This window comes from Dermacentor silvarum, chromosome 4, assembly GCF_013339745.2.
Source record: "Dermacentor silvarum isolate Dsil-2018 chromosome 4, BIME_Dsil_1.4, whole genome shotgun sequence".
NCBI classification, from domain to species: domain Eukaryota; kingdom Metazoa; phylum Arthropoda; class Arachnida; order Ixodida; family Ixodidae; genus Dermacentor; species Dermacentor silvarum.
In genome coordinates this window covers 17,967,336-18,096,186 of record NC_051157.2, presented here as the reverse complement: position 1 = coordinate 18,096,186, position 128,851 = coordinate 17,967,336, and the positions used below count along the sequence as shown (strand labels likewise).

The 128,851-nt window shown below is 44.7% G+C and overlaps 2 protein-coding genes and 2 pseudogenes across 4 annotated transcripts; all 4 read right to left on the bottom strand.

The window, feature by feature from the left end:
- Positions 1-12,110: 12,110 nt before the first annotated feature.
- On the bottom strand, positions 12,111-48,281 carry LOC119449552 (alpha-N-acetylgalactosaminidase). Of its 3 annotated transcripts, none has more exons than XM_037712746.2 (9): positions 48,135-48,281; positions 40,455-40,715; positions 38,243-38,417; positions 35,702-35,876; positions 32,891-32,985; positions 25,158-25,319; positions 21,135-21,332; positions 17,094-17,278; positions 12,111-13,526 (listed from the first exon to the last, which is right to left on the bottom strand). In XM_037712746.2, exons 2-9 carry the CDS (start codon positions 40,673-40,675, stop codon positions 13,166-13,168), a joined length of 1,572 nt encoding a protein of 523 aa, XP_037568674.1. In that variant the 5' UTR covers positions 40,676-40,715; positions 48,135-48,281; the 3' UTR covers positions 12,111-13,165. The 3 variants fall into 3 exon arrangements, with proteins under 3 accessions (XP_037568674.1, XP_049521255.1, XP_049521256.1); XM_049665298.1 differs by lacking the exon at positions 48,135-48,281 and adding an exon at positions 42,885-42,934; XM_049665299.1 differs by lacking the exon at positions 48,135-48,281 and adding an exon at positions 41,170-41,316.
- A 2,607-nt stretch (positions 48,282-50,888) lies between these two features.
- LOC119449556 (alpha-N-acetylgalactosaminidase-like) lies at positions 50,889-78,562 on the bottom strand (annotated as a pseudogene).
- A 2,244-nt stretch (positions 78,563-80,806) lies between these two features.
- LOC119449555 (alpha-N-acetylgalactosaminidase-like) lies at positions 80,807-86,062 on the bottom strand (annotated as a pseudogene).
- A 3,005-nt stretch (positions 86,063-89,067) lies between these two features.
- On the bottom strand, positions 89,068-120,294 carry LOC119449553 (alpha-N-acetylgalactosaminidase). The gene is made up of 8 exons (XM_049665300.1): positions 119,580-120,294; positions 117,757-117,931; positions 114,253-114,427; positions 109,548-109,642; positions 108,556-108,717; positions 106,126-106,323; positions 96,613-96,797; positions 89,068-91,175 (listed from the first exon to the last, which is right to left on the bottom strand). Exons 1-8 carry the CDS (start codon positions 119,798-119,800, stop codon positions 90,887-90,889), a joined length of 1,500 nt encoding a protein of 499 aa, XP_049521257.1. The 5' UTR covers positions 119,801-120,294; the 3' UTR covers positions 89,068-90,886.
- Between the last annotated feature and the right edge of the window lie 8,557 nt (positions 120,295-128,851).

Genomic DNA, 128,851 nt, shown 5'->3' with positions numbered 1-128,851 from the left:
CTGTGCGCAGACTGTGCCCTTTTGAAAAGCTCTGATAGCGGCTATGGAGTCGTTGTAGATGTGATAAAGATTGTCGTCAGTGAGCGCAACGGCGATCGCAACCTTTTCGGCCTGTTCAGGCTTCCTTGCGATTACCGTGGCTGCATATCTTGTGGATCCGCGGTCGTCCACCACCGCCACTGCGAAAGCTTTGTTTCCCGCGTATGCCGCCGCGTCCACAAAAGCTGAGCGTTCGCAGGTCGCCAATGCTTGGTTAAGGAGGAATTGTCCTCTCACTTGTCGTCTGCCCCTGTTGTTTTCGGGGTGTACGTTTCTGGGTATAGGTCGGACCATGATCTTGGCGCGGACGTCCCGTGGGAGGTCCGCAAAGTCTTTTTCTATGTTTCCTTGAGCAAAGCCTAGCTTCCCTATAGGATCGTGCGCCCCGGAGGCGTCGTCGAAAGCCTCGCAAGCTGGGCGCCCTGCCGAGCTTCGGCAATTTCTTCCAGGGTGTTGTGCATGCCCAAGTGCCCCAGCTTCTCGTTGCTGGTGCTGGTCGGAATGCCGAGGGCTTGCTTGGTGACCTTTCTGATTTGCGCATTGAGTCTGTCTCTTTCGGATTTGACCAATTGAGCATTGCCGCAACGTATGCGAAGTGACAGGTAACGAACGCGTGTATGAGTGTGACGAAATTATGTTCCTTGAGGCCCCTGTTTCTATTGGCAATTCTTCTGATGAGCCCGATAGCGTTGTTGGTCCTGGTGATGAGCTACTGAATCGTAGAGGCCATTGGCGTCTTTAGTCTCTACGATCATACCCAGGACTCTGATTTTGTCCACGCATGGGATGGCGTGTCCCGAATTGGTTCGTACGGTAATTTCCTGATTGTAATCGAAGTCTGGCGAGTATGGCCTGCGGCCCTTCTGCGTGGGTCTGCGTACGAGCAGCTCCGACTTGGTATGCGAGCACCATCTCCCTCCCTCCCTCTCTCCCATTTCCCCGCGGCCTTTCACACGACCGGAGACGTCGTGCTTGCTCTCCGCCGTGCGTTCGCTCTCCGTGAAAGCGGGCATCCCTCGCGCGCTTTCACTCGCACATACAGCACAAGGCGCGCGGCGACGAGTTTATCCCCGTTGGACTTTATACGGAACCTCATGGTGACGACGACGGCGACGGCAGGAATGCGCTTGGAGTGTCCATATGATTGCTATCGCAATAAAAATATAATTGATTATATCTCAGCGTTAGTATTGTCGTATGTATCTAGGCCTTTTTCTAAGTAGTAATCAAAGCCATGTGAACAAGCACACCAACAATAAACTCAATCTAGAATCATTAACTTAATCGCCTAGATTTTCTATTAGCTATACCAAACGATATCGTTTGGTATAGGTAATGATGTGGTAACTACCGATGTGTTTAAATTGATGGTTTTGTCAAAGCGTACGACAATTTAAACAAAATGTTGGTGCCTCTGCTGCTGTCTTCGCCAGTATGGGGGCGAAAGACTCCCTCAAGCCATCATTGAATGTTTTTAACAGCGGAGCTGTTTAAGCTCTTGGTTAGACCGCGTAGCGCGTACAATAAACTGCGCCTGGCGATGACGTCACCGCGCGTTGCCTAGCAACCACCTCGCGGAGCGACGTGTACTTCACCTCCTCTCCGTGCCGTGCCCATGTTGCCTTGACATGGGACGTTGAGGAGAGTGAAGGAGATCATGCGCGCGGCGTGCGCTATGCCCTGGAGAGAGAAAGAGAAATTGAGGGCGAGAGAGAGAGAAATGGTAGCAGCACCAACGAGGCAACGCGCAGAGCTGCGGCTGACGCCGTCCGCGTTTCCCCGCGTTCGCGCCGAACGCGCGTGGTGTCCGTGACTTCAGCCGGCACCTCTGGCGGTGGTTCGGCAGGCTTCGACGAGCCACACCCCGGCGAGTGTGGAGGCGCAGCCTGGCCGTGACGTCACCGGAGAGATAAAGCTCGGAGCCGCCGCGACGGTCGCAAAACTCTCGTTGACTCTGTGGCGAGTACATGTAGACTTGACATGGGACGGCCAATGAAGATCCGGACACCCGAAGAAGAAGCCGCTCATCTTGAATCGCGTCGCGCGGCCAAGCGAGAACTTGCGCGTCGGCGGCTAGCCGATTCTGAATACCGTGCCTAGCAGCACTTCCTAGCAAAACCTGGAAGAAGCTAAGTCGATCACCAGCTCCGCTGTTTATTTCAGCCTTGCACCACTAGTGCAAGCTGCCCACATTTTTTCCCTTCGCCTCCCATCGCATGTATTGTGATAAACCAATAAACAATCAATCAAATAATCAATCAAACAAACAAGAATACGAACATGATTGCTTAAAGACGCAGGAATGGAACGCATAAACAGTTCTCACCCTTTCGGCTTTCCTTCGCTCGTGGGAGACCCCGCCTTGAGACGATAGAAAAGCTCATTAAAGCTAACAAACGCGCAAGCGATTCAGAACTCAACCGACTGAGTTTTCTTGCACGCGTCAGGTGGACGCTCTGCCCACAAAGGCTGGGGCCATCGCCGATCACGTGATAGTTGCACATTTAATCGTGACTTTCACTGTTCCCGTAGCACTCACCAGCCTGAGCTTCGGCGGTTACCTAGTTTGGTTGAGAAATCAAATAGCTCTACGGTTTTTGAAGTTATAAAAAGTTCAATATATGACACCGACATGCCGTACGTGCATACCTGTATCCTCTTGAGACACCTTGTATAATATCATCCTCTATAAATTATTGAAATCTAATCTCAGCCTTCTTTTGCTGTCTTTTCGCCGTAAGATGGCACGCAAGTGCTTTTTCCGAGGTTTTATCACCAGCCTACTTTGCATGCACATTTCTTTACGAGACAACATCATGTATCCCAACGTGTTAACACTGTGACAAGGTTGAGTGATACCGTTTTTCGGGAAACTTAGGCTAACATTGTATAACCAGGAAATTGTTCAGCTTTCCTGTTTGGTTTTATGACACAATAGCTAATATTGTATGGAAAGAAACTTTTGTATGTTATTTTCTTATCACCGTGTTTGTTGTTTACTATGTACCATATATGTACCGTACCACTCCTCTTTATAATTCCTGAGACGCTGATGGTATAATAAATAAATAAATAAATAAATAAATAAATAAATAATAAATAAATAAATAATAAATAAATAAATAAATAAATAAATAAATAAATACAGATTACTCGGAAACGGTTCATCCAGGGTATAGAGTTAGAAGCATGCGGGCTGTATGAAAGTGGTTTTATCGTATTCTTGCCGCCAGCCTTCGAGAAAATTTACATTATTGTGATTTAGACCACTATGTCGTCCCAGACACAAAAGGCAACCGTGAAGTGCATTTCAAATACCATCAGATGACAGGAAAGTCTAGGATGCAGCATCAACAGGGCGACCCACTACACTATGTTTAGGCAAAGAAAGGTAGTTTTCATGCTGGCTAACAAGAGCAGATGGTTGCTTTGTACACGTACCACGAGATGATGATCTATGGTGGTATTTCAACAAAAATAAAGACTCGCGTCGTTCGTAACATACCAGTAGGAACCTACTTGAAAACCATGAGCTGCCCTCGATCGGTTCCCAGGAGGATACGGCTATTCATGCCCAAAAGGTAAATGGCGTCGGTTCGTGACCGCATAGCGTGCCTTGCGCAAAGCATTGCCATGGTGCATTGCCAGCTAAGTAGGAAACAATGTGTCGCACCGAGGGTTGCATTCACGGATATTTGCATTCGTAAGAACTGTTTGTCACTGGCGAATTAATTCCTTATTTTCCCTTCGACTCTCAAAGATTTACCGGCTGCACCTTATATTAAACGATTTTGGCAAAGAGTTGGCAAAATATTGTTCAGGCTCCACTTGATGCGTAAGCTCTGTACTTATTGGTCTCAAAACAGTGTTACTTTCTTTAATCTGCGCACTATCGCCGTGGTAATTACTAGTTTACGCTACTTTCACGTAGGCGAACCAAAATCACACGGAATGTGTGCCCTTCTGATATCTTTTTTTTCTTTTTTTTCTGTTCTTGCTTTAAATTTTGTTATGTCTGCCATTACGTTTCAGGGACAAGCACATTTAAGGCCCAGAAGAAAGCCACGTGATCCAATGAAAGTCGGTTCTTGAGCGAGCTACGTACTTCCAGCTACTGAAGAATTGACACTACTGTTGTCGTCGTCGTGGTCATCAACGCCATCATACTATTTTTGGTCACTGCAGGACGAAGGCCTCTCCAAGCGATTTTCAATTATCCGTCTTGCTTATGCGGACTCCATTAATATGGTCTTGCGAATTTCCTGATTTCAACAGGCTATCCCACAAACTGATACCATAGGCAGTTCGATCTCCTAAATGGAACAGCTTCCACATTATGCAAGAAATCATGGGCTTTGTTTTTAAGTCCCCCTATCATAAGGAATCGAAACGATTGCATGGAGCTTTCTTGTAATGTAACGTGTAGCTTGAAGTTCTAGGTCATTGCAAATGTGAAAATTTTTTTTGAGCTTCGAAGAAAATCTCCTTTCACCCACTGTGCCTTTCTTTAGGCAGTCCAAAAGCACGCCTGGCACTCTGTTCTCCAACCCGAGACAAAACGCGGGGAACAAAGCGACCTTCCAACTCGGTTTCCAAAAAATTTCGTCGGAAACAATAGCCCGCTCAATATGGCGCTCTCATGTTTCATTCGTCGCCGGCGTTGAGAGCTGTCTTATAGCAGAGCCAGCGTCTGCCCTTCCTTTTGAGTATGAACAACGTCGTCGAGGACATGTTATTCCTGGAATGATGGATTTTGTTCAGTTTCGATGAAAACAAAAGATTAAGCTTTCTTTTTTTCTCCTTCTGACCCTGGATGCACTCACAGAGAAAATACAGCTTAAGAATAAACAGTGTTCTGGAAGCTGTAATTACATACGCGGAGTAAAAAATGTATTTCAAGTGTAGCTGCACAGGTTGAGGGCAATCACTTCGATAGAAACATTAGGCTTGGGTGCACCACTCTGAATAGAAGGAAATTGAGGAATTCCTTTGTCTGGCAGCCACGGGATCGAGCAGAATTAAACTTGTGGATTCTAAAGTGGAAGGTTCAAACGTGTGGCCTGATAAAAGTAGAGATTAATTTGAGCACCTTTTTTTTGAACACTACTCATGAAGTAGTGTTCTAAAATTGGACAACCTGAAACTCCTCAGAGGCCACGTTTACAAGTGCGTAGCAACCCTTAACAATAAGAAAGAGCTTCGAGGAACAATAAAATCTTGTATTCGAAAATCATAATTCGAATCATACTTACAGGAAATCCAAACAATCTATCATAGTATAGCGTGCCTTTCATCCTACGGTTGTTAAGACATACAGTTGTTGCAAAACGTTATTTTAATAGTATACAGACCCATGATTCCGAGCTAAGCGCTCTTCATTTTTAGCTCTTTGTAAAATGCACTTTGGCTCTTAGCTATACAAGAAATAGTTTACATGATAAGCGACTCCTCTGCTTTCATATGTAATTGGACCAGCTAGATATACCTTCGTTCGAGAGGACCAACGTCATTGATATTGGTACATGGGTTTCTTAGTAGCCAATGTACCTGCCGTCCGTACGTAATTGAATAGGTTTCAACAGGAAAGTACGAGTTGGGCTTCAAGTAACTTTATCATTTATTACCTTATCTACAATTCAGTCGCCATTTTTTCTAATCAAAACGGAATCAGTTTTTAGTAGCACGAATTAATGACAGCTTTATCATGAGCAACAAAATCCTACAGCATGATCTGTTCTTATCCATAGCTGCACCACTGGCTTCGATGCTGGAAAAACAAGTGGCGGTAAGGGATAGCCGAATAATATGTTTCTATCAACCAGAACAATGCTGCATTCTTTTCTTGTGATACTTTTTTGTGCAAGAACACGATGCAGAATAATTACGTAAAGGTAAAACCGTGCTCATTGAAGCCGCATCAGTTAAGATCTCAATGTAAACATGTATAAAATTAGGCCACACCTCCCCCACTGCGATGGCTTGGTGGTTACGGCTTTTTGCAGCCGGCGTCAAGGTCACTGGCTGGATTACATGGCACAGGAACCGAATTTCTTGGGACAAGAAATGCAAATGCTATGTCATACTGAGACCTCGGTAAATTTCGACTCATAGAAGCATCGTGGTTACCACAGTTCTCATAGACCAGCGCACTACAATACAGGTACATGAAGGAATAGACGCGGACGCAATGTACTTCCAACAAGCGTTTGTTTCAAAAGCTACACAGGGTGTTTCAGCAAACTTGTGCCAAGCCTTAAAGAAAATCTAAGTATGCACTACGAGAATATTTCTCCCTGTCCTTATGAGCAACTAACAGTATCCTTTACTATATTAGCTTAAATTATTATTCAACAAGAAATAATTAACCAACATTGAAGTATAACTTAAGATGCAGAACCTTCAATGAAGTTCAAAGAAGTGTAAAGCGTAATTAAATATATCCAAATGATTTTTTTCCATGAAGGTAGCTGTTATATTTTTTAATTTATTTTCGGTGCCACAAAGAGAGTGCGCGACAACTGAAAAAGTACCACGTGACAGGGCGCTTGCGCGTAGCGGCATTAGTGCACTCACACTTCCAACACGCTTCCAACAAATGATCACGGCTGCACACAGCCTTAACGCATGAACCGGCCGTATACGAAAGTGATGGTTAAAAAACGACAGCCACGGCCATTAATTGTCTGTGATGCATAGCCGTACACCGTCAAGACCTTCTCACTCTTGGTGCAGTCTATGAACAGCAAGAAAAAACGCTGAAAGAGGGAGAGTTGCCACGCTGCACGTGCCTTCATTGCTTCAGCACGCAAGTTATATTGCTAGAAGTGAAAGCCAAGGTTACGCTCTTGAAACCATCTCTGTTGCCTATTCACAGATCCTGTCGGCGTGCTACCTCAATTAATCTTTAGAAGTGCATTTAAGTGCAGCGATGCTGCTGCGCACGACCACCTATTGCCACGTAGTACTTTTTGAGATCAACACGCTTTGTTCTTTTTTGTTGTTGTTTTTTTTTTTTTGGGGGGGGGGGGGATCTCGGGAAATTAGAACCATGGTAGCTATCTTCACGGAAAGAAATTATTCGGATATTTCTCTATCTGTTGTACAACTTCTATATTGAAGGTATGGCATATTATTCTGGGTAGGTAATGAGTTACTCATACTCAGAATAATTTGAGTTGCTCAACAGTACATCAACAATCCTTAGTTCGTTGCATTGTCGTCAAACTTACCTGAAAAATCCTTTCTATGCGTATATAGGTATTTTGAAGAAAAATTGTGCAGCTCCCACGTACTGTGGGAATCGATGTTATGTGAATCATTTTGCAGGTACCTGGCTATCCAGCATTGTTTGGGGTTACACAAACCGTTGCCAGATGAACCAACGTGTACGTGTAAATCGAGTAGTTGTGTACGTGGGCCGCTAGCGTACGTGTGTGTGTGTGACGACAGAAGCACGGCGATGACCACGTCGAGGACCATCGTATGGCAGCAAGGGCATATCTATGCCGGCGGTTCGATGCGAGCTTACGACATGTCAATTGTTGGGCTCTACATGGGCAGTGGAGGAGCGTAAGATAGAGAAACACGGATTGTGACGTCATCAGCAACTGAGTGTTATACAATCATACGCTATGGCTAAGCTATGAGGTGTATGTTAAAGCGATGATGGCATCTGTACACCGGTGAAAGAATGTTAAAACGCGATTAACTTGGTCGTTCTATAGTGGAGCTTGTACAGCATCGCACAGTTTCCACGTAGCGTAAACTGATACGACGAAAGTTCTGGGAAATGTGCGCAGGTCCCGGAGATAGTGCAGTCTAAACCAGCGCCTCAAAGCGCGAGCTGTCGTCACAAGGAAAGACGACGAGAAAGTGGTACGAGGCACACGCATCGAATGTTTCAAACAGCTGGCTGCTTTGGAGCGAGAGAAGTATGCGTGCGATCGTAGCCTGGTGGTTAGAGGACCAGGCTGCTTTGCTCCAGAGGTTCGATTCCACCATTGGTCACACATTATTTTCCTTTTATTAAAGTGACGCGAGACAGGAACCTACCTACCTAGGGACACTGGGGTCGTACCTTCCTCTCTTAAGTCATTGCCGACACTTTGCACTCCTGCTCTACGAAGCAAACTCATCAGACCACTTGCCTGACTGAGCGATTGAACCGGACCATCACCGACATGCTGCCCAAGTACGTTTACGTTTCGCCAGACCACTGTGACGGAGACATTGCGCTACCCTACGTCACATTCGCTTATAATTCTTCACTCCACGAAACGTTGTTCTCCCTTTTACCTGTTGTTCGGTCGAGACCCTGCGTTGCCCTTGGACGTCTCACTTCCCTCTGCTAGTGCCTCGAGCAGAGAGTTTGCCAGCGACGTAATTGCCCATGATGACCACGCGCGGCACCTTGGCCGTACTCGTCTCGTGGCATCCCAAGAAATCATAATTCACGTTTACAATCACCGGTACCACGAAGTACACCTTTCACGAGGTTCCCCTGAGCTACTATGGTCCCATTCCTACCGAGTGGGGTTCTCGGAAGATCTCCTTCCTTGCTTCAAGGACCCTTACCGCTTCCTGCATCAAGTGACCAATGTTATCTATGATGTAGTCCCCGTCAGCTCTAGCATGTCATCTGGCATAACATCACGTCCCACGAACCTACCACGCTCTTTCTGATGGTGCCGTTTGACTCGCCGGGATGGTGCTATTGCCATTGGGGGTTGTGTTACGGTGAGCTGAAGAAGAGAACGACGAAGGCTTCAAAGACGACGAAAAGTCAACATAATTTTATTCAGTTTTTCATGCATTATTTTTAATTTATTTCTTCCTGACAATTTTACTAATTTTAGCAGTAACTGCAATTTCTTAATACCATCCAAATCTTGGACAATCCGCCGCAGTGGGTGTGCGCCATCATAGAGGGAAAACCAAACCGAACCAAGCATGTGGCAGTTTTGTCCAAGGATCTACATCTGCATCTACCTGGCTGAGCTCTCTTCCGTCTCTGTTAACATTCTGCAAGTTTGTAAATACATCTTGTAAATAGTTTTATAGGTGTACCAATGTGATCGAATTATTGGGTGTGAACTATCATGAAAGGAAAGAAACGGCTAACTATCTGTCGCACAAATGCACTAAACGAAGTCCACCACCAGGTAAGGGTTATGGCACTGACTAGTCCTTCACCGTCACAAAAAAAGTGACAATATTAAGGGCTTTTTCTTTACATGCTTACTTTCCTCGCATGCTAATTTGTTTTTGTAATTGCTGTGACATAGTTACCAGTGCGAACAAGGCTACCGGAAAAAAGGTGCATCGGGACAGAGCGCTGTACTAGCGCTCTGTCCTGTCCCACCTTTCTTCCGGTTCGCGCTGCTAACTATGTCACAGCAATTGCATCAACACCAACTACCCCAACTCTCTTCGTTAATTTGTTTTTGCCATAGAGAGAGAGAGATAAAGACGTTTATTAAATAGAAAAAAAATATTACATGGAGAGAGAACTGGCGTGGCGACGCTGTTGTTTGCATGAGATTGCCGGGTGTGGTGGCTTCGGGTTGGCATCGTTCACGTAAAGCCTTGACACATTGCTGGCGAGCCTGGCTAGCACCATTTCGACTGTTACAATGGTTCATTTTCTATTAAAACAGCCCGTAAGAAGAAGTTCTAATTTTAATACTACACAAGAACGTGTTTTATTTGATATTGAAGATTTATGCTTGGACGTACAATTATATCAAACGTAAAACATGGGCGAGCCGCTGAAGTTGAAGGACAGATGATAAGGCCCTTGCTCGCTCTGCGGCAGTTTGTCGAAAGTTCTTGCTTTTCTTCGCTTGATTATGCACTGCAGGTGAGTAAACTTCGTTGAAAGCTATAACACGGGTGAATGAAAACATTTTGTTAAGATTTTATTTCAATATCGCTTTAACTGTGCAGCCATATCCACGTGTTAGGCGGAGCCTCGCTTGATTATGCACTGCAGGTGAGTAAACTTCGTTGAAAGCTATAACACGGGTGAATGAAAACATTTTGTTAAGATTTTATTTCAATATCGCTTTAACTGTGCAGCCATATCCACGTGTTAGGCGGAGCCTTGCTCAACACGAGCAAAACAGGCCTCGCACACCCATAACCGTCATTCACATGAAGGCACATCGCTCGTTAGGAAACTCCCGTATACAGTGGCGCCATATTTCCATCTAGGTAATATTGTGAGAAGCTCTATGGTTTTTGCAGTGAGTACGTGACCAGACCTCGGGCAAAATCTTTCCAAAGGTTTTCTCTTTGTCGTTTTTTTTTTTTTTTTTTGTTCTTGAAGTTATCTGACCTGCGGTATTTTTTTTTTAATTTTCTATTGCCGTGCTCCATTCTTTGTCGTTTTCTGTATCTTTGTGAAAGCGTCATCGTTTTATTTATTCCCTCTTCCTCCTATCTTCCCTGTTCATGTTTCTGTTCCATCATTGCTGAAGAGGAGGCAGGCGTCGGGCGCCTTCCAGCGCCATCTGCCAGCTTACTCCTTCCCTTTTCTTTTCCTACCTGCATTTATTCGTGTATGTTTCCAATCCGAATACTATAATGATACTTCAACTGCTTCTGTCCCACCTGAAACACATTAGTGCTCATCATTATTCGTGCCTCTCGTTTTGCATGCGCCTTTACGCCAATATTTGCGCGTAATTCCTTGATATCTGAGATGTGAAACTTGCAATATGGCAATGAACAAAGATAAGTCACTTTCATTTTCTTGGTCACTACAAAAAACCAAGTACGCAGAGCGTGATAAAAAGTATTGTAGTTTTTCAATATTTTTTAGTCAGAGTGGTGTGAAATGTTAATTTTTTTTCACTAAGTAGACGTGTGAGCAAACCGGCCGAATATTGCATGCACTTTTGAATGCCCGCCACGCATGCACACCGCTGATGGATAACAGAGCCAGAAGTTATGCGTCCTCGCACAGGTTTTTGTCGGTGAAATGGTTATAGCAGTTCTTGGCATTTCTCGTAACAGATTGCTTCATTTGCAGCCTCAGCCTTTCTACGGTTGTACCTCACTAAAAAGCTGCGTTTCACTTTCTTGCATTACGTAGCGCTTCCTCAGCCTTTATTTTTTTTTCTCTCTCTCCTCTTACGAACATTTATGCTTGGTGCACGTAGATGTAGTCGCTTTCCTATACCTACGGCGTGTCAGGCATGAGCTCTGTTAAGAGCTTTGCAATGGAGTCATAGGAGAGAGGTACATGTAAAGTGCGTAGAAAAGCAAACTTAAACATATCGTTTGCAGTACAGAAATAACGCGAAGCTCTTGTGTTTAAAAGGAGCAGTGAAGACGTGTTGAATTCTGTGAATCGCGAAAAACAAAAAGAAACTGTGACTAATACACGCGTTCTATGCATTAAAGGTGCCATGAACGTTCTGCGAGATAGGGACACTTTTATTTGTGGGCCCCCACAATAATGAAGGTCAACACTACATTGTTCTTTACACCCCTTGGTCCTTATCCTGTCCCCCTACAATAACCTCATCAATGCTGCGTGAACTTCATTTATTTAACAGCGTGCGATCTCTACACAATCCTGTCAGGAACGCTATGTAATATACCCGATATACGCTTACGATATACGCGATATACGCGTAATATACGCTTATACGCGCATGCCTTTCGTGACCTGAAAGTACCGGTAGCGTAGCATTAAAGAAAGCAAATGCTTGTATAGGTGGAACGCGGACTCAGAACTTAGTCCGGCAGCGTCCTCTCCCGACAAAGTAAGAAAGCGTATTTTGCTTTCCATTGCGTTTCTGGTGGCCCCCACTTTTCGAGGTTGTCCCGTTCTTCACGAAGAGGGGTTTTAAGTTAACTCCTTTCGTTGTTCGTGTGGCATCGTACTACCTACAAAAGTTTTGAAGTCAGTTATGCCGAAAAAGCGTGGCATAGATGGTGCAGACTGATTGCACACATTGTAGTTAATTAACAGCTCTCAATCTATACTTCAGCTTGCTTTCGATGTAATCCATCGAAAACTGTATGTTCCGGTTTGAGTGAGTAGACAAGAGGTGACATGAACGATCGAGTCAGCGTACTTTATTAACAAAAAAAACTGTAGTTGACATTCGAGACGGGCATCAGGGGCAGCCTGCTGCTCCTCGAAATCAAAACAACAATGTACAAACTATAACAAAGAAAGCAGCAAGTACAGTGTCTGTAAAACCAATTCCAGTTCTGTCCAGTAACAGAGCGCGCCACATCCGTTCACACATGTTCTCAAAGGGAAGTGTGCTTAAAAGTGTGTTCAATAACATCTGACTGAGCTAACCAAATTTCGTGGCTTTCTTGAAACTATTAAATCAGTCAACTACCATCACCCGCAGCCATGCATAATTTATTTGTGCGAGCTTTGTGGCGATAGCCATTCGGACATTTGGTCACCAAAATGTCTTATTGCTTTGCTACCTAACATTACAGTAATCACTACTGTCTCTGACGTTTAAACATTCTGTTGCTCCTATGGCTGTTTGGTATGTTTGCCGCATCAAGGAACAAAAGTTCATTCAATGTACCATGATAGAAAAGCAATTATTCGTAACCAGTTCAGAAACTGCATTTGCAGACATTACCGCATTTGCAAACCGAGCACACAGCAGTATATAACAGGACTGAGCACAGCTTAACGTTTATGTTCACACATCCCTCGTATACTTGTGTAGCTATCCAGTAAAGGTAAGGACGACTAGAGCAATAGTGTATGATAATCTATTCGTATGGAGAAATCTTTTTAAACCTCACATTTCTTCATAATTTTATTTATAATCTGATGTACATACAAAGACCCATCACTAATAGGCCGAATGCTGAGTTATTGAATATTACAAAAAAAAGTAAAGTGAACAAGCAAACGTTCCTACATAATACATATCATCGTAACAAATTGACGTCCCACTTGCGTCACTCTATTCACCTATCTTCCTCAAGTCATCACCAGGGACAAATAAGTCGATTCGTTATCAACAAACACCATTCAACACTCTGTAATCATCTGCTGGGACGTAGCCGGGTGACACTTCTTTCGTTGTCGCTGCTACAATGTCCAGGAGATCAAGTGCACGCAATCAAGCAACGGCGCCTATGTCGACAGTGGCCGACTTTGCGCGCTTCTGGGGGACTGTGTGCTTCTCAGCGCATGAACTCGAATCCTCCGTCTCAAACCGTCGACGCCCACGACGTAGTCAAACGGCACGCCGATGCCATTTCCGATCCTCTGAGGTGGCAGAGTAGGTGGCAGAGGCAGTTGCGCGCTGCGGCCCGTCATTGCGGTGCGTGCCACGGGTAGTCCTCGCTGCTGCGTGAACCTCGGAAGCTGTGGTGGAGGCGGTCTAAGTACGGGAGGCACCGGCATCATGGCCTCCGCCTTTACCATGGCGACGCCACCGGCCGGGTTCACTCGTAGCGCCAGATAGTCGTCGGGGAAGTACACGCCCAGAAACCTGCGTGCAATGGTCATTGGCCATCGGTTTTGGCACAAGATGCGACGAACAGTTCATCTGAGTTGCTCAAGCCGTTTCCTTTCTTTCTTTCTCTTTCTTTCTTTCTTTCTTTCTTTTTTTGCGTGTGTGGAGAGGAGGAGGGGGAGGGATGGAGGAAATGTGAGGAGAAATATATGCGAATCATACCTATACTTCAATAATCTCTGTGCCTCGTAACGGCGCCGCAAAAAAGCAAGAATAAAAGAACTGAACTCTTCGAATGACACGAATTGTATTCCAGCGTTTACCCCGTTCATAAAGCATCACCAAATCACTTCCGGTATACTGATGACGTCCAACCCAATTAATATGTCATTCCCTTTATATTTATAAAAGTGTAAACATTCTTCCACGCGACGAGTTTTGTCACAAGCTGTATCAATCTTTAGTTATTGCCCGTCTTACAGCAAGGGGGATGGTTTTCCTCGAGTGGATACCTGTTTCGTCGGCATTATATATCATAACTGTGAGAAAGCCCTTTCCGGCCACACAACATAATGCCAGTGTCGACCGCGTGTTCCTGTTTAGAAGAACGAAGGAGGTCCATTTATTGTTGCGTATCAAAGCTTTGTATAAGTAGGGTGGTTTCCTAGCCACCGCGGTGTCCGATTTTCACAGCTGCATACATGGAAGGCACCACCGTTTCTTCCTGGACTTTCACTACTCGTGAGTTAACCATCCCTATTAGCTTTGTCTCTTTCTTTTCTTTCAATGCTGCGTTGCGAATCGACGTACGAAAAAATCCGGCGGAACCCATCTCACGATGAATGCCAATATTAATGCGATTCGCATTGAAGCAACTTAGCGACCCGCCATGTTGCCACCGCCAAAACGCGTCGTGTAGGAGGCGTGTATGCAGCTGGGCCCCTGTCTCGCTCTTCTCACTGGACACGCTGTGACATATGGCGGCTCCACTATTAAGTGCGCGCATGGAGCGTGCGTAAATATATATTCACACTAAATTGCTTCAATATATTTGACGCGGGTTCAATAATTCTGCTCAGTACCGGATAAATTTTAGAGAATTTTCGCTGTCATTGATGAGGGGAACGTACACAATGACACCTATCGAGTGATCCAAGTTGGCGTTATTATTGTTATTTATAAATAACAATTTATAATAAATATTTATTTATTTATAATAAATATTTATTTAACAAATTTATTGTTATTGCCAGCCGCTTAGGCTAGGACAGGAAGAGGCGCCATTCTGAACAGGAACAGACGCGCGCCCGTTTTGTGTCTTGCTTGAAGCTGATAAGCGAGCTTGCTTATCACGGCAGCGATCCACGGTAGCGTTCGAACACATATGGCATGCACACTTGTACATATATGTCTGCATATTTATATACATAAAAATTAGTAGGGGTCCCTTATGCTACAACTAAGACGACTTGAAGGCGAAAGCCCGAGCGTCGCTAACTCAGTGACACGACGAGCACTTTTTATGCTTTGTGAAATGTCTTTCGACATTTCCTTTATTTTCTTTATTCACATCTTTTTGCACATCTTGCAAAGTCATTTTTCCAAGTCATTCTTAATTCACCAAACACGGACCGTGACTCAGCACTTCCTTTTTGCTGAGTCATCGTCACTCTGAACCCATATTTTGCAGTAATTGTTGCAAGTCATCCTTTATTCACCAAACTCGGACCATGACTCAGCACTTTGTTTTGCTGAGTCATCGTCACTCTGAACCCATATTTTGCAGTAATTGTTGCAAGTCATCCTTTATTCACCAAACTCGGACCATGACTCAGCACTTTGTTTTGCTGGGTCATCATCACTCTGAAACTACAATTTACAGTCAATTTTGCAAGTCATCATGTTTTTTTTTTTTTTTGCAAGTCACCCTTCCTATGATTCACCAAACTCGAACCGTGACTTAGCACTTTTTTGCTGAGTTACTCTCACTTGAACTAGAGTGTACTAGATTGGGGGAGTGGGTCCAACGAGGGCTCTGCGCTGAGGCATTTTTTATGGAAAATCCAGGTGGCGCCACAGTCACTTCCGAATGAGCGGCCCCGCTCCCCGGCCGGACGCTTGTCGCGTCGGAGACCCTACCGCAGCTGCATGGAGCTTTGACAGGCGGATACTCGGTGGCGGTAACACTGAGATTATTCCACGCCGATCTATTGTAAATAAAATGGAAAAAGAGCGGCGGAAAGAACGCAAACGGCGCAACAACGACGGTGCGTTGAGCAGACGACAGCTACTCAGCCCGCGAGCTCGCCTCAGCCAATGAGCGCTGCCGAAACAGCTGGAGCCAACGTTTATTGGCCGGAGGTTCTGAAGAAGGCGACGGCAGCGCCGCCACATTTTCCGTGTTTTTTGCTTCACCCTTGCCGCTTGCTAAGGCGTCCGCTGGACCCACTCCCCCATTCTAGTACACTCTACTTGAACCCTCAAGCCTCACATATCTTTTTTTGCACGTCACTGCCCCATTCCTATAACCCCTTGATTCACTCTTAATTCAGTTGAGCCATAATCATGGTCATCACTATGACTTCTACCACCATCCTTTAGCGTTTCCTTCACTTAGTACCCGCTTCCGTACCCATTTCACCGGTGTTTGAGTTTTAATCTTTTTACGCCAAGTCATTGTCAAGTTTGCTGAGTCATGCTCATGACTATGACTTCTACCATCATACTTTAGTGTTTCCTTCACTTAGTACCCACGTCCGAAGCCATTTCAGTGGCTTTTGAGTGTTAATCTTTTTTCGTTAAATCATTATCATTTTGCTAAGTCATGCTCATTATTATGACTTCTACCATCATTCTTTAGTGTTTCCTTCACTTAGTGCCCACATTCGAACCCATTCCAGTGGTTATTGAGTGCTAATTTTTTTTCGCTGAGTAATTGTCATTTTTGCTGAGTCATGGTCATTATTGAGTCATTATTGTATTCTACTATCCTTATAGTTACTATCATAACCATACTTGCATTCATTACCATCATTAATCATCGATTCTTTGCCACCTCGGCAGTGTTTCGACACATTTTTCCGTTTGTCATGCTCATTATCATAATTATTTTAATGACTATCGTGATAATTTATCGTTATTTATATACCTCATGTAATGACCTATCGATTGATATATATATATATATATATATATATATATATATATATATAATGTTATGGGATTTGTAATGATCTTATATTGCGATATCAATTTTTCTGCATATTTTTTTATCGATTTCTTTCCGAGTTGCACTTTTTCAAGATCACCTCAAAAAGAGGCATATAAGGCTTTCGCCTTAGTATGCAGAACGTGGAAACACTTGCCTCGATATCAACGCTGGTTAGGAAGCATTCTGAATGCGTGACATTTTATGCAACGTATGATTCCTCCGCTCGCTATAGGCTATGTAATCGGGTGCTGTTGCCAGCATGGAATGCTTGTGCACCCAATGCCCATATTACCTTACTATACTCGCCACATGGTTGCGTCGGCGTTTCGCACTGTGCATCCGCCTCGCTCACTCGATCAGCTTGAGAAACACTGCTTCCTTATGAGGTTCACCTGTTCTCGAAGAGGTCGGTCACACGGTAGCCAAGCGGATGGAGAAGCCCCAGTGTCCGGAGCTGCGTGACGTGTTCTCGAGTGGTGCCCATGATGTTCCTATTGAAGAAGACCAGGGCAAACGAGTAGCCGGACTCGCCCACCACGGGGGTCACCGGACGGATCCATGTCTCCACGCCGTCTTCCTAAAAAATGCATCGAAAAAAAAAGAAAGGAAAAGGAAAAGCCAGGATAATGGACACTCATCTTCCGGGTACCGGCTCAGTACCTCATATCTCCTGTCGAGACTACGACAAATGCTCCGTAAGGACGCATGGTTTGGTTTAACATGCAATGGTGTTTAGCGTCGACGTTTCTCGCTGAATGATGTTCAGCACACTATGTACTAACCCTCCACACAGTGGGCTGCGCATGCGCGTCGATACCGAGGCAGCAGGACGACGAGGCGGCGAGTGCTGATGCCCTTCGGAAGTAATGGGGGTCTTTTTTTTTTCGGGGCTCTCACGCTCTCTTTGCTGGCTGCTTTTTACCACAGCAGCGATACAAACTCGTAGCTGATCTTCAACGTGGAGCCGGTAAGCCACGACATGAGAAACCGAAATTAAGGGTTACTGGCTAAAAAGGATGCGCAAAGAAGGTGGTGTCTATTCATGTGAGGTGTACGCAAGCTAAATGTTATTCTATACTCATGAATAATCACGGCCTTTAAAGCAAGAAATTGGGACCCCGACGGCAGGTTGCGCTGCTGAACACACGCCACCACGCGAGAAAAAAAAAAAAAGAAATAAAAGAAAATACCGAAAATTATAAACAGCGCACAGCACAACCAATGAAAGACGAACCAACACAAGCGCACTACGGAAATTCCGTCAGCAGCGAGCACGTGACATTTGGGCGGCGTACACCATTGAAAATAGAGCTTCCTCGTGAATCAGCTCACTTTCGGTTTTTATATTTAGCGAGATTATCTATCTCGACAGCTACATTTATTTGGTTTTCAAGCATATTGTCACCCGCCATCTTCTTTTTTACCGCTGTTACCTTACATTCGTTGTTGACTGTGGTTGTTAGGCGTTTACAAGAGTTGTCTGTTATCCTCGTTTGTTTTCCTTGTACTTCTTTATCAAATATATAAATCCAATTTTTCCGCCTGATACATTGCACCTTGCTTCTCCACTGATGCCGGCAGGCCGTTCTATCCTTATGTATGTTTTCTATGTTGACACGCAGACGTGACGTTGGTTATCTTTAATCTCCTGCCATTTCATGTCAGTCTTTCCTATGAATAAACCACCAGTTCATAGTCAGTGTCTGTGATGTGCCATCTTTCTGTTGTATGTATAGCTATCGCTATCACTGTTTTTTGGAATGGCTAATTATTGTCTACCATACGAGTACATTTGCGTGTAAAGTGGTAAGGACGACAAAGGTGTGGACGACATTAAGCCGAATAAGCCAGGTGTCACGTTCCTCTTGAGACCACTGCGTGAAAGGAACGAGGCAGGTCAAGTTCAGTGCACGCTGTCTGAAGTATCAGAAAGGCATTGACATTCCACTGTAGACGGTTGCCGTCCGAATACGAAGAGGGGCTCTCCACCTTATTAAGAGCTTTTCTTTGCGAACCTAGCCGGTTTTCGTGACCGTTGCTGCGGCCTGGATGCTCTTGTGCGCGTGTGCGTGCGTGTGTGCGCTTGCGTGTACTCGCGTTTCGACACTTTATACACTCACACATTTTCACTGTACATAGATTTCAACTCGTTGGACCTGCTGCATTTTTTTTTCTTTTTCACTGCTCCCGTCTTACAACCAATGTCATAACAATGAGATGATGCGATATGGACGTGCTAATGTCATGGCACATCACCTTCGCTTAATAGCGTCCTGTAATGAGGGATGACGCAACACTGGAGGCTCCGTGATCAAGTGTGACATACCTTTTTCTAGCTAAGCGCTTTGTTTTTTTTTTCTCTTTCTCTCTCTGCGGAGTTTAGACCGCTACACAACTATGCAGTTGGACAAAGTCTCTGAAGGAGAATCAAGCTGGCGCTCATTATGGAGAGGAAGCTGTTGAAGAGCACGACAGACGGGGTGTTATGGCGTAATAGAAACTCGCCTCTTTTTAAGTGCACTTGGCTCTAATATTCTCCAGAACCATCGATTCCCGATGGACAAAAAATATTGGTTCCTTGCTGCCTGCTTTCGCAACTTGTCACTAATGCTTGCGCACATTTCGAACATTAGAGAGCATGGCCCACACATCTCTGAAGTGTATGATACATGCGTTTCGTGAAGTGAGATTCATTTATGCCGAGCTTTTTTTTTGCGTTCTTAAAATTTTGCCGCTAATTTTATGTCATGTAATGTGTTTATTGTTGGATATAAACATTTATAATGTGCAGTACCGATCGCTTTTTTAGAGACCGCCTTCTGAAGAGGTAGTAGAGCTCTAGGATAACGGCTTAACTCCGCAAAAATGTGTAGAAAATGAATAATTAAAAAAAATGAGTGAAACTGTTGAAACCGCTACAGTTACCATAATCAATACTTGCATAATCTTATTTTATATCAAATACTCTCAAGGCCAGATGGCGTTACATAGAGGATTGGAAGAGAAAACAAAAATAAATATGCAATTTCTTCAAGAAGAGACATTGTAATGTAAACAGCAGATTTGAATTGGTTATAGTCGGGGATAAGAGCGATGGCGGCAGGAAGGTGGTTCCGAGGGATGAAAGAATCGCTTAACGCAACCGTAAGGGAGGAAAGAAGTTCTACTTTATGCTTGTCGTGGATGAGGTGTAGGTGGGTGGACCAAAAAAAGCTTATTTCAAAACGGGGCTATAATAGTAAATTTTATGGAAGAGGCAAAGACGGGTGTGCTTATGGTGCATTGAAAGATCTGGAAGGTTTAAACTGGTCTTCATCGGCGTGACGCTGGCATGCCGTGAATAATCAGAAAGAATGAAACGAGTGGCTCTATTCTGAATACTTTCAAGTGTGTTAACAAGAGTGAGCTGATCGGGGTCCCAAATTGCAAAGGCGTATTCCAGTTTCAGTCTAACAAGTGATAAGTAGTAATAAATAAAGAGAGAGTTTAAGAGAAGGTGGTGCAGGGGGGGGGGGGGGGGGGGAGTTAAAATTCCGACGGAGATAGCCAAGCGTGCGGTTAGCGTTATTAGAAACGTAGTAGCCTACGTGGACGTGCCATGATAGATTACTATCGATTTGAACTCCAAAGTACTTGTAGCATGTGACGGGTGACAAGTGCTAACAGTTAATAATATAGCGCGCAGGAATGGTGCTAGAACGACGAGTCTTGTGCATGACCTTACATTTTTCGGTGTTTAATGGTATGCACAATTTCGAACACCACTGTGACACATTATTAAGAGCACGTTGAAGTTTGCGAGTGTCAGAAGAGTGAGTAAGGTTATGATAGAGAACGCAGTCATCAGCAAACATTTTAATAGACGAAAACTGAGGAATTTAGGAAGGTCGTTAATACAGATTAGTAAACTTTCACTGCTAAGATGAAATTCTGAAAAGTTCTTTTGTTTCACTTCTGGAGGCGTGAGTTTAAACCCGACAATAAAAATCTGTTCAATGCCTCAAACTGAACAGCCCTATCAATAGTTCGTTCTTTTTGCTATGTACAATGCTCTTATTGGCAGTTTGAATTTTGCAGACTTTGCTGTTCATTTGAATGTCGAGTTAGTTCTTTTCAACGTCATAGCTGATGGCTGTCATGGCTACTTGGATTACATGTATATTGATCCCATCCCCCGTCTATGTAATGGGCATTTAAGGATCCTTCGGTAAATAACCGAACTGAATCAAATTGAGATTATGTTCTTCTAGTGATTTGTAGGGGCACTGGAGAGAAACACTAAGTCTTGTAACTTTTTTTTCGATTACATTATTTTCATTATTTTGGTAGAATGGGGGTAGAATGTAAAATACCGAATAAACCGTTACATCTCGTGCAGCTGAGGAACTCCACGAACGCACGTATGAAATGAGAAGAGGCGTTCGAAAGCTTACCACCCTAATTTTCATTCCCATTATCCCCAGTGGATCCTGGTTCACCGCGATGATGGCTCTGTTCTGCAGAATCTCCTTGAACTCGGGGCGCATACGGCGCAGGTCGTTGGACATGAGCAGAGGAGCAGCTATTATAGCCCAGAGCGCCATCTGGGCCTTACTCTGGTCGTAGCTCAGCCCGAAGTTGCCGATGACCAACTGGGAGACGAAGCAGAAAATGACAGGGCAGCTTGTATCATCAGATCATCTTCTATAGTCACAAACTACGAGCGATTATTTGCGAATTGTTCATGGTATCATGCATATATAAATAGAAACGTGACTAGGATGCTCCACAGCGTTTATTATAATTAAGAAAACAGCTTTGACATGTGATGCTGTGCTTATATCCAGATGTAAGATCTACAGTCCAAGTTTACATTTGTACTTCGTCCCTTGCCGACACATTCCGAAGCTGTTTAGAAAAACATCGTTAACAATATGCATAATATATAACGCAGTGGACATGAAGATATGTACCTGGCTTCGTGCACGTGTAATACATATGTACAAACTTTTAACCAGACACCATGGGGGTACGAGCATCAAGGACATTACTTATACTGCAGCAAAGGAGTATCGCCATTCTGGGCGGAACTAAACCACTTACACCTTCATATGTATGTAGACGTGAGCCCCTTAGCTTAAGCAGGCGCAGTCTTACTGTTCCTATTACGCCCTGTTTTTTTTCCTACTTCCGTGCCCTCGTTCGAAAGAAAGCTTGCCACGGCAAATGCCCTAGCACATTGGCAGAGAAACCGTATGTTGTACAGTCATAAGCGACGAGAACTTTCTGTTATATCAACAACAGCAAGGGTATGCATGGCGTCTCACGGTTCAGTTGAGGCGTAGAAGAACCAGCGGCTCAAGTCAATATGCCGGGACGAGCTTCATCCCTCCGCATCGCCAGCCGCTTCGCTGCCAGTAACCGGAAGAGAGCTTGGTTGAAGAACTGGCATACAAGCTCTCGCTTAATTATGTGGTGTGCATCCTCATGTCTAGCTTTCTGATTTGCCTACGCTGCGTAAAAAAAATATGAATGCTTTTCTTGCGCCCATGGAAGAGATAAATGTCCCATTTTTTTTCGCTGTAAGCATACACAAGATCAAGTACCTGCAAGTGTCCATGCATCCCGTATTGTGAACTCGGCTCTCGCATTCCTGAACCTGCGTTAGGAGCATTCTTAATAAAGTAATAAATGAAGTACCGATGTCACCTAAGTACCTAAATAACATACCTAAGTACTAAGTCTGAGCCAACAAATGTTTATAGAATACTCGCTACCCTTTCATAATCCTCAGCCGTGTTTCATCTCCTCCACAGACAAATTCCCTTTCTGGCCCAGCCTTGCTCAACGTTACTGTAGCGTACGTTGGCCTTGCTTTTAAAGCGAAGTTGGGTAATAGTACTACCGAAACGGTTTTTGTTCGGCGAAGGCTGGCGTGCGACGACGTGGCCGATATCAAATGAAAATATTACCCGGTTAACCTTGCGCCGCACATCCTTCTTTGAAAACATGCAACGCAATGTTTGTCGGAGCCCGAATTTGCTTTGAAACGTTATGTTCAGTAACTATAGAATAAAGTTTCCCTTGCGTACATCTCATTCGAATAGACAACGACTTTCATGCACGCTTTTTTTTATCTATAGTAAATCGTAATTTTTTGGTTTTCACGTCGTGCTATACCAGCTCCATGCGACGCTGACAGCTGTTGCCGTGTCACTAGAACGCAGCTCCGACCGCGAGTCACGACCGCGTAGGAACTGATGCTGCGTTAGAGCGATCCGAAACATGTGAGAACCTAGCTGTTGTACATGTATCAGCTGTCAGATTGGCATACGTCTGTAAAGGATTTTTTAAAATCTAGTATATCTGCTCACCATAGGTTATTCAGTGCTCTGATTACTGTGTTCAGTGAGGCTTCACAGGCCAGATTACGTCAGGAACTGCAGCAGCTTGATGAGAGCTTTCTACGTCGTCAAATTTAATAACGGCGTGGTAGGGAACTTCGAACTACGAAAAACTAATGAGGGCAAAAATGTGAGCAGCATAAAAATACTTCCACAGTTCCGCCATCATTCAAGAAGCTGCGGAGGAAAACCGCCGTAAAGTTAACTGGTCCTAACTGTTCTTCCTTGTCCCTAACTTACTGACTTTAAACAATCCATCTTGACATTTTCCTTAAACAGAATCGCAAGTTGAGATTGTTCGTATAAAATTTTCAATAAAGCAGTGCAAGCACAAGCCGAGCAGGACAATTAAGAAATACACAGCCTTCTTTGTTAATGTTTATCTTACTTCCGCATCCTTGTTTGTGTTAGAGTATGCACGTGCTAAAGTGTCCTCCTAATCATCATTAATTTTTCTTCTTTATTCATTTTTTAAGGAAACTTATTTTTTACATGGAAGTGAAATAAAATAAGTAGCCAGACGCGTACTGCTTCCAACCTCTCCAGTTAAACTTCATTTATAAAATTAAAACGAAAAAGAAAAAAGAACAATTCACAGCGCAAAGAACGGGCCGTGCAGACTGAGGCAGATGAAGCGCTTTCTGTCTCAGTCTGCACGTTCTGTTGGTTGAGCAGTTACTCTTATCTTTTCGCTCCTTTTTTTTTTTCAGACATGTACCAACCGGTTCAAGTTAGCACTTTAAAACTCTATTTTTAAACCCTACCTATCTACAAAACTGCACAAACAAGGCGCTATGTTCGCCTGCCCAAAGGAACTGCTGCAAGTGAAATATACGTTCAAAAAGGAGGTAGCCCTTATCATGTGCATGACCTCTTACGAGAATGCATTGAATTAAGAACATCCCAGGCCAAGCGCCGGCCCAAGACGGTGGCGTCCTTCGATGACTGAATCAGGCCACCTTTTGGCTTTGAAAAGGCACTCAAGTCAGTATCTGCATATAAGGCTTCCATAGTGATAGATGTGCATCCTCACTACCCCAAATAGTCCTGAAGCTGTACATTTCGGTCTGTTCTGTACCCGCCATGTGGGCTTAGCAGCTATGGCGTCGCGCTGCTAAGCATGAGGTCGCGGATGGGATTCCCGGCAATGGTGGCCGCATTCCGATAGAGGCGGAATGTAAAAAAAAAAGAAAAAGAAAAAAAAACACCGTGCACCGTGCACTGGGAGCACGATGAAAAACTACAGGGGTCAAGATTATTCCGGAGTCCCCCACCTTCGGCGTGCCTCATAATCATATCTTGTTTTTGGCACGTAACACGCCAGAATTTAATTTAACGAATCTGACCTTTGTGTCTACTTAGTGTGCTCAGCTTAAGTTTCGTCCTCGTCTTATTCTAGCGCGGGTTTCAACACCGTGCGTATGCCTTCCCGGCACACCGTTTCCTCAGTCGGCGCGAGCGAACAATTTGCTGACGAAGGGAATTCACGCAAAAGGAAAAAAAAAGAAGCGGTTAGAAAGAGAGCACAATCTGACGAAATCTTTCGCGCATCATGCTTAATACTTTCCCGAGGGGTATATGAATTAAGCGCCACTGTTGAGGAACGTTACAATAAGCGTCAGAGTGCGCTTCTTGCTTGATAATAGAGAGCTTTAGGTTCCCTTCATAACGTGTTACTATTTAAGGAATACTGGAGTATATATACCTAAGATGTAGACGTTGACAGCAGTGCTGGTGGCACCATCTTTCAACGCTGACTTCAATCGTAGCGCATAGAAGTGTTACTGCAGAGACAGGCTATGTGCAATTTAGCTGCTGGCTTAAAGGCATCGACAGCAACGGAATCAAATATGTATAGTGATTATTTCCTTCTGACACGAAAACACAATGAACCAAAAACGTTTGTGACGTTTCATGGCTGAACAAACAATTAAAAGATGACGCGATCATTTCTGCCGCTGCCGTCGGTGTCTTCGGTTTTCTAGTGTTCCGTAAACTGCATTACTTATGCAGACAGCCTAAAGCTATCATGTTCAGATACTGAGGTTACCGGCCACACAATTCTGTGCTCACCATGTCCGGGTCGTTCCAGCGGCCCGGTGCGGCTGCTGCGGTCAGCACGTTCTGGTTGGCGGCATAGTAGTCGATGACACTCTCCACGCTCTGCCAAGTATCGGCGATGTCCACGTAGTTCCTCCACAGGTTGCAGTGGTGGCCGATCAACTTGTAGTTGGGCTGAAAGATGAAGGCCACAGGGTATAAAGAAAGCTGTTCCGACAGCGAAAAGTTAAGGGGAAGCTTTGCATGGAGCTATCTGACGTGCACCCAATTTCAATAGACGAGCTTCCTTGTTTTCACCTCGCCTGGGTCATTGAACGGTCGTTGCAACCGGGTACCGATGTGCGACTTATATTTTGTGACAGCCTATGAATTCACTACAAGCTCCGCACACAAAAAAGGCACAGCACTATGGCTTCTGTACCTCAGGGCCTCAAAACAGTTCCCGAGAGACGCCGACATTCAAAGAAGTTTGTCTACACCTTGACGTCACGCAGAATGAACGAACGTAACTGGCTGGCGCATCTATACTAATTTGGTGAGTTGTACAGCGGCCCATTTGCCACGGCATTCTTAAATTGTGACTGTCTATAGTGCTCAGTAGCTTAGACTTTCAAACTGCGGTTGCGATAAGGTGGAGAAGTATGGCGTATGAAACATTCTCCACCAAGGTGTATCTTGTGTACTATGTGATTGCAGTGTCATCACCATCACCATCCATCATCATAACACGTCCCAGTCTAAGTCACGAGTCTCTGGTAACTGGGACCGCGAACGACAAGCATAACACGCTCTTTCGTTCTCGGCCGGGCAGGTCGCCGCAGCCGCCTCTCCTCTCGACGCTTCGCTCATCGTTCTTCGGAATAAATCTAGCGACGACGGCATGCTACACGTCGGCCGCCGTCACGTCGTCCTACATCATTTATCCTGCGTCAGTTATCCTATATGATTCCGTGTGTCGTCGTTGATAAAGTACGGTGCGTCTTTTTAGCATCCCTAGAGCTTCGGCTTTACAAAGTCCTCCGCTGAGAATGTGTCATTTACCCAGTTCGGTGGTTTAAATGATTTTATTGCGCATTTTTCGGCGTAGATATAAGCCACGTTACTTTAGATTATGTGGCTCACTACATTAATGTTTTATTTCGACAGCGACATTCACCGTCCTTGAGTTATTTTTAATTATAAAGGTTTTCTTTTTCTCTGGAGTCTTCTAAAAAATGTCACAGTTTCGCCCTAAGGGCGAAGCAATGAATGCGATAGCAACACAGCAATGTCATACGAAGTAAGGTGAGCGGCCTTGGTAGAAATATGAATTGTAGTAAACATGAGCTGATTAAGTAAGCAGGTGTGCTGCGGCGTAAGTAGACCGACATGAAGAGAGACTCGATGACCACGAGAAGGCGCGTGTGAAACGGTGGTGTTGATTAGAAGCGCTTACCGTGGGCAGTGCGTGCGAAGGGACACACCTGTAGTGCTGCACTGCCGATCTGGGCAGCATTGCATGTGTAGCGTGCGTTGGAAAATGTGGCCCGACTATTACTAACTGAATGAACAAGCGTGGTGTGAGCGCGTACAAACAAACATGAATAGATCACACAGAATGACTGCAGCCAACGACTGTCAAAACGCTGGCAGCGGACGAAGGTACGTGCGGTCTATCGCTTCAACGGAAACTGAGCGGCGCATGCACGGCGCGTAAAGGTCAGAGCCGTGTGTAGATAAAAGACGGTGCGGTCGAACGAACGCCGAGCGCGGTTGTTAGCAGCGTAGAAGTGCGCCTCCCCCCCCCCCCCCCCCCCCCCCCCCGCTCCCTCCGGCGCTGGCTTCCCGCTTCCTTGCTAGCGCGTGGGAGAGATAAGAGACTGTGCGGACGAGCGACGAGCGCGGTTGTTGGCAGAGAAGTGCCCCCCCTGCCCCCCCCCCCCCCCCCTGCTCCCTCCGGCGCTGGCTTTCCGCTTCCTTGCTTGCGCGTGGGAGATTGAGTGCGTTCGCTCTCCGTGATAGCGCGCGTCCCCGCACGCTTCCGCTGGGGCATACGGCGCGCGGCGAAGATTTTATCTATACGGAACCTCACGGCGACGGCGACGGCGACGCCGACAGCAGAAATCCGGTTGAAGTGTCCATATAATTGCTATCGCAATAAAACTATTCACTACAAACAAATGGACGCATAACAACAACTCTGATACTTGTAATATAACTCATTTTCGACGGCAACATAGCATTAAGGAGGTTCATAGAACCAACAAACATACATTAGAAGAGTATGATGATGCTTGGAAAAAGCCATTTACGACCCAAAATTTTCATGTTGACTTAGCCGCCATATCCCAGTGGTGCACACCGGTGCTAACATCGGATTTCGGTCGAGTAACATTAGCATAGTATTCTGCGCTAAGAAGCAGAATGCCATAGCCACTGAGCCATTCCGTCGGGTGTAGGTGAGCATGAATGTGATCAGGAAAAGGAGAGCACGAGTGCATCGTTGCTACAGAGCACGCATCTGGAAGTTATGCAGCGGAAATAAGTACGCATATAGTAAAGACATTTCCGTAGCACTGCCACTCGACAAGATAATTACGTATGCCTGCACAGTTATAGTCACCGTTGAAGGGCCATGTGCGAGGCGATGGTTTACGCTAGAGTAATGGAAGACAAGCCGGACTGCCAGTTGCGTGGCTGAGAGCTCCTGGCTCTCTATTATCTCCCGCTGTAATGAGGTGGAATGGTGAATGCGAAATGCCCAAATAGTTTGTGCCATGCGTCTGAAGAGACAAAGACATGGTGGCTTTGTTTTTTCATCACGCACGACCGTGCAAGCTCGGAGGTTGTGTGCTGGGAGAGAGCTTCATTTGGTTAGAAGTTTTGCACAAAGGGAGTAATCTCCATCTCCACGTTTTACGCCCTCTCCACGGGTTGCGTCAGTCCGCGGCACCAGCGCGCCCACGAATACTTTGTGCGGGTCTGAACAATGATTTTTTTTTTCAAGTCACCTGTGAACGCCCGCATTTGATACTCGTCCGCCACGCTTCCTTTTCTTTTTACCACGTGTGGCTGAAGGCTCGCGCATTACTTTTCTCTTGAGACCATGCTCATACGTTTCAGGATGCTGCAGCCATTTGAGCATTTTCCTTGTTGTAATGAAATGACGTAAGTTAAAGAACGACAAAATACTTTACACTTCCTTTCTTTCTTTCCTTTTTTTTTTCTTTTACAGTAGAAATGTTTTATGGTAGAAATGAAAATCTCATATTTGGGTGATTCAACCAAGTCTAAAGATAATTGTGCTTAACATGGCTAAATCACTTCCTTGTTTGGAAAATTTGAGAAAACATATATTTACCAGTCTGTAGTCTTTAAACAAATATGGATAATTTTCAAAAAGTTATTCTACTGGTGTCTCTGCTGTGCCAAAAATGATTCCACTCTTGTGAAGGCTGGGGATACTGGGTACACTAAACACGTTTACGTTACTTGGATTTAGCTAGCGGATCATTTAAATTGCCGCAACACACGTTGTTCATCACACCTGTGCTATGGGGGACGCCGTAGTTATGAGATCTGCATTTATTTCAACAATGCTTACTTTTCAACGTGCGCGGAAGTGTTAGTCCGCGGTGACACACACTCCTGCCGCACCTGATGTGACTGCCGCGACAACGAACCTCGCACGCGACCTTGCGCCAAGTGGCAGCACATGTCAGCTGGAGCGTGAGTCACAGTCATGTTAATGCGAGGTATTGGATAGCAAACTGCTGTAGTTTGTAAATGCCAAGCACACGCTTTATTCCAGCGCAGGCCACAATTGTTACCTTTCGTGCGTCTCTCATTGTGAGCCCGGTGTACAGAGTCCAAATTGTCAGCTGGCAGACGTGCGTCAGTTCACATCGTGTCCCTTTATGTCTCGTTCCCGACTTCGAACAGCGGAAGTGGCTTCGCTCCCCCGATCGATACACTTTCTGTCTCATCACAGCGGCCGATTAATTTTGGACACAATAAAAAGCAAGAGGTAACGGTCACGAAAAGAAATCTTTAGTTGTTTGATTTTAAAAAGTCCAAGTGTGAGAAGCATGACAATTAAGCGAAATACGTACACACGGGCAAAAGAATGGGGTAAAGGAGAACGGCGTCTCTTCACGTGAACACTCGTTTCTTTGTTTGTTGTGCTTGACACAGGTATTGATTAGTCTACCTCTTCCCAGATGTCTGAGGTGTCAACGGCTGTGAGGATAATCGACCCTGTCTAATTCTCCGCCCGCTGGTCCAATGTGTGCACACCAGGCGCACAAGAGTTCCACTGCTCACGGGCTGCAAGCGTGGTAACTACGCCGGAGTCGAAGCCGCATTACCAAAACAGAAGTGCTAGCTTTTATTGAAACTCCAGATGAAAGCGTGGCCATGGTTCTGACGGGTCAGCGCAGATGTGGAAAAACGCAATGGCGTGCAAACGGATAAAAACTACGGATGTGGAATAGCGAAATTTTCGGATAGAATCGAGTATGCATATTCGATATAAACCTCTGAATATCGAATCGAATGCCGAACATTTGAAATTTCTAAACAAAGTGAAATATGAATGTTCTGTGGAGTCTGTACGGCAACAAAAGCCTTATTTACGTTATTTGATACATCTAATGTCGTTATCAACTGAATTTCCGCTCAACGAAGTAGCTTGTCGGCGAGAAACAAAGGAAAGGTAGTCTTATCTGGTGCGCTATGACAGTGACAAATCAAACAAAGAAAAAGCACGTCACCAGATGCACGTGGCAGAGTGTAGTTCTCGTTGAAGGGGCTAGGTGCAATACTACAGCACCGTACATCGTTTCAAAGGAGTCATTCGAAGAGTCTCCACTGACACCAGTCTTTTTTCCCATCAGGCTGCAAGAACTCTTCTTGCCACCTATGATATTTGAAATGTACCGTTTGCCAAAGCGAGAGGGAGTAGCGGGTATCATCCATGATGCCAACCTCTCCCTCATACAAAATGTTAAAAAATGTATTGAATATACGACAATTTTAAAAGGTCAATTCTCGAACCAAATACTAATCGAATAGCAAGGACAATTCGATTAGTATTCGAAATCTCGAATATTCTCACACCCCTAACGAAAACACATTCTCACTATGCACACACATGCACGCTCCTCCTCTTCGAGATAGTTTTCCAAAGGGGCATAATCTATGAGATTGCCTTCTTCCAACTGTGCAATTTCTGAATTCGCTCGGAGGGAGGCAATAGAGCCAGTGTAGAGAGGTTAAATTACAGAACTACCGGTTGGCTTCCCAGCGCAGAAGAAAGTAGGCGGAGAGGTTAGAGAAAGAGAGATGCCTCTTTAATTAACCCCGGTGAGGTTTGCCTGGCAGCATGTCTAGCATGCAACTCCAGAGGGGTACTAAGAAAAATTAAATGATATGCACACAATACTGGACGCAAAACCTACACCACCGCAAGACTCAACAAACTAAAGTATACAAACTAAAGTATCTCATCGAGACCAGTGTCTACGAGGAAGAATAAAAGTGCCTTTGTTGCACGAGAAGCCCTGGCAGCGTGATGAGTGAATACTTAGTGCAGACATCAGGGCTGTTCTTTCTAGTGTGGGTCTTCTTTCTAGTGTAAATGGCCTGCAAGTGCAGAGTAAGTGACGTATGTCTACCCGTACGTTGCACACATGGCACAGTGGCAACGAGCAAGTTTGTACAAACAAGTAGTAATGAAGTTAATAGAGAGAGAAATTATATAAACAAGAGTCTAGAAATATCTCTTCTGAAAGCGGATGGTTGTTCAGGCTGGTTGAGAGCAGTACAGAGCGTCTTAGTATCCGCAAAAAATATTAAACGCGCTCGCACTGTACTTCTGTACGGTGAGAGTGGTCTCTGTACTTCACAAGAGGCGCTCCAAGTCATATCATTGCGAATAACATGCGAGTTTGTAAACGTTACGCTCAGCAATAAGTGTCGGACCGCACCGCAGCAACTCTGGTCAAGAACTCTGTACTTGCCTCTTCACTGCCCCATCTTCCTCGCTGATTGTGCATACATATTGCTTGGTGCTGTGTGCTCCGGATGGTCATGCGCAAAGAAGCGCTATGCACCTCCAATAGCACAGCGGCAGTTATTATTGGCGTTTTCGCCGTAGCTGCGCGCGTAAACTTCCTCACGCTGGCCGAAGGCACCGATCATAAAGCAATATAGCTAGTAACACTGGCCGAGACCGTAATCAGTATAGCCAACGCTTTAGGCGCGTTATTGCCTTTCGGAACGACATACGTGATGCGCAAGAGATTGCAAGAGCTGTTGAACGTGCTTCCTCCTGCTATGTACGCATTTTGTATTTCTTTTTATCTCATTTCTTCTCTGTAATCGTTTAAACCTATTACTCCCTTGCCGTATACAGCGTAGCCAATGGCCTTGGCACTGAATAACCTCCTCATTTCCCTTTTCATTTCTCTTTATTCCTTGTTATGAACTTATGCATAAAAACAGTCCGTGAGGAGGCTATTGCTGTGTGAGTTACTCAGCAATCAACAATATTTTTTTCTTGACTGGTAATTTTAATGCGTTAGCATTCTTAGGGCACTTCATGCACTTTCCGAGGTTGTCTTTCTATCTATATTTGTATCTAACCGTTTTCCCGCCTACCTGGATCACTGGGTAGTCCATGGTCGAATGGGTAGCGCATCGGGCTGCTGTGATAAGGTAAAAGGGTTCGAAACCAACCGTCTGACCAACTTCTGTCACTGAGTATTTGGCAATGAGTACATATGGGCCGCTCTTCAACGAACCTCTTTCTCGCCGACATGGATCACCGTAGATGCGGGCCTGGGCATGTACTGTTCCTCAATAAAACTCTTTTTCCTCTCTCTTTGACTTGGGTAACTATAGATAAGTGTTACTGGGATTGTGCCACTCAACAATGACGAAAAAGGTGCTTTAAATTTATCCGATGCTGGGCGAAATCGAACCCACATGACAAGGGTTCCTCAAAGACAGCCACCCGATGCTTTAGCAGGCTGCGCCACGAATCGACTGGGTGTGTGCCGCTCACCAATGAACTTCTCGCCAACTTGGGTCACTGAGTATGTGCCACTGGGTGTGCGGCAAGCGAGGGAACAATTCTCGGCATTCGCAGGCACTGACGTGCCACGCTTTGCATATCCGAGGCCACGCGCGGACTTCTCGGCAGTGCCACTAGATGGGGCAGCATGTCCAGAAAGAAGCGCGAGAGAGGAGCTCGGTTGTCGCATGACGCGTTTCTCGGCGCTCGCACGCGCCGGCGTGCCACGCATTTCGGAGGCCACGCCCAGGCTTCCCGGCGGCGTTACCAGATGGCGCCTAGTGTCCTTAGGCAAACGCGATAGAGGAGACCCGCTGCTGTACACGCCTCATACATAACTCGTTTCGACGGTGGCAATACGTTGCGTCGCTATATTGATTCAACGCTAGACGCATTACCGTCGACAGAAATCGTGAGATGGGCTCTGCCGCAATCCCCCCCCCCCTTAGAGAGGAATGGCCCGAAGGCCTTCGTATGATATGAATTATTCTGGCAACGCAAATTTCGCCTGACACTGCCGCCTACCCACAACCAGAAAGTCCAATTTCTGTCGCAATGACTGGCCAGGCAAGATTTCGTTTTGTTCTAGGCAGCAAAACAAGACACAGTATTTGAACACGACCACAAGCCATGCGTGTTTTGAGTTTGAACTCTAAACACAGCTGTGTTAAAATGCTGAAAATGAACTTACGCTAACTCCATACGAGACTTCATAGGCAGGCCAACTGCACGAGTAGAGCATCGGTCGTCCAGTCCGGTTGATAGCGTCGCCGAAATCTGTGTACACTGTGGTAGGGTGGAAAAGGAACCACCCACTCATGGTAATCCAATAGGCGATTTCACGAAGGCAGCAAATGGATTCAAAATGCAGAACTACTGCAGTGGGGTGTACTGAAGCCGGTTTATGAAAGCTTACGTTGCTTGAGAGCTACAGAATTCACATATTTTTCTCTCAATTCATTCATATGCTCTACTTCGAGCTATAGAAAACGCACCTGATCACTAATGTGTTATTATTTAGTATCACTGCTAATGCAGTATATTTTATCAATGTTTATAAATGTCTACATTAGAAGATTTGCATTCATACATTGAAGTCGGCTACAAGGTCTTCTCAGGGTCAGGAAATGCAACATGATGATTCAGTCTTAAGAAAATACAGCAAGCACTACTGTATGGAGGTTTGTGGAGAAGCTTTTCAGCGCTACACGCAAGTGTTGGTCTCGACACCGGCCCCGCGTGTGGCCTGTTTTGATTCAGGTAGTAATGACCATATACACTCAGAAACTACGCTCGAATATACACGGTCGGCTGCAAGCGCCAGAAGCCGAGCTACTCCGTGCGTTAATGTCATTCGGCTTTTCTTTCTTGGCCGCTTGCCGCACCTTCGTGTTATTGCTGCCAAGCCAGTACGTGTGAATTTCGCCTTCAGCGGCTCGTGCAACTTAAAGGCACTCCGCCGAAGGACTAGCCTATGAAAAACGGAGAAATAAAGCAGCGTCGCTGCTTGCCCTACGTTTACGACCTTCCTCACCGCCTACCCACTTCTCACATTCCCAATCCGTATATTGAGTAATGCGCTTTTAGGAAGTCTTCCGCGTCTGCGGGAGGTGTTTTCGCTATATTACTCCTGCTCGCTTTCTTGCGCCTGATGTAGTATTGATAGAGCAGAAATGGATGACTGCTTGACAAGTTATCTTTTTTTGGGTGATTCTTGAGAAGCCGCAGTTTAGCTTTGGGAAGCCTTGAAACGTGTGGTGTCATGCGCCTGCGCTTTTCCCCGGGCCCTAAAACCTTCGAGGAAAGCGCTTCCTCGAAAAAGCGGTACTGCAGGAAGTCTTCTTGAAAAAAGGGTGGTGGCAGACGACAAGGGTTAGGCACATGAGGCCTATGAAAAGCATCAGTGATTCAAGTAGCATTCCAAATAAAAAGATATGTTTTCTACGCTATAAAGTGAATTCAGCAGTGCCCTGGTAATGACCGCGCGTATAGTTTAAACGCAGTAGCCCTGCTTTGAACTGTGCATGGCCTATGCTGGCGGCCGGGACTCTATACACTATAAAAGAAATTACGTTTACTCATGCCGCCATGCTGAATCTACCTGTGATGGTACCATACTTATCTAAGCTTAAAAAAAGAAGAAAAAAAAACCTATTTATCAGATGCATTTAAGAAACGAAGATGTAGGCCACGTTGGCGACTCCTGTTTTCTGATATGTTAATGGTGCATAAGTGCGCTGCAAATTCTACCAAACAAAAAGGAAAAGAAGGATAAAACCGTGTCATTTCCAAACCTCACGAAATATCGCAGGGCAGGTGCGAACGAGGTCACTTATGAGTGTCACGCGGCAAACGCGTTACTCACGAATACGGAAACAAGTCCATCATGATATGTCACCACACAAACACATCGCTCACTTACTCATTTAGGCCGTACACTCGACCACGCTGGATTTTTTTTTTTTTTAACGGAAAAGTTGCATCCGGAGAGAAGCGGTGACAACGTGAATATGGCGAGATTTTTGTGAAAGGCGATATCTGTCCTCGGATCGAAACTTTGTAACAGAAGAAGAAAATAATAAAGAATGGAAGATACAGGACGTATCGCGAAGACAGCTAAACAAGTAACCACTAGCCGCTTTGCTCTAGAATGCAGCCGTGGTAATTAAGGCGTCGCCGTTTTTGTTTGAGCTTTGCAAATGGTATCTCAAGAAACGCTTAGCGTAGGGGCCGACATTGCACGGAAGGAGCGTGGGCGCCGCGATCTCAGAGGTATACACACAACACCCTTCAGTGACCCACAAACCTGTCGCTCAATGCTCTTCGTGCGCGCATGCAGCCTTCGCAGCGTTCGTGCTCGAGTAATTTGCATTCACGGTGGTTGCGCCGTTATTCAACGGCACGGTCTGTACGAAGTCGGTCTGTGTAAAGTTACCTAGCATTTACTTGTGTACCGAATAGCGTATCTTTCTTCCACTGGCTCGCAGTGTACCTCATGGATAAAAGGTGTGGGTGCTTTGAGCCATGACCTCACTCTGGAAGGTCGAAACCTCCTAAATTCTGCTGGCGGAAGCAGGCGTCACCTGCTTCCTCCGATGAATTCAATTCACTAGTTTTCAAATGGAGCATTGACTTTCCTAGATGGCGGAACAGTCATTGCATACTGGTCTTCTGTCACATTTGTGAGGGGTTGTTCCGGTCGCGTGGCATATGCGCGCGAGAATGCATTGCTGACTGGTATTATGTAACGCTGTGGAAAAAAGGTCGCGTCAGCTATCGAACGTTCTTGAACTTTATCATCCCTCCCACTGTAAATACAACCACCACTCTGTTTGTAGTGTAGATGTCAACGCTATGATTCTAACCATTTTTTCAACATCAGTCACAAGTGAAGTCAGTGTGAGTGCTGGTCAATCGGGACTAAGCGACGTAGGGTGCGGCGCTTCCGCGCCATGCATTTGTTAGGGCAGTAGTCTGAGCGGACATGAAAGACAGCATTTACGCCTCTCGTAGTCTCGGATGCTGGCGTAGCAGCCATCCATCTTGACCATGTCCACATCCCAGTCGGCGAAGGTCTGGGCGTCCGTGTACAGGTTACCCAAGCTTCCGGCGTAGCCTGCGCATGTCTTTGTCCCTACGTTGCCGTAGATCCCCAGCTTCAGGCCACGAGCGTGCATCTGAGATGACCAGACATGGACAAAGTAAAAAAAAAAAAAAGAGAGAGAGAGAGAGAGAGAAAGTTCTACAGTAAAACACGCCTTTGGTGTAGGGCATAGAAAATGATTGGTGCAACGATCTTAATAGGTCAGTCCATGCTACTGCAATAAAGCAGCCGTTGCAGCAGAACAGTAGCATTCCAGTAATACTCTGGTGTCTCGTCAATCTTTAGGAGTTCTTGAGGCGCTGTTTGCTATACCTCGGCACACGTGAAAAACCTGTGCGAAACGTTCTACGATCGCTGCTGATCCGACAAAAAAATATCCCAGACTTCTATTGTAACATTCGGTCCTTGGCTTGCGAGAGCAGGCAGAAATAATGACCCCTCAATAATGACCCCTTATCGAATTCTTGCCCTTTTAAGCAAATCGTGTTGGAACTAAGCCATACATTACACAGTTGTCTGAAAGAATTTATTCAGCACTATCTAACTGCAAGGAAGAAATGACTAACTACGATTACAATATAACGTGTACGCTGCATCAGTAATACAAGTGCATCTAGGCCGCTCTTCAATACCGTCTGGTCCATTCCAGCTTGCAGATCTAGTTCTGTCTACACTTCCCCTCTCCTTTCAATATTACTGCATGCTATCTTACAGAACGTCCACTCACGGTCGACCTATCTCTCTGCATTCTCCTTAGCGGTTCCTGAAAAAATTGTGACAACCATATACAGCACGAGCCAGGTTATAAACTAGTCGCTCCACACTGACCCCTTTGTTCGTATTTTTATGCGATTAACATTCTTGGGCTACTTCATGCACTTTTCGGTATCAATGTATTAACCGTTTTCCCTCGCCTCTTCAATAAGACGGAAATATCCATAATTTTCCGGTAGACCGAATCGAACCAGAGCCACATGGGTTAATGTGGCTCTTCAATCAACTCCTTCCAAGTTAACTTGGGTGTCTGGGTATGTGCGAACACACACCCACGCACACGCACTCGCACACGCACGCACACACATGAGCGAGAACACAGGAAACCGCGGGGTTTTGGCTTCTTATGATATGACCATGTATGTGGGGGTTCCCCAAGCTATACTTAGTCGACATGTACCACGTGAAAGTACTGTGTGGTGTCCCTATTTTAATCATATGTGTTTAATGGGATATGCAGGGCTAAAATTGTAATTTTCATCAAAAAATCACATTTTGTAATTTTGTCTGATTTAAATTTCTAAGCATATAAAGAAGCTCTCACCAAGTTAGGTTATTATCTGCGCGATAGAAAAGAAGAAAATCAGCATTTTTACCCGGTAGTTGCACGTGTTTTGGCATGTTTTGATATCTTTGAATCGGTTGTCTCAGTTCGAACTTATTTGGGCCATTTGCACTTTTATATTACCCTTTTATGAAAACTATTGTTTCGAAACTACACAGGCGAAAACTGTTTGTAAGATTGTTTATAGGCGGAATATTTGTGAGGAGCAAGGCTATGGACATCTTGAATTTCTAAATTGCCTCCATAAAATAGAAGTTTAAATATCTGTATTACTGTAACAACAGCAAAAAGAAAAATTTAGTTTTGAAGTGATGTGGTTTCTACAGAAGAAGGCAAAAAATTGCAAGCAGCTGCTTCTATCCTGTAATATAGAGCGTCCAGTAGATATTTATTTAAAAATATCTAGCTTCTCAATTTTTTAAATGGTAGTATCTTAAGGTGACACAATCATTTAGTCAATGATACATTCTTAGCATTTTTTGTATTTGGGTTAGAGTAGTCAAATTTACTACATGTTCTAACGACTAGAACAAAAAGCCTCGTGGCGAATGTCGCTAAAATTGGCACGTCTGTTCAAAAGTTGACCTTTTAGGACGACATCCCCCTTAGCACAACTTCGTATTTTCATTCTCTCTTCCATCGTGCCTTCATTCCCACCCCTCTTTTCTTACCTCCTATCGGTGTTATACCTCGGTCACATTATACCGCGTTTCGATCGTGATCGAGCACGATCGTGCTCGTTCCGTGTCGGCGGCACCGGAAGCCGGAAGTGTTATTGAGCACGCATTCGCAAGTGCTACACATCGTGTTAAGTTGGGAACATGTATGTAGTGCTCTTTAGCGTACACCCTGCCCTACTCGCTGTCATGGGCAGTGAATCATCTAGGAAGCCCCAGGACCGTCCCAAACGGTGTTAGATCTAGTCACAATAAACAATAACAAGCATAAAGTATGTTATAATGCACCGTAACGCTGTAATTCTATCGCATTCTTATAATTAATAATCGGAGATGAATTCTGCAGCATTTTTGGCATAGCTTTCTTGGTTTCGTGTATTTGCATGTCATCAGGGCGGTCATCACCCTTGTGAAGGCACTCACGAAGTCGGCGAGGTGCTTGATGCCGTTGGGGAAACGGGTGCGATTGGCCTGCAGCCGTCCGGTCACGTCGCGCTCCTGCGTCATCCAGCAGTCGTCGATGTTCACGTACTCGTATCCCACGTCCCGGTATCCCTCATATACGAGAGCGTCGGCCATCTCCTTGAACAGCCGCTCGCTGCACACGCCGCAGACATCGTGTAGCAGCATGCAAGTGTCATTCGCCCGGCTTAGCCGTGCTGTACACCCGGCGACAAAATGAGCCGTGGCATGATATCTGAGGAAAAAAGCTGAATATATCCGCAGCCTATAACGGTAGCTAGTAAAACTCTAGACGACAATGTTGTTAGCATATTCTAGTCTAAACCTGAAATGCAAATACCAGGCTTCGTTGTGAGGCTGCGGAGATATTCAGCTTTTTCTCAGATTTCATGCCCCGGTTCATTTTATCGCCCGGTGTACATATATTTCCCGGACGGCGAAATTGAACTTCCGTTGTTATACAAAATAAAGCTGTTATATGCTTCACAATATGAACAAGTCAGGCCGCAAATGAAAGTCAGTGGTTGTGAGAACTTGTGTCCGCGGCGCTATAATTGCACGCGCAACACACGAAAGAACATCAAGAGAATTTACTATTCTCCAGAACTGCCTTTACTATAGGTCTCTGGCGCAGACTTCAGCCGGAAGCAATTTGTGGGCGATCGACCTAGATTAACCAACCGCAAAACGCTAGACAGGTCTTTTATTTGTGTTTTTTTTTCTTTTGAAGAAAGTGAAAGGCCGTTCGCGTTGTGTCTCCTACACAGAATATGGTCACTGCCTCAGAAAGGCGTGGACAAGCGATGCAATAAGCGGAAGCTGAACTGGCTTAGAAGAGTGTGTCCGAATTCACGTTCAGCTGTTCACCATCATATCGCTTCAAATTTTACAAAGTTATATTTTCGGCAACCGTTAAGGGCCAACCACGTTAAGCCTATTTCCGACGTGCTCATGGTGTTCCGTTGCCCGACGTCGCCGCGTCCATTTTGTGTAGCGCGAAGAGTGCGTTTTCTTCCGGCCGAAGTGGGTTGGTTGGTTGATTAAGGTGCTTATTACAGGTGGTGTTTGTCTGGTAGTGTGGGCAATCAATTTCTGCGTGTTCTTTTTTTTTCGTTGTTTAGGAATCTGCATCCACATGTCTATGAGTTCAGCTGTCGCATAGACCTTGCAAACTATCCTCGGCCCTACGGTGAACATTACCAGTTCCACACGCGTTTCGAAATGCTCCTCTTGGCAGGTTGTCAATTAGAAGGTGCGAGACCGAGCTACGGGGTGTTTCATGTCACTACAAATTACAGCGCGCAAGGGGATAAAGCGAGGACACGACGAATACAAGGCAATTCACGGCGCTTATCGATCACACGGCGGAACTCTTGTGGCAACCGGCGTTTCTACAGCTTCTGCGAAACACGTCTCCCACAAGAATGGGCAAGCAACATCGACGTGGTCCACACTGACGGCTACGCGTCTATACTTGACTTAGAGAAAAGAATTAACACTTTCTTTCGGGCTAAAGTTTGCGGTCAGCGCTTGTCTTCGTCTTTTCGTGTCTTAGTCCCGTTGCGCGCTGTAATTTGTTGTTTCATTTAGAGTCTTACTTTTCGCATTGAAGCACCGGAAGGTCAGATGAAGTGTTCCACATCGCGAATTCCTTGACATTCTGAGCAGAACACAGAGATACCTCACCCAATTATGATATCCCATGCTGGAGTGTAAACCAATGCTGTTCTTATTCTCTAAATTAGAGCAGCTTGCAATCGGTTAAGCCCTTTCACTACCCACAGCTCATATGGCGGGGCCCATAGCGACCGAAAGTGGCGGGGAATTAAGTCTGTTGAGAACAGGTGCTTTCACTCTTGGTAGCCTTGAAAGCGCCTCATTAGCCTCCGCTCTTTCCTTCCCATCCGCACCAACATGGGAACGTATCCACTGGAAGATAATATTACATCCTCTCGTGTGCTTACAGATCTTGCTTGTTCCATAGTTAAATTTTGACCCTCAGCAACGGCGTGTTATCGCGCGGTGTGTAATCGATGAGCCAACGCCGCAAATACATCGAATATACGTTTCATGTGGTTACTGCGTTTAACTAAATCAGCTGACATCCAGCGCTAGCACTGCTTTTGAAAACCGTCCGGCATGGTCGCACGTCGCTGCATACAAACGCACTGACCTGATGCAGTTCTCGGGTTCCCGGGAGCAGTCAATGTTGCATTGGAAGCGCTCCCAGGCCAGCCATCCCATGGGGGGCGTCCTGGCAAGGCCATTCTCCAAGCAGTGAGCCGAGTGCGCTCCGAGAAGCAAGAGAAGCGCGAGCCGTAGCGTCGGACTCGGCCACCTCGGGGTTCGCGTCGCGGCTGCGCTGGCAGCAGCAGCTGCCGGTCGTCGTCCCATCTGGGCGATCTCAGAGTGGACACGACGAGGGCGGGGTTGTCTGCGCAACGGAAAAGCGTGCGATGGGCTCGACGTGGTCGACGGCGGCGGAGTTAGCCAGCCAAGAAGCTGGACGCATGCCGGCGGGTAAGGAAGAAATGGAAAGTCTCTCGAGGAGAGAGGAAAAGTGTGGAACGAGAAAAGGCGGGAGAGCGAAAGTCCTGGCTGTTTACACGTAGACACACCACGATGTTGTGGAAGGAGAGACTTGGAATCCTCTTAGCGCGAATACCGGTAACTGTTACGCCACCAGAGGGTCTTATGCGCTTGAAGATGACGGAGCCTCAGAGGAGGAAGAGGAAGAAAGTGAAAACAGAAAGAGAGGCGGCGAAGAGAGTGGCTAAAGCACGCGAAGGATCGGCGGGTGAGCGTAACAATTTTGCGCGACCGGCATCCGTCAGTGTGCCGTAGCGGGGGTCGGAAAGATTGGCGGTTGCGACGAGCCCATGTAGTACCTATAGCTGTATAGCGGCGACTGTCGGGCGCAATACGTAAGAAGCTGCGTCTCGACACTGGGGCGGACCGGGCTCCGCCCGAGCGCTTTAACGGAAGCCGGCAGTATCAGACCTTGACGAGCACGCTTCTTACGCAACTGTCGAGGAAGGAGAATAAGGAACGACGGTGAAAGTATCGCGTGTTGGAGAAATCGCAAAAAATAATATGGACAAAAACACCTAGTGCAAAAACTGCAAATCTCGTGGTCTGCCCGTTATATTTCTTTAATTTTGGCACTCACGTCTTTTTGCTTTCCTTTGTATGTATTTTCTGTTTTTTCTTCTTTCTTTAACGCTTGATGTCTTTTTTATTATTGTTATTATTTGACCCACTTTCATGATAGACGCGTTTTCTTTTTTACCCTGTGCGTATACACATGCCGAAACGACGTGTGTGATGGCATTTGGCTGGTAAACTGCTCCTGAGCTGTCCGTAATGTTTCCTGCTCGACAGTGAGCCTGTGCGTATTAACTTCAGAATTTAACTCTCCTCCGGCCACTCTTTCCTGCCGACCTACATACAGTCCACCTTGACAGCGTGTGTGGCATTCCTTTCCGGTGAAGGACGAGAGCTCATACTGAAGATTCCACAAGAAAGCAAATGGTGCAGATTTTTTTTACACAAACAAACAAACAAACAAACAAACAAACAAACAAACAACCAAACAAACAAACAAACAAACAAACAAACAAACAAACAAACAAACAAAGGCTCTCTCTCAGCAGTTCCTCCGCTTTGTTCACGTATTTTCAAACAAATAACAGTTCCCAATTATCTGTTTGTCGCTCGTTGCTCCTACCAGCGTTCATTACGCGACTACGAAGAAAAAAAGTCAGCTGGTGCACCGTAAGAGATTACAGCTTTTATATAATGAGGAGAAGGACATGGGACTGCAAGGAAAAGGGAAAGAAGAAAAAAAAGTTCGCATCAGCAAATCAAAAGAAAAAGAAAGACGCATATATGACAAGGACCCACATACGTGACATGAGAGCAGACAAATTATTTGGGTCGGATGTAAGGCTCTCTTACCATGCATAATCCTGAATGTGAACCGGTTATTTGTGGTATATTGAACAAGACTTTGACTTAGTTGTACAGAATGTCAATTCTTTTGAAATCAATTTGCGTTCGACTTTTTAGCATCAAACGCCTAGATTTTATTTTCAAGTAGGCTTTAGACAAGCTCTAGCAGTGTCTGATCACTCTTTTCAATGTCACGCATCTCGCTTGATTGGTTTAGCAGAATCATCCCAGACACCACTTGTCACCAGTAGCCGACTACATAATAACGAAGAATATTGCAATTCATCGGTAAGGCCGAGAAACGAACAAAGCCAATAGGCTTGGATGAGCTATTGCTGTGGTAAGCCTGACGACGAAAGCTGAAGGATGAAAAGAAGAAAATTTGGACACAAATCTTGTGCATAAAACCGAAATCCTAAGTTAACACTTTGTTGAAAAAGAGATACGTATGCTGATCATGGAATTATCTGTATTTGATGTCAACAAAAGATTACAGAGAGCATGTCAAGAGAGAGTATTTTATGCTCCACTCTATACCTCTGTGGGCGCACCAGGCCGTAATTTCATTGTTTTCGGCCTCACCTTACGGCCCAAGTACTTTTGTCTCCGAGAATGACCTTGAATTCAGGGGTTCTAACGTCCACTAACTCACCTTCCCCTGCGTAGGGTAGCAAGCCGAACGCGCATTTGGGTAACCTCTCGGCGTTTTCTTCACTTTTCGGTCTCTCTCTCTCTCTCTCTATGATAGGGAATAGAACGTGAGAGGGGCACTTCCAGTGTCGAATCTCGTGTCGAACGAGGAGAAGCGCATGATGATAAGGAAATAATGGTTGATTAATTCAGCGGCGCATGTCCCAGCGTTCAGCGACACCGTCGTGGTGTCGCTCTCGTCCAGTGCAGAAGGCCGGTGCCGCAGGGAGACACACGCCCGGGCAGGGAGAGGAGGACAAGGGTACCAGGGTGAGTTGGGCGGAGGTGGCAAAACCGCAGGCTCCCATAACATCCAATATAGCATAGCAAAGAGTGATAGCGGAAAACCGCGCACTCAAAGAGAGCTTGTCGGAGCTCAAAAAGGAGATCGCGTCTCTTAAACAACTATTAGACAAAACAGCAATCGCGAACTCTTCCACAACGGGTGGCGCGGAGAGTAACACAGCAGAGCCTAAAACAAATTCAACAGAGCAAATGTTGCAACAATTAGTTCAACAGCTGCAGGGAGTACAAAACTTCCAACAACAGATGTTTAATGAATTTCAAAATCTTAAAACTTACGTCGACGAATCCATCACCAATCTACGGCAAATTAAAAGGAAAAGAGCCGGGGATAACCCCGGGACTCCACAACCACGCAAAACGAAAAATGTAGTAGTCTCCGACTCCTCCGATAATGAATTATCGACCCCACATGGCCAATAGATCACGGGTATTGGAGGAAAACATCGAAATTTGGCACTGGAACTGCCGCACCTACCAAAAGAGGGCAGCAGCCCTACAACAATTCATTAATACATCGTTAACCCGGCCAGATATAATCTGTCTCCAAGAGGTAGGAAATAAGCCGGTAAAGCTACGGGATTACTATACATATCAGGACCCCAAGCATTCGAAAGTAGCGACGTTGGTGAGAAAGAACATCGCAACTAGTATTCATGAGCCCCTTGAAGGCTCAACTCATCACCAAATTATTGAAATTCACACGAAAAAGAGGGGGAAACCTAAATTTTTCATTGTTAATATATACAGCCCCCCCAAAGAAAAAGGCACAGATTTTGAGAACATCATTGAATTAACAATTGGTAAAATGAATCACAAAGATAAATTAATTGTTGCCGGTGACTTCAATGCACCCCACTCGCACTGGGGATACGTAAGGGATTCGCCAAAGGGCACCAGGCTGGTGCAGGTCGCGGACAAGTTCGACCTAAAACTAGAAACGCTGCCGCTAGCGCCTACTAGACTGGGGAACAGTGTGGGTTTAGACACTTATCCCGATCTGACGTTTACCAAAAACATAGAGGCAGCGTCTTGGAAGAACCTAGATGAAACACTAGGCAGTGACCATTATATTGTCAGTCTATCAACCTCGTCACCAAAAATCCGTAGACAGCTTGGAACAGCCAACATAACCGATTGGGAAAAATTTAGAAAGTATCGATTTGCAGAAGGGCAGATAGAAGATATCAACCAGTGGTCGGAAGAAGTGCGAACAGCACACTCGACTAACTCCAAGAGCATCACTCTGACGGTGGAACACCCCGCCGTAGACCCACATTTATTACACTTATGGGACTGCCGAAGAGGCCTCACAAAACGCTGGAAGCGTCAAAGGCTTAACAGAAAACTCAGAGCAAGAATAGAGGTAATTGCACAAGAAGCAAATGATTACGCAAAGAAACTAGAAACAGAAAATTGGCTGCAGCTCAGTGATTCCCTAAGGGGAAACCTCGCCACAAAGAAAACCTGGAACATACTTAGAAGTATGTTAGACCCAGCAGCAACAAAATCAGAATCGTCACGCGCCCTTGCAACCATAGTGGGAGAATTCCAGGGCACAGAAGGCGAACTCATAGCCAAACTGAAAGAAAGATACATAGGGGAACCAATTATTCAGTCATACTAAAAAGCATACGATGGGCCCCCGAACGAAATTTTGGACGCCCCCATAACGGAAGCAGAGCTCTTCGCAGCAACCCAGGCAGCTAAGAAAAATACAGCGCCTGGAAAGGATCGGTTAACTAATGCAATGTTACGGAACATAAATCATGAACAAATTAAGAAACTAACTGAATACTTTAACATAGAGGTATGGCCAACCGGGAAAATTCCAGAGCAGTGGAAAGAGGCAGAAATAATTTTGATACCTAAACCCGGCAAGGCTCGTAACATACAAAACCTCAGGCCGATCTCACTCACGTCTTGCCTGGGAAAACTTTTTGAGCGAGTCATCCAAACAAGACTTAGAAACTATATAGAAGACAATAACCTCTTGTCAAACTATATGTATGGCTTCAGGCCACACTTATCGACACAAGATGTATTCCTAAGACTGAAGGAAGAGGTACTGAGCAACATTCCAACAGGTAGTGAACATTTACTAGCGGCCCTAGACCTCAAAAGCGCATTCGATACCATCGCGCACGAATTAATATTGAAAGAACTTGAGAAAACTAGGTGCGGTGAAAAGACTTATAATTATATCAAATCTTTCTTGGGGAATAGAACTGCTACTATCGGCATAGGAGAAACCCGATCCGGCGCTTTCAATATGCCAAATAGGGGCACACCACAAGGTGCCATCCTCTCACCCCTACTGTTCAACTTGGGGATGAATAATCTAGCCCATAGGCTGGAAAAGTGTCCAAATCTGCATTTTGCCCTTTATGCGGATGACATTACTCTTTGGGCGACAAAAGGCTCAATCGGAACAAAAGAACAAGTTCTTCAAAACGCCATAAACATAGTGCACGATTTCGCCACTGAGAACGGAATGAAATGTGCCCCTGAAAAATCAGAATGCATTACGGTGCACGGAAAATATTACAACAAAACTGAAAAGGCTGAACTGAAGCTTGGAGACTCGACACTTAAAGAATCCCGAAAAGTGAGGATTTTAGGGCTGTGGATACAACACAATACTAGAGCAGACCATACCCTAAACACTCTAAAGAATTCAGTAAAACAAATCACACGAATGATAGGAAGAATTACGCGGAACGGGAGAGGACTAAGCGAATCAGACGCATTAAGACTAGTTCAAGCTTTTGCAATAAGCAGAATTATCTACAGCCTCCCGTATCACGAGCTTAACCGTAAAGAGACAGATCAGGCAGACATCCTAATACGCACGGCGTATAAGGCCGCCCTGGGTCTACCACTGGGGACATCCACGGAGAGACTCGAGGCTCTTGGTGTGTACAACACATTTGAAGAACTCAAAGCAATGACAATGGTCACACAACGAGAACGCCTTAATATGTCACAGGCGGGCAGGAGGGTCCTAGAAGAGCTGGGATACCCGATCAACCCACAATACTGCAGCAGCGAACTAGTGGACATATCGAGGGAGATGCGAGAAAAACTAAAGATCTCCCCCATCCCCCAAAAAATGAACCCAAAATATCATTCAGGCAGGCGTAATGCCCGAGCCAAACAATTAGAAAAACGATTCGGCAATAACCCCGACACAATATACACAGACGCAGCACAGAACATAAAGGGACACGTTATCGTGGCTGCTTCGGGACCCTCCGGTATTCCAAGAACCATAACAACAGCTTCAGTCCGCACAGCCTGCACCAGCACAGCGGAAGCGGCTGCAGTGGCCCTGGCAATAAAGACACGGGACGGAGAAGACAGGCCCGCCTACGTCCTTACGGACTCTCAGGCGGCCTGCCGACTCTTCCTCCACGGAAGAATCCCTAGGATCGCCCTTAACATCTTGGGCGATCGACTAAGACAAGAACATCACATTGTATGGTGTCCGGGGCATGTTGGTGTCACTGGTAACACAGGGGCAGACGCTCTTGCTCGCGAGACTTCAATCCGAGCAAGGAATGACACCCCAATCGGAAATAACAATCAAATACTAGCATGCGATGTCTTAGAACATCAACGTCGTTCTCGCCAAGAACTCGCCGCGCCAAACCCGCAATTAACAGTGGAGGAGGTTCGGCTATACAGAAAAATCCAGACAAACACCTACCCACATCTGGGGCGATGGCATGCCATCTGGCCAACCAGATATGCCAGTCAATGCCCCTGGTGTGGGGGGAGGCCATCCTTGCCCCATGTGACATGGGAGTGCCAATCACGACCCCAAAATTCAAATTCACCCCGTTTAGCACAAAATTCCTTTAGGGAGCCTTGGGCAGCCATCCTCGCCCGGACTGACCTGGAGACTCAATTGAGCCTCCTCGACCAGGCACGGCGTGTGGCGGTGGCCACTGGAGTCCTGGACTAAGGACCCACCCTCCGGCCCCCTTAACCCTATTTTTCCTAAATAAAGTTATTTCTCTCTCTCTCTCTCTCTCGTCCAGTGCAGTACTCTTAAACAGGATACGCACGGTGCGATTTGGCAAACGACTACTCATACCAAAAGTTGCATCCGATAACGCTGCAGCATATTCTGTCAGGTTTCAACAGTCAGAGAAGCCATCTCTTGGACGCGTCGCAAGCCGTATCGGACGGTTCCTCGTACGATACCATGTGACCACCATCTCTGGTTTCCTTGATGTAAAGAGCAATCCTGCTTAACACAGGGAAACTACGAAGCCATTACTCAATTAGCGTGTGTATTGAAATGGTTGCTGCAAAACGCAATATGATTAATTATTACGTGGACATTCGAGAAATTAAGGCTTCATATAGTGATTTCGGCAACTATTGAAAAAGAAAAGCGAGATAAAGCAGTTCCATGTTTGTACGCTCTTAAACAAGTTTTGAAGCACGCATTTACGCACACGAGGCAAAAGACACATAATGAAATAAACAAAGTAAAACTGCGCAGGAAGATCGAAACATGATTTCATCAATACTGGTCAAACAATGTAAAGGCTCGGGGGACAACGTTTGCACAAGCTACAGGGCTTGTCTTCCTCAGCGTAAGTCAGGTCCCTGACGAAGACCAGTTTCCCTTGTGAAATATTGTCGAAACACCTCTTGTTCTAACACTTTTGATTACAAACTGATACAGTTATGGCATTCCAGTTATGCAGAATAGTGCCTAACCGAAACTTCTAAGAGGTGGTATCGTTTCTTGTGCCTTCTTTTTATATAATTTTTTCATAGTCACGTGCGAACCGTCGAAATTTCGGTCACTCGCTCAGTAGTTACAAACAAACAACGAGAATTCCTCGCCCAGTAATCCCCTTCAAAGCATGCATCCAAAACTTTCTCTCCTTACCTCTCTTGCTCTCGGGGCCTTGCGCGTGGCCTGCTGGCACCGCTGCGAGCTGTCTACGGCCGCACCGCGCAGGCTGCTGATCTTGCGACTCCGAGAGCGCTGACAGGGTCTCCCCGTGGCTGTTGCTTGCGGGTTCTATCGCTGATTGCATCTTCTTGGGTTGCGCGCACACTTACGGCCACACGCGACCGCCAAACGATCGCCCCGCGTTCCCTTGGCGCCCTTGCCCCTCTTAAATCGGAGGCACTTACCCTTTTTCTGTTTTGTTCTTTCTGGCCTCCACGATCTCGTGGGCCGCAATTATCGGTGTTTCCTGGCAACTCCTTAATTAACCTGCAATGCAGGCTGCATGTAGCGAACACGAGCCGAGAATTCTAGGACGGTACGATAGCCGCTGCCGTGCGCTCCGGATGGCAATAAGAAAATGAAGGCCTTGACGTTTTGTTGTACAGCTGGAAAGACGCAGACCGCATCTCATCGTAACAGACACGTCTTTACCTTGCGGGTGTACGCGCTTGCTTGCGTCTGTGCGAGTGTGTGTGTGTGTGTGTGTGTGTGTGTGTGTGTGTGTGTGTGTGTGTGTGTGTGTGTGTGTGTGGTGTGTGTGTGTGTGTGTTTGCGTGCGTGTGTGTGTGTGGTGTGTGTGTGTTTGCGTGCGTGCGTGTGCGTGTGTGTGTGTGTGTGTGTGTGTGTGTGGGTGTGTGGGCGTGTGCTGTGGTGTGTGTGTGCGTGTGCGTGTGCGGTGCGTGTGTGTGTGTGTGTGTGTGTGTGTGTGTGTTGTGTGTGTGTGTGGTGTGTGTGTGTGTGTGTGTGTGTGTGTGTGTGTGTGTGTGTGTGTGTGTGGTGTGTGGTGTGTGTGTCTTTCCCAGCTCGTCTAGCAAAGGTTATAGTATAGCGAAAAAGAAGTGTCTACGCAGTCACCTGCTCTGTTTGCAAGCCATATCTCTCTATGTTCATAAACATTCAGCTTGCCTAGAAATACAGCTTTCAGGCAAGACCAAATCACAGTCAAGTATCTGCCGAGCTCACATATGAATTTGCAGGATGAGACCAGTTTGGAAATAGGCGCCCTCAAACTCGCCGTAACAAGGCACTGTTGTTTCACTTCCTCTTTTAAAAAGTCCGAGGACACCTAAGCACTTCTTATGAGTTGTGAATGCGAAAGCATGAGTGTCCAATTGAATGCCGCTGAGCGGTCCTTCGACTTTTTCGCTGCGGGTATGTACCATAGCGGTGCGTGCTGCCCGAGCCGGCAAGCACCAGCAGCCTGCGGTGCCAATGCCGCATGCCACCGACCTCCTGGGCGACGAGAGACCGAGGAAGCAGCAGCGGCCAGCAATGCCGGCAGGCGCGCGCAGCAGCTAAGCCCAGTGGGGGTGAGGCTTCCGAGAGCGAGACGGCGGCACGCACGCGTCACGCGACTGCCTCGTCGACGACAACCACTCACGCCCTGGGCGTTGCGTTGCCGTATCTGCTCCGTCGAGGCGCGCTGGTGACGTGGCGTTGCGGCGATGCCCTCTCCCCTCCCGCAACACCGTTTCACGCAACCCGTGACGTGGCGTCGCAGCCAATAGGAATTTAGGTGCCGTTTCACTGCTACAGACGCCGGCTTTTCGCTCAACGAGCCATTTGATGCTTTCACACCAAAGCGCTCTTTCATGCATTGAAGCACAAAACTAACTGGAACGCCCATGTATTTCGTCCCACGCTTACGGAAATATTATCTCAAACTAGTGTCCTCCTGGGAATTCATTTCAAGTGGATACGTCTGGCAAGCTCGCCGGCTACAATTAGTAAATTGTAATATGTGTCGTAAAATAATTGATAAGTTAATTAGTCAATTTTCGTTAAATATGTGTTTCGACTTCTAGTGTATCAATATCCGCCTCTTCAAATAATCCAGCTGAAGGACAAGAATTATGCTATCTGCCACAGGCGATTTTCCCAAATTCCGTAGAACTTAAAAATGATCACTCCATATGCAAGTATAATTATCATTGAAAAAATTATCAGATGGAACCGATACGTTCCTTGACTTTATTTCTTTATCGAAAAAAAAGGCGCTTGTTAGAAATTCCTGATTAACATCTTATTTCTTTATCGAAAAAAAAAAGGCGCTTGTTAGAAATTCCTGATTAACATCTCCAGCACGGCTTTTGTTTCCCGCCTAAGAACCTGCAATGATCTTATATTTCTACCAAGGCACACCCTGAACTTCTACTTATATTGATTCCTGCTTTTCTCACATGCTTTCACTCTCTCATTCAAGTGACAGTAGTTGCGGAGCGAGCAACATTTGCAAAAACCCTTTGGCGGAGCTGTACCAGAACATTTCCGTGTGCCACTGCCCCACTCCTCTCGTATTTGCTAGAATGTTGCTGCGTCACGACTATTGTAGCAAGTGCACCAATATCTGCAATACTCTACCAGCCGCTTACAGTCGTGTGGCATATATTGTATCTTGTTTCTTGTCGATGGAAGCGTTTACGCCATCTGGCACTCTCGCTGTCCATCTTAAGTCAGTGTCGTCTTGAACGAAACGTGTACTCGAAGGATTAGATGATATGAAGTGCTCGGCTAACACGTGTCAAACATGATTGGTTCTTTTGTGTTACGTCATAGGCAAGTAGCCTATATATATATATTGTTCGTTCCCTGAAATAAAGGTTGTCGTGCGTTCGCTCTTGGGCCGTCTCCGTCACTCTGTCACCCGCTACAACATTAGAAAAGAGTGAAAAGCAGTAATTGGTGACAATTTATTTGCTTAACGATGAACCCATGTATGTGCCCGTCGTAACGCCCACTCAGGGAGGTGCTGTATCTCCTGCTATCACCGGTCGGTGATAGTCGCCTTGAAGAGGATGACGTCCAGGGGTGGAACAGCGACGCTGAGCGTCTGCCCCGGGTAAAACAGACCGATGAGAGCGTTGTTGTTGAGCACGTCCTGCAGCACGTACCCGCGAGGGTTGTGCAAGCCTAAGTCTCGGATGGTAATCTCGAAGGCAGCTGGCCCTCCACGAATGCTCGGGTTGTGTATCATAAGCACCATGGAGCTGTCGCCGCTGGGAAGCCGGGGCATTACCCAACGGACCCACACGTCAAGGTCATTTTTCTGCGAGTGTAAAAGGAACACAGCTGGACTATAACGAAACATCGCAAAGGAAATGAAGAGTTAGTGCGTGCTGCTGGAGTTTGCTTTACACAAGGAAATGCCCTTCGTCGAACCTCTCTCCGTACCTCGCTTCGCAGTGTACAATGGCGTGCGGTATGGATATTTCGTATAGATGCGCGAACCAGATTGAGGTGAAGGGTTTATGCTTTCTGTACGTCGCAAGCCTGGACACTTGGCTGCAAGTACATTCCCGTTTTAGGGATGCCACGGGGATATGCTGCACCTGCTTGAGTGTCGGGTATTTGCGATGTATATTAAGCTACGAGGAACATGGGTAGAGTTGTCACTGGGAAGCGTGGTGAGATCCCTGTATATCTTCATGTGCCCATAAACTGTGAACATCAAGAGGGGCAGTTCTCCTGATTGCCCTTGGACTTCATGGAACGTACGCAATCTTGGAGCAGAGCCATAGGAGACACCCTTTCCGGCTCGCTCAGCAACATCGAAATACTTCGCAAAGGCTGTACGTGTCTCATTTCCTTCATTTCCACTGCTCCCCCTCCGTTCTCCGTTTGCGTTGCGAAAGGATGCAGCTTGAGCGCAGTGGCTTGGATCTGATTATCCGTTTTTCTTATTCATCTCCTCCTAACCTCTGCGCGCTTACAGCGTCGGTAACAGACAGACATTTTGCTGCTTCTGTCAACTTCTTCTGATGACTTTAGTGGCTAGAGTGGCCTGTGCTGTCTACCAAAAGATAAGACGATTACAAACGCGCTCCTACACGACCCCAGTGCTCATGCACTATACAGGGTGTTTCATTTTAGCTGCACCAAATTAAAAAAAATGCCTGTGGCAGACAGCACAATTATAATCCTTGATCTAAACTACTCTGGAGTGCCCAGAGTTGGTGATCCAGGCCAGAGCGGAACAGTGCGGTCCGCCAGCGCGCCCAGAGGTCTTCATTGGAGGCCACATCCCCAGCGTTGTTTATTAGTGCTTGACAATCCCATAAGACATGTTTTAGTGTAGCTCTTTGTCCGTAGTGTTCGCAGGTATCTGTTGTGTATATGTCAGGGTATATATACAGGGTGTTTCATTTTAGCTGCACCAAATTTTTAAAAATTGCCTGTGGCAGATAGCACAATTGTAATCCTTGATCTAAGCTACTCGATGAGGCGGCCATTACTTCCACGAGAAATCAAAACGCCTAATAAAATAATTAACATAATTACGCTAATTAACTTTTAATTATTTATTTTATGGCACATCTTTCAATCCACGAATTATAGCCGCTGAGTTCGCAAGGCGTATCCCCTTGGAACGCATTCTCAGGACTGAACCAGTTTCGAGATAATAATTTTCAGTGTCCGACGAAATGTATTGGTGCTCCAATTACTTTTGTGCTTCATTGCATAAAATAGCATTTTCCTCAAAAAGTTAACTGGAACGCCCATGCATTTCGTCGGACACTTTGAAAATTAATATCTCGAAACTGGTTCAGTCCTGAGAATTCGTTCCAAGTGGATACGCCTTGCGAACTCAGCAGCTATAATTCGTGGATTGAAAGATGTGCCGTAAAATAATTATTTAGAAATTAATTAGCGTAATTATGTTAATTATTCTATTAGCCATTTTGATTTCTCGTGGAAGTAATGGCCGCCTCATCGAGTAGCTTAGATCAAGGATTACAATTGTGCTATCTGCCACAGGCAATTTTTAAAAATTTGGTGCAGCTAAAATGAAACACCCTGTATATATACCCTGACATATACACAACAGACACCTGCGAACACTACGGACACAGAGCTACACTAGAACATGTCTTATGGGATTGTCAAGCACTAATAAACAACACTGGGGATGTGGCCTCCAATGAAGACCTCCGGGCGCGCTGGCGGACCGCACTGTTCCGCTCTGGCCTGGATCACCAACTCTGGGCACTCCAGCAGGCCGAGGAAGCCGTCGGGAGACATGGTCTCTCCGCTGGCTCCTAGGCGGGCGCCCACCCAGCAATTTGCCGGAAAGAATAAAGTTCTTATGGTGATGATGAAATAAGCAAATGCGAAGCGTCCTCTCACATCAAGCTTTTGGACACCCTGTTCCTGACGCTTGTATCGAAGAAGGCCGTTGATCGAAGTTGTGGTTTGAGCATGGATTCAGTCATCGTTTATCATCACAATCATTAGTTTACAATCCAAAAATTTTAAGACAAGTAGCACCTCGTGGGATAAAATCGAGTGTCAGAATGCAGGCCTACATATTTTTCTTTCTTCTGCACTGATGGTTTTTCAGGTTCAGAGTTGTCTTTGACGCTACCCACGTGAAGGTGTTCAGAAGTTCCCGGAACAAAACAAACAAAGATAAACGAAGCGATCAAAAAAAGGTAAGCTTAGGTAGGATTCTAAGTCACCAGTATCTCCTTGCATACAGATCGACGACGACGACGACGACGACGACGACGATGATGATGATGATGATAATAATAATAATAATAATAATAATAATAATAATAATAATAATAATAATAATAATAATAATAATAATAATAATAATAATAATAATAATAATAATAGCTTAGATACGCAGGCGCATCACGCCCAGTAGTTTCAATGGTTGCGTGATTATTTTTTTAGTGCACTAAGGAGGTTTCCAAATATTTTTAGTTTCGGAGCCCTGAGAGTTAGGCTACTTAGTAGGCGTTCGTCGCTGATAGGACAGTAGCGCGAAAGTTGACAACACGATGAGATAGAAAAGTATTTATTTGAAATATAAAAAAAAACCTGTTGAACCTGTTGAACCTGTTGTATGCAAACCCAATAAGAGGAACGAATAAATAAAGATCGATTGAAAGCACATTTTATTGCCTCTTTTGCGCAATTATGTTGATGTGGTGGATGTAACACGACGCAAATGGGATATCATTCGCTGAAAGTTACATGATGCCAATAAGGAGTCTCATCAATCTGAGAAAGTTCAGAACGATGCGCTGAACTGCGACACGCCTGTTAATATTGCCTCGCATGACCTTGCGAGAAAAGGATCTCACGAGCATCCTTAAGCGGCAGGCCCAAGTGGTGAATGCGATCGTTCATTGTTTTTCGCTTGTCGATGAACTTGGATTCGAATATATGACGGAACTAAACAAGAGGACAAATGCTTGACTCTGTCGTTTCATCCCGTAGGTCTTCGTCTGGTGCCAAATCTGGGCCAAATCTGGTGCATTACAAGGTGAATAAAAAGACACAATTTATTTTTATGCCAAGAATGCAAAATAATGAAAACTTTACCTTAACAGACCTTAAAGCTAGCAACTATGCCTTTATGCGCGGTTTAATCACACTTGCGTGACCCGCACTTTGTCTACCCTAGAGAAGAATTTTCGCCATTGTCTACCTAAAGGATTTATGTTATATCATTGTTTTCTGTATGAATGCCATTTATGTATTCTTAGCTAGTCGCGCCCTAACTAAACAAAAGGACAGACGTTTCACTCTGTCGTTTCATCCAATGGGTCTTCGTCTTTCGCACTTATGTAATGTTAACATTTTTCGCCGCAGACAAGAACTGCCACACACTCCATAGCTGTCAAGGGACCTCCTTGAATTTAGTTCCTGGCCAAATTTGGTTTGTTACAAGAAAATAAAAAGACACAAATTATCTTTATGCCAAGAATGCTAAATAATGAAAACTTTACCTTAACAGATGTTAAAGCTAGTAACTGTGCCTCGATGCGCGGTTTAATCACACTTACGTGACCCGCACTTTGTCTACTGCAGAGACGAATTTTCTACATTGTCTACCTAAAGGATTTATCTTATACCATTGTTTGCGTCTGAATGCCATTTAAGTATTCTTAGCCAGTCTCGCCCTCTTTTACCCGTCTACCTTTCCTCGTAAATCTCACAATACAACGTTTCTTGGTTATTGCTTCGAAACCTCCCACACAGGGATGCATGCAGACATTTCCTTTCCCCTCTTTTAAAGCGGAGCTTTTTTTTTTTTTTTTTTTTCGGACCCCCCTGCGCCTGTCGCTGACCGTGGCTGCCGCCTGCTGCTGTTCGTGCGTTCTCGCCGAATAGCTCACACTCGTCTGGGGGACGGAGACGCCATCTAGGCGCGATGGCTCGCACTACTTCTCCCGCAGTAGTGAAAGGTAGAGGGGGGAAGCCGGCCTTCGCCTGCGGGTCGTTGGTCGCTGGTGGAGAGGGCCAGGGGGCCGCAACGCAGAGAGCCGCGATGAGACGGGAGTGATGGCACCGGAGGAGATGACCTCACGTTGCGCATGCGCTGCACCACCTGGCAACCGCGTGGGCCGTCGCATATGCGCCTACAAGGGGAGGTCACGGGTACCCCAAAGAAATGGCGCAGAAAGCCAGCTTGCCTATTTCAACCCCTATAATGCTGTGTGCGTTCAAAGGTGCATTGCATTGATGAGCTCCTCACTCGGGCTATCCCTAAACCAGATGAGAAGGTGAGCGTGAACACTGCCTCGTAAGCTTCGCTGTTCATAGATTCTAACAGGGCACGTTGGATCTGCTGCATTTCTTTCTTTTTCTTTAGTCTATTTGTTAGGCTGGCTGCCTTCGTCATAAGCGAGCGTTCTGCATTCCGACCACTTGAAAGGGAGACAGCCGAGGAGGGGAATCACACCGGCTACCTTGTGCTCAAGGTCAAAATACTATAAAGCCAGCAAACCACCGAGATTCTGCGCCCAGGTGGTTAATTAAATAATATTTAGAATTATTAGCGTAGCGAAAACAAGAGAAAAACACGCGAGAATAACGCATGAACTTCCAACGATAATGTTTGAAGTTAGCGTTACACTCGTATTCAGAGACCGCATAACAACAAGTTCCCATCGGAACCCTAGCTAGTTGGTAGTGGGGAAACAGAAGGGGAACGAAATAGGGGTCTCGCCTCCGCGTCCTCTGTAAGTGTACACACACACACACACACACACACACACACACACACACACACACACACACACACACACACACACACACCACACACACACACACACACACACACACGCACACGCACACGCACACGCACACGCACACACGCACACACGCGCACACGCACACGCACGTATAGTGAGAAGAAACGTAACCGAGGGGCCTGATTTTATTAATTATATAATAAGAAGCCAACAAAGACACCAAGAACAACATAGCGGGAATTATTTGTACTTACTAATTGAATTACAGAAATTATAAATTAATGGAAATAAAAGCGGATGAAAAAAGTCGCAGTTTCACCCGAAAGGTAAAGCATCAATTGCGATAGCAAATTTGTAGAGAGCTATACGGAGTAAGAATAGTAGTTTTATCAGCTGTGCAAACTTGGACATGTAGCACCACCGGCAACACACAGAACTGTTGTCGACGCCGTCGGCGTTTTGCCCGCGTTCGCACAAAACGCGCGCGGCGTTGGTGACTGTTGCCGGAAACTCTGGGAGCGGCTCGGAGGTTTTCGACGAGATCAGCTGCAGCCTGCTGACACTCGTCTTTACCACCTTCTCGCCTCACAACGTTTTAGGGGCGAAGCTCCTTATAGCGGCACCCGTTCGTCCCCGTCGTCGTCGTCGTAGTAGTAGTGTGTAACCAGTCTGAGAAAAATGAGAAAAAAAATTCCGAAGTTGTGTTCGAATCGAACCAGGGACCCCTCGCTTCCGAGCGCGCGGCGTTAGCCCACTACGCCACGAAGCGGACATGGACACACGCACCACGATGGCAATAAATACCCAACATTAACGAAAGGCCGCGTTTCTAGCGCGTTTCTAACGCGTTTGTGCTAGCGCGTTACGGTCCGTGTAAGAAGCTGGTGTAAGACGCTGTGGCCTCTCCGCCTTACCTTCAACGCGTTTCGAATGCGCTGCCCAAAGCGGTGGCAAGGCAAGTTCAAGTCGAGGAGCGTTTATGAATACGGGGGGTATACTCGCTCGGCAGTCATGTGATGGCGTCGGCAAACGCGGTGCACGTTCCGGCATGTGTAAATGGCTGCGTAAGACGATGTGGCCGCTCCCCCTTACAAGAGAGTACTGCACGTTTCTAACGCGTTTGTGCTAGCGTCCCCTTAAGCGGGAGATCCGATGATTCCCTCCGGAGCTTCGCCCACTCATCATTCACCCCGTGGATATGCTGTGAATTTTTTATATAAATAGGCAGTTTGTGCCGCAGCTAAACGTCGCCTCCCTTCCCCCCCCGGCCTTTCGCGTGTCTGAAGAAGTCGCGTTTGCTCTACATATATGGTTATTGTAAAGGAGGAAAGAGACGCTTAATTCTGCAGCCCTTAAGGGAGCACGGCGCAGAACGCGCGTTTGTTCTCCGCCGTGCGTTCGCTCCCCGGGACGCGCGCTTTCACTCGCACATAACATCGTTCGGCGCGCGGCGACAATTTCAACGCCTTTGACGTCATACGGAACCTCACGGGGACGGCGACGGCGACGCCGACGGCAGAAATCTGCTTTGAAGTGTCCATATAATTGCTATCGCAATAAAAACGACTTGCCGCAGGTGGGGAACGATCCCACGTCTTCACATTACGCGTGCGATGCTCTTATCAATTGTGCTACCGCGGCACCGTTTTCCCATCCACTTTCTGGGGTATTTACAGTATCTTAACTAGGGTCTCGAATCCAGCAAAATTGATGCCTTCAGGTGGCATGCATGGGTTGATTGTCCAGTTGCCTTCACCCAAAAAGGATCACGTACTCGTGACGCCTGTGGCAGAAAGCATGTTCCACATCCGCCGCCAAACTATGAGTGGTGGCGCTGGCTAACACTCCCAGGGTTAGTTCTAGTAGTAGTGCTGTTGAATTGACACCACGTAATTGCTCGTCTCTTCATTAAAGATCATAATTCCTGATTTCTCTGTTGTAAACTTGAGGCCTAGATTTGTCGCTGCGTTGCCACAGATATTCGCAAGTGTCTGTAAATCTCTTGGATTGTCATTAGTAGCCCTATGTCGTCTGGATACATCAGTCCAGGGACCTTCAGTTGTACCATTTGTCCATTACGCGTGTACGATAAATCACAGCCTAAATTCGCTGTTTTCCAGTCGTCTTTCTATGCCCTTAACATAAAGCGTGAACAATGGAGAGAGAGGACATCCTTGCTTCTGTCATTGGTGAATTCCCACCCCTTCATTACCTCTTCGACCTTCCCATACAACTTGTACTCGGTTTTCTCTATATAATCTCCCTCAGCAACTCTAAGAAATCAGTCATATATGCCTTCGTGCTTCAGAATATCCCACAACAATTCCCTGTCTAGCGTTGTCATCGGCTCCTTTAATATCTAGAAATACTATCGATAAAGGTCTATTCTAAGCTACTGAAACCTCTATGCACTGAGTTCGTACAAACATATTATCCTCTAAGCGTCTGCCTGGCCGGAACTCATTCTGTAGTCCCCCAGTACATCATTTTTCTCCACCCACTTCGACAGTTCTAATTTTATGGCTTGCATTGCCATCCTATATGTATATCACCAACGTTACTGTAACTGGCCTGTACGAGCTCGTCATATCCCCATCCCATTTACCTTTGTAGATGAGGTTCATCTTGCTTTCGCGCCATTCAATTGAAATTTTCTTTGTTCTAATCACTTGCTCTATGGCATTAGTCAGCAGTGCCTTGCTCTTTGGACCGAGGTTTTTGATTAACTGCAGGATTTCATCGGGTCCTGCTGCCGTGTTATTAGGGACATTTTCTGCGGCCTTTTTCTAATAAAAGCTTTCTAAGCTAAATTTTGATCTCTCAGGCTTCCCTGTTGTCTGAACTACCCTTTCTTTCGTGCCGAAGTTATCCCTAATGACGTTTGTTATGTACTGCAGCACATCGTCTCCTTCGCAAATCTTACTGTCTTCATCCCTTATAGCCGTTTACGAGTTGTAAGTTGGAGCTCCGAGTGCTTTTATATGGTTCCAGAATCTTTTTGGGGCGCCTTTGTCTCTTTTGCGAATGTTATGCACCCAACGTTGACTTGCGCATTTAATTTTATATTGCACGAGCTCACTCGCCACCCTTTTCTTTGCTCTGTATTTGTTTCATCTAAGGAGTACCTCTTCTTCGTGTAATCCCGACTTTTTTGGCTTCTCGATGATCCCTAGACGCCTGCTTACGCTCTTCTATGGCTTGCTTTATTTCCTTGTTCCACCACTTACGTGGTTTTCTCTTTCCAATGCAACATTTCTTTTTGCCTTGTCTGTCTTATTTCGTACTGCATAACGTCTACCAGATTCCCTCCTCCAGAAAGAGCAGGCAGGCGTTGTGCCCCTCTCGGTGGCAGTTGTCAGCTTGCTCCCTCCCTATTTTCTTCGTATCCTTGTGTTATATTTGCACAAACCAAATAATAATAATAATAATAATAATAATAATAATAATAATAATAATAATAATAATAATAATAATAATAATAATAATAATAATAATAATAATAATAATAACGTCTAGCAGTGCCTTATATTCGCAGTGTGCTGTAGAAAAAGTCTCAATTTCCTCTAAGTTCTTTTGCGATCTCTGCTATTTGGTCTTCATTCATGTTTAGAAATTCTGATGCTATTGGTTCGTGTTTTTCGTTAGTATCTCTCCCAATTTAAACTTTAATGTTAAACGTCTATGATCGCTACCCAGGCTATTTTTCCCCATTTTACTCTATTACTTTCCGATTTTCCTATATAATTTCCCATTTCCTATTATTTCCGTTATTTCCATTTCCATTATTTCCTATTATTTCCGCTTTCCTCATTTTCCTCTATTATTTTCCCATTTTACTCATAACCGTGTCAATTACTACGTAGTTATTTATTCATACGCTGAATGTATTTCATTTGCTTGTATTTTGAAATTCAATTATTGTCAATAGCTTTCTTGTATATGATTATATGCTTCACTAACTTCGTGTATTCTGATGTCTGTTGCTGCTATGTTGCCATAATGTATTATTTACTGCATTGTTAAATTACTAATAGGAGGTCCCCCTGACAGTTCTTGTAACTCCGGGACTTCCTCCTGTACTGATGATGAATGATGAAAATAGAAAAAAATATCATTTGGTCTAGCTATTCCTAGACCATTTCTGAGATAAAGGCGTAGTCGATACATGACTGCTGTTTCCGCATTACCACGTTACCTGCTCATGACACTTATTCTCCCTGTTAACTACTATAAGGTTCTGTTCATCACACAGATCCAGCACTAGAACCGTCGTGATTAGTACATCCGTCTAAAACGCCCATGTGCGTGTTCATATCCCCCACTGATATCACCCGTCACGATTTCTTGAACTCATTAATATCGCTTCTAATGCAATCAACCAATTCATTATTATTTTTTCTTTGCTATCACTACCTGTCCATAGGTAAGCTACTCCTAGCCACGTCTTTTTGCCTTGCCATGTGCCGCTAATCCATAAATTCTCCTTACGTGTTCTTTTACCCTTTGCCACTTCAGACCTCGCCTAATTAGTATGCCTACGCCTCCACCTTTCCTTGACCCGGTCATTCTGTTGCACCTTTCCCATACAAAATTGTCAATAACAGGCGGCTGCGCCAAATCGCGTAAATGCGTCTCGATCAAGGCGTACGCGCTAATCGCTTCGTCATTTAGCTGCGTTTGTATTTCCAGCCGTTTCTCCTGCTTGCAACAATCCTGCATGTTTATGTCACAAATTTCACCTTTTCTAATCCTTTGTGCGTCTTTTCCTAACCTCCTTGTGGTCTAATTCCGCCCTTTACTGGTCTCTCTCTCTCTCTCTCTCTCTCTATATATATATATATATATATATATATATATATATGTGTGTGTGTGTGTGTGTGTGGTGTGTGTGTGTGTGTGTGTGTGTGTGTGTGTGTGTGTGTGTGTGGTGTGTGTGTGTGTGTGTGTGTGTGTGTGTGTGTGTGTGTTGAGCGAGCGCGATCTGGTGGTGCTTCAAGGAACCCAGCGCTCATCGGCTCTGACGACGTGAGTTTTTAACGCGACCCCGTGTCGCAGAAAATCCGGTGTCGGCGTCTGGCGGAAATAATCATGCCGAACCACATCATCCCGAACCACCCCGACCGGGCGGTGCCTTCACGTGGCGCAAGGCGTTAGTGAAGAAAAATTGAATTTCTCAAAGTAAAATCCGTCAGAAAAATCGTAACGTACAACTTAACGACAACCTACAGACGTGATAGCGTCGAATTGTAATGGGAATATACGAGAAAAAAGCCTGATAAGCAGCCAGCAATGATCTTTGAATGTTATCGCGTTCCACTCTTAAAGGCGAAGCTTAAGCATCCTATAATTCTGATGGTGTTTCGCCGTACTTTGGTTCTAGGCAACATTGAGGGGAATGTTGAAAACCGAGCCTTGGAATGTTGAGAACCGACGGTTCGAAACCAACCGTCGGACTAACTTGAGTCACTGAGCATTTGGCAATGTGTATAGTATGCGCCGCTCTTCAAAGATTATCTTTCCCGCCGACATGGGTAACTGTAGATGCGGGACTGGGTACGTGCCGCTCTCTAATAAAGCTCTTTGACGCCGATTTGAAGCACTGGTTATGTGCCACTAGGTGTGTGCCGCTCTACAATGACATAAAAGATATTTTACATATCTCGGGTGCTGGGCGGAATCGAAACTACGTCGCACGGGTTCCTCGAGCATAGCAACCCGAAGCATTAGCAGGCTGCGCCACAAATGTACTATACTGGCGGACAACTTTCTGTGGCAATGAAGGGAAAGCTACGGAGACAAAGCGCTCACAAGTGAGAGCGCTTCTGAAAAGAGTCCCGTGTTTAAATCCACGTTAGTATAGGCTGGAGAAGAGAAAACATAGACACCTTATTAGAAACAGTTAAATAATACAGAACACACCACTGAGTGTAAAAGATTGCTTATTTTGCGGTTTTCCCCTCTGCGTCTCGACAGGCGCGAAACCGTCGCACGTGGAAGCTGCGTCGATTCAGCGTCTGTTCCGAGCAAGGAGGATTAAAAAAATGTTTTTTTTTTAATCCTCCTTGGTTCCGAGCAACCAAAAGCACTGTCAAACGCTGTCGGACTACTTGGCGTGGTAACACATGTGCAGCAGCCACGCGCCCGTGGCTTTCCCTTCATTGCCACAGAAAGTTGTCCGCGAGTATAGGTATGTGTTGCTTTTCAATGAACGTCTTAAACGCCAACGCTTTCGCGAGCTGCGCCATGAATGCGCTGCAGTACGCGCCGTTCTTCAATGAACCTCTCGCCAACTAAGTATGTGCCACTGGGTGTGCGGCAAGCGAGAGAACAATTCTCGACGTTCGCACGCACAGGCGTGCCACACTTCTCGTCTTGGAGGCCACGCGCGGACTTCTCGGCAGCGCCTGCAGATGGCGCAGCACGTTTAGAAAGCGCGAGGCCCGCTGCCGCATGGCGTGTTTTTAAGCGTTCGCGCGCACCGGCACACAACGCCTTAAGGAAGCGCTGAACAGCAGTCGCGCTTCAGTACATACCTCATACATTACTCGTTTCGAACCCGCCGTGGTTGCTCAGTGGCTATGGTGTTGGACTGCTGAGCACGAGGTCGCGGGATCGAATCCCGGCCACGGCGGCCGCGTTTCGACGGGGGCGAAATGCGAAAACACCCGTGTACTTAGCTTTAGGTGCACGTTAAAGAACCCCCAGGTGGTCTAAACTTCCGGCGTCCCCCACTACGGCGTGCCTCATAATCAAATCGTGGTTTTGGCACGTAAAACCCCATAATTTATTACTCGTTTCGATGGTGACAATGCGTTGTCTCACTATATTAATTAAATTTAACTCGTTACCGTCGACAGTCATCGCTAGATTGGTTCCACCGAATATTTTTACGTTTCACAAAACGTCACGCACTTTATGATTTCTCTATAACTATCGTTTGCTTATTGTGGTTGTCACCTGTGGAAGTCGGCTTGCCTTGGCGCGCAGTGGGTCCTGGATGACGGCGATCACGTACGGGCTGAGCAGCAGGGTGCGTGCCGCGTAAGCCCACACTGCGCAAGTCCACCGACAGGATCGTTGGGGAGGGCGCCACGGCCCAGTACGCGATCTGAGAACGCTGCAGGGACTCGGACAGACCGTAGTTGCCCACCACCAGCTGCGATAAAACGTTCGCCACGTATGCGTGAGTCCAAAACACCCTCCACTCATCACGCCCACCCCCTTTCCGAAGACTTATACACCAAGACAAGGGCTCCCGACTCGCGCATCATCCTGACGAGCCTGAGAGCTACAAGTTTCAAGATCTAGGAGCGCAAATTGGGCAAGTTGGTAACGATCCATCTTCAACAGCACAAGTTAAGATATATGGACAGCACATATCCAGCCTTCATTTACTGTCTTAGGTGGTGCTGTTGAAGATAAAATTGTACTACATCACCGATAACATAAGCAGAGGCACTATTTTATAGGTGACTTCCTCCGCTTGCAGAGGCAAAAAGGGGCAACAGTTACTGGGCATTGCACAGTGATAGTGGAGACGTCAGGGCGCACGGCTTTAGAGCTGCTTAACATAGTCATTGAGTCGGGGCTGCGGACTTCGTGCGCGGAGTTGCTGCGACCAAACTTGCTGGCAATGCAATGCCCTTATGGAGTATAGTTGTAGAGCGTCCCGAAATCACATGCGTCGAGGTTTTGGTTCGAGCGCAACAAATGGCAGCAACTTCCATCTTTACGTTGTCGAGGTGTTTCAAGAGTGATTCCACAGGGTTATCCCTATTCTTAGCTCATAGTTGTTCTATACAGTAAATAGTGTGCAACTTAGGTAATCAAATGAGCGATTATTACGCAATTTCTGATTTTCACCATAAGCGTGCAGTCTCTCGAGCAAATATTATTTTGTCTAGAATTCTTTTTATTTAAGATAGCCAACGGTAAAGCACTCCCTAAAAACTCACCAGGAGTTCAGGGGAACCTTTAACTGAGAAACAAATCAAATTTTTTCTCTGTAATTATGTGTGAGATGAGGAATCCTAAAGAACTGAGCCAATCGCAATGCATTTGCTGCGGGCAGCAAATGCATTGCGATGCAAGAGATAAATGCAAGAGATAAAACGTGGCCAATGTTCCGCCGTGCTCTCTGCCTCCGCTTGCATCCTCTATTTTCCTTCGCTTTCCGAGGCACTCTCTTCCTTTGCGCTGTTCCCTGGGTGCGGGTAAAAAAATTTCACACCGCCTTGCGGTCAAGTTACCAATTGATCACCTCGAAAACGTCGTAAGCAGCAAAAGTGAGTCAAGCACAGCAAGCTTTTTTGCTCGTGTCGCCCCGTGAAACGCGATATGTTGCAAATGCGACTGGAAAACTCGCGGCCACGGATGCTATCGACTAACAGGCAAAATGTGAATAAAAAACGGGCAAATTTGCACTCGGTCGTGCAAAGCTTAGGCACAGCGATACTGTCGATCCTCAAGTCTTACTGGCTGCTACTGCTAGGTATTATCATGGTCCCTCAATACTTTTCTGGTCGCGAAACTCCGCCGTCACTCTATGGGAGAGCTATTAAGGGACTATGGTATTATCTTGGTTGCTGCTAGGTCTTAACTTGGTTTAACTTAAGTACCCATGTATAGGGAAGGTATTCTCGAGCGATCATTTGCGTAGGTACCTTGCCTTTCGCGACATTTCGCCTGACTAGCGCTGGACGCATCGGCGCCTACGAACTACAGCGTTCCTGACATGCCACAAACGCAGGCAGGCTAACCAAGGTGGGCACAGTGCCAAGAACGCTGTTGCTTGCCGACGCCGAACGCGTTGGGGGCTAGCCGCTGGATATCAATCGGCCAGCTTCGCTGTGTCTTGAGCTTTGCGCGGCCTAGTGCAAGCTTTCGCCTTTTTTTTCTTTTTCACCTGGCTCAGCGTGCCGCGGAGAGAAGAGAGGCGGGGGTTGGGAAGGGAGGGAGCTGGCGAGGAGGAGACAGCGTGCGCTCCTCTTCCTCCTTCTGGTTGCCATGGCTATGGCGCGGCAGTTTCTTGATACGAAAAACAAATTACGGCTGGCTTAAACACCTTCGCTGTTAAAACGAAAAAATAGCTGGAGGGCGTGCAGGGGAGTGAAGAAGGAAAAAAAGCCTGCCATATGAGTACAGAAGTAGCACTAGCCGTAAAAGGTACCGGACAACGGCAAGTCGATGCACTTAAGTAAAAATCAAGATGAAGCGGTTTGTGCTTAATTTAAGCATGCGCCTTTGTAAGTGAACCGATGTTGCTGTCACATAGAAAACAGTCATACATGATGTTTTGTTATAGCGATTCATGACGCCAAATGCGCAATAACACTTGCTGTATTTTAGGTGAGTATTTAATTCCGTCCACGGAGTCAGATCGATGGTGGCAGAGTAAGATGGCGGTATTCTCCTTTGTGAGAAAACAGCCCAATTGCTGTTTTTGTATATCTAGGACACATTACAAGCGCAAATTATGAACAAGCTGCCCGGAACCTTGCACCATTTTACAGTAAACCTCCAGTGCGTAGTCTTAACACGTTTCTCTCGTTCGTTGGTTCACGTAAGAGCTGTGCTTATTAAGGAAAGGCGATCAAGATTGCTTTCCGGCAACGTGTTACGCTGAGTGTTTCGTAGTTCTGTGCGCTCGAATGGTGGCGGATAACATATGCGCGATGCGGCAACGAGCAAGCGCATAGAGCATCTTCTTCTTCATTGGGTTTTACGTGCCAAAACTAGTTCTGATTATGAGGCACGCCGTAGTGGAGGGCTCCGGATTAATTTTCACCATCTGGGGTTATTTAACGTGCACTACAACGCAAGCACAAGGGCGTTTTCGCGCTTCGCCTCCATCGAAATGCAGGCCGCCGCGGCCGGGATTCAATCCCACGATCTCGTGCACAGCAGCGCAACGCCTTAGCTGACTGAGCCCAGGCGTGAGAGAGAGTGGCAGCAGCCGCGAGCGAATTGTCCTTGGCGCTGCCTCTCGCTTCAACGTGAACTAAGCAGCTAGAACACAGCGCACACGAAGCTATCAACCTTCGGCGCTCCTAGACCAGCCCCTGGAAGGTGAGTGCTAGTTTTGGTTTCAAGGAACATGCGTGCTCCTAGCGGTTGCCGGACATTCTAAATGATTTTTTTTTTTCATTTCTCTTTTTGAAAATTTTTAATCGGGCAAAACGCGGGAAGTGGTTGCAAGGTAAATACATCTGCTAGCGAAGCTTCCATAGAAGCCCGTACGTTCAAAACATGGTTGCTTACCGGCGGTTCATGGGGCTTAGCGCCATCTGTGTGAGGAGGGAACACTTGCGGCGGAAGAAAAAATAATTTGACGTCATATCCGTTAAAAACAGAAGTGACGTCATTTTGTTCTCATAGGCGCGAAATTTGTTTTCGGAGGCCTGCCATTAGAGCTGTGTATTGAAATGCCCCGCCATTCGACTTCATGGGCGTTCCGAGTTTTCAGCGCGAAAAACGATGCCGGAAAAGATCAGCCGTACGGGTGTCGAAATCGCATCACTGCACAGAACATACTTTCTATGGAGGCCGACGAACGCTTTGGGCGTAGATTGCGTAGAGTGCTCGTCCTTTCGTCGGACGCCAAGCCCGTCGGCCAGCGCTGTTGCACGAAAACAACTAAAGTAAACAATCACTACTATTGACTGCACAGGTTAAGAAACAATAAAAGTTCCCGCGTCACCTAATTCAGACAAACATCGACATGCAAAACAACACGACATGTGAGGGGGGCGTATTGTAACAGGTGAACTTTACGAGCGCGCCTTTCCACGCACTGCAAGAGTTGCATGGCATTGCAAGTGATAGCAGCGTCAACGCCCACCGCTATCGATGGGCGCTCTCACGGTGGGCCCTGGAAAAAGGTATTTATTGATAATGATCTAGTAAAACACAGTTGTATCTTTTCTCGTCATGCGTATATAAAATGAATTAGGAATTTTATTTTCGTTGAATGATTCTAACTGCGTCTCGCTTTAATTTAAAAACGCTTTTTTCTTTCCCAGTGTTTATTCCCTCCAAACATAGTAGCGCTTCAATCGCTGCTCCCATAACCACCCTTGCTGATGTCGGTGACAATTGGTTCTGAACAGCTTTTCGCCCGAAGCTTCGCGACCTATGTAGATTGACCTTGGTGGTTGTCTTCGTACGTCCGTCGAGCTTACCTATACGCTCACCCTTGCCACTCGCTCGGCGGTATCACAAGTCGGATCGCGCTCGGTCACCTGCTTCGGTTGTCGTGTCAAGTACGAAAATGGGAGAGATAAGACAGATAAGCTTGATCAGGGGTGCAAGGAACGGAAGACGCGGGAAACCAGCCCAACCAAGCATTAGAAGAAAACCAGCCAACCAAGCATTAGAAGAAGATGGCTAAATCGGGGCATCACATGTCTTGTGCGGCTGTGTGGTGTCCTAACACCGGGATTTCCAGTTCTGCGAAGCTTTCAGGTTTCTAATGACAACAGGTAAGCGGTAACATTTTAGCGGGTTCTGTACCGTGATTTGGCCAATGTCGCCGCGCGACCAGCGGACCAGCAAGAGAGCGCGAGCACAGCCCACTTGCATGCGAAGTGGGAAAGGAGGGCTTCCGCGGCAACCCTCCTCCTCCCGGCTGCGCGCCCTCACCCTCTACTTTCTGACCTCATTAGCGACGTTATGGAGGCATTGTTTTCTTTGTGAATTATTGCCAGTAGGTTATCCGGCAACCGCCAGTGGTGGAAGCGGTGCTGCTGCCGTATCGGCTAAAGCTCCTCTAAAGGGCTTTAGTATCGGCTAAAGTCCCTATATAAGAAAAGTACCGCCATCCTTTGATAAACGCCGCTTCTCTCTCGCCTGTATCTCCGATTGGACGATGATAGCGCGCGCTTTTCACTTCTTTATGTTTTCTTTTTTTTTTTCTGCCTCAGAGCCATGTTGAAAGTCCTCTGCGCAGCCGCAGTCGCCGGCGGCGGCGGCGGTGCGCGCCCGGCCTGAAAGTTTCAACGTGGACTTTCTAGCTGCGCCACCGTCGACTTGGCTTTCGCAAACAAAAAGTAAAGAAAAAAGCGAGCGCTTTAGGAGAGGAGGCGGCGGAGGAAAGAGTAGATGGCGGTACTTTTCTTATATAGGGACTTTAGTATCGGCTAGTATCGGCTAAAGCTTTAGTAGCGGCATGGCACCGAGTGTTCCAAGATGGGGAGTTTCCGCCCCCTGGCCCCGTCGCCGGGCTCGCGGCGTTGTTATTCTGTAAAATGTGCCCGAGGATCGTTGTTGGGTTCTTCTGCCAGTGCCTGACACTACTGCTTCGTCGCCGTTTCATGGTAAGGCCGCAGGAAGTTCCTTTGCACGTTGCTAAAGACTTATTATCTTCGTATTTCGTTGTGTCACCGTTAGCCGCATGAACAAGTGACGGAGGGGGGCATGGCGGCCTTGAAGCCATGAACAGCTGCTGTCCATTTGTAAGGTTCAACTTGCGCAGCAATGAGTGGTGATGCCAACGATAACAGCGACGTGGCAGCGTTAGTGCATGCGAGGCACGCTCGAAACGATGACTAAGTTCGAAGGTAAAATGGTTCGTTGAGAAATGATGTCTATGACCACATGCCGTTCGGTGCAGAGGGTTTCACGTTGATGTATTAAGAAGGTTGCGCGCAGCGGCTTCTGAAAAGAGTATTGTGCGCCAGTTTTGCCAAAGAAATATGGCTATTTCTAAAGCCGTACACGTTCACTATTTGTAGTATGGTAATAATGCATGCTCTCTCAACTTCTGTACCAGGCTATGTGTGCTCGAGCGTTGTTAGCTGTTTTGCATTCGGCTGAAGATATGTGTTTTATGTATTAATTGTGTATGGAGTCTTAGCCGTAGAAAGTTTATTGTTTCTTAGCATTTGTAACAGCGCTTCCTTGACAGCCATTCTTTTTGATGACATACGTTAATACCATAGACAGTAATTAATTATGGGGTTTAACGTGCCGAAACCACGATCTGATTATGAGGCACGCCGTAGTGGGTACTCCAGAATAACTTAGACTACTGTGTGCTATGCAATGTGCTCTCTCTCTCCCTCTCTTCTGCCCATCTTTCATTCTTCCCCACACGCTCCCAAGTGTATGGTAGCAAACCGGTTGTGCTAAACTGGTTAATCTCCCTGCTTTTCCTTCTCCACTCTTTCTCTTTCTTTCCTTCTTTCTTTCCTTCTTTGTTAACCTCCAAGTTTCTGCCCCATATGTTAGCACCGGTAGAATGCAATGATTGTGCAGTTTTCTTTTCAACGACAGTGGTAAGCTCCCAGTCAGGATTTGGCAATGCCTGCCGTATGCACTCCAACCCAATTTTATTCTTCTGTAAGTTTCTTTCTCATGATCAGAGTCCCCTGTCAGTAAATGACCTAGATAAACGTACTCCTTTACAGACTCTAGAGGCTGACTGGCAATCCTGAATTCTTGTTCCCTTGCCAGGCAATTTGACATTATCTTTGTCTTCTGCATATTAATCTTCAACCCCACTCTTACTTTCTCGGTTTAGGTCCTCAATCATTTGCTGTAATTCGTCCCCATTGTTGCTGAATAGGACAAGGTCATCTGCAAACCGAAGGTTGCTGAGATATTCGCCTTTGATCCGCACTCTTAAGCCTTCCCAGTCTAAGAGCTTGAATACTTCATCTAAGCATGCAGGGAATAGCATTGGAGAGATTGTGTCTCCTTGCCTGACCCCTTTCTTGATAGGTATCTTTCTGCTTTTCTTATGAAGAAGCAAGGTTGCTGTGCAATCCTTGCAGATATTTGCCAATATATTTACGTATGCATCCTGTACTCCTTGGTTGCGTAATGCCTCTATGACTGCTGGTATCTCTACTGAATCAAATGCTTTTTCATAATCTATGAAAGCCATATAGAGAGGCTGATTGTACTCCGCAGAGTTCTCTATTACCTGATTGATGACATGGATATGATCGATCGTAGAATATCCATTCCTGAAGCCAGCCTGTTCTCTTGGTTGGCTTAAGGTGAAGCTTAAGTGAGTATATTTGCCGCAACATCGCGTCGCAGTGGAATGCGCGAACACCTATCTGTATTTATAGCCCTCATTCTACAGCGGTAGGTGTTGCACCGGTGAGCCTTGAGCTTTGCATGAATTCAGAGCAATGGTTTCACCCAGATGTTAAACTAAGTACCACATGCATGCGTCCTTAGTACCAACACACATCTGCTATTTCCGCGTTAAGATAAAATCAACATTACATTGAAATAATTCTCAAAAATCACACACGAACCTTTAGTTAGACAGCACGCGTGCCACCTGTAGTTTTTTCCTGGTACTGAAGACATAGCTAAAGCATATTATTTGGTGAAAAGGAAAGTAAAAAATTATGTTACTGATCAAATCTTATAATGCTATTACTATATATATATATATATATATATATATATATATATATATTGCGATTACTTTTTATGGCTACGCATAAGTAATTTTTGAAGACATTATAGTGTTAAATACGTTAATACAATCTCGGCAAATCTCCTCAGCACGCATCGCCACGAGCAAACTTCAGAATGCTTGAACAGTTTCGTACTCATAATTATTCGTGGAAGGAAGCACACAGCCTGTGAATTCACACTTTCCCATTCTAAGGACATTGTCCGTACTTTTTCAAATGTTTTCATTGGTGACATATGGAAAGCATAATTTTCATCAACTAGCGTTTTGCCCCCCGAGATGTAGTCGCGCTGCAATCGCACGACCATAACTGATGTCACTGGTCATTGGCTTGAAACAGCATTTCAGCCTCGCGTTCCAGACGATGTGAATTGACCTTGTAACCACCTTGCGACATCGCTCAACGCTACTGATATATCCGTTAAACTACCCGATTCCGAAAGCGCGGTTTCCATATCTATCAAAGACGGCTTATACGCACATGTCACGACGGTTATGATTGGCATAGCCTTTGTGCTTTTAAAACTAGAGCAAAAAGGGTGAGTTGGCAAATCTTTCTTTCTTTCTTTCTTTCTTTCTTTCTTTCTTTCTTTCTTTCTTTCTTTCTTTCTTTCTTTCTTTAGTTTGTGCTTTCTGTAATGTTGCCTCTGTATATTTCACAAATGCACGCTTCTCGCACTATTGTGCTATCTCTCTAGTGGAAACACTCCTGAATTGAAATTTTGAGTGACGAACTGCTTCAAGTAACGTTCGCGACTAGCGTTGGTTATAGGGCTGTGGAGGCGCGAAGCCGCTGGTTACGGCTTCAGATAGTCTGCATACAAATACACTTTGATGAAACAGTGTTTTGAGGCCCCTCCCGGTAACAATATGAATGAGCAATAATTATGTATTTCCATTTTCATTTGCTACACTACAGCAATGTTCATGTTATCGGTGAAACACACAGCAGATAAGAATCGGGCGCAGGCAGAGCATTTAGTAACCCTGCGTCAATGCTTGCCTTTTACCCGCCGCGGTGGTTTAGCGGCTATGCTGTTCCGCTGCTAGCAAGAGATCGCGGGAGCAAACCCCGGCCACATTTCGATAGTGGCGAAATGCAAAAACACCCGTGTCCCGCGTGTTGGGGGGTATGTTAAATATCCCCTGGTGGTCGGAATCATTCCGGACTCCCCCACTACAGCATGACTCATAATCAAATTGTGGTTTTGGCACGTAATACCTCAGAATTCAATGTTTTATTTTCTTTCTTACCAAGCATTGTGCTAAAACGTCACACAAGATCCCATAATCCGCTGTTTGTGGTTTGAAGAATCTTCTAAAATCCGCTACATATAGCAAAAGATTGGCTATAGGATGGCTACACTGCACAGTTTTCAAGGCCAGACGAAAGTAAGAAAATAAAGTAAGATAGTTTCTTTCCACCGTTCGCCCCGGCTGCAGACTTTGCCATCGTCATACACGTTCCGTAAAAACGGCATCGACTAGCACAGATGCGTTTTAGAATATTCGCAAGTAACACATCGTGCGTTGATTTCCATACTAAAATACGATCACGTATGATCTAAGTCGAGAACTGAGTGGTTATTAGTAACCATGCAAGTACTACATATACGGAATTTTACCGCGCCGTAGTCAGTCCAGGCACCCGGACCTGTGACGTTCGCCAGAACGTCGTGATGTTTGGCTTCATACTGCACCGCATCGTATATTTGGCTCCAGTTGTACGTCACGGCGCCGAAGTTTCGCCAGATGTTGCATGTTCCGGCTATTTTCTCGTAGTTAGGCTGAAACGAATGACAGCCATCTGTTATTAAACCACGTAGTTAGGTATCCTTCATGCTTCCGCGAAAAGTATCAGATTAGAGACAGCCTGCTTAGAGATTATTAGATGATTAGAGACAGACAGCCTGAAGTTTGCGGGATGACGAAGTTCATTCTCAACCGTTTCACTAAGAGCATACGAGTATTATATTGCGCAGTGCTTGCGCTATATATATAAAAAAGGAGGTTATCACCGCGAAACTTGAACGTTTATTCACGAATACGTGAGCTTGAAAACACGCGTAGGGGGGCGCGTGTATTAGTGCATATATTTCGTTCATCTGTACCTAGTCGCTTTGTGAAGGATATTGCAACTGCAACATGCCTGGCAGTAGTCATGATTAATTCGTCTGGTAAGATGTATACAGCAACGAAGATATGTCTTACCAGTGATACCGGTAAGACATACCGGTAAGACAAACTTACCGTGATACCGGACTGCGCCAGATACATGGGCCATTCGCAAGAGTAGAGCATCGGCCGGCCAGTAGCATTCAGTGCTCTTCCAAATTGTGAATACACTTAAAAAAGAAAATTCCGTAAGCATCAGTTTGAGGGCTTTGCGTTCCTTGGCTCCATGCGAGGGTTTAAACTACGCAAGCCTTGCAAACGACATGACCCCCGAAATATACACATTAGAGCTCATCAGTTACCCCCTCCCCCCTTCCCAGTGAAATAGAGCTTTATTTAAATTATGGACGCCTACACAGGCTGCACAAAGGAATCAAGTGTTTTGCTCAGCAACAATGTTCAACAAACAAACTCGATGTGTCACAAGCACAGCCATGGAGGTATTCTGCGCTTCGTGTTAATGATATGCAAATATGACTTGGTTCCAGTGACGCGCATGTTTAATATATACGAAACAATCTCTGTGTAAAAGCAAACGTATATGCATGCAGGATGGTAGACGTCTTAGCTTAATGGACGCTTTTGAATGCTAGTCCAGGATCTCTACCAACTTGGCAGCGGCCACATCAGACCGGCCACACCAGCTGTTGCTGCTCACGTGCGATAAAGCTGGACAGCCTGGCATCCCACTGCTCGGGGATGGCACTTAGAATGGGGGAGAGCTTATTTGGGGAGAGGGAAGCCGTACTAAGAAGCGCAACTACACTAACGCCAAGGATGTAAGCAGCTGACCTTTCTTTGGAGCGCCCACTTTATTGTTTACGTAGATGCACACGGGATCAGTTCAGAGAAATCGTTTGCGGCTTCGGAATGAAATAGCAAGAGGCAAGGGTATCGCAGATCGCTTGAATCACCAAGAGGGAGAAATAAATGAAAGGCGCAAGTAGGTTTACCAGATAAAGTTTGGTTTGCTACCCTGCAAAGGGGAAAAGGGAGTTAAAGGGATAGGAAGGCATATTTTGGCATGCGCAGGTAAAGTGGTAGAGAGATACGTACCCGCCACAAAGGGGGTATTTGTAGGAGTAGAAAGGCATGCATTGTATAGGCTTTTGTTCGGGAGACTACTGGTTTGTAGCTGCCATCATGCATCGGCTGCTTCTCTAGCGAGGGTTCTGTTAGGCGTGGGGTAGAAGCGGCGGGATAGCCGATGGTAGTGGAGGAAGATGTGATAGGTGGGGGATATGGAGTCGATCTTGGGGTCACGGCAGTCTTCTTAGTGCGACGCCCGGCTGACATAGGCTCGGGCATGAGAGCAGTTTACCCGCATAGCTACCGCAACGTGGGGTTCCTACGGTTACACTTACGTTCATCCATCTTCCTGGGGTCCATGTTGCAACCGTCTACGTTGACAAAGTCGACGCCCCACTCTGCGAACGTCTTGGCATCACGCTCGAAGTTATTGAGGCTTCCCGGATACCTATTGCACGTCATCGCTCCAATGCCCGCGTTTATGCCAAACTTGAGGCCTCTGGAATGTACCTTCATGAAAAAGAAATGTGCGTAACCAATATCGCATATGCAGGACCAAATCGTTGATGTGGGATAGAGTGCCCGCCAAAACGCAGCTGTTTAAACAAAATATATCTCTGCTGTATGCAGGGTGTTTCTACGGAGATTTAAGTACTATTTAAAAATATCCGTTTTGAAACAAAAGGACCGTTCCTCCTAAGACATGCCATCAGTGGTGGCAATCACGGGGTGACGTGTGGTGCATGATAATCAGCCGTTAATTAAGAAAAATAATTTTAGACTTTTAGTTTAAACGGGCTCATCGTAATTGATAAATTCGAGCGAGCTCTCCGTATAAGCCATATCAACTTTTGGATCTTGAAAATTAGGATTACCCACGGAATTGTGGCACGACGAATTTCGGCTATCAGAGTGCGCGAAACTGAAATTGGGAGGCTGCAGCGAGCGCAAAGCCGTGCCCCTCGAGGTGACGTTTGCTTACGTCACCAAGCGGCCGGCAGCCGTGCTGCATGCCGCTGCGGCTCCGTGCTCACTGCGGCTCCGTGCTCCTCGCTATTCCCAAACTTCCTGGCGTTGGGGAACTACCTACCTTCCCAGTGTCGGGAGAGAAAGAGAGAAAGAAAGGGAAAGAAAAGACGGAAGTTAACCAGAGGATATCTCCGGTTGGTTACCCTACGTACCGGGAAAGAGAGAAAGGGATGCGACAGATGAGAGAAAAAATAAAAGAAATTATGATGACCTTCAACATCCAAAAGGCGTTTAAAGAGCGAAAGGCGAGCGATAAATCAGGCTATATTGGTGGTCTATTCATTGCTGCGAACTCAGCGACAGACGATAAACAAGTAAGGAACGATAACAAATGTGGTCTTTTTTTTTGTTTTTTAATCCATTGAAAGCAACAAACTCCTTCGTTCTATTCGCACTGTTTATCCGCCGCCCTGCAACTTTACGAACCCACTCAATTTGCAGCACCTGTCAAATGAAGGAGTAAATTTGGACTGCATGCAACATGCGATTAAAGAAAAGTCGGCTTACGCTAAAATAAAATACCTTTTACATTGAACAGCCGCAGGGCCCAAGTAGATATCGCAGTTAAAGATACGAAAGGCAAGGACCACGAAATCAAAACGACGGCTTGCAGAAAGCTGCACTTAGGCACTGTATTTATTTATTCTGCATTCCGCTCGCACACAATAAAGCATCGATCACATGCACCTTGGTAGCGATGCAAGATAAATTTGGCCGATTCCAGTTTATTTCCATCGCAATAAAAATAATAAAACGGGTAACAGGTTAAATTTCTTTTACGCACTTTTGGCAAGTCACAACCGCAAATATACAGTCACCGAAATCCGCTTCATAAATTTTAAAAGGTTTCGTTGGCACCTCTCTTTGGCTTTTATGTTGTCGTCTGGGGTTTCTAATCGCAGCTGTCGGTATAAAGACCAGTCTACTCGCCATTTCGGAACTGGGATGTATGAATCGTGTTTTGCTCAATTGCTACTTGGTTGTCCTCAAAGAATTCTGCGTTCGGGCTGGGCTTACATAGTCTACGACCGCCTTCATTCCACTGGGAAAGCGGCCGGGATCAGCCACTAGGTTCCCCTGGGCATCTCTGGATTTATCACTCCAGCAGTCATCCACAATCAGATACTCGTAGCCGGCTTGGCGGTAACCATCCATCAGCATACGGTCGGCCATATCTGAGATAAGGCTCTCGCTGGAAGATAGAAAGAAATTTATATACGCTTTCATAAGACGCCGCGTCAAGTGTAATAACCTTCCTAAGTCTTGCACAAACGCACAGCGGCGATTAGCTGGTGAGTTGGAAACCTGAATTTCAAAAGAACTTGAAGCAAGAAAAAAAAAAAAAGATGAACCCAAACATGTTAAATGAAAGAGCGTGAAGAGAAAGAGGCAAAAATAGCTGTGTGCACGATGTTAGGGTACAATTTGAACATCTGTTCATGTTGAGTTGGCGTAAACAAACAGGTGCAGGTAATGATACTCCGTGTTGAAAAAATGGTGGAACGAAATGCGGCACAGAAGCTAACGACAGCAATGTAACTCAGGGAACTAGCCTCAGTGATGCAAGTTGCAGCATTTATCGCGACCGGTAAAGGAAAGAGACGAAAGAAAAGAGAAAGGCGTGAAGGTTTACCAGAACCGAAAATTCTGTTTGCTAACCTACACTGGTGGGCTGGGGAGGGGGAGGCAGGGTACAAAGAAAATAGAGACTCGGAGCAGAGGCGCACGATAACAGCCGGTCACGAGCACCGCATACGATCACAGCGGACGACAAAATTGCAAAGAGAGAGAGACAATGAAGTTCCCACCAACGTAAATAACATTCTCTCTCGAAGACAAAAACCGAAGGAATAGTTTGTGCAGGAATGTGAAGTGCTGACCAGATTGAATGCGCCAGTTGTCTCAGCATCACGCAAACAGAGGTAAATGTTAGCGTCCTCGCGACTGGGCCGACGAACAAAAGTATTCAGAGCTAGGACCTAGCAGCGGAAGTGTCCGACTTCACCGAGCACCAACGGTGAAGATGTCGGCACGCATTTCATAAGAAACGCAATCGTTTGAAAATTTCTGCGTCAAAGCTGTTAGTTCCGCTTGATTATTCGTATTAACCAAGTTTGCATCTCGGCAAATAGATATACAAAAGCTTTATTATAAACCGCTCAGCACAAGGCTCGCGGGATACAAAGGAAGGAGTTGCCGGAATCACTGATTCCACGCGGAAAGTTCTTAACATAGAACAAAACTATTGGGTGCAAGTGCATGTTCTCAATCTGCCCCACCAGTGCCTACATCTTTATGAAAATGAGCTCAAAGGTGTCTGAGCTTCCAGCTAGGCTACCTTTGCTAGAAGGATTTGGTGTCAACTTTTCGGCGTTTTAAATTTTTATTACTATTATTATCTCACATTCTCGAATCGTAGCAATGAACAATTCATGTCACGCGCAATTTTGCGTAATGGGTACACTGCACGATATATCATTTGTTTGTTCGTTCGTTCATTTGTTTGCTTTCTGACCGACCGACCGATTGATTGATTGATTGATTGATTGATTGATTGATTTAGAACCCTTGATTGTCAAGCCATCAGACACTAGTGCTGGTGCACAATAAACAGCGAGACCGCCGAAGGTTAGTTATGGCTCAGCCAGGTTCACTGGTGCCTGACTACAATATTGCTCACTGGGATAGTACGAGCGTATGTATAAATAAGGACGACACACGCGACACAAGTTTTTGTGTTCTTCAGTTGGCGAGTGTACGTTTATTCAGCCATGTTCTTTCCTCGCCAGACGAGTTTTCGTCAAACCCTAGACTTCATGCTCCTGTACTACCGTCTGCATCGGTAAGAACCTAAACAAGGAATTCTGTATGCTGAAGCAAAATATAATGGCAATGTAATGGGCCAGGCAGAAGTAACCTTAGTTTGGTAACTCGAACATTTGTTGCTCCTCATGCCACATGACCTGACGTTCAGTCAGTAATGAACGAGGACTTCGCATGAACCTGTGCGTAGGAAGACACCGTCCGATAACCAAATCTAAAAAGCGAACCTCATTACGCGCAGAGAACATAGGCAATATGATACGAGGAAACACGAAGACTGTCTAGGTGAGCATCTTACCTTATGCATTCGTCGTAGTGCCAAACCTGATCGGTATTGCAACCAAATCTCTGCCAGGTTCGCCATCCCATCGGCGGAAATAGAGCGAGCCCGTTGTCAAGGCAGTTCCCTGACGCGAGAAGCATGCTTGACAGGAACAAAGTTATCAGCTGGAAATCCATAGTACCTAATGAAGTGCTTCTGCCTGCGAGTCAAAACGCTGTAACGTGCAATGCGAAGCAGGAGACAAATCGGTTGGAACGAGATCCGAAAGGCCTGTAGTATGCGGACGGCAAATTGAGATTTCGCCGGTTCGCAGCGGCATGCGGTTCGTTAGGCAGCGCCTCATTATTGTTCCCGGCGAAATGCCAAGTACGAGCTGCGATAGTTACAAGATAGTTCTATCGATTGTTGTAATTCGCCGTTGAGTGTCTGATAGAAAAAAAGAAAATAAGAAAAAAAAAACTTGCGGGTTGTATTGTCTCGTGTGTCGTCATATTGATACGTTCTCTATTGGGAAAAAGAGCGTCATAAAACATACAATACATTCTTTGCTGATCACTATCTCTGGTTGGCAAGCAGATTAGAGCAAAATTGGCAGAGTGCATGCTGATAATACGAAAGTGAATGCAGGCACGAAGCTGTACATTAATAACGGGAAACCATCTAAAAACCTATACTGTCGATAAGGTTTAATTGAGCCACCAAAAATGCTGCTGAAATAAGAAATTTCACAAAATAGTTGGGTTTTTCTCTGCGTTTCCTTTTATTTTTTTCTTTTATTTATTTATTATTTTTTTTTTTTGTCGTTGTTATAGCTCGAGCAGAACTACAGAGGTAAACTGGTAGTATACAAACCGTCATAGCTAGTAAAGGTGAGGACATAATACTTGCGTGAAGAGTGACATAAAATTCAGTGGAGATATTCCCCTAAATGCGAGATAAATGCGTTATCATTATGTCGCACCTCTTTGAGGTCACGGATACAGGATTTAAACCATGCTCTCCACATTGCAAAGTGTTGTGCAGAAGCTCACTCGAAACCCACCTGCCTCTTCGAGGAGCGAAGTGCAACTCTCTCTCTCTCTCTCTCTATATATATATATATATATATATATATATATATATATATATATATATATTATGGCGTCTCTGTTGGCCCGACGTTTATTCGGCCCGAGTACTCGGCAGTGAACCAGCAAAAGCACACACCCGATGATGATGATCACACATTACTGAAGATGAGGATCGCGCAACGTAGGATGATGATGATAATATACAGATGAAGAAGACGTGCGTAATAAACGCCCACAATATATATATAATCAACAGCCTATATTTATGTACACTGCAGGATGAAGGTCTCTTCCTGCGATCTCCAATTACCCCTGTCTTGCGCTAGCTGATTCCAACTTGCACCTGCAAATTTCCTAACTTCATCACCTCTCCTATATTTCTGCCGTACTCGACTGCACTTCCCTTCTCTTGGTGGCCATTCTGTGATTCTAATGGTCCACCGGTTATCCATCCTACGCATTAAATGGCCTGCCCATTTCCATTTTTTTTCTCTTAATCTCAATTAGAATATCGGCTATCCCCGTTTGCTCTCTGATCCGCTCTCTTCCTGTCTCTTAACATTAGGCCTAACATTTTTCGTTCCATCCCTCTTTGGGCGGTCTTTAACTTGGTCTCGAGCTTCTTTGTTAACCTCCAAGTTTCTGCCCCATATGTTAGCACCGGTAGAACGCAAGGATTGTAAACTTTTCTTTTCAACGACAGCGGTAATCTCCCAGTCAGGATTTGGTAATGCCTACCGTATGCGCCCTAACCCAATTTTATTCATCTGTTAATTTCCTTCTCATGATCAGGGTCCCCTGTGAGTAATTGACCTAGATAAATGCGCTCCTTTGCAGACTCTTAGAGGCTGACTGGCGATCCTGAATTCTTGTTCCCTTGCCAGGCTATTGATCATTATTTTTGTCTTCTGCATATTAATCTTCAACCCCACTCTTACACTTTCTCGGTTAAGGTTCTCAATCATTTGTTGTAATTCCTCCTCATTGTGGCTGAATAGGAAAATGTAATCTGCAAACCGAATGTTGCTGAGATATTTGCCGTTGATGCTAACTCCTAAGCCTTCCCAGTACTGGGAGAGTGTTTCACTTAACTTGGGCCAAACTTTAAAAATATGCAAATGCCACATAGTTGGGCAGAACCAAGGTGATGTTGCTTGCCGTCGCTTGAAGGTACTCAGATTATTTCTTGCATTCCGCCTAATTACATAGTTAGCCTTAATTATTTAGCAACTACTCAAATATTATAATCAGATGAAAAGCGTCAATGAGAACATTGTAGAGCAACATGAAAAAACTCTCGATACACCTTTCTATTGCTCAATACGGGCTACATAAAAGTGCTTTTCCGAGCATGAAAAAAGCCCGCGAATACACTCAGAACTGCCGTGCAACTGGCCGCTCGAGGCCCTTTGCATGTATTCGCAGGCTTCTTTCACGCTCGGAAAAACACTTTTATGTAGCACGTATTGAGCAAGAGAAAGCTGTATCGGGAGTTTTTCATGTTGCTCTAGAATTTTCTCATTGACAACGTTCATTTAAGTATAATAATTGAGAAGTTGATTAATTAACTAAGAATAATTATGTAATTAGGCGCAATGCAACAAAAAATAATCTGAGTATCTCTAAGCGATGGCGAACAACATTACCTTGTTCGATCTAGCTACGTGGCATTTATATATTTTTAAAGTATGGCTAAAATTTCGCGGGACACCCTGTACATTGTAAAATTATTAAAAGCGTCGAGACAAGCACCTTTGTGTTTATGTCAATATTAAAGATAAAAATAATGATGCTCCTTTATTTTTATTTTTATTATTTACTTCACAGAGTGACACAATGAAATGTACCAGGTATTGCTACAAAGCCCTGTCAGCTCACCTCACCACCATAGCACAACGTCCGGTGACGTGACAAAACGATACAGGGTATCAAAAATAATACACAGATGAACTCGGACTTTCATGCTGTGCCAGTGCCGTAATTCGTGGTGCTGTTATCTGCAAAATTAATTAAGTGATCTGCAGAATTAACCTAAATTGTAAACATTTGATGCGAAATTGTTTCCAATGTCTTTCCAGGACACCTACAACTGTCATGCTAATTCAGGTGTTCCATGAACTTTTCAAACTTGGATGACAGTGGCCTTGATGAAGAAAAGATCCGATGGTGGCACGGTTACTGTGAGGCTCTGGCCTGGGTAGAAGACTCCGATTAATGTGTTGCCATGAACCAAGTCGGTGACCTGATAACCATCTGGGCTATCCAGATCTAGATCCGAGATGCCAAGCACTATTCTCGAGGGTCCACCAAGAACATTGGCGTTGTGTACAAGGACAGCCAGGGACATGCGGCCATCGGGCAATTTTGGAGTCACCCATCTGGTCCACAGCTCCGTGTTATTTATCTGGACAGTAGACAATAAGCATTATCACAAAATGGGAAGGCGAGACTAAGGCGCGAAACGCAGGTTGTAAATTACTACGCGTGCAAAAAAAAAAACAATAAAAAACGTTGTTGTGGAACGTCACTTATCTATTACTGCAAGATATTGCTTCATGTATGGCGCTACAGCAAGCTTGTTTCATCCCGATGGCACACTGCTTTTTAATTTTTCTTTACAATAAATATTATGTTTAAGTAACGTTAAAGCTTGACACTTCTTCAAATTTTGTACGGTGAACATTATAATCTTTTTACTAGATTATCATGAAATACTTTAACAATAGCCATAACGACGCACGATTTTAAGTTTTTATTATGGTAATTATTGACGATATGCTAATTTTGTTATAAAATATTTAGATAAGTTCGAATTTCAAAAGCAGACATTGTAGCAAGATTCAAGCTATGTTTTTCAAGATTCGTTCTATGACCCATGCATGCCTTGCTAATTGCAAGAGGCGACACAGTTTACCTTAGACAGGCGCCTTCCCATTAGTCCTAGTGGATCTTGGTTGACAGCTATTATGTACTTATTGAGGAGCAGTTCCTTGGATTCCCTATTGAATACTTCGGAGGTCGTTCGACATGATCATAGGTGCTGCCATTATGGCCCAGTAAGCCATCTGTGATTCGCTCCTGCTCGATTGTCAAGCCATAGTTTCCAGCAACAATCTGAAATATGCATTATCAATTTAAGAGGAACACAATGCACAGTACAATTGTTGAAAGGCGTAAATGAAATGCAGAAATAGACTGTCACAAGTATATGAAGGACATGAAAGAAATGAAAATTCGAGTTGAATAGCACACTAGCTTTAACAGGTGCGTTTGGCCGGTGGCAGTTTCTTTCTCTAAAAATTGATATGTGAAACTAATCAATGCGGGAGGCGACGCAAGCTTTACGAGGTTCCAGGAAACAGTTCTTTCGCATTTCATAGACTGTGGTAAAGGTCGACCAGCCAGTTATTGATGGATTGTCGAAAAATAATTACAATGAGTCAGAAAATTAAAAAATAAATGTTCTCGCGGGACAGTAGAGGAACAGGTGTCCATGTCCGCTTTCGATGACATCGGCAGTCGAATAAAAGCACTGACAATATGTCCGTTATACTGCTTATTTACCCTAATATTTTCTCACAAACACTACATATATATAATCGCCTCAGCCAGAACGAAACACTTGTAATACAAAATCTGTGGGATGCTGCTTCCAGTATACAGGACCCTGCCTCTGACTGCACCAAGACTGTGGGAAATAAAGCGTTTTCACTTAATGACTTATCGATTTAGTGACATTTATTGACTGAAGTCTTCGACATTAAGCAATGAGGAAAGAGCAAAAGAAAGAGGCGACATTTTTGTTGTTTCAATGATTTGTTGTGTTAGTGAATCACTTTTAGCACTGAAGAGATCGGAAAATCATTTCAAAAATGAATATGGGATTTCTAGAAAGGTTTAGAGAGGGAATAATTTATGGGGCGTTGGGGAGGTTTTCATGCATGCCATTGGTGTACATCTAATGAGTAAGAAAAACTTCTCGAATCACGTGCCGCGTCGGGATCAGTCCAAGCGCCAGGGCCCGACACTTCCGTCAAGATTTCTTGATTGGCGGCTTCGTATTGGACAGTATTGTGGATGCTGTCCCAGGAATAGCCAATGTCGTCGTAGTTCCGCCACAAGTTGCACGTTTTGGATATGTTCTTGTAGTTGGGCTAAGCAGAGCGAAAGAGACAACAGCACATGTCCAATGCATATGCGGCATATTATAGTGAAGAGCAGTATAAATGACTACGATCACATCACACCACTCGCACTGTTGACTTGACCAGGTTATCTACTACAACACTGTGGAATATCACATCAACGATTCAGTTAATAAATGTCATTAAAAAGAACTCTACATTGAATCGGTGTATGTTAGCCGAACAATGCCTTTACATATATCGCCGATGAGTATTTGCAATGAGCAGAGAAACTGTTCTTGCGACCATGTTTCTATATTTGCTCAACCTGCGCATACTACATTTCCTTTTGTTAGAGCTCCTTTCCAATTTACGAAATGCCACATACTATTTCCTCATTTTTTTCTGCAACAGATATCATACCAAATATATCGTGCACCCCGCTCAGTTGTATCCGTAAAGCGCGGCGAAGAACCAATGCCAAGGTTTCTCGTAACGTCCTTATTAGAGTGCTTAATCACACTAAAGCTACCTCTCTCTACCATTACCGCTACCTCTCCGGCCCAGCTTTGAGCGTGCTTGCTAATCGCGCTGGACATACATCTGGAGCAGCTCAGCAAGCACGCACAAAGCTGGCACATGGCTGGAATAGTAGCGCTATTTTTTACATTTAATAATAATACTTCGGTGAAAAAAAAGATTGCAGCCTACAATAAAGTGAATACATTCTCACCATCATTCCAGCTTTCTGCTGGTAGAGAGGCCACTCGCAAGAATACACCATTCGCCTTCCACTTGACCGGAGAGCCTCACCCATTTCCACGTACACTGCAGCGATGTCATTTACATCGTTGACATCAAATCATTTCTCGCCTCTAGGGTCTATATCACTGCAGGCGTGGCTTAGTTTTTTTTTTTTTTTTTTTTTCACGGCCGTTCCGAAACATGAAGTTCCGCAATGTGTTTCAAAGGATTGAAGAGATTGCCCAGCGGATTAAAAGACACAAAATAGCACAGAGGGTTGAATGGGAGCCCTGTTCTTGCTGCAGTCACATTAGAAAACGTGAGGGAGAATATTTTTTTTTTTCAAAATTTTAAGCCACTTATAGTGGTGGCTACTAGCACAAGGTATAGCCGCTACCACTTCAAACTTGTCGTCGACATTTAAGCTCAATTGTAGCCCTGGTTAACCCGCTATCAAAAGCTACATGAACAGTAGGTTTGATATTGTGTCCGCTTGTAGAGGTTTCAGCACTTAGGGAACGGACAAGCAAGGCAATAAAGAGTTTCCAACTTTGCAGTATATGAGTTGCTTATCAGGATAGCAAGTATACTTTCACAAAAGCCTGTTGTTTGAGACAAGGTCGAAGCTTCAGTCGAACCTGGGTGGTGCAAATGAGCGCACTGCCTTTAAGCCACCAGTAAAATCTTACAATCATCCATTTGCTTTGGATCTGCCGAACAGCCGTCAACTTTGACGTAATCCACTCCCCAATCAGCGAACGTCTGAGCGTCAGTTTTGTAGTAGCCGAAGCTTCCGGGGTAGCCTCCGCATGTTTTCATCCCAATGTCAGTGTAGATACCAAACTTGAGTCCCCTGCCGTGAACCTGAACCCAGAAGAAAAAGAACGATACTAAGCTGTGATGCAATCGCAACAAGCTATCACAACCGAATAAATTAATATCATGATACCTCATCAGCGACTGCTTTTATGCCCCGCGGAAAACGCCGCGTGTCTCCAATCAGCTTCCCTTGGCTGCGGTAATAGAAGCTCCAGCAGTCATCGATAATTACGTACTCGTAGCCAGCAGCCTTGTAGCCATCGTACATTAGGCGGTCAGCCATTTCGGTGATAAGGCTGTGGCTAGAGTAAGAGAAAGTAAATAAAGATAAGTTATACAAAACACGCATTACCCAAATGAAATGCAGGATGCGGCGTGCGCAGCCACAAAGCTAAATGAGAATAAATCAGCGATGAGATGACGGATTGCGATGCTCACCGCTCAAATATCTAGTATTTAGAAACGATGAGCGTTACGGAGGAAACGCATTTCTCAATACTGCCTTTACGTCAGGAAATAACATCTCTGTCTGGTTCATTGTAACTTTTCGTCGCTATTATCATCACAACTTCGCGTTTCTCTTCCTATGCGGGAAGTATCAGACCGTATCCATGCTTCTTTATTGGTTCCTTCAGTTAAGTACAATTTAGGTAGTGAGGTTAAGGTGGGCCACTTAATAGATAAAACTAAAGGTTATGCAGCATTGCCCCCATGCGGGTGTCTTTACAATGTCTAGATCACCGAGATACCTGTTGAACACAGGCGACACGTCTTGACATTTTATCTGGTTCGGACTCAGCAGTAAATTAGTCTTCAAATGGCGTAGGTGCTGCACAAGAAAGGGACACGGGAAGATGGAAACTTGAATAGGTTGACAGTGGGAGAACGAGACATGAAAGAGCGAGCTCGATCCAATGATCTGACAAGGGACATTCGTCAGCCTGACGAATACCTGGAGAATGTAAGTCTCACGGCGCAGATAGGTTGTCGAAACTTTGAGTCCGTGCTCAGGATTCTCCTGTTCACCGGCTGTTGATCATAAGTACTGCGCAGTCACACACTCTTTCATTGCAATATTATCGGATTTCGCGGGCCGCATGCCAACTCACGTGAGGCAGTTTTCGTAGCGGCCGAGGGCGCATTGATTGCACATGAATCTCGTCCATGTGATCCAGCCCATCGGTGGAGTGCGAGCCAGGCCGTTTTCCAGGCACTCGGCTTCCAGCGCGAGCAGGAAAACGAGCGTCCACGGAAACCATAGAACTCGCAAGAATGCCATTGCCGCGTTTCTAAATGGCAAGCACGACTCACTCGGCGCTCTGTGAGAGGTCGAAGGCGGGTCGCTCATCCTGTCGCTTGTTATCGAGGTATCGGATAAGCTGCAGTTGCCTTAGATGAACGATATTAGCTGTCCGATGTACAGACAGAGTTATCTCCCCTGCTCTTGCAGATATAGCAGCGGCATGTTCATTATTGATTTCTATGGGCTTCTATAAGCGATGCGCTTACTATGGTGAAACAGGTGTACTTTCGTGTTGTAGACACTTATTCCCAGAAAAAACAAAGCAGCGTATATATATATATATATATATATATATATATATATATATATATACCCATATAAACCCATATAGATATACCCTAAAGCCCATAGACATCAATAATGAACATGCCACTGCTATATCTTCTGCAAGAGCAGGGGAGGTAACTCTGTTTCTCTCTACTCTCTCTCTCTGTATATATATATATATATATATATATATATATATATACCACACACATTAACTATTCTACGCTACTTTTGGACACGAATACTGCGTGGAACATAGACACAATTTTTGTTCTGCAGAAGAAAGCCCTTCGGTGTATCGATAATATACAAACTTCTTGCTCACTGGAGTTGGTGTTCTTACGATGCAATGTTATAAGTGTGAAAGAAATATTTGATTTTCCAGTTCTTTATTCTTTCTTCCATATGTGATCGACCAAGAGAAGGCTTGTTTGAGAAAATGTCTTAAGTACGTATTCACCGTGCCGCCGACCTATACGTACACGCAATGAATACAGGCAAATGGGTCATGTGGACTTCCTTTTGTGTCACCTTTCTCACTAAATAAATGTGAAATGAATGATTGAATAAACATTTATTTCCCTTTTTAAGAAAGGGGAGGGGCCGGGGGGAAAGAGGGAGGTCTGTGTGCTCCAGTCTCAGTATGACGATAGTCTCAGGGCTTACAAAGAAGGCAAATAATGAAGTTGTTTATATATTCTCGATAACGTTTTGTTTGTTTTCTTTCCTATTAGCTTCACTTCCTTGTCAACTGTTCAGGACCTTTATCAGTTCTTTTTGTATTGTTCTTAATTTGTCTATATTAGCTCGAATTTGTTGTTGTCAAAAAGCCTAGTCCTATATTTTGTTATTAGCATGCGACTTGGTATCTCTTTGTTGGTTATGACGTAGCTTCCAATGTAAATGTTCGCGTTTTATGACATTTAAACCTTTGTCACGGTGTTTAGCTGCGTTAGCTGTGAACACGGAAGTTGGTGTACCCGTTGCCTCTCTTCGGGTACTAAGGCACTTCCAAGTGGCCTGTGGGACCCCTCAACGTTTCTTGCTGGAAAACAATAAAACTTGATTCGAATTACCTGAACAGGGAAGCAGTTAAGAACCTGCGTTACTTAGTTATATAGTTTACCTAAACCAACATAGGTTACCTGTGCCATGTTTTCCAATTCCACACGATACTAAACAGCTTTTATGTAGCACTCTTTTCACTCCCATTATTCACTATGCCTCTATGGTTTGGTACCCTTACAAACATTGAGCCTGCGCAAAGAAAACCTATTCGTTTCATCTGCCATATTTACTGTCGTAGTCCCTCATCGGCACAAGAGCTACAGTCAGCGAAGCTCCATCACCATTGAATCTCTACAACTTCTGTATGCAACCGTTAACTCCATATCTTGCTTTTGTGATTTTGGTAATGAAAGTTGTACTCATCATTGTCCCGCATTGAACAGAATGCATTTTATTGCGCTAATAAGTCATGAGCTAGGTATCGGGATATCACAGAAACATGACGGCTGGTTGTAAAATTACGTTCGAAGTATCAGAAACGAAAATAATGTAAGAAAATAATTCAGGAAAGGACGCGAGTTTGAACCAACTCCACTCTGGGACAGGTGTTCTATCTTTACTTCACAACCGCTTTTTTTTTACTGCATTGAAATGTTGCGATAAACGTAAGGTGAATGGTATTTACATAGTACTTGATTATAAAGAATGGGTTAGAAGAGGGCAAGAGCGCTACGTGCTTGAGCGGCCTCTTTTCGGAAGATAGTCCTTTTCGACAAAGGTGGTTCGGCGTATGTGTCGATTACACGGCTGCTCCTATAGAATTCAGTCCCAGTAGCATAAATAAATTGTAAGGCGCACCACTCATTAATTTTCAACGGTAGGAACCAGATACCGTAACACGCCGACAGTTCACATTCCATGGCACAAATGCTCCTTTTCAATTAAATCATGCTCTAACAGCCAAGGTAGAGGGATGAAGATAAGCACGGTCCGTTAAGACACACTATAATATTTTCTCGTGACGTGTCCGTGATACCATTTTGTTCTGCGTTTATGTGCTTGTCTGAATGCCTATATGCATTTTACTTGAATTGTGTGATTCTCTGTATCTCCTTTTTTTTTTCAAATATAGTAAGTACAAGAATAATTAGTGCCTTTAACTTCGATAGTGAAATGTATCGACAGTGACAAGTATCCTGATATGTTTCGATGTTTCTAGCTCTCGGAAATTTCTTTATTGGAGGTAAATGTATTTCTGGTTCCTACTACTATATGCCTCGCAAAGGAGGGCCCGAATCACTGTCAACTGAATTAATTTTCACTTTTAGTTTGGGCTTTCCTCCATTTAACATTCAAAGCTGAAAAAAATTGTTTCTTCAACGGCGACACACATATATTACCGGCGATATATTGCCGGCGACACACATATATTACGAACACCATCACCGAAGAGAGAGAAGCAATTATTTTGGTCGGTCAGTAGAGGAAAAAAATTTTGAGATTGACATTTGATAATGCAATGTTATCACAAACAGCACAACGAAAGTTTTACAGAAGGAGGCCCCATGAAAGAAAATTTGCACCAATGTAGGGTTTAAAGAAGTTCTGTCGACACTGCAGCAAATACTGCTGTGTGAATCGAGCTTTTAAGAATAAATCTGGCTGCAAAGCTCCACTTCTGCATACTTCCACTGCAATGAGCTCCACTCATAGACAAGACAAGAGACATGAGACAAGACAAGAGACTCATAGACAAGAGATTATGTGAACGATCGAGTCAACGCACTTTATTCAAGAATCTAGTTAACATTCGAAACTGGCGTCAAGGGAGCCTGCTGGCCTTCAAAATCAAAACAGCAGTGTCAAAAGAAAACTATAACAAAGACAGCGAAGAAAGCAGTGAATACAGCGTCAGTCAAACAAATCCCCTTTCTTTCCCGAGTATCACATCTCGTCACTGGTGTCCGCAATCGAAGTAGGTCCAATCGAAGTATCAGTTTGTGGCGAAAGAACAAAGTATGGCTTTTCTACGACTATCGAAGCGGTCGACTGCCGTCACCAGCAGACTTCAAGCAGTCACGCATGATTTTATCGTTGTGAGCTTTGGCAGCTCAGATTCGACTATTTAGGTCAACAAACATCTTATGACATCGCTACCAAACCATACAGCGACCACTTTACTGACTTTGACGTTTAAACGTTCTGTTGATTCAGTGGCTGTTTGGTATGCCCGCCGCATCAAGTAGCAGAAGTTAAATTCAATTTCATAGCTTATGAGACCGAGGCAATCAACCGCAACCGGACAAAGGACCCTTGTTCGCTGTATCGAACAGACCACCGAACAATGTGTACTAGCACTGAACACAACTTAAGGTTTACGTTCGCACACTGCTCGTCTGCTAGTGAAGCTATCCAATGAAGGTAACGACCAATAGAGCAATGGCGCACGTTATTCTATTCGTAATCACATTTTTTTAAATCCTCACTTTTGTCATTTTTTTAACTTATTCAATAGTACGTGCAGTGACCGATCATAATTAGCCTGAGTGATGCCTTGTTGGAAATAGCGAGAAATGTAACGCGAACAAGCAAACTTTCAACCAGCTACATACCTTCCTCACTAAGGTCAATTCTAGTTGCCTCACTAACATCTATCTGTCTAGCCCAAGTCATGATCTAGGGCAAATAAAAATTGGAGGACCCTTGAGCTTCGCCTTTAAGAGAGGAACGCGATAGCGTTATTGGGCCCTGTACGCATCGCATTTTACTTTGAGTACTCTTCTCTGCAACACAGAACGTGAGAAAGCCAGCTTACAAAGATCAAGCTTACACCGACCCGCTTAAAGTCGGCTTCACTTTTAAACAAAAATGCATTGCAGGAAATACTTTTTTTCAGGGGCAATATAACTCGTCTTATATTAAAATGTGAAGGCCCTAGCCCTTTTCTATTATTTATTATTTTATTAATTATTTGCTATTGCCCCGACGCGCGCGCGTGTCCAAAACGCATTAGGCAGGCGAAGTCCCAATTTGACCTACCGAAGATGCGAGCGCCATCCGGATATGAATTTCGCAACTAACCTATTCGAGCGCGCCGCTGTTGGTATGGTAGAAATGCTGGAAAAGGGGTTTGTGTTTGAGTTTCCTCGTAAGAGAATTATGTTTTCTCGTAGATTCAAATTGAAATCCGACGCCACCATGTCTGTAGGTTGTGGTTAAGCCGTACTTTACCATTTTCCTGACGGATTTCATTCTGAGAAATTCAATTTTTGTTCACTAACACCTTCCGCCACGCAGAGGGCCTGCGCGGTCGGGGGTCGGGGTGGTTGGGGATGCTTTTCTCTGCCACGGACGCCGACATCCACGCCGGCGCCGACGCCGGATTTTCTGCGACACCGCGCCCTTAACGCTGTCGCGTTAAAATGACTCCTTGTCAGCAAACACTGTTCAACGCTCTACAGCCATCTGTGGAGAGCACATTAGTCGAAAGTTTTTCATCGCGGAGTCCACACCCTCAAGCAACGACGCTATGTCGATGGTGGCTGACTTCAGACGCTTCCCGTAGACGCCATGCTCTGAACCTTAGGAAACTAGAGCCTCTGCTTCAAACTTTCGGCGCCCACAGCGGAACCAGACGGCGCGTCGATTCCGTTTCCGATGCTCTGAGGGGGCAGGTACTGTAGCTGTGGTGGCTGCGTGGTGCCGCCCGTAATTCCGGTACCTCCCACGGGCAGCCCTTGCTGTGGCAAGAAATTCAGTGGCGGTGTTGGATGGATGGAAGGCGCCAGGTTCACGGCCTCCGCCTTGACCATGACGACGCCACCCGACGGGTTGACTCGCACCTTCAGGTAATCGTCGGGGCGGTACACGCCCATAAACCTGCGTGCAATGATTGTAGAACGTCGGTTGTGGCTGAATATATGATAAAGCGTTCATCTTAGGAATTGCTCAAACTGTTTTTGTGTTTTTAGGACTGCGAGGCGGCATATATGTTGACGTGGCGATAGATGCGTACACCATCACGATTTTTTGTAACTGGGCTGAAAAAAAAATGTTTCTACCGTAACTCCAAGCATTGACGCAATAGCTGGCGAAATACAAGTATAATGACCAGTAAACGTTGTTAAACTGTCTCGGTGTGGTGTTTGTTGCAGTGAACATTTGCAGGTGCGAGCAAGCAATGTTCTTTCGAGAACTAGAAGTAGTCCGCGAGTCGTATTCGTTTGCGAAAGCTGCGCCTCCCGGTGGTGAACTGGAAATACTCGGCTCTTCTTCCTGCTCTTACCTATCCGAACTTAGCCACTGGTCTCTACTAAAATAACCCTTTAGCGTCTTACTGCTGAATTCGTTCATCTCTTCTCGAAATTATATTTGAGCGGCCCCATAAATAGCCTTTACGATACCGTTGAAGAAAACAAGACGACGTCATGCGTCAGCGCCACCCAGTAAATATAAAATGAGCGCTAGAAGAAGACCAATGAAGACGAAACAGGCTTGCTCAATCATTGTCATTACATGTAGAAGGAAACTTAATTTAAAACCGCCTCCGCAACTGGGAGGACGACGCGCTTTTTGCGCAGGCGCGGACGCCTGTTCTATACAGTACACAGATGTTGAGCGGGCGTTAACCAGTTATAGAAGCTGCTAGTAGTCTCTCCATGGAGGATTCAGTATTCTCCAGTGCTGCAGCATCGGTAGAGGACGAGCAGTGCATACAAAGAAAATTGACGTCATACTGAGCATTATTTTCTTAACTCACCTGATTGTTGGCCAATCCCCTATAGTGGGTAAGAGCCACTCTTGGAGGCAAACAAACAGACAGACAAACACACAAAGAAAGAAAGAAGCAAACAAAGAAGCAACGCCCTTCCTCGCAATAAAAGCTAAAAGGAGAAGCTAAACGCCTATTCAAAAGTTATGACCATCTGGTGCTCACAATATTGTAAATTGTTTCTGTACGTACGTACACCATTTTATACGCTGTAACAAATACCATGACAGAGAAGAAAAGAAAAAAACGGCAGGGCGGCTGAAGTATTTTTTTTTTCTGAGTTCGTTGATGCCCATTCCTCATTCTGTGCGATATCTGGTGCCTACTATCTATGACGATGCACCTTTTGATATATTTCTACTCATTGGAATGCATAGCCCGTGAAAGACACGCATGTTAGATCGAAAGACCGAACCTGTAATTTAAGTAGCAATTCATTTCATTCAAATACTCGTGCAACTGAAGATTTATACGAACAAACCAAATTTCGCCCAGATTGGTATTCTGTATTGGTTAGGTGCTTATCCTTACCACCATTTCAGCGCATCTTGCGAAGTTCGACTGTGATCTGGAAGGCACGTTTGAAGGATGGGTAGGAACTCTATGGTGCTTTTTGTACGTGTCTGCGTCACCGTGCAAGTGGAAGAGGTCCCTTAGCCCGTTTATCTGTTTATTTTTCCTGCAAACGTCATTTAGGCCTGATATAAATACCACGAAAGAAAAACAGCAGAATGGCTGAGATGTAGAATCTTGGACTGCCAACCTGTTGGTGGTAAGTACGAATCGTATAGTCGAATACACCTTAAGTCTGCAGTGAAGCCCCACCCACGCCCTCTTAACCGCCAGCTCGTCCGCGAGGCTGCAAATAGTTCGTACTTCAAACTTTCCCTGTTACCTACATAAGGCGGTAACCACATAAGTAAAATTATAAGCGAGTAATTTTACACGTTTTCATTTGTCCATTATAGTGGAACGTACAAGTACGACAAGTACAGACGCCATTTTGAAAAGGTCGCCTGACGGCGATATTGGCTTCTGATATTGGCTGGCGGAGTAAAACAACCCCGCGCGGTCCGTGTGCCTTTGTTGCCAACTGCTGTATTTTTTTTTTTTTTTTGTATCCTACCATAGAGGACAATTTTTCGTTGCAATTTCCGGGCATACGACTTTCTGATTACAGCGACAGACGGCAACATGAAATCATAATGAGTAGAGGGTGAACCATTAAAAGCCATCGCTGTAAAATGGCTGCGCTCAAGTGACACAAACGGTATCCAACTTTTGTGGTGTTATCATGATGCTAAAAAAAGAAAAATAATTTTTAACAGTGGAGCTGTTTAAGCCGGCCGTAAGTCTGTGACGCGTCGGAAAAAATATGGGCCGATCCTGGCGGTAGTGCAGAAAGGGTCCAAGCGCAATGGCACATACCCCTGTGAACTAGCGAAGCTGAGCCTGGCTAAGTGTAGCTAAGCATAGTTGGGACTACTTAAGCTTAGTCAGTCATCGATAGCCAATCGATAGCCAATAGCCAATCAATAGCTAATCGATAATCCATCAAAAATCACTAAATTCCAGAAAATGCTGGGGATGACTTGGTAATGCATAGCCTAGCCCTAATACGTGGCCAATACCTTGCGATAGCCAATGAATAGCCAATCAATAGCTAATCGATAATCGATCAATAATCAAAAATTACGCAAAATGCTGGGAATGACTTGGTAGTGCTTAGCCTAGCCCAAACGCTACGACTATCTAGGTGCCCATCAGCTCCGCTGTCTCTTTAGCATTGCGACTCCACCCGCCGTGGTTGCTCAGTGGCTATGGTGTTGGGCTGCTGAGCACGAGGTCGCGGGGTCGAATCCCGGCCACGGCGGCCGCATTTCGATGGCGGCGAAATGCGAAAACACCCGTGTATTTAGGTGCACATTAAAGAACCCCAGGTGGTCCAAATTTCCGGAGTCCTCCACTACGGCGTGCCTCATAATCAGATCGTGGCTTTGGCACGTAAAACCCCATAGTTTAATTGTTAATTGCGACTCCAGTGCAAGCTACGCAATTTCTTTTTTTTTTTTAGTTTACAATAGAAGTTTCTTCTTCTTTCTGGGGTTTTACGTGCCAAAGCCAGTTCTGATTATGAGGCACGCCATAGTGGAGGGCTCCGGAATAATTTTGACCACCTGGGGTTCTTTAACGTGCACTACAATGCAAGTACACGGGCGTTTTTGCATTTCGCCTCCATCGAACACCTGTTGCTACGGTGTTGCGTGAAGGGAGAGGGCATCGTCGCGACGCCACGTCACCCTCGCTCTCGGAGCCGTGTGTTATCCGTGCGTTCCTTGTCCGCGCAACCTCTCGCCTGCGTTCCGACTGGGTCTCCGTAAGGCCAAATCAAAACGCGCCAAGCGTCTCAACGCGCTCGCTTGCCCGGGAAGAGTTCATAACTTGAATGACCGCTCAGCGGCGTTCAATTGGACATTGATGCTTTCACATTCACAACTCAGAAGTGCTTAGGTGTACTCGGATTCATTTTTTTTTTTTTTTGCCGTGACTTAAAATTAATGAGATCACAAGTGTGAACGCACACACGGAAATGAGCGACTTGGAGTAAATAGATGTAATAGAGGGTAGCTAAATTAGTTTGTTGGTGGGTCAGCCTCTAAGTTGTTAGCACTGTATGTTGTCTGATGTGTCTTCTATATCCTTGTCGTTCTGCCTACGCTACAACAAATTGTAAGGCTTCCAGTAGTTTATTCTTGTGGACCCGTTACTACTTATAGACCACGGCCAAATCAGACCCCGTTATTGCGCAGCGCTAGGAAACCAGCCAGAACTTACAAATTATCACATCTACGTAACCCGTATTGGCCCCCGAAGAAAAGCTGCCGTTAGCATGGTAGAAGGCATACTTACACACATGTTACCAACTTTTTTTTTTTTAATGCCAAGCTTTTCTTTGCGAACCTCGCCAGGTTTCGTGAGCGTGGGCGCAGAGGACTGGCAGTTCCCTTGCCGAATAGGCCAACCAATCACAGCGGAGCACCCGCCCCGCTGAGTTCCTTGTGGCACCGCCAGATGGCCCTCGCCTTCGTGCATCCGTGGCCGCACGGTAATGAGGAAGTAAACGCTTCTTGCGAATAGAATGTATTCGAATTGCGCTACGTACGTATGCGCATGCTGCCTCTGAAACCATGATACGTTCAAGGCGCCCGTCGTACTCGCTAGTAGTCAGCAACTCCGCTTGACAAAAGGCTCGGCGTAAATTTTGTGCGCCTGTGCCTCTACGTGTGGAGCACTGCCTGCAATGTCACCGATTGTGGCGTGTGACTTCAGTAAATCATCCACTGCAGAACGAACAATACCGCCACTGGAAGTGCGCAGTGCCGTAAAGGATACGGGGAACGCTTGACGTAAACTTGACGCGGTCCCTCGGCTCCGGTTCGGGAGAAGGCCGGAAAGGAATAGCAATAAAGCTAGCGAGCGCTATAATAGTCGAGGCTAGGAGAGAGAGCGTGTCTATGTAGACAGTGAAGCTCGCGTCCTGGCAGCATGGAAACGCGACACTTCAATATTTGCAATCTCCTCTAATATTGAACTAATTTGCGGTAACATGCTCCCTAGGCTGCGCTTTGCAAGTTTTCGGTGTAGAACCAAAATATTCGATGGATCAGGGTGGAGTGCCTCACAAGAGCATCTAAATCTCGTTTTTGCACTCCATCGCCGTCAGAATGCAGCCATCGTTGCCGGGCATCAAACCCGCGACCTCGTAATCTGCAGCAGAACGCCATAGTCACTGACTAACCACGGCGAGCACGCTACGCAACAGCAGACCAGAATGGTTATGGTTCGCCAACTCTCAGCCCACAATTACGTCTTGACACGCTCGCCGCTCATTCACGGAACCTGTCGAAGACGCTGCCCTTCTTTCTTTTTTTTAACGCTCACATAGACTAAGACGACGTGCAGAAATTATAACTGCCTCATAATCGTCGTAATATAAGCATACTAAACTTCAATCAACCCTGGTTATCTTTCAAGTAATTATATACAAGTCGCAATGTAATGTCAGCAGAAATGATGACATGGAATGAAAGAAACGAAGGTAAAAGTGTCAGATTCTCTTGGATGTAATCGAAGACCTGCGTCACGCTCAGAATGTTGCTTGTGATTTTATCTGGATTAAAGTTAAGAATGCGGAAGCGGTAAGTATTCTCAAACGCCTCACCAAACGCATCGATGCCAATTTATTTCTAGAAGAAGCTAGTCAGTGACATGGTTCTGTGTCTGTTGCCTCTACTTCTCATGTTTCTCGGCGATGCGGACTTGATGCCACTGACTTCCAAACAAGTATGCTTTTCAGGATCTGCTATAGTATGCATAGCATGAGCTTGCAGGCTTACATATTTAGCAAAGCGGACATCAACCTTAAAGCTAACACCCCGGTTGTATTCTACCAACACATACGCGCGCACACGAAACTCCCCCCACACACACGCACACTCATACACAATTCCAAAGTTCGAGAAACTGCTCCCGCATAAAGGTCACCTGTTTTTGAAGAGGTCGGTCACGCGGTACCCAAGCGGGTGGTCAAGTCCCAAAGCCTTTAGCTGCGTGACGTGCTTTCGGGTGTTGCCTCCGTTGTTTCGATTGAAGAAAACCAGCGCATACGAGTAGACGGACTCGCCCACCATGGGGGTCACCGGACGGATCCACGTCTCCACTCTGCCTTTCTGTTCGGAAGAAAGGTGGAAATAAAAGAAAACTCAAAAAGAAAAGGTCGCTCAGCTTCCAGGCGGCAGCTCTGAAGTGCCAGATACCTCCGATTGATACTGTGGCTAATTCTGTGTAGGGACGCCTGGTTAATTGTAAGGTTGCAAAAGCGTTCGGTCAGCACCGGCTATTCTCACTGAATGAACTGCGTGATGGTTTGTGTTATCGTGTACGACTAAATACAGCCTGCACGCTTCACTTCTTAGCTCTAATTAAACACTGCCCGTACTCGGTTTTCAGAAACTGTGCCACCCTGGACGCCACGGCGGAGGAACTGCGTCATTTTTTAAATGAATGTATCTGTACGATAGGTTGGCATCATGGGTCGTGCCCGCTACTCCTTGTTTCTTGGGCAAACGGTACTAAAAAAAGTGGTCTGATAAAAGAAATAAACGAGAAAAAAAACGACAGAGATAGTATGTACCAAAAATTGGCCGGCTAAAACATGCTGCGTCATTCCTTGCCAAATGTCCCACACGTGTTGCTCAACCATCTCAGATTTCCCTCTAAAAACTCAAGCTATTTACGGTCTGGCATCCTGCCAAAATATTTTTGCTAGAAAAATTATTTCTAAAAAAACGAAAAGCGAAAACAAAGGCAGCGGAGGCCGGCTGAAGCAATGGACAAGGTAGTGAATTGACCTTGCAATAGACACGTCACCACGTGATCAAATTCACAGGCGCCCACGGGAGTGCGGTTAAAAACGTTTATGCGCAACTTCTGCGTTGAAATGGTCCTTAAAGGGACACTAAAGGGAAACACTAAAACAGTATAGATAGATAACGCGTTCTTTGTGAACTCGGTTGTCGTTAATTTCGAAATAATAGGTTGATTATTAGAATAGAAAATGAAGGTCAAAGTTTCAGTTCTTGAATTTCACGCCGACTCCCCAACGCCGGTACGTCACTGTGACGTCACAGATTTCAAATATTTTTTTTTTTATTTAGGCCACGTTGGCTCAGCAAAAGTTCCTGAAACTAGCCACGTTAAACCTTTGGCTGATTTAGAACACAATGTCGTCAAACTTTACCACTAAATAATTAACTAGGCTCTAGAAAACGTTGTCAAAATCCATGACGTCACAGCGAGCTGGTGCTGGAGCTTCAAGGAGGCATTGCTACCCGTCTTTTGTTATTGCGCTCTTTCTAGCTTACCAAGCGTCTTGTCGTGGTAAGAGTGATGTTTTTGATATTGTAGAAGGGTGGTTGATTGATACAGAAGAATTCATTTTTCTCTTTAGCGTCCCTTTAGGAGTACCAAATTTTTACTAAAATCTGCCAAAATGACTATTTCTTACTATTTCTATTGAGTTGTTTTTTAGTAGACTGTCCTAATGACTTGGGGCTCTTACAGAACATTTGCCTACCGAAGTTTGCTATAAACACCAAAAGGAATCTGCCGAATCCACAGGCATAGTTGTGCATCACTACACTACAATATAACCGTCAGAGTGTGGCACCGTCCTCCACCGTACTGCACCAAATTTACAACGTACATTACGTGACGAGAAAACATTTTTTCAGAAAAATCATTTTTCGAATAGACTACGCAGAACATCGAATGGCCACGATTAAAAAAAAAAAAAGGCTTAGATGGTCGAGCGATACGTTTGAGTCAATTTGCGTGGAATGACCCGTCTATTTATAGAATTCCCAGAATGCAACCGGCTCCAAGCGTTCCGTCCACGTCTTAAGTTTACAGGTGAGCATTCTTTTTTCGTGGCCAACGGCTTCCTGGTTACTGATAATGATACGATAATTAAACATTTTGCGTGTTCTCAAATTCGTTCATATTTCTGGTAGCGAGTGAGCTCATGTAACAGAAGGTCCACCTTTCAGCTTGCACATTGTCTTAGTGACTCGTGAGGGTCGCATTTATTTTCTGCAACTTTTAACAGATTCCTGTTTTTTTAATGTATTTATCATATCTAGTGTATGCGTTCCTCCATCGGTTGCACACATTTCATGCCAGCCGCTTGCACCCCAACTGTGATGTCACCGATAGCGTATATTTAGGCTTCCGATATTGCGCTAATTAGCCTTTCTATTATTGTGATACAACTTCATTGAAAGTAGTATTCACGAGACGTCACATACGTCATATCGTCCTATTCACAGTTTCCGGTGTGCTGCTGAAGACAGGTGAATCAAGATAATGTGTAGAAAATAATACGGCAACCTCGATGACTTCAGTGCATATACCCTCTAAAAGGGCACTCTAACGGACAAAAAAAGAAAAAGAAAAGAAAGCCGCTTCCGCCATGCTGTCCTGGTATAAAGTCGAGTGTGTGACGAAAGCCCATCTGGTCGGCATGATACATTTTTAAAGGAAGGGGCGAGCACCCTAACCAGAAAAGGATTTAAAATCTCTTCTAGCGTTTAACAAGGCTCCCTGGGCGAGCCTTGTTCGCAATCCAGAACGTTAAAGACTATTTTTAACCCCTTCTGGTTGATGTCCTGTCTTAGTATCAACGGTACAAATACGGACTGCGCGCCTATCGTTGTACGTCACGTGATCCGCTACGGATGCGAGGGGTACATCCGGGGCGAGAAGTTAAGAAGGCTGGTGCCTTGCTTGATAAAATCGTTAAAAAGTTCACCTTATGGTCTAGGCTCGGCACATCTTTAATAGTGTCAGCGCATGCGTAAGTCAGCCCTCGATTAACTTGCACAAAGAATTATGCTTGAACGGTTATTTTCAGCGGGTGCCCGCACGTTGATTGACAGCTTGGATCTGCCTTCCCTAGAGCATGCTCAGATAAGCTTTGTATCTTCCTTTCCGCAATTGTGCAACCTTTCAGGTGATGGTCAGCGTCTGTGTTGTCCTTTTCTTTCCAACTTGTGCCCATGTTAGCATGTCTGCCTTTCAGTAACATGACTCCCACCAACTTGCTCAAGTTTCACTCGTTCTAAGACCCGAAACGATGCGAGACAAGAACCTACTTACAACAAAGCGACTAGTATTAGGTAAAGAATACTTCACATTAAGTTATAGACATTATAGACATGGCATGTCTATAACAGACATGTCATCGCTAAGCATGCTAGAGCAGGGGTCTCCAAACATTTTCGCCAGTGGGCCGGATCGGTAACCGGTGGCAGTGTCGAGGGCCGGACTTCAACGAATCATATAAACATTAGTGAAAATAAATTATTAATCTTAAGTAACGGTACTGGGCGTAGACCAAAAACGTTCCTGTAATTGGACGTTTTTTTCCCAAATAATTTCTTATTTTAGTTAATTGCGCGGGCCTTCTTTTATGAAGTTCAAACGAGCAATGGTTGTTAGCTAACAACCGATGGTTGTTACCTGCAACCATACGAAGCCAACAGATAATGAAGCCAAGGAAAGTAGAGGAGAAATTGTTTTTAGTTTTTGATTGAAGTGTAGAATTTGGCTTTTAAGTCTAAAATTTCGATTTTACCGCTAAGTCTCCGTCGGTGTATCTATTTGAAGTAGCATTAAACATTCGTGGTGGCAAACAAGCTCGTTCACGTTTTTTCCGGTAGAACGCAGTTGTTGGCTTCTTCACTGTGATTTTATCTGCACCAAGCAACTACCTACAGCATGTTGAAGCGTTCTGGGGAGCGTAACCATTCTTTACAAAGGGACCTTTGTATTAGTGGCGCGTCGTCACCGCAACTCCGGTATTTTTCCGATTCCGTGTTGCCTTTTGTGCATATATTGTTTACGTAGTGGAGAAACGTAGACCAGTTCAGAGGGCGCTCGTGTTTCGTCTTGCTCTCTGTCCTCTGTATTGCGCTACTTCGTAGCTGACGATGTTTACTGTTTAGGAGCTGCCAGAAAAGACGACTCGTGCAAGTGGAAGCATAGGGTTATCCTAATATAGAAGACTACGCATATGAAAAGGCACCCCAGCTTCTTTCTTTCTTATTTCTGTGATTCTGGCCATGCAGCCTTAATTGCTATATTTTGCAGTATACTATTTATGATGAATAACCGGTGATGTACTGGATACCGTACTCTTTAAGAAGACAAGTGACTTCGAAAGATATCTGAAGTTGCGCACAAGTTTTTTTCGGATAGCACGCTAAGCTAATTTTCTTGCACGGTTGAACCGATAACCGTGGACGAACTATTAACGATGACTGAGTCATAAAATAAGTTAGTCAATAGCTAATTGATCAAGTGGTTAATTTCCAAAAACTACCGTATTTGCATTATTATAACGCGACGTTTTTTTTTTTTTCCCTACAAATCTCTCGGCTCAGAACGTGCCTCGTGTTGTATTCGGGTTCGTGACACGTATAAACGTAATATATCTTTTCTTTTTCGGAGGGACTGGAAGTCCCCCCTCGTGCTATATTTGCGGTCGCGTTATTTAAGTGCAAATACGGTGAATCTTTCATCGCAGATTTTCATGTGGGGCGTTAAAAATACAATCTGGAGCAGGTGGTTAACATGATTTATGAGGGTATGCCCTTTTTAGATAATAACCACATTCTACAGTCGTAACAAAGAACATATCGAGCATAATTAAAGGCTTCTAGTATGCGTAGGAATCTCAAAAAATTTTGATTAGAATAGTTGATGAATTGAAATGGGACTTACGGCCTTGACAACGTGCGACAACACTGAAGTATTATTTGACGTATTTTTCAATTTCTTTTGTTCATATACCTTGCGGCAAGTGCACGGAACAAAATAAATAAATAAAATTTGGAGTACGCTTAAGCTTCCCCTTTAAGAGTGGAACGCGATAGCATTCAAAGATCCCTGACTGCTTCTCACTTCCCGGCAACTGCAGCTTATATAAACGTAATGTTTACCCGGAAAATTCTCATAATTATGAAGGCTTTTAATTTTGGATTAAAAGCGATGGTGGCTGCTGACTGTAATGTGCAATATATATTGTTGAATATATATATTGAATATATATCCATTGTTCAAATCAGGGCAGAAACAATCTTTTCTAAATTACAGACCCATTTCTTTATCTTCTCATACATGCAAACTCCTCGAACACATAATTTATAAACACATTATCACTTTTCTCGATTCTAATAACATTTTGTGCAGCGCTCAGCATGGATTTCGTAGTGGTTTTAGCACAATCACTCAATTAACTGAATTTACTCATGACATCGCTTTTGCTCTTGATTTAGGTCATCAAGTAGATGCGCTCTTCATTGATTTCTCCAAAGCATTTGATACTGTACCACATCATAAACTTTTACATAAACTAAGCCTTATCCTTAATAACCCTCTTCTTGTTGACTGGATCCGTAGTTTTCTTTATAATCGTTCACAGTATTTTTCCTTTAATTTATCAAACTCCCCTGACGCATCAGTATCTTCCGGAGTACCCCAAGGTTCTATTTTAGGGCCTTTGCTTTTTTTGCTTTACATTAACGACATTCCAAACTCTGTTTCGGTAAAAATTCGGCTTTACGCAGACGACTGCGTTCTTTACAACGTCATTTCTACACCTAATGATCATAACACTCTGAATCAATCTTTTATAAACTTTTGTGAATGGTGTGTACGCTGGCAAATGAACATCAACTTTAAAAAAACAGTCGTCATGTCCTTTCACAAGCATGCTAATTGCTCATTTTTTAATTACTCCTATAAATCCACTTTTGTGCCGCGCGCATATGAATATAAGTATTTAGGCCTCCTTTTCACTCCAAAGTTATCCTGGTCAGATCATATTCTAACAACTTGCAACAAAGCATTGAAAAAACTTGGTTACCTGACCCGAACCCTACGTGTTGCCCCGAAAGAAACTAAACTCCTTACATACAAATCACTTGTAAGACCTATTCTCGAATATGCGGCTACCATATGGAACCCTTACAAAATTTCGGACAATCAGAAAATTGAATCTGTTCAGAAAAAGGCGGTTCGTTTCATATACCGCCGCTACGACAGAATGTTTTCACCCTCATCTCATCTGCATATGCTTGGTTTAACCCCTCTCTCCCACCGGCGTCACATCAATTCCCTGAAACTTCTGCACTCTTTATTTCACTCTCCGTATTATGCCTCCCCTAACACATATCTGACCCGTGCAAAGCCCCTGAATACGAGAAACAGCAATAAATTAAACTTATCAGTCTTTTTTGCTCGCACCAACACTTTTAAATACAGTTTCTTTCCTAGGACTATTGAACTCTGGAATGATCTGCCTGGTTCTATCCGTTGTTTACCACATAAAGAATTTGGAGATGCTATTGAGAACTCCCTTTAACCATGTTTTCATATATGCTTCTTTTTGTGATTTGTATTTGTCACATTGTATTCACCCACTCCTGCAATAGCCCTCCAGGGCTGCAGTATTTGTAAATAAATAAATAAATAAATAAATAAATAAAAATAACAGTACCGTCAGAATAACAGCAGTCAAAATATATGAAAATTTCAACATAATAAAAAAGAAGCAGTCGATTAAAAATATCAAAGGTGATCATCACTTCAATAAATAAAAGTAGAGTACAACTCTCAGCAATGAAGTTCATGGCCGAAGAAAATATTTACATATTTACCTTATAATGTTACATATTTGCACTACTAACATATATCTACTAATGGGGAAGTATGTGACGACAGCTTAACTCGGCACAGGGCGCTAACCAGAATGTGCTGTATTTGAATGCATACGAATTACATCCTGTATTGCGTTGCATTGCGTCACATTAGTCTACGTACCACGATGGCTAATGTGAGTGGTGTACCTGATGCTTTGACTTTATTATTTTGAGTCGACTATTGTGGCAATCCTGATGAGCCAATATTAAGCAGAGAAGTCAGGTGTTCTTCGGATAATTTAGTCCTTCTGACATCCCACTTTTCATTCTGGAAAGCTTTGCTTACAAAGATAGGTATTGCCAAAAATTGACATGTGCCGGTGCACAAATTGCTTTAAATTTGGGAAGTAGTAAACCTGGGAAATAGTAAAAAAGCATAGTAATTTATAGACATTGCTTCAATTTTCTTTGTACTTGTCCTTCAAGATCTGGCATTGCATCCAAACTTCAACAAAATAGATTTTAGAACATTTGTATTTGCTCCTTCGTGGCATCAAGGTCATGAAATCACTCGCAAAATTGTGTGTGCTGCGAATTCTTGCCGCAAATATGGGAGGAAACGTCTTCTTAGTCTCCGCACTAATCCTTGAACAGCAGCGGAAATGCTCCCACTATCGCTTTTGCACCTACTTTTAAAAAAAATCTGTAGTTTTGCCCTGAACCCTTTTAGCTATGTCCATGCACAGGGCATGAAAGAGGTGCATGCTTCTCTCCATGCAGCTTCACACTGATTCATGTCATGCGTTCAGTGGACAAAAAAAAAAAAAAAAGACAACTTCCAGAGCCACTCAAAACTAGACGCAAGTGGCTCGGAGCAATCCTTCTGCGCTAGGAAGTTTTTATTTTTTTCCCCCTAAAGTTAAATAAAGGAGGCAAAAAGTTTCCTCAGGTCAGTAATTGAACTGCCGTTTAGTACGTCAGTTCGAAATCTGAGTCTACGAACTCATATTTCATCGCCTTCAGAAATTTACGAAACTAGCATTCGTTGAACTCATGCGACATCATAGCATAAGCAGCTGAAACAAGTTTCAGATATGCCTACGCATTTCCCAAGGAGCTCGCATTGCGCTCACGAATCATGTAGTACAATAACATCGGCTTGGAGAATCCGTCAACTTCGGCAGCTTTTCGAATTTGTCCTACATATCCTTTTCTAACTCCGGTCATGTCCCCCCCCCCCCCTTTTAATAATTGTGACAGATTTCCGTTTTCGCCACTACATGTTGTACGCTGACAGTCTTTTTCTAATTCTTTGAAAATGTCCTTTCCTGTTACCATACCATCACGCATGCTTTAGACTGAAGCTTGCTGCATGCTGTAGATCGAACATAGTAGCTTTATAATGTACACAGTTATTATTATTATTAAACTACACGTGCTGTAGTTTCACGGACCAAACACTGGCGAAAGCTCTCTGGCTTAGCGCGCCTGGGCGAAATTCACAGATCTTCGGCGCGTCATGGCTGAGACTGGCCAACCAGAGACGCACACGCTCCTCCCGCGACGGTCGCATTAGGCTCATGATTCGTCGACGCTGCCTCAAACCAGGCGATGTCGGGGCATAAACTTGTAAATGCAGTGAAGCCAGCTCCCAGGAAGAAGCGCATTAGCGCAATATCTTGATGTGATCTGTTTATTTGTTTACATCAGGATGATGCGGGATGGCCCAGGCAAAAAGCGACAAATTCGCTTGAAGAAAACCTAAGCCCCCTTGTACGTGGCATACAGCAAATGCAAATACTCAAATATTTCTAGACAGCAACAAAAAGTGGGTACAGAACTACGATAAGCATACAAACGAAGTTGTACAAAAAAATGCATTCTTACAGCACTGATCCTACAGACCTCATCAATAGTTCACTGCATATACCATTTCGAATAACCTCAAATAACCTTAAATAACCTTAAATATATAAACACATATATATCCACACATACACACACGTACACGTATATATACGCATATGCACACACACACACACACACACACACACACATATATATATATATATATATATATATATATATATATATATATATATATATATATATATATTACATAGACATACCTATATACTGGGCACTGAAGTTCGAAAATCAGATATAAAATATGCCGTTTAATATCTGGTGTAGTGCAATTTTCCACAACAATATTGTCGTTTCTTAGCGTGTTCAGATGTCGTGGCAAAGTATAGCGGATCATTTGTCTACGAATTTCCGTTCAACAAAATGGTATACACCAAAATTCTTGGTTTCTGAAAGTATAACTGCCTGTGTTATCCTTTAGGTTAGCAAGATCTATTAAGGTGAGCCGTTTCTGATGCAGATGTGTTTGCATAGTTTTTGGGAGAAACCCCGCTTTCAGCAGGAGGCGAAGCGGAGGTTTTGCGGGGAAAAGCGGCCCGCCTGCGGCCGTCATCAGATTGACTGCCGCTGGCCGCGGGCCGGTCCAGAAGCCTCCGCGGGCCAGATCCGGCCCGCGGGCAGTAGTTTGGAAATCTCTGTGCTAGATGCAAGGAAATATCTTGCTGGAGATTGCACAGAAAATTGCGCACTATAACGCGAGCAAGAAACGGTTCATAACAGAAAATGCGCATACCTGTGAGCGAGGAAATTTAGTAATTAACTCAGGTAGCGCCAACTAGACCATTAGATAGCGTGCATCTGAGAAAGCATCGCTAAAGTCTTCTTGAACGCTTTAACCGGGCGAAACGAGAAAAGACGTTCGAGAGCTCACCGTCTTTACTTTCCTTCCCAATAGCCCCAGTGGATCCTGGTTCACAGCAATGATGGCCTTATTCTGCAGAATCTCCTTGAACTCGGGGCGCGTACGGCGCAGGTCGTTGGACATGAGCAGAGGAGCGGCCATGATAGCCCAGAGCGCCATCTGGGCCTTACTCTGGTCGTAGCTCAACCCGAAATTGCCAATGACCAGCTGCGAGATAAAGCACAAGTGTGGGTAAATCATCTCAAATCAAATCCAATGAAATCAAGTTTATTTTCATTCTACCAACATACAGAAAGAAGGACTGTGAAAAAAGAAAGCTGTTTTTTTTAACAGCTTGACTAGTTCACAACCCCATAGAAAAAGTTCGGAGCGGTAACAGCACTACGGTAAATAAAAAAGGAAAATACTAAGGAAAAAAGGAAAGCACTGAGCGCAACAGACAGCGTAAAGCAATAAGCAACAGGGCATACACACACTAAAGAATGTAAATGTAAAGCTAAAACTTAGTTACGGAAGATTTTTAATCAAATATTACAATCTGCGTAATAGAAAAATGAAACAATTATTTTTTTAGAAAAATGAAAACCTGAATGCTATTCAGTTACAAATATCTGGAACAAGTACACTGCATAACAAAAAAGATATAGAAATCAAATTATCACAAGCAGCTACATACAACTAAATGAAACAATTAGATATAAGAATATCAATTTGACACTGAGACAAATTTCGTAATAGAAACAAGAGCTAAGTAGTCGAAATCTCAGAGTTATGCATCACTGTATATAACTTGTGGATATTCTGATATGAACAATAAAACAAGTCAGAGTTGTTGAGGTCATGGTGATTTAGAATGGAGGGAAGAGTGTAGGACAGGCGCTCTTTTACGGAGTTTAATCGTACTGTGTCTCCCTCCCAATTTTATCCATGACACGTGGGATAATTTAAATGCCTAACTCGTAAGTTGACTAAAACGTGCAAGTTTGTTACGTTACAAGTTTCTAAATTGAATTTCCTGCCTAATGTATAGTTGTATATTTGGTGTACTGTATGAACGTCTGTGACTGGAACGCCTCCTTTGTTACCAATGCCTGTGTTTTTTTTTTCTGTTTTTTTTTTCGCTCTCTCTCTCTCTCTCTTTGCACTCTCTCCAACCCCTTTATCCCCCACCCCAGTGTAGGGTAGCAAACCGGAAACTGACTTCTGGTTAACCTCCCTGCCTTTCCTCTCTCGCTTGCTCTCTCTCTCTCTGGTGTACTGTAAATATTCTGGAATTTCAGGATAAAACGTTAGTGGATGTCGCAAAATGTGCATTGAAAATATGGCCAGTACATTTTTTTCTGAACCAAGTACATTTGATTAAGTTTAGTGACCTTCATTGTATTCCATACTGGCTGGTAATAATTTAAACGAGAGCTAAAAAGCTAGTGGTAGAGCAGAAGCTTGATTCCATTTGAAAGCAAGTATTGAAGCCGACCAATTGCACCTGTCACCTGAGCTAAATTTTGCAGGACATGACCTACATGACAATCACCGCTCATATTCACGGAAAACATTGTGCCCAGACATTTAAAATCTTCAACACTTTTCAATAGTGTTTGTACTGAGTACTATGTCTTGATGAGATGCAATTATTTTATTCTTTAGTCGAATATAACAGCTTTTGTTTTACTTTCGTTAATATGCATAGCATTTGCTGTTGACCATCTTTCGAGTGTTGTCATTGTGTGATTACAAGCTCTTACTATCGCGTGAATATCATGCTCTGAAAAAAATATACTTGTATCATCAGCCTTTATAATGTATTTGGCTTCGCAATTTATATCTACAATGTCATTTAGATAGGCGGTAAATAACAATGGTCCTAAAATTCTGCTCTGAGGCACTCCACATTGCAAAACTTTCACGCCGGAATAAGAGTTGCTACATGTTAGCTGTTGGATAAATAAGAGTCAATAAGTGATAAGGTCTGTCCACGAATACCACAGCAATGCAATTTGTTTAACAATATTTTATGATTTACTCAACCAAAGGCCTTGGAAAAATCGATAAAGATACCAAGAACGAACACCTTATTTTCAAATTGTGTATGTATATACTCTTTTTGCTCCAGCAGCAACAGTACAGCTGATTTATTTTTCTGAAAACAAAACTGATCAGGTGTAAGCAAATGTAAAGAAGCCCGAAGGTAACAAATAATCGGCCAATTTTGAAATCGCTACATTTGACGCTAGCCTGGTGCTTTCCGCGTAGTGTACAAAAGTGAGTTGCCAAACAAGGCGGGATGAAGAAGACGGCAACGTGACCACCGCAGCCCTCTATACACGAACCGCAGCGCCGTATTTGTTGGTAAACTTGCGGTAGGTCTATACGGACACTCTACAAGCATTCTATGCCGTTGAAATACTGACGTTACAACACACATAATTTCGTGATCACCATATCCGGGTCGTTCCAGCGTCCCGGTGCGGCTGCGGGGACCAGAACAATCTGATTCTTGGCATAGTAGTCGATGACACCCTCCACGCTTCGCCAAATGTCGTCTATGTCGTAGTTGTACCGCCACATGTTGCAGTGGTGGCCGATTAACGTGTAGTTTGTCTGAAAAAGAAAAAAAAAGAATGAGAAGCCCAAGGGTGTAAAGGAGGGTGATAAAATTGGGTAGTTGGTTTCCCTTAGTGATTAGAATATATCACTGCCATATATTCATATACCATAAATACAAATGTCATATATGATATCATAGAATTACCTGGCTGGCTCACGGAAGCTTCGCTTTCAACGATTCCCGCAGTGCGTGGGATAGGCATAAATAATTTCACTTATCGCAGTTCCGTGCGGCTGAACACTCACGCATTCTTTTCTCTCGAGACCAGGTTAATGAGTTGCTCCACTTTGAACCGACGGTGAAATTCCGGGGCTTTACGGTGCCAAAATTACGACCTGATTACGAGGCACGCCATAGTGAGAGACGCCGTATTAATTTTTACCACCTGTGACTCTTCAACATGCGCTTAAATCTAAACACATGAGCGTTTTCTTTTTTTTTTTTTTGACACAAGATCATGATTTTGATGGAGGCTAAATGCAAAAATGCCCATGTGCTTGCATTGTAGTGCACGTTAAAGAACCCCAGGTGGTCAAAATTAATCCGGAGCCCTCCACTACGGCGTGCCTCATAATCAGAACTGGTTTTGGCACGTAAAACCCCAGACAGAAGGCACAAGATCGCGAATTCCTTGCTGCATGCAGTGCAGGGATATTTGGATCACATGTTCACAAGAGCCTCGTCGACAGATCGCCAACGTTTTCTTACCATGTTCAAAAAGTGTTTCAAGGCTCCTTTTAATTAAGAAATCTGCAAGGTATTCACGCCTCTAATTAGGATATCAAACACAGCAGTAAGCGGTGACCACAGAAGGTGAACTTACAGTAATATTACGCAAATTTGTATAGGCAGGCCAACTGCACGAGTAGACCATCGGTCGCCCAGTCCGGTTGATAGCGTCACCGAAATCTGGGTACACTGTGGGGGATGCAAAAGGAGCCATCATTCGTGTCAATGCAATAAGCGACTTCATGGAGACAGGAAGTGGATTCAAAATGCAGAAATACTGCAATGTAGTCTACTTAAGCCTTGTGATGCAAGCTAAGGTTGTTTGAACGCTAAATCCGCTGCTGTGGCTTATCGGCTATGGCGCTGCGCTACTAATCACGAGGTCACCAGTTCGATTTCCAGCCGAGGCGGTCACATTTCGATGCGGACGAAATGCAAAAACGTTCGTGTACCATGCAATGAATGCAGGTTAAAAAACCCTAAATTTAGGGTTCAAATTGGTCAAATTTAATCCGGAGTCCCCCACCCCGCCTTACCTCATAATCGTGGTTTTGGCACGCAAAGCCGCAGAACCTAAATTGAACGCTAAAGCTGCATATTTTTACAACTCGATCAATGTCCCTATTTAGCAATAGGAAATCCACCGAAGCACTAATGAGTTTAGTCACGGGTTATTAACCCAAAAGATAATCCCGAATCACAACCACGCAGGCCCTGCGCGTGGCGCATAGGCGTTACTGAACTAACTGAATTTCTCAAAGTAAATGTGCCAGAACCTTTGTAAAGTAAGACCTACACACAACCTTAAAACATGATAGCGTCGGATTGTAATTTGAATTTACTAAAAAACACAATTCTGTTATGCTGAAACTCACACACGAACACATTTTTGCTTGCGAAGAGTCACTTCTTGGAGCCTCTGCATTACGAGGGTACGAGTTATTACTCTGCCCTGCACTGCCGCCGGGATCAGCCCATCATTGTTTTCTGTCGGCGTTACGCCACGAAGAAATCCCGGGATCCTAGCCATAGAACGCTGCGCTGTAAAAAGAAATGGAGCTATATAGGCAGGCCATGTAATGCGTAGGGCAGATAACCGGTGGACCATTAGAGTTACAGAATGGATGGCAAGGGAAGCACAGTCGAGGACGGCAGAAAGTTGAGTGGGGTAAGGTGGGGTGATGTAATTTGCAGGCTCAAGTTAGAATCAGCTAGCGCAAGAGTATCGCCGTTCCACTCTTCGAAGCTTAAGCGTCCTCGCAAGTTTTTCGTGGACAACATTGCTTATGCAGTTACTTTATATGCGCTTCTTCATAACGCAAGAGATATTCACAATAAAAAAGTTGGCAGCGGCGAAAATGTGCTTGGAGTATCCATATAATTGCTATCGCAATAATATCAAAGCATGCAATATGATCATCTCTGGGTCAGGAAATGCAACATTCTCATCGCGTCTTTAAAAAAAAATACAGCAAGCTCCAACTTATCGGGGTCTGTGGATGAGTTTTTCAGTGCTAAGAGCATTTATCAGTCTCCAGGTTAGCCTCGTGCGTTGCATGTAGTGGTTAAGATAGAAATAAACAGACACAATAATAATCTACGCTCGCGTATAATTTGCCCGGTTGAAAGCGTCACAAGCAAAGCTATGCCATGCGTTCATGGCATTCGGCTTTTCTTTCATGGTGACTTGGCGCGCGTTTGTCATGACGACGACGGAATTGCGAGGAGGGCGTGGCAACGGTGGCATAATCACGATTAATTGAAGACAGCATGATTACGATGGAATGCCGTCATGAAATTGCCAAGGCTGTGTACGACACTAGGATGACAACTCTATGACGGCGGTTTTTTGACGACGGTATGACAAGGAATGTATGACGATGGCATAACAATGACTACGATGGCATAACAACGGCGGAATGATGATGATTGACAGACGACATCATGATAACGATTGAATGACGAAAAGGAATAACGTCGGTGGAAAGACTAGGGCAGTACAACGGTCATGGCATGACGACAATTGGATGACGACGATGGGAAGACCGGCACGACGGCGTCACATGACAATGAATGCATGAAAACGATTGCATGATGACGATGGCATGACAATGGCGGCATGATTACGATTAAACGATGACAGCATGCTGACGGCGGTTTTGATGACGACGGGATGACCCAAGCTCTAGACAATTTGGGTCACTGGGTCGGCGTAAGAGGCTAGATGAGGCAAATCAGTTCTGCGGAATCCACAAGGTGAAGGAAGTGTCATGAAAGAGAAAATTCTCATCCACCCGAATGTAGCTTGGTAGATTCGTGCTACATTGGGGTGGATGACAATTTTCCCTTTCAAGCGCCTAGCTAGATAGATAATTAATTTTATTATATTATTATTGGGTTTTACTTGTCAAAACCACGATCTTACTCTGCGGCACAACGTAGTTGGGGATGGATGGATGGATGAAGAACTTTATTAGTGTCCTTTAGGGCGCGCGCTAGCGCGCACTCCGGATTACTTTTGACCACCTGCGGTACGTTAACGTGCACCCAATGCACGGTACACGAGCATTTTTGTATTCCGCCCCAATCGCAGTGCGGCCGCCATGGCCGAGATCTGATCCCGTGACCTCGTGCTTAATTAGCGGTGCAACGCCATAGCCACTAAGCCATTACGGCGGGTGGTTAGATTAGATTTGATTAGATAGATAGATAGATAGATAGATAGATAGATAGATAGATAGATAGATAGATAGATAGATAGATAGATAGATAGATAGATAGATAGATAGATAGATAGATAGATAGATAGATAGATAGATAGATAGATAGATAGATAGATAGATAGATAGATAGATAGATAGTAGATAGATAGATAGATAGATAGATAGATAGATAGATAGATAGATAGATAGATAGATAGATAGATAGATAGATAGATAGATAGATAGATAGATAGATAGATAGATAGATAGATAGATAGATAGATAGATAGATAGATAGATAGATAGATAGATAGATAGATAGATAGATAGATAGATAGATAGATAGATAGATAGATAGATAGATAGATAGATAGATAGATAGATAGATAGATAGATAGATAGATAGATAGATAGATAGATAGATAGATTCAAAGTGCCTGAAGTATTGGCAAAGAAAGCTAATCGCATTCAAATGATATGCCCTGTAAGCGATAAAATAAATTCAGCGATACCTTGATGATGGCGCGGGTAGTTTAAATAGCCAGGCCAGTACTGATGACGGGGTTTTTCATTCTCTAACAAAATGTAAATTTACATTTGTTGCAGTGCTGCATCTAAAAAGGAGATGCCTCATTCTCTCAAGCGAAAAATAATTCTCTGTTAGATGTGTTTAAAGGAAAATATCTACGCCTGCAGGCTGCGCAGGCTGCTCCTCTTCTCTTAAGAGTGCATACATCTTAAAGGTGCATAAAAATGCGCTGCAAGTGCTTCTAGAAGAGAAAGAAAATAAAGATGCAACGCAATCATGTCCAAAGTCGCCAAGTGTCACTGGACAGGTGCCAACGATGTTGCGCACGAAGACAGCTAAACAGTTATACTCTTTAGCCGCATTTGGTATCGCAAGAAACGCTAGTCGTGTGGGGCAACATATGGCAAAAAAGGAGCTTGGACGCGTGCTTAGAGTTATATACGACACTCTTCCCTGACCCACAAGCACGTCGCTCAATGCTCTTCGAGCGAGCAGACAACCTTACCAGCGTTCATGCTTGCGCAATTTGCATTCACGGCGGTTACGCTATTGTTCAACGGCGCAGTCTAGACGAAGTCGCTTTGCACAAAGTTTCCTGGCATATACCGGTATACTGAATTGGCGTGTACTTCTGGCCGTCGCTGGTATTCTAGCTTTGGCCAACACCTCGTAGATGAAAAGTCTGGGCTCTTTGAGCAATGACGTCATCTGCGAAGGCCGAGAGGAAGCAAGTGACGCTTGTTTCCTACAACGAAATTCAGAGGCTTTAATAACATGCAATGATTTTCAATTAGAGCTTAGTCTATCTAGGTGACGTGACAGTCAGTGCACGCGGGTCGTTTGTCATCTGGAAGATGTTGCTCCGGCGCCATGCCCTACGCGCACGCGAGAAACAGTATAAGGACTCGCTGACATGATGCAATACTGTGAAAGGGAGGTGAAGATTTCCTTGAACCTATAGTTACTCCCCAAATGTTAGCGTTTTCGTCTTCTCGCGTATAGGCGAACGCTATGATCCTAAACTTATTAACACAAGCCCACACATGACGTCAGCGTACGTACTGGTCAACCGCAACTAAGCGATGTAGGGTGTGGAGCTAGGCGTTCAACGCGTTTGTGATGGCATTAGAAGCCTTATTATTTGCGGATCCTCTCGCACTTGCCTGACCGTGGCTGGTGGCTGCGCTGCTGCCTTGCCGAATAAGTCGCACTTGAAAAAAAAAAAAAAAACATTACGTCCAATATGGCGGATCGAATCTCGGTACCCAAGCACAGCTGCCCGATGTCGCATCGGGCTGCTGCGCCATTGGGCCATAACAGCACTTATATACGTTTATCACGCCAACTAAGCTCTTTAAGGCTATCGCCGCATGTGTCACATTGCAAAGCACGGGTTCGCGAGAACACACGCGCGCCAACTTCCTTTAGGTCAAAGATGCAGCAATGAATTAAGCAAATTTAGAGCATTTGATTAATCACTTCACGAAAGCTTCGCTTCACATAGATTCCAAGATGTGCGTTGGATCTGCATATTTTCGTTTTTAATGGAAATGAAAGAGAAGCCTTACGGCTCTCGTAGTCTCGGATGCTGGCGAAGCAGCCATCCATCTTGACCATGTCCACATTCCAATCCGCGAAGGTCTGAGCGTCCTCGCGCAGGTGACCTTTGCTGCCACAGTAGCCTCCGCACGTCTTTGTCCCTACGTCGCCGTAGATCCCCAGATTCAAGCCACGAATGTGCATCTAATATGACCAGACAAGCAAAAAAATTAAAAAAGAAAGAGAGAGATAATGCAGTAAGGTTCCCGCAGTATAGTCACATTCTTATAATACACTGGTGTCGTCGTGAATTCTTAGGATTCCTAGGATATCTCGATACACGAGAAAGCCGTGTGCGAATTGCACCTACTTAACGAAGAAAAAAAAAAAGAAGTCCGACTCCATTTATTCCCCGAGGTTGCAAAGCGACATGCATAAGAAAGAAATACTGTCACCTGAATGGCTATATGCAAGGATTGTGCGCATACTTTATTTAATGCGTTCCCATTAGGTGTCAAAGTGCGCATATATATATATATATATATATATATATATATATATTAGTTCAAAAAATAGAAGCACGTAGGAAAAACATAACAAGACTTTACTGACGTTTCGGCCGGGGTCCGGCCTTCATCAAGAGTGCGTGTACAAGCATACAGAGCTCAATTTATACCTTTTTGCCGTAAGGGTGAAAAGAGACAAGAAAAAAATAGAAAGTGAAAAAAATAAAAATAAATAAAGACAAAGTAAAAAAGAATACAACGAACACGTAAATGGAAAACTGCGCGTGCACAGAGTGGAATTATTTAAAAAAGTGAATACAACAAGGCTGTGAAAACAAGCTCCTAAATCGTGAGTAGCCCATGACCTCAGGTGTGCACAGATTTCGCGTCGTCATGGATGTCAACACGTGCAACACGTGAATGGAGCTTGTTTTCACAGCCTTGTTGTATTCACTTTTTTTTAATAATTCCACTCTGTGCACGCGCAGTTTTCCATTTACGTGTTCGTTGTATTCTTTTTTACTTTGTATATATATATATTTTTTATTTTTTTTCACTTTGTATTTTTTTCTTGTCTCTTTTCACCCTTACGGCAAAAAGGTATAAATTGAGCTCTGTATGCTTGTACACGCACTCTTGATGAAGGCCGGACCCCGGTTACTCTTTACTTCACTGATATATATATATATATATATATATATATATATATATATATATATATATATATATATATATATATATAATGTACACAGAGCGAGAGAGCTGATACTTATTATTGAGTTACAGAGTTAAGAACTTGGTGCCTGATTATTTCTTTTTTCAATTTTCAACTATTTTTGTAAAAGCAGCTGATGGCTGTATTACTCAGTTGGCCGTTTCGCCCAAAGAGCGAAGCACTGACAGAGATAGCAAGGTTTAGCGTTGCAATTGAACTTCTCGGACTGTGTTCCAGCTATACGTGGGTCCGACTAAAGCGGACACGGCATACACGGGTGCGCCAAAATTTCTGGCACCCTTAAACGTTTTTACACACCGTGTAGAAACGTTTAAAAGAGCGATGAACTGGGCTAGTGAGTGTGCATTCATTCGCGCTCCCCCTTGTCACTTCGTGTCCTCTTTACAAGCAGTGTTCGTTTTGTCCCCGTTTGTGTCTTCCTGTACATAGCGCAAGGAAAATAAACACCGAGCAGGGCCTGCAATGGCATCGCACACCATGCTGCCCGTAAAGGGCCGCGCCAGTAAGATTACGTGACTTTGAGGTTTGAGCACCGACATTAGTTTGCACTTTTAATGCTTAATAACCTGAGCAGGATGATGAGGTCAGGAAATTCGCAGGCGCAAGTTGGAATACGCTAGCGCAAGACAGGGGTAATTGGAGATCGCAGGGAGAGGCCTTCGTCCTGCAGTGGACATAAATATAGGCTGATGATGATGATGAACCTGAGCAGATTAAAGATAAAAACCATGCGCTGCGAATGATGTTTAGAACATTTGTTTGCAGGCTGTCATTTGAAAAACATTCTTAGGAATAATTCAGTCAAGAACATAAGACTTGGTTTGGGCAGCTTTGGCGGTTGAATAGTATACGATCTACCTTGCATATACGGAAACACAAACATATAGCTTACTTATACCTATATATATATATATATATATATATATATATATATATATATATAAAGGTGTCCCAGCTATCACGCAGCACGATTATCAAAAAAAAGAGGAACGGCGTTACGCGAAGCAAACCTAGTGCGTATTGTTTCCAGTGCAGTGGAGTAGCCGCGAGTAATTTTTTCGTTACGGAGATTTAATTAATTATTTGTAATTATCTAACTCTGGAAGTGCTGCTATAATTGTCAAAGTGTCAATGAGAACATTGTAGAGCCACATGAAAAACTCCCGATACAGCTTTCTGTTGCTCAGTACGTACTACATAAAGGTGTTTTTCCGAGCGCGAAAGAAGCCCGTGAATACACGCAGAATTGCCGCGCGACTGGTCACTCGAGGCCCTTGGCGTGTATTCACGGGCTTCTTTCGCACTCGGAAAAACACTTTTATGTAGCACGTACTGAGCAACAGAAAGCTGTATCGGGAGTTTTTCGTGTTGCTCTACAATTTTCTCATTGACACTTTGACAATTAGGACAGTACTTCCCGAGTTAGATAATTAATTACAATTAATTAATTAAATCTCCGTAACGAAAAAATTACTCGCGGCTACTCCACTGCACTGGAAACAATACGCACTAGGTTTGCTTCGCGTAACGCCGTTCCTCTTTTTTTAAATCGTGCTGCGTGATAGCTGGGACACCCTGTATATATATATATATATATATATATATATATATATATATATATATATATATATATGGTACCTCACGACAACGTCAACGGCGAAGATGACGGCGAAAATTCGCTTGTAAAGCCCATATAATTGATATCGCAATAAAATCGGGGCCCAAATTCACAAAATGCTCTTAAGTTAGGAGTGTTCATCAGAGAAAATCTGAGCCAATTCTGATGCTGGACATACTATTAGCGAGCGCGGCCTGTCAATGGCAACAAGCACATACGAATGATAAGCTTTGTGAATTCGGCACCCGATTCCTTCAGTCACTAAATTTTAAGTTTTTCTCTTAAATACCACAAATCTGATCAAATTCGAGGAACAATTTTCATACGAGGAAAACAATTTCTTCATCCCATGTATTTACATAGCCGCTCCCGAGCTAAAGCTTCCTCTTAAACGCTCTCATGGTCAGGGAATTGTCTACGGAAGACAGCAATTAACCCGAACGATTTCGTCACATAAATGTAACGTACTAATGTAATAAAGTGCAATGCACTAATACTGTAATGATGTACAAACTTATTAGTCGTGTCATATTGCACCGTAACGCGGAAATTATGTCACGTCCCCGTAGTTAATTTTCGGAGAAGAATACTGCGACATTTTTGGTCTAGCTTTCTAGGTTTCGTGTTTTTGAATGTCATCGGGGGGGGTCATCGACCTTGTGAAGGTACTCACGAAGTCGGCGAGGTACTTAATTCCATTGGGGAATCGGGTGCTATTCGCCTGAAGCCTTCCGTTCACGTCTCGTTCCTTAGTCATCCAGCAGTCGTCGATGTTGACGTACTCGTAGCCGACTTTCCGGTATCCCTCATATATGAGAGCGTCGGCCATCTCCTTGAACAGCCGCTCACTGCACACACCACAGACATCGTGTAGTAGCTTCTGTCATTTGCCCGGCTTAACCGTGCGGTGCCTTTGCATGCACTTTCTCAACGGTGAAAGTTAACTTTCGTGGTAGCGCAAAACACGACCTTGCCAACTTCTTCACAATATGAATGAGTCAGGCCGCAAATAGAAATCAGTCGTTTAGAAAGCGTGTGTTTGCAAGGCTACAATATTTATAATAATATTTGTAATATTTATTTCAGACAGCATATTACATGAAATCCACAGCATTCAGCATTATCAGTACAATACTTCGGCCAGGAAACTAAGGTTAAAGGCGATAGGTTACATGAAAAACCTTCGTTACCATGCATTGCAAACAGCAATTAACAACGGGGAAGAACGGCGATCGCGTTTACGGAAAAGGAAGAAGAAGAAAAGAAAAAGAAACAATACTTGATAAGAATTTTAGATTACACCATCATGGACATAGAAGACCACATCGACACAAACTTGAATAAAAATACAGATGATACAACTTGAATGGAGAACAAGACAGTGCACTATACTTTCAAACGTAATGCAGGTGTTACATTCGTAATAAAACAAGCCCAAAACTAAAGTTAATACTTCAACTATTAACAGTAAAACGTTTCTAACTTTTCTTTTGTAAGCACATACACTACTGCATGACACAGCCAGTTTGACAATTTCAGGTTGAGTGTTAATGAAATCCGGTATGTGACGAATAAATGATTGCAGAACGTATGAAGTTCAGGTTCTTCTCCAGACAAATGCTACCTGCCGTAGTTTGTAGCGGCCCTCTGGGCGAATCTAGGAATCCGGAATTGCAGTTCCGTCTTTCCTAATGTGTTTAGATTATCCAATTGGTAAATGCTGATTATAAATAGATCAAAAATAGTCAAAATCTTGTTATCTACAGAAAAAAAAAGGATTGTTTAGTTTTCGATGAAGCGGAGAACCTTCTTTTGTAGAATGTGTAGTTAGCAGTTGCAACATACGAGAGAACATCCAAGGTATTCGTTACTCTCGAGAAGTGCCTTCATTTAAATGCCACCGGTGCGGACTGTAACCGGAAGCACTTTGATGATGATCGATATATATTAATCAACCACAAAATGCGACAATGCTTTCTTTTTTAAAGAAAGTGAGAGGCTGATCAAATTTTGACTCCTTCGCCGAAAGTGCTCACTTCTTCCGAAAGGTATGATAACCAGTGCAATCAGGAGAGCTTGAGCTAGCTTTGGAGAGCCTAGCTGGGTCACGTTCAGCGTGAGACTGTACTAAGATATGTTTTCGACAGCCATTATGCGGCAACCACATGAAGCGCATTTCTGACGTATTTGCAGCGTGTCCTTGCCCGACGTCGCCTCGTTTAATATGTGTAGCGCGAGAGCAGCACTTCAATTTCGACCTAAGTGGATCCCGTGTAGTTACATATATAATCGGTTCATATAGACGCATTTTGGCTTCTGGCAACGACATGCATGCGGATGGCGCAGTGTGTAATTGACGCTTGAGTGCCGTAAATACGTCGAAAATATATGCGTCGTGAGGTTACTGCGTTAAAGCAATCCAGCTGGAAGCGTGCGCAGCACTTCTCTCGAAAAACCGTCCGGCATTCACGCAAACCGCTATACAAGCGCACTAACCTGATGCAGTTGTCGGGATCATTGACGCAGTCAATGTTGCATCGGAAACGCTCCCAGGACAGCCATCCCATGGGTGGCGTCCTGGCAAGGCCATTCTCCAAGCAGTGAGCCGAGTGCGCTCCGATAAGCAGGAGAAGCGCGAGCCGTAGAGTCCGACTCGGCCACCTCGGGGTCGGCGTCGCGGTCGCGCCGACGGCAGCAGCTGCCGGTCGTCGTCCCATGTGGACGCTGTGAGCGTGGACACGACGAATGCGGGGTTGTCTGCGCCACGGAAAAGTGGGCGCTGCTCTCGACGTAGTCGATGGCGGCGAAGTTAGCCAGCCAAAAACCTGGACGCTTGCCGGTGTGCTATGAAAGAATGGAAACTCTCGCGAGGGGAGAGGAAAAGTGTGAAATGAGTAAAGGTGGGAGAGAGAAAGTCCTGGCTGTTTACACGTACACACGCCACGATGTCGTGGAAGCTTGTGGAGAGACTTGGAATCCTCTTAGCACGAATACCAGTAACTGTTACGTCGGGCGATGGAGACGGGTGGTGGAGAGACTGGCTATAAGGCACGCGGAGGATTGACAGCTGGGCGACCGTAACAATAATGCGCGACCGGCATCCGTCAGTGCGGCGAAGCGGCGGCAGGAAAGATTAGCGGTTGCGACAGGCCTATATACCTATAGCTGTAGCAGCGACTGTCGAGCGCAATACGTAAGAAGATGCGTCTTGACACTGAGGCGGACCGGGCTCCGCCTGAGCGTTTTAACAGAAGCCAGCACTACGAGACCTTGACGAGCGTGCTTCTTACGCATCTGTTGTGGAAGGAGAGTAATGAATGAGGGTGAAAGTATAGCTGCTGGAGAGAGTACATAAAAAAGATATACAAGCGAGCTTTTAGTATAAGAACTACAAGTATTGTTGGCCTGCCGTTTTTTTTTTCTTCTTGTTATTTGCATCTCCTTGCTATCACTTGTTCCTACCTTAACCTTTTGCTATATTGTAGTGGAGCTTTCTTTCCCAACTTGCACCTATGCTATAGGCGACTTGACTTTCATGTAGGATACTCATCCACGCCGCTGCTATTTGCGGAAACGCATATACGAACCTAACGCATCTGTAACTGTACACGAGACCCACTTCAGTCGGAATCCCCCTTACCCGTCCCCCGTGTGCAGGGTGCCCAATAAGAATGGCCAATGGTCTAACATATTTCGTTCCATCACTCTTTGAGCAGTCCTTAACTTGTTCTCGAGCTTCTTTGTGAACCTCCAAGTGTCTGTCCCATATATTAGCGCAGGTAGAATACAATGATTGTGCACTTTTCTTTTCAACGACAGTGGTAAGCTCCCAGTCAAGATTTGGCAATGACTTCTGTAGTCTTCTGTAAATTTTCTTCTCATGATCAGGGTCCCCTGTGAGTAGTTGACCTAGATAAATGTACTCGTTTACAGACTCTTTTTTTTTCAAGATCAGTAACTTCAATAAAAGACACCGCTGGACGCAGCACGGCTTGTTAAGAGAACCTAGCACACAACATCTAAACAGATTCTAGATTGCCTACCGATGTGCGAATCGACGCACTGCTGGCAGAGCTAAGCTGTTTTCTGCGCTTTCTGGAGGCTGCGAATAGCCAGTCGGAAAAAGCATCAAAAATAAGTGTGGAAAAATTTTCAGACAATAAATTATGACGTTTTAATCTTGCCAGTCGCTACTGCTCATTGTTTATCGACGAACAACCTTGTTCAGATTGATCATCTGTTTCAAAGGCACATAGTAACTGTTGAGTAGCACATAGTAGTTATTCGCAGTGACAATCATTGCAGCCCCAGGTTAAATACTAAATGCCACAAATGACCAAGTTCTTGGTATAAAATAACTTTTTTAGGTTGTGGATTATCCCTTCGAAGCTATTATAAGAATTGAGCACAGGCATTCCCCACTGAACAGACGGGGTAGCTATTGTGTGTAAAGCACAATCGGACGGAAAGAAACGAAACGTCGTGTCGTGTCTGAAGCGCTCCTGTCGTGCACTTCTTTGTTCCTCGGCCCTTCGCTTAGAGCTGAGTTTTGTTTGTAATCATGAAAAAAAAAAACGGCATAGCGCCTTTGCGCGCACTCGTTTATAAATAAACTTCGAAACGCCAGGCACAGATGGAAAAATTGAGTGCAACCCAGATGCCGTATCCTTTGTCTTCGCGGACTTAGTGTATCCTTCAGCATGAAGTCTAGGACGTTGAACGACACCGAAATTGCTTATCTGGGACATCAGTTTCATACGCTCCGCATGTAGCATCAAATCCTAGATTATATGCTGTGCATTTGTTACACTAATGTGGGAAACTATTGGCTAGTATTCATTAGATTTACATTGTTAAACTTGCATGTTATACGAGAAAGCAGACCACAAACGTGGTTATGGCTCACAAGAGGACAGCGCTGTATACGTGAGCCACAGCATCCGCTTTGTCGCCTGTTTCTATTTGTTAAACGAGCAAGAATTTCAGACAACGCAATGACTTTCCTTGAAACCAACAAACGTTCTACAAATAATCCTGAATGTACAGAAGTTGCCTGCTGATTTTGAAGTGCTGAATCGTTTCCAGGTGCTTCACAACAAATCGCAGAAGTATCCTTGGGGTGTCTCCCATGATAAATCCTCTGAGCGGAGGAGTATTGTGTCAGTACTGACATAACGTAACTTAATATTACGGCACAGCTGGCAAATACGATCTATAACCACCTACCGTATTTGCGCGTAAATAACGCTACCACAAATACAACGCGAGGGAAGACTTTCGGTATCGCCGAAAAAGGAAAATATATATTACGTTTTTACGCGTCACGAACCCGAATAAAACGTGAGGCACGTTATGAAGCCGGAAATTTCTAGAAAATAAAGTCGCGTTATATTAATCCAAATACGGTGTTGTGGTTTAATTACACAGCCAGTATTTGGACAAGGTAATCTTCGAATACAGAACTGGGTGACAAAACTACATATTGTTTGTGCTAAATTTGGCATATATATGCAGATATATCATTAAATATTGCAAGGACTGTTTGCCGTTCTTCTGCAAATTATCATTTAATCTGCCATTCCAACTCGTCAGCGCATATTCTGATTAACCGCTGTGCAGTGTCAACACGTTCTGATTCAAACTCTTTCGTGGGGTGAAAGAAAGTAAAGTTAAAAGTAGGCCTTGGAATTGCATGAAAACGTCTACAAGCCGTCTTCAAGTGTCTTCGGGTGCGCGAACTTGCGCATACCTTTACGATCTAAAACGCGGAGGGCGGTAACATAAAGGCGTAATACAGAGTGTGAACGATACTTTTTTAATATACATATAAGAATGAATGACGAGTGAACCGAGTGCACGGAGTGGACGGAGTCTCATATACTCACACAAACGTTTTGTTGCTTGATTTTTTCCTTACTACCGACTCTGCTTACGGCATGGGTACCAATTCAGTAGAATTTAACAAAAAGTACTAATTGTATACTTTTTTCTTTTGTTTAACGAGGCCACTTCAAAGCACGCGCCAAGTGGAGCGCGGCTCCTGGCATGTTAAAATGAAAATCGGAGCTGTGGTCACGTGGTAACTGAAGCCACTGCTGATGCGCGGGGCGGTCAGCCCGGTTACGTGCATTTCAACTAGTGCAGAGGTGGCCTAACTTCTGCTGTGGTTGCAGGGCACAGCCTGACCATCTATGTAGCCTTAAGCTGGCGTATATGTTAAGCACTCAGCGAGATACAAGATTGAGAAGATGATAGAGTGATGAGAGTGGTGTCACAACAATGGTTTGTGACACCACGTCACCACCATCTCCAATTTCCATGACGTAACGAGCAGTTCTGCTTAGTAATCACTACGCTACGAAGCCGTGAAACATTCGGCGTGCTTTTTAAACCGGTTTCCTTAAATTACCAAGTAATTATTTTTTGCGTGTTTGAGTAACTGAGGCGTCACGGACGGACGGACGGGCGAGACGGGACGGGACGGGCCGTGACTGGACACTTGTGCGACTTTGCGGAATCAGAGCTCAAATATTCCTTTCAAGCAGTTGCATTAAAAAATTCCAGTTGCCTGTAATTAACTGAAGTTCTTTAAACTTTGCCCTCACGTCATCCATAAGTAGCCCCTTATTTCCTCGAAATTATAACTTTGTTCTTTCAGGCCATTAGGCGAACTTCCTACGTGCTTCGCTTGTAAAGCTCTGAGCAAGAGAGATGATGATGAAATAAACTTTAATTTTCGAGACAGTGTTCCCGAGCGTTTGAGCTGTGGATCACTCTAGGTGGGAGGGTCCCTCATTCCAGGAATCCTCTGGCGGCGATAGCATCCCGGGCCCGTATTTCCAATTGCTAGTAGATACAGCGCTCGACCGCTGGCGCCACGCTGCGCCGCTGGCGCCACGCTGCGCCGCTCGCGCGTACCATGTTTCTAGCCGCCGCCCTTGGAACGGAGGAGGCGTTGACGGAGAAAACGCTGTGCTGGTGGTGACTAGCCTGCTGTTGGGATCGGTGGTATTATAAACGCATCACTGTTTTGATGATCCAAATGTAATCTCACTATCAGGGAGGGAGCAGTCTACCTGACTGGAGCAGTATTTTTTTTATTTGGGGTGTTGCTACGCTGCGCTCCGCAACACCCCAACGACCGCCGCTTCCCGCCGGCGCCCGGCACCACGGCTGCCGCCGTGGCACCGGGGTTCAACTGACCGCGCTGGCAAACAGAGAGGAAAAAAAAAGAAAAAGCGTGATATTTAAGAAAAAAATTCAGGGCGGGATTCGAACCCGCGTACGCATGATCCCGAAGCGGGCGCCGTAACCACTCAGCCATACAGCCACTTTTTTTTCTTTATTGCATGGAAATATTAGTAGTTATATGCGAAAATTAGTTGTGTTACATATATACATACATGAAAAACAAATTCACACACGCTAGGCAGTCCAATGAAAGTTCAAAAATCGGGTAAACAAACACAAGCGTCCAGATACGAAATCCATTCAGGAACGGGGTCAAAGGTTGCAACCACACTCCGCACTTGAGCAGCCTCTTCTCGAAAGACAGACCTTGTCGAGCGGGGTGGCTCGGCATGTCTGTCGATCATTCGGCTTCTCCATAATGAATACAGTCCTAATAACATAAACGCTTGCAAGGGTTGCATTCATGCGAACCATAAGATTGCGTTCGAGCGCCCTCGGCGAAAGAAACCACCTAGAAACGCGGTACGCGCGAACGACGCAGCGTGGCGTCAGCGGTCGAGCGCTGTATCTTCTAGCAATTGGAGTGTTGCATCCCGGGCTCTGGCGACAAGACGTCGTTGTTCGTCCAGGGCCGGGGTGGAGATCTTGGCCTCCCACGTCTCGGCGAGGAGGTTCACGTCTTCGGACGTTGTAGGCTTGGTAACGGCAAGGGAGAAAATAGCCTTTAATGTTGCTCCCAAAAGGCACCTCGTTGGGAGAAGTATGAAACACTTCCTTTTCTGAACACTTGTATAGGTAATCTGCCGCACGCTAACACTGTAATTAACATTTATACTTCAAACGTTCTGCACTGGTCAACCATAACATCTCAGGTTAACCAACCTTCTAATATAGTGCAGCGTTATCTTCATCACCACGAGTCCTCTCCGCCTTAATCATCACCGTCGCGCATATGCACGTGGCACGAGCCACGAGAGACACGCGCTCTCCTTCTCCGTCGGGCTGACCGCCGAAGTCGCCGCTCCGCTCGTCGCTTCGCCCTCGCGCTTCGTTCATAAATGTAATAACGAGAGCACGCCACGTCGGCAGCCGTCACGTCGTTCTTTACAATAGAATTGCTACCCCTTTTGGTTCTCCCAGGACAGCGGGAAGCTTTGTGAGCGTTATATATAACGCGTCTAATCAGGCAGTAAACGAGTGTTTAGCAATTTTCATTTAGCCAATAATTGACTCACACACTTCAAAATTTCGCCGCATGTAGCCCTTAACGTTCACTTTGTTTCCTTGAAATATAAACTTGATGAAAAATGTAGCTCTTTCAGCACACCGCGAGAACTCGTATATAACGTGTCCGAGTGTTTCTAGTCGCAGTGACAGCTTCGCTGTTAATATGTACTGTTTACATATTAGACCATTTGGCTCGCGCGCGTACGAGATCTATCTGCTTATACTTGCGTGGCTAGTGAAATCGCGCACAAATGTTTATTGAGGATAGTAAAGCGACGAACAAATGTCATTTTGCGCACAATATTGATAACAAATTTTCACTTTACCATTTTGGACCAATTTCCGTTAAAATCAAGAAAAGCTGTCTTTGACCATAAGCAGAAAAAAAATTCATATTTTGAAATTAAACAGCCTGTTTCGTTCATTAAATAAATTTTTCTGCAGCAACGTTCAGTTTCCTTTTCGCATTTATTTTTGACAGTGTACTTTTTATTTATTTATTTATTTATTATTTATTTATTTATTTATTTATTTATTTATTTATTTATTTATTTATTTATTTATTTATTTATTTATTTATTTATTTATTTATTTATTTATTTGTCGACTTATTATTCTTTCTTTTTTTTCCTGTAGGATATGCACAAAAAGTAAAGTAGCCGAGGTATTTTATACCTCAGCCCCTCCTTTGCAACAGGAAATAAATAAAGGCCGCATTCGTTCGATTTTGACTTCGTATCGTCCGCCTTGCCGAGTTGCCAATCTCAGCGATAGCCGGGATCGACTTTTTCTCGCTACAAAAAAAGACGAGAAAATGAAAAAAAATCCTTGCATAACACAGTCCTAGGTGCTACTGACGGCAAAAATGACTGATCTGATTAACATGTTCGATAACGCAGAATATGCTTGTCTTTCTCCGATATTGAGAGCTGAGGACTATATCCAGGCAAAAATGAGAGAACCTGCTTTCATTTGGACTCTTGAATGATGGTCATGGCCTTGAACGTCCGGTGGACCCAGTTGGCAAGCTTGCGCCGGTACAAACTCAGTTTTTGATTAACTTTCAGCAGCCATGAGCTCGTGAGTGGCGCACAAGGCGAGAGGCCCCTGAGGCTTAGTACGCGCTGAGCTCTCGAGGACTCACACGTGCGGTCGTTTATGCTCGAGGTGGTCCGCCGTTCTACTCCCGGTAATGGTTATTGCGGTGGGATGCGCACACGAGCAAATAACTGTCCTTCATGAAGTGCTGACAGCGGGATGCGCGGTTTTCGCGCGCAGAGGATGGCGTGCTCAGAGCGTACACCACTCGCACATGATGCGTTCAAGAAAAGCGCATCTCGCTCGCGTCATGCAATCATCTGCGTTCTCGTATACCCTACGCTGCATAAGTAGAAGCTGTTGGATTCTCCACTTATATGCGCGGATGTTGCAGAGACGAAACTTAAAGGCAAGCAGGCGTCCTTAACTTCTTTGTTTCAGCTTAATATAACGGGAGCCGCACATGTCTCGCGACAGACTTGCTGGAAGATCAGGGAACGTAATTAAAAAAGTTCGAGCTCGTGTATCTTATGCGTAGTTTGTCGAACAATGTTCTTGTGCTCGTAACATATTGTAAACACGGATGCGACATACTTGTAGTTCACCCCCTAGCAACTAAATATGTGAGGAACAACAGTATGGCCCCTGAACGAACTCTTTGGTTGTCAAGATAAATTATTTAACTAAAGGAAAATAAATCTCATCAACTCAACAGTAGCACCAAGTTATAAAGACAACTCGTCCAGGTTTATCGGAGAGAGAGCGTCGCAGTTGAGAAAAAAGGTGCCTTGATATCTGAGTGGATGATAATTTTTATTTTTCTTGAAACGCCCTCCAGCTAGCGGATTCTGGCAGAACTGATGTGCTGTATAAATTCATGCAGTCTGGCTGGTTGTCTTTGTCCACAGGCACATTCAGGCAGTCTATAGTCTGCAGCTGCAGCATGAATTTGATTGACAAGGTCCAGTGTGAAATAAAAGGGCTCTCTTATTAGTATCCTTAGTGACGTCTCTTTTTCTTTTTTTCACTTACCTGTTTGGGCCAAGTTCGCTGTCCTTGTCGTGTCGTTGTGGTCCACTGCGTCTTGAAGAAATAGAAGAGGGCGAGAGAGAGGGAAGTGTGCTATAAGCTGCACCTCCAACGACGCCACCTAAGAACGAATCTTCCTGCTTCTCGGCTGTGTGACCGCTTCGCGTCTATTATTAAACAAGCGAATTTTCAAATCGTGCAACGCTCTCGGCTCTTTTAAGAAGTTTAGCATTCGTTATTCGTGGCATTTCGAGCGATAAGGCACTTGTGTCGTCTAAACGTAAACTCAGCAGTATTCCATTCCGAAAGTAAAGGCTGGATCGTTGTTACTCAAGTTAGTCACGTGTGCTTCTCTTTATAAGCACACAGAGGAACTGCCGCTTCGCAGCACTTTGTGAATAAAAGGACTACTCTGTGATACGGTGCAATAAACAATCGCATTACACTGCCCACAAATGCTTAAGAAGAGCTTGCCTCTGTTTCTTCGTCCTTTTTTTTTTTTTTTTTTTTTTTTTTTTTTGTCACGCGGCATGTCCCGAACATCTACATCGCGTTTCCACGGTCATGAGAACTGGTCTACTCAGTAGCGAAATGTTTATATAATAGCTTAACAAGCAGGGTCGTCTCCAGAACGATTCACTGTGAACACGATTTAGAGTATCGTCGCGTTGAAGAAGAAAAGATCCCATAGGCGCTATGGTTGCATTGACGCTTTCTCCTGGAAAGAACTTTCCCACAACAGTGTTGTTGCGCACGAGGTCGGTGACCAGGTAACCGCTGGCACTATCGAGGCCAAGGCTCAAAAATGATGATGCATTCCTCGACTGGACCACCCAGCACCTTTGTGTTGTGGATCAGCACGGCCAGAGATTTCTCTCCGTTCGCAAGTTGCGGAATCACCCCACGAGACCGCACACCCAAATTGTTCATTCTGGAAATAACGACAAAAAGCGAATTTTAAATAGGGTGCTCGTAAAGTATGCTCAGCTCGCATGAGAGCATGGATACATTTCGTGTAGGTACAGCGAGCGATCACGTGAGAAGTCTTGGGGCCGGAGTGAAAAGTTGATTTTTATTTGCTTTCACTCTTCTTTCCGACTTAACTTGTGTAACAGCTTGATTTCCCTTGCACGCAAAATGCTTTACAATTTGGTGTATCAAGAGAAAAGACGACATACCTTGCAGACACGCTTTCCAATCAATCCGAGTTCGTCTTGGTCGACAGCGATTATGTACTTGTTCAGAAGCAGTTGTTTGGATTCCTGGGGTACGTCTCGCAGGTC

Bases quoted from the DNA above. Each gene is read 5' to 3' on its own strand.
- LOC119449553 (XM_049665300.1), bottom strand. From the start codon at position 119,800: ATGGGACGACGACCGGCAGCTGCTGCCGTCGGCGCGACCGCGACGCCG. The intron at 109,643-114,252 runs GTAAGGCTTCTC...CATCCCCCACAG, and splicing joins CATCCGAGACTACGAGAGCC to TGTACCCAGATTTCGGTGAC. The intron at 96,798-106,125 runs GTGAGCTCTCGA...TCTTCCGAACAG, and splicing joins TGGGAAGGAAAGTAAAGACG to AAAGGCAGAGTGGAGACGTG.
- LOC119449552 (XM_049665298.1), bottom strand. From the start codon at position 42,919: ATGCGCGTTCGGCTTGCTACCCTACGCAGGGGAAG. The intron at 40,716-42,884 runs GTGAGTTAGTGG...TCCGTTGCGCAG, and splicing joins GCTACCCTACGCAGGGGAAG to ACAACCCCGCCCTCGTCGTG. The intron at 13,527-17,093 runs GTGAACCTCATA...CATTGCACGCAG, and splicing joins ACCGACCTCTTCGAGAACAG to GTTTCTGGGCGTGTACTTCC.